The 112940-nt window shown below is 46.7% G+C and overlaps 2 protein-coding genes and 1 pseudogene across 3 annotated transcripts; 1 reads left to right on the forward strand and 2 right to left on the reverse strand.

The window, feature by feature from the left end:
• Nucleotides 1-33642: 33642 nt before the first annotated feature.
• Nucleotides 33643-65854, reverse strand: CDK5RAP1 (CDK5 regulatory subunit associated protein 1). Its single transcript, XM_053574603.1, is given in 14 exon segments — nucleotides 33643-33899; nucleotides 35767-35907; nucleotides 38359-38508; nucleotides 40735-40865; nucleotides 42798-42853; nucleotides 46764-46861; nucleotides 51987-52217; nucleotides 52631-52751; nucleotides 56311-56521; nucleotides 59363-59463; nucleotides 60872-60906; nucleotides 62185-62288; nucleotides 65544-65646; nucleotides 65649-65854. Coding segments are annotated over 14 exon segments (1620 nt in total). The 5' UTR covers nucleotides 65706-65854; the 3' UTR covers nucleotides 33643-33818.
• LOC128574011 (10 kDa heat shock protein, mitochondrial-like) lies at nucleotides 65234-65529 on the forward strand (annotated as a pseudogene).
• An 11043-nt stretch (nucleotides 65855-76897) lies between the features above and the next one.
• On the reverse strand, nucleotides 76898-106165 carry SNTA1 (syntrophin alpha 1). Of its 2 annotated transcripts, none has more exons than XM_053574602.1 (8): nucleotides 105630-106165; nucleotides 100086-100271; nucleotides 86021-86225; nucleotides 81178-81385; nucleotides 80901-81031; nucleotides 78482-78657; nucleotides 77635-77822; nucleotides 76898-77533 (listed from the first exon to the last, which is right to left on the reverse strand). In XM_053574602.1, exons 1-8 carry the CDS (start codon nucleotides 106096-106098, stop codon nucleotides 77441-77443), a joined length of 1656 nt encoding a protein of 551 aa, XP_053430577.1. In that variant the 5' UTR covers nucleotides 106099-106165; the 3' UTR covers nucleotides 76898-77440. The 2 variants fall into 2 exon arrangements, with proteins under 2 accessions (XP_053430577.1, XP_053430576.1); XM_053574601.1 differs by having other exon boundaries at nucleotides 78461-78657.
• Nucleotides 106166-112940: the final 6775 nt, after the last annotated feature.

The following is a 112940-nucleotide window of genomic DNA, read 5'->3' on the forward strand; positions in this document are numbered from 1 at the left end:
GCGGTGACTTGAAATATTCAAATGAAAGATTTTTCTCCCGGCTATTTCTTGTTTTCCACTGGCCCCTCAGAGAGGTATTCTGAATTCTGAACCTCAAGGAAGGAAGGAGCCTCAGAAAATGGAGAAAATGCTTTCAAGTTGCTAAGGTCCAGGCCCTGAGAGGATGGAGTAAAGAAAAGACCAAGCGGGAATCACACATGCAGGAAGCTTCGCTGGTTGAGAGGGAGGAAAGGGGGGAAACTTTAGGGTGTCTGAGAAAGGAGGAACTACAGGAACCAGAGATGCTTGGAGGCCCTGAGTGCAAAGGAAAAGGGCTGAGGAGGCAGCAGGACCCCCAGGCGGGGAGCTGAGTCCATGTGGGGGATCATGAAACATTGCCCCCCAGAGCTCCCGGGGCCCACCAGGTGTGGCAGTCCACAGAGTGATTCGTATATTCCTGAGAGCAGAGCCATCATACCTATGGGTCCGTCTCCAGCTTCCCTGCAGTGGAAAATGTGCCCAGCAGCTTGGCTGCCAGGGCAGAGAGATGGCAAAGCACAGAGGCCTTCTCCCACACCTAGGCACCTGTTGCGGCCCTCTGGGGTTCAGCCTGTCCCTGGGAAAAGCAGATGAAGGGAACTATGGACAGAGTGTAATAAAATCCCCACCACCCGCAGGATGGAGTCTTGTGACAGCCTCTGGGTTGAGAGCAATCAAGCGCTCAGCTCCCACAGTAACCCCAGCTGGCCTCTGAAAATTGGAGTTTCAGGGGAAGCCCTTGTCCACGGCTTTTCATGGTTCTGGTGCAGGGTTCCTATCCCACAGCAGTAGGTTGGGGCCCAGAGGAAACTAGGCTGTGGGTTCTTCCTGACTTCCCAAAAGTCCTCAATAGGCAGTCCCTGGAGAGGTCTCAGGCTAGAGGGTAGGACCACCCTGCACATGCCCTTGCAGTCTCCCAGGCCTTGGTGTGTACATGTGACACAGCTAAGGTAGGGTGGAGGCTAAGAGACACTTTCTCACAGGAAAGGTGAACCCATGAGTGAGCACAGTGCCCGGCACGTGGTAGATACTATGTATGAAATAGTTGGAGACTAACCCAGGATCCTGAAGAGCTGGGAAGCCTTGCCCTCCTCAGCATGGGAGGCCTCTCCCACCCACCATGGAAGCCCCTCATTCCCCTCCCGACTTCATCGGGTGCATCTCACTTTACAGTTTGCAGGCACTCACACCTGTCCTTCCATTAGATCTTCAGATAACACTGGGAAGGAAAAACTTTGAGTTTCTCATTGGGAAGAGCTTTAAAGCAATGCCACAGGGTGGGCAGACACAGATTCTTCATGCACAGAAACTCCTGTGAAAGAAATTCCTGGGCCGCCCAGGAGCGAGTGCCCTTGTAAGTCACCTCTAATAAACTCATCTAACCCGCCAAGCTGGACTTGTCTGAGTGGTTCTTTGGTCTCTCAACTCCCTCTCAGTTTGGGGTGGATTTTCTATACTGTCCTGAGATTTTCCCAAAACACACATGTGAGTAAGGACATGTGATGTTTGTCTTTCTGTGCCTGGTTCATTTCACTTAAAATAATGGCCCTCCAGTTCCATACATGTTGTTGCCAATGACAGGATTTCACACAATGGAGTGTTATTCAGCCATTAAAAAAAGAATGTACAGCCATTAAAATAATGCTTTTAAAGAGCATTTGCTGTCATAAAAACATACTCCCTAGAAGATCAGTATACAAACCTATTTAGATGATTCCAGATTTAAATATATATATATAAAATAAATAAACTCAAAACGTAGGCTGTGGTTGTCAGATGCCCTGAGTAGCAGGATTGCAGATGATTTTTATTTTCTTCTCAACATTTTTTCCAGGTGGGGCACAGTGGCTCCTGCCTGTAATTCTAGCTCTCTGGAAAGCCAAGGCATGTGGATTGCCTCAGCTCAGGCATTCAAGACCAGCCTGAGGGAGAACAAGACCTCGTCTCTACTAAAAATAGAAAAACTAGCCACGTGTAGTGGCAATGCCTGTAGTCCCAGCTACTCGGGAGGCTGAGGCAAGAGGATTGCTCAAGCCCAACAGTCTTAGGTTGCTGTGAGCTTTGAAGCCACATAGCACTCTACCCAGGGTGACAGAGTGAGACTCTGTCTCAAAAAAAAAAAAAAAAATTTTTTTTTCTAAAATGGATATGGCATAAAGCTCCTGATGTGGCATTCAAAATTAGGAATGCTATAATAAACTCAATGAAAACGCAATAAAATAAAATAAAAAATAAATAAAATGGATATGGCTCCAAGCCTTTTTTTCTATAATGTTTATGGTAAGCAGGCACGGTGCTGCACACCTGTGATCCTCACACTCTGGGAGGCCAAGGCGGGTGGATTGCTTGAGCTCCAGAGTTCAAGATCAGCCTGAGCAAGAGTGAGACCTCATCTCTAAAAATAGCCAGGCATTGTAGCGGATGCCTATAGACCCAGTTACTTGGGAGGCTAAGGCAAGAGGATGACTTGAGCCCAAGAGTTTGAGGTTGCTGTGAGCTAGGATGCTAGGGCACTCAACTGAGGGCAACAAAGTAAGATTCTGTCTCAAAAAAAAAAATAAAATAAAATGTTTATGGTGAAAATAATTGACTTTTATCAATGAGGTAAAAAATGTTCTCATTCAATAAATGTGCATCAAGCACCTACTCTGTGCCATGTGAGCAGAACACAGCAAGAATGGTTTCCATCCTCAGGAAGATTGTGAGGAAGGCACAAAGCAACAGCTCAGCCAATAAAAAGGCACAGGCCCACAGATTTCCATTAGGACCAAGAAGGAAATGTGCACGGTGCCAGGATGGGTAATAGTGTCAGGGCAGTCTAATCTAGACGAGCTGGCCAGGGAAGGCCTCTTGGAGGAGACATTAGAGCTGAAACCTGCAGGATGAGTGAGTCAGGCAAAACGTGGAGGAAAGGGTTTGAGGCAGTGGGAATAGAATGTGCAAATGTCCTGCGGTGGGAACCTCAGCAATATGTGAGAAGCTAACAGGGGCCTGTGGCTCAAAGGAGTAGGGCACCAGCCCCATATACTGGAGATAGTGGGTTCAAACCCAGCCCAGGCCAAAAACTGAAAAAAAAAAAAAAAGAGAGAGAGAGAGAGAGATAGCAAGAAGTAGTGGGGAATGAGGTTAGAGGCAGGCAGGGTCAGACCACACAGGGCCTTAGGGGCTGGGCCAAAAGTATGGGTGCTATTTAGTGTGCAATGGTGACCCATAGTTTTAAGAGGAAGAGTGATATGATCTGAATCAAGTCATACTTTTTTTTTTTTTTTGGTGAGACAGTCTCACTATGTTGCCCTTAGGTAGAGTGCTATGGCATCACAGTTCACAGCAACCTCAAACTCTTGGGCTTAAGCAATTCTCTTGCCTCAGCCTCCCAAGTAGCTGGGACTACAAGTGCCCACCATAACACCACGCTATTTTTTTGTTGTAGTTGTCGTTGTTTGGCAGGCCTGGGCTGGATTTGAACCTGCCAGCTCTGGTGTATGTGGCTGGTGGAGTTATGGGCACCAACCCTGTCGTACATTTTTTAAGAGAAAAGAGATTGAGCTGGAGCTACAAAGCTATAGACTCCCAGAGCTTTGGGGGGAGATCCAGTGTCTTTTGTTGTGAGGCCTCAGGAGATTCATTCCTGAGCTGTCCAAACCAGCCGGCAAGAGAAGCAGGCAGAGAGTTGTTCGCCTATTTGACAGAGAAAGAGAGGCTTAGAAAAGTTGGCCCGTGCATGCATCCAGAATTTACTGTGTACTGGGTGAGACAGGGATGTACGAGATGAGTGAGACAGGCCCCAGCCCCAAGCAGCTCACAAACTAGTGTGACAAGACAAGGTCCAGGCTTTGTTTCTAGGCACATCTGGGTTTGGGTCCTAGTACTGCCACTTTTGTAGAGGACTAACTTAGCTTCTCTGAGCTGCAGTTTCTTCATCTCTAAATGGTGATGATAGTGCTACTACTGCTTCCGATATGATCTGGGGTGGGGGGTGCTGTGAGGGTGCTCAGTAGTGAGGAGTGGTTGCGGCCACAGCCTTCTGACTCAAGTTTTAGTGTGACTTCCAAGACACTCCCCTTCACATCTCAGGCACTGTTCTCCCTTCTGTGAAACCCAAGATGGCCAAGTCCATAAGTAAACCCCACCAGAGAGACACTTACCAATGTATGGAGCCAATCTATTGTACTTCTAGAAAAGGATGCCCACTGGCAGAAATGTGCCCCCAGTGGGCAGAAAAGAGGCAGGAGATGCTCAGAGGGAGAGCAGCAAAAGCAAAGTGCCCATAAACCATTTGACCCCCTGGGCATAAAGGAAAAGCCCCTCTTGACACAGATACTCAACTCTGATGTACGAAGCAGAAAACACAGGCCTAACGCTGGGCATTGAAATCTGTGGATTGCTGGATGGAAAAGAAAAAGAGTCAAAACCCAAACATCTGCAAACATGGCTTAAAGTAAATATAGTACTTACCCTTCTGAAACCTCTTACGCATCTGTGACAAAGTTTATTCACATGTTTAGTTTGGTAGCGTGTGTCAATAAAACTTTATCCTCCCAACAAAAATGAAAACTTCAGAATAAGGTTATAAATGTCTCTCCATACCTGCCTTCATTCTGTGAACAGAAACTCTGCCTTTTCCTAAACCACTGATTCTCCACCTGTTATAAATCACAAGGTCCATCAAGATTCTCATAAAGATCTGTCTTTGAAAAGTGATCACTAACACCAGATTTTACGTGCAACTTCGGAGGGTTCAGGACTACAAAGGCCCTGTAGCAGGACCCTGTGAACCCAGGTCACTGGCAGAAAGTTAAGACAGATTACATCAGAGAAGGACTGAAGCAGGGTAAACAGGACGTGATCTCTGAATTCCAGGGGACTACGTAGACAGATAAGCATATAAAAAGATAAAAGTATAAACGTATACACAAGATGCACCTTTAGTTATGCCAAAGTGTGTGTGCGTAACTAAAGGCATATCTGTAAAAAGTCATAATCCTCAAGTCTCTGTCAATAGGAGCCCTCAGCTCAACCTGGCCCGCTGTGATTGTTTCACAGAGAGACCATTAGGAACTGAGACCGGTCATTATCAGTGCATATTGTGATCCCGGCCAGGCCTTGGCCAGCCTTGAAAGGGCCTTTCCTTCAAAGAGTCAGCAGGTCAAATCACTTAGAGCTTTGAAACAATCAGTCCCTTGTCCCCCAACTGATAAGCCATCCTGCCTGACACAGTGCAAGCAGATCATGGATTAGCTGAACTCAATGGCTGTCCCACCTCCTAAAGTTGAAGAGGTGACAGACAAAGAGCAAGGAGGATGCAAGTGCCATCAGAGGCTGCCTCCCGGATGTGCCCCTGCCCAACCCCTGCATTTGGGTTCATTGTTTGGGTCCAGAGAACGATGCGAGGCACCAAATCAAAGCCACACCTACCAAGGAGTGGCACAAATTTCACCCAAAAGATGATTCCATTTCTCTTGAATATCCAAGAAAAATAATACCCAAGACAGTTGGGTTTTGTCTCCTACTTGTTATCATGTATGAAATCCAGTTCTGCCCTCCAAGAAAAGGTCAACTGTCATTTGATGCAATGGTCTATGCATCTGACATTTCAGCGATGCCCCAAATGGGACCTTTGGCAAATGGAACTATAGCCAACAGTAGGAGAACTCCAGCGTGGCTAGAGAGGGCCCACAGCCTGGGGCCAGGCAGGAACCCAGACTACAGGTAGCTGAAGCATCTCCTCAGGCAAAATCAGCTCCCTCACAGCGCTCCTGCTTTGTAAGCGGTGATTATACCAAACAACATGACGGTACATGGATGATACAGAACAAAATCACAAATCTTCCAACATAGGAACCCAGATGATGGCCAGGCTTTCTCCTGGTATAGAGGGAGAGTAGGTTCTAGAACATGGGAGCCCTTTGGCGAGCTAACATTCATGAGAAGGAGCCTGGTCTACAGACTGGAATCAATTAAATACAAATGAGAACCTCAGTAGCCTACTGACAGCACACAAACTCATTCCAGAGGCAACTAGGGAAAGGAAGGGGGCTGAGGTCGTATGTAACTCCCAAGCTGAACACATTCCACCCTCTACTCACCCTGAAACAAAACCCAAACTGTGGCTCGGATCCTGTAGCCAAGTGGTTAGGATGCCGGCCACATACACCAGGGGTAGCAGGTTCAAACAAGGCCTGGGCCTGCTAAACGACAATGACAACTACAACCAAAAAATAGCCGGGCGCTGTGGTGGGCACCTGTAGTCCCAGCTACTTGGGAGACTGAGGCAAGAGAATCGCTTAAACCCAAGAGTTGGAGGTTGCTGTGAGCTGTGACGCTATGGCACTCTACTGAGGGTGACTTAATGAGACTCTGTGTCGAAAAAAAAAAAAAAAAAACTGTGCCACAGTCCCATCCCTCGGGGAGTAACTGGTCACAGGTAACAGAAAGCAAGTATTGACTATATCCCCCAATGTCTCCAGAGCATAGTAGCTCTGCGCTGGTACCATCTGGGGTCAACGTAGCCCTTCCCGCCTCTCTAAATCTCCCAGGGGAGTTTCCTCAACCATCAGCTGAGCTCCCTTATTGTTAGCATTGGAACTAGTCAAGCTTCTGCCCATGTCAGGTTCTTTGTAGTTTCCAATTGTCCTGAATCCGGTGCTCAGCCCCTAGGTCTTCACATGCCGTGTCTGGATCCTTCATGTCATCCACATCTGGGACAAAATTTGACTGAACACAGTCATGCCTAAACACCTGTCCAAAAGGACCCCATGTCCTCCCTCCATCATCTTCATTTCTCTTTCTTCACACATGTGTCAGTATCAGGAATTGTTCTATTATCAGAGTCCCCACTAAAGGGTCAACTCCGTGAGGGATGACATGGTCTGCCATGTCCGCTGCCTGGTCCCCATGGGTGCTCGCTGTAGGAATATGTATTGGCACCTGTTTCTAAACTTCTGACAACTTCCCACCTCATATGCAGAAGGAAAAGTTGATACAAGAAGATCATTTCATAACAAGGAGGAGGCCCAACAGAATCTGAACCCAGGATTTCCTAACACCTGTGTCCAAGGTCAGCCTGTCAAGGCTGAAGTAGGTGCTCACTCAGTGCCGGTGCCTTCTATCTCCAGAGCACTGCACAGGCACCTCCCAAGGTCAGTTCCTCCCAGCCTTGTATTCCCCTCTGCTCTGCCACTCACCAGCACCCCTCTGTCTCCAGACAAATGAAGGTTTGACAGAAGCAGGAACCGAAACCCGGGCTGCCTGACCCTTCCCAAGATGCTCCAAGCACCCTGAACACATTACAGGAAGATGCTGGCAAGTGTTCTAACAACGGGCAGGTGCTGATCTTGGAAAGCAGCCTGAGTCACGCCATCCTTATCAGCACACTTGGATCATGTTTCTTCGTGTCTGATGACTTTTCGGACGAACATTGGTCTATAAAATTGGGGTGCAGCCTTGTCCTCAACAGTTCAGAGACAAGAACAGAGGGAGAGGTAGTTTGTGAAAACTTTGACCCATCCACACCAGGCAAGGTAAGAATTTGCTACATCAAATGCAAAAAAGGTGGAACTCAGGTAGGAACATCAGCTCGTCCAAGGACAGATCACTGGGCTTGTGCTTTTCTAGTCGCTTTAGCAATGTCCTTCCTTGCTGAAATGCACAGCGCTCTGCCCAGAGCGGGGAAGGTGGTTGACATTGCTCATTAGGCAATTGCTTTTCAGGGAATGGGAAATTTATTACTGGGATTCTCAAAGGGTTCCATGCGATTCAAAGTCTGACAATATTGCCATCACTCAGGCGCAGGTAAAGAAATTTTTTTGATTCCGAAAAGCATGCCTACACGTTGTGTGAGATGCTAAGGTCAAATTTCCCACCGAGAAGAAAAACTGATGAAAATGTGTCAAGTTCTTCAGGAGACTTAATTTATTCAAGGTGAAAATTTGTCATTGCCTTCAGATTACGACCTCCCCTACATTCCTGTGATAGCCGCTCTTTTTAGGTGTCAGCAAATGACAGTGGGCTTGCTTTTGCGACCGCCTTTGCATGGCAAGAGCAAAGCGTCACAGCCTCATTTTGCCAAAATGGAATGGGTGAGCCAAATGCCAAGGAAATCCATATGGGATCTACTCGTGTCACCGAGGAAAAACGTCGGTGACACGAGTAGATGTCGGTGACATACGACCAGTAAGACATAAAGCTCCACTTTGCCCTAAATATTAGACAGAAACACAGGACTCACGGTAAGTGAGGAATGTGAGTGTGGGAGGTGGGTCTTGATCTCCAAACATCACCCAGCACAGCCTAAGCTCAAACGGGGGTCTCCTGAGTGTGTGTGGTCCCTGTTCTCTGTGCCTTCTCTGAGACTCAGAGCTCTCAGTGGCAAATGGCACTCAGATTTGCTGGGAGGGTTTTGTGAGGTGTCACAGAAGAGATCTTAGTGCACTGAGCAGTACACAGGTGAGGTTCCCTGGGCAGACATTTAGGGACACATCCCAGTGAAAAGAGATAGACCTGAAATTGTACAACTTAAAACTCTCCAGTTCCCCAGTTGGAGACTAAGATGGCTCCAAGGTCATAAGACTGAGGAAGATGGCATGAGAAGGCCTGACCCCTGAGGTCAAGCCCCTGAGCAATGTGTGGCCTATACTCAAATGATATGGCCAGCCTACAGGGCATGTTTAGATAAAGTTAAAAAGATGTAGAAAGAAGACCCTTCCTCAAGACACTGCCTGCATATACAGGAAAATCTCCCCATACGTACAATACACAGACAAGAATACCTATGTGGGATGGCACCCTCCTGTAAGAGTGGGGGCCCTCATATGTGTCCATCCTACACAAACCTGCCTGGCAGCCCTACAGCCCATCGGGGAAGAGGAATTTAAAGAACCCCTTCTTTTCAGGAATCAGCCACCAAGATGCTACCTCTCTGGGCGCTGGCTGTCATGTTAGCCGTCCAGGCAAGAGCACTAGACCTGCAGTCCCCATCTGCAATAGTGCAAGAGCTTCCTGTCCAACTACCTAGGCTTAGCTTCGGTACTCTCCAATCGGGTCTGCCATACAATCCAATCCCCAGAGTTCTGCCATCCTCAAAACCTTCTACACCCCGAAAAATTTCCCTGGGAACCAAAGGACGCAGGTGCTCACCCATGGCCAAGTACTTCATCTCTCCCAGCAAACTTGAAGACTGTAAGTAAGAACTCTTTTACCCACACTCCTTTGGTCCTTTCTCTTCCTCACATAGCTTCTTATTTCTAAACCCAGAGGGCTGGTTCTACCTTATAAATAGAGGCATCTTAAACACAAGGAGGCAGGAGTTTCTAAACAGAGCAAACCCCGGGGTCCACTCTCGCACCTCTACAGTGGGTCTGAGGGCTGGGTTTCCTCATCAGCACCAGAATGACACTGAGGCTGCTTCTTCTCAGTGCATACATAGGCAAGGACTGGTCCACACAACCTTAGAGAAGGGAATGCTTGGACCAGCAAGCCATCTGATGCTTGCCTTTCCAGGGTCCCTTCCCACCTGGAGGCTATGCTAAGACACTTCCCAGCGCCTCACTGCTGGGCTCTGAGGCTTGCCCAGATGCACACAGAAGCTTCAAACCCCACCTGCTTTATCAAGAGTCAAGAAATGGGAAATCTGGGTTCTACCACCAAACCCCTGGACCAGACTTGCTCTCTCCAAAATCCCATTTCGCCCTCTTCCAGAGGCCCTGAGGAATCTAACCTCCAAAAACCCTGCAGAGGTTGAGAGCAGAGCAGCTCAAGAATCTGAAGCATGGCAAAGGGAGAATTAGGAAAGAGGCAGGACCCACTGGCCAATGAAGGCCAGCTGGAAAGTCCTCAGGGCTCCCTTATCAGGCCTCTGCAGCCTCCAGGATAAGGGCACAGGGCCACGTGGGGAGACGCAGCACCTGCAGAGGGACCGTAGGCCCAGCCCCACAGCTGCCATGTAGACAGCTTTACCTCTGGAGGAGCATGTGCTCTGCACCTCCCAGCACTCCTCCTCATTATCAAATGCTTCAAATACATAGAAAAGTTCAGACTTGGTCAAAAGGGCAGCTGTGTACCTACCACACGGTGATTTGGTGGGGGTCCATTGTTAACTTTAATTTCAGATTTAAAAACATTAAAAGATAAATGTAGCAAATGCCTCTGTATGGTCTCCCTAGATCAAGGAATGAACCCAGGCAGAGGGCAGGAGGTCCCAGAGCCCCAGCCAGGCTCCATGTCCACCCACCCATCCAAATCAGGGGTTAGCCTGATTGTGGTTCCATGGCAACATCTTTGTATTTTATGATATGTAGATAATCCCTCTCAATCAAAAAGATGGCACTGTATGTTATAAAGTTTCCAGAATATGGGACCCAAAATGGGAAGATGAGGCCTGGGAAGAGACAGAAACTTGGACAGAATCACCAGGATGATGACACTCAGCTTAAAAACCACTTCTGCCTTACTTAGTGCATAGGTCTCATCCTCCTCCACCCACCCACACAGCAGGGCCTACCATTTGCCTTTCACAGGTGTAGACATTGGGGCCCAGAACACCAAAGACTTCTCCCAGGCCACTCAGCCTCCCAGAGATAGAACCCAGACTCTACCTTGAGATGCTGGGCTCAGAAACCAAACTAGAACTTCCACTCCATGACTCCCTGCCCAAACCCTTCAGAGGTAAAGTATTCTGGCCTCAGAGTAGCTGAATGAATGGCACCTCTTTACAAGGGGGAAGGTGTATTTTTGTGAGGCCAAGCTGCCCTTGGGGTGGACAGTGCCAGGGATTGATATACCTGGGAGGCACAGTATGCAGTTCTAATGGGGCCCCCAGTGCATAGGTGCTGCCTGTCCCTGCTGGGACAGCCCCCAGCAGGAATGTGTCTCTTGACTCTTTTCAGATTTGGATGCCACCCTTCCCCCACAGATTGAGAAGATGCTGAAGTGTGAGAAGGTTAACCTGGCCGGTTTGCTTGGGTCATTGATATCGACATTGAGTGACTCCAGTGGCCTCCTGTCTTTGTTAAACCTCACATCCTCCCTAGACTTATTAGGAAGTGCTGGCCTCAATGGCATCCTAGGTCAGGGAAGCAACAACAAGTCCCCGAAGGTTCCACTGCTCTCAGAAGCCACTGGTGCTGTCGGTAATCTGCTGCCCCTGGGCCAAGAGGGTCTGGGCAGCCTACTGCCCATCGGTGCAGACAAGAATCCTGTAAACGGGCTCCTCAAGGGCACTGGTCTCTCCAGCCTCCAGCAGCCCCTGAATGATGTGGTCAGCACAGCAGGCCAGCTCACAGATTCCACCCAGGATGTTCTCAGCAGCGTCATGCCCTCAGACATCAGTGAGACACTCACAGGCCTGCTAGGAAATATCAATATGGAAAAGCTCTTGCTGGGGTAGGTGCTTCCTTCATCCAAGGCTCCTGGCCCCAGATGCCCAATGATGTGGCATTCAAGCCCAGCCTCCACTACCGCAGCAGACCACCATGTTTTCACCAAGCAACATAGTCACTCTGAGTTTAAACTGTGCTTTCCAGGGGAAATATCAGCCAGATTTCTTGAGTGTACAGAAATGAGCTAGGGAGGGGGCCAAGGGGTCAAGGGAATTGAAGGTAGGTTGGTCAGTCAGTTATTAACTAGCTGCCTCAAAGGTGTTCTCCCACTGTCCAGACTGATTTCTTCAGCCAAGACTCACTCTAGATGCTGTCTCTTTGCAGATTAGAGATTCAAAAGGTGACTGTGGACAGCATGAAATCAACCATGGCAGACGACGGGATCCAAATGCACGTCACAACTACTGCTTTCATAGGTGGAAAAGGGTGAGCTTCTCCCCACAGCAGTCCGCTGGGTTACCCTGCCCGGAGGTGCAGGTGCCAGAGTCCAAGAGCAGGGTAGAGAGACAGCAAGTAAGGACAGCAGCAAAGGTGAGGAGGGGGAAAACTGGGCCCTGGACACAGCTGCCCTTCCCCCAGCCAAAGGGCAGGCAGGAGAACAGCCCCGGGAGCCCCGTCCTTTAGTAGTATAACAAAGATTTCCATGGACATCTGCACAAGTTCATGCCTGGGCAATGAAGAGACAAACCAAGGGAACACAACTCATGGGGATACCTTACACTGCCCCTAAACCAGTGTACTTCCCAAATAATGTTGACTATCAATAGAAAATTAGCCCACTTGGTACAAACACGGTCCTAGCCAGTTGTAGGAAACAGAGTTGATTGAAATGCCCTTGCAGAGCTACAATGTAAATGCCTACATGCACGCACCCACCTGACGTAGGCATAAGCAACACCACTCTGGGACCGAGGCTTGCTGGGCACAAAGATGAACTGTATTTCAGTCAGCATCACCCTGTGGGCATGGGGGACATGTTAACAGCATAGGCTCGGGGCACACAGGAAGACACCAGATGTACACAGTATCCCCACTGGGGAAAGGATGGCTTTGTGGACTAAGGCACACAGCATTGACACATCTCACTGTCCTAGCACTTATCAGACCCTCCTCAGAGCCTCTCTACAACCTTACCAGAAGAGCTGTCCTATTTCCAGAATGGAATACCAGTTTAGACTAGCAAAAGTGGTTGCAAAGCTTACTCAAAGTCACACAGCTAAAACATGGCACTGACAGGGTTTCAACTCAGGCTGTCTGCCTCCAGGGGCAGTGTCTATGATCACTACATTGAACAGGACCAACAAGAGTCATTCTTTTGGTCCAGAACACTTCATGCAGTGAGATCGGGTCTAGTCAGTGGTGGGTTTTTCTTATGCTGTTGTCTTCATAACAGGAGTCAGGGTTCTGGGCACAAAAGTGAACCCATAATGAACATCTCCCCTACAACCTGGCTTCAAGCCAACACCACCACAAGACCTCCTAAAGGCTGGGGAGGAGCATTATTTGTTAGGTTTTTGTTTGTTTTTTGAGACATGGTCTTGCTCTGCCTCCAGTGCTATGATGCAGTGGCATCATCATAACTCACAGCAACCTCAAACTTCCAAGCTCAAGCGATCCTCCTGCCTTAGCCTCCCAAGTGGCTGAGACTACAAGCACTCACCAACCCCATCCACCTAATTTTTTCTTTTTTATTTTTTAGTCAGGCTGGTCTCAAACTCCTGGATTCTAGCAACGCTCCTACCTCGGCCTCCCAAAGTGCTAGGATTGTAGACATGAGCCAGCCAATTTTGTCACACAGTTTCTGACTGCCAACCAAGATCCAGGCTCTATTCCCTGTGTGTAGGGTTCAGCCAGCCTTGGGGTACATTCGCTGGAAAGCATCAAATATTTCCTCTCCAGCATGAACCTTGACAAGTACCTGAGGCTGATTCCCAAACTGCACATTGATTGGCCTGAGTGACACGTTGCAGCCAGGCCTGGGCTCAACCACATCTTGCTCTCCACAGGGTAGCTGGACCTGTAGTCAACCTACTGGGATTTCAAGTTCACGGGCATATAGCTCTGAAAATTGGCATTTCCACAAACAACACCCACTGTGTCAAACTCCAGGTCCTGGAAAAATCCATCACAGCTGACAAAGTGACCCTTCAGTTACTGAAGAAGTATGTGAGACCATTTTTCTCATTTTTCTGTATCAGTGGCCTCAGAGCCAGCCTGTTCCCTCTGGTACTCCCTTAGGTGTGAGCTTCTCCAACGCTATGGTTTGAAGGATCAGTAAATGGAGGATCAGCGAGGGGTCCCTACTAAGGATGGACCCACTGTGTTTGACAACAACCTTTCAGCATAGTCCCTGCATACTGCCCACCAACTATACTTTTCTACTTTTTGCACAAGCGTTACACTCACCGGGATCAATATCCAAAAGGCACAAATGGAAAGATAGTGCAAAGTCTCTCTCCAACCCAGAAACACTAGCTGGCTAATTATCTTCCCTGGAAGCAACCAATGAATCCAGTCTCTTGTGTTTGCTTTAAGAGACACTATTTGCCCAGCAAAGTAAATCTGTGTGCATATATAAATACACAGAAAGGGCCAAATGTTACACATACCTTTCCAGACTTTAGGATTTCATATAAAAGACTGCTGGGAATCTGTATCATCTGGGTATAAAGAGCTTCTTCATTTTGCATGCCTCCCAGGTATTCCCTAATGAAGATACATGATATTTAACCACTGCCTTATCAAAGAATATCTTATTGTTTCCAATTATTAACCTTCAAACCAAATTGCAAAGATAAGGTCATAGAAAAATCTGTCCACCAATGGGCACAGGTATCTGAAGTTTGAAGTCCTCTAGGAGGAATCGCTGGGCCAAATGTCCTATGCTTTGGCCATTTGCCAGGTATCCTTGAGTCTTCCTTAATGAGCAAAACGGAAGGTGGGAGGGCTGGGACATGAGCACAGACTGAGCAGCAAGGCATCACTGCTGCTGTCTCACCAATAGATGGGCTTCTCCCCTCATCTGGGCAAATCCATAGACACAAGAATCACAAGGTCCTCCATGTGCTTCTTTCCCAGGGTCACGGAGATTTTGCCTGTGTCTCTCCCTATGCCCTTGGATGACATGGTTCCCAAACTGTTGACAATAAGTTTGAATGAGAATGTAAGTCTTGGGAAAGGGAAGGGAACCCTTCAGAGGGGAAGAAGGAGAGGAGCTCTCCCCCCAGATATGGTCTAGTGCTAGGACAGACTCCAGAACAGACCTCAGGGCCTCAGGAGGCTGAGACAAGGGACCAGTAGCCCCTCCAGCCCAAATGAGCTCACCAGCAGCATTGATGATGCCTCAGGCTGCAGAGAGGAAAAAATGACTTCTGTCAAAAAGGAGGCCAATAAAAGAGAGAAAGAGACAGGGAAAGTGGGGAAGGGGAAGGAGCACAGGGAGACAGAGAAAGGGAGATGCCCCCCAAGGACAGACTAACAGCCCATGCGTCACAATGCTAACTGGTGGTGCTTCCACAGACCGAAGAACCAAACTCCTGTGACATTGTTCTCAGTGATGGCAGTGACTGCAAGAACTGTGAGTACAAACACTTCCCCTCTGTGGCACTGCCTGAGCCAATGGGAGAGATGGCTGAGACTCTCCCAGGGATCCCACCAGGTGATGGACAGAGAGGATAGGGCTGTCAGACACACCTTTTCAGCAGAACATACCCCAGCTGACATTGATTTAGTCCCCTGGAGCTCCCCAGAACCAAATGCCAAGTGCACACATGAGGGAGTCTGAGCCTGCAGCAGCCCTAGGCCTCACCTTGGGAGGCTGAGAATCAGAAACCCCTCAATGTCCCCAGATACCTGCAGAGACACAGGATTATTAGATACAGTGGGCCAGCAGCCACCAAAGAAGTGACTGGAAAGCCAGGAAACTGGTGACAGTCAACCAGTTCAGAATAGATGATACACAAGGCCCATCAGCAAGCCTCTTCCTCCCCTGGAGACTCTGGCAAATCACAGAAGGTGCTGGATCCTCATATCGACTTCCTCTTCACAGTCTCCTTCCATAAGCGTGAGGAGGAGCCAGGGAGGACACCAGCTTTCTGCTTGGGACCGAGGCAACAGAAGGGGTCCACACACTAGTCTCCACAGGGAGGGCAGTGCCTGACACACAGCACAGCACGCGGCAACTGTCAGTGGTTTGCTGTGGTCTCTCCATCGTCTCTCTCTCCTCTCACCTGCAGCTACCGGCTTGTTCACATACACCCTTAAAAGTTCCAGGATGTCCACAGGTGGTCTTTCAACTGTCTACTGCGTAAGTGCTCTTTGTCCTTGCTACCGACGGCTTCTACACCAAGGCTAGAAAAAAAATCCAACTTCACAGTATACAAGGTGCCCATAAAGTTCATGTGCAATTTAAAATAGACAGTTATTTTAGATTGCACATGAACTTTATGGACACATTGTATGTCAAATGATATAACAAACCAGCCTTTATGGCTTCTCAGCTCCCAGACATTACTTGGGGCGAATCTCTCAAGCTGAGTGCCTTCTCCAGGGTCAGCTGTGTGTTCCCCCTCACTAAAATCCACTAATGGGGCGGCGCCTGTGGCTCAACGGGTAGGGCGCCGGTCCCATATGCCGGAGGTGGCGAGTTCAAGCCCAGCCCCGGCCAAAAATAAAAAAAAATAAATAAATAAAATCCACTAATGCCCTGAGGGGCATTTCAACAATGACAATTTTTGAGCCATTAGGATCAGCCCGGGACAGGTCTAGACACTCAAGGGACAACACATGAGGCAATAAAAACTGCCCATTATCCCCACCCACCCATGTAGAACATGGGGAAAGGCAAAAGTAGGTCACAAAAAGGGCTGAAGACAGACAAGGTTCAGACTCAGCTCCACTTCTGGGAATTCTTCCAAAACAAAGCACAGATATATTTAAGCACAAAGAAATATAAGTATTAATGATAGGACTAAAAAAAAAATGAGATGAACAAAAAGTATATAATTGAGCCAAGTATGAGATCATTAGAGATGCTAGCATTTATAATAGTATATGAAAATGCTAATGAAAATAGTGTTAATTTTTAAACATCGAAATTAAATGCAAATGAGTTATGCAAACAAAAGCAAAAATATCAAGTGCCGGGAGGCAAAATCTTTTTCTTCCACTACAAACTTCTCAAAACTTTCCAACACTTGCTATGTCAACTTTGCATTTCATAAGAGGAAAAATATATATGGAAGGAAAGAAATTAATTAATGGAAGCCAGAATACCTGTAAATGATTTCATGGACAAAATGGGCTTTGGAGTGTGGGAAAGAAGGCCTGAGGGCACTCCAGGCTAAAAGAACCTTACCTATAGGGAAAGGTAAGAAATGTGACTGTCGGGCAGCGCCTGTGGCTCAGTGGGTAGGGCACCAGCCCCATATACCAAGGGTGGCAGGTTCAAACCTGGCCCCAGCCAAACTGCAACAAAAAATAGCCAGGCATTGTGGTGGGCGCCTGTAGTCCCAGCTACTCAAGAGGCTGAGGCAAGAGAATCACTTAAGCCCAGGAGTTGGAGGTTGCTATGAAGCCACGGCACTCTATCGAGGGCGAGATAATGAGACTCTGTCTCAAAAAAGAAGAAAAAAAAAAAAAGAAAGAAAGAAAAAAAACGTGACTGTCATACAGAAGTGATACACACATACCTTACTGGAAGTAACACCTGAATAGGGGGATTTCGCTGGAGGCAATGGCCTGGGCACCCTGAGCTGCACTGCACAGAGGTAGCTCCTTAACTCCAGCTCTTACTCTCTAGGCACCACACTCCCCACTGTCCTCCACCACAGAGGCCAAGGGGGTCAACTGCCCTGTGTCCTCACGCGCCTCCCATGGCAACGCCCACTTGAGCCCCCTCTCCTTTACTTTCCTGGTCAGACTTCCAAAGGCATTGAAATTGGTGTTAGTCCCATGTTGATGACAGGGAGTTTTCTGTTTTCTCACTCCAGGCTGAAGCCCACTTTAACAAAAATAGAGTCCCTATGACTGGAAGGCCACTCTCTCCAGATATGAAAAATGCCAACGCTTCCCTAACTCTGTCCCACACAATCCTCAAGACAATTGTCACTCACGCTGCCAAGATGAGCTCCTTCCAGGTAAGCATCATCCACAGGGCCCCTGGCACTGCCCTGAGAACCCAAGAAAGCGGGTTCTCAGTGTCCTTCCAGAAGTAAACACGATCGTCACGGGGTCCACATTTTCGCTTGGTCACGTAAGCAGGGGGAAGGACAGGGAGGACACATGTGGGTGGAGTGCTATCTATGTGCCAGGGACAGAGCCAGGTGTCTCTACATAATTAAGGTCATTTTGTGTAAGTGTTTGTGTCCCCATTTCACAAATTACCATGGGGAGAGAATGAAGCTGCCAGCAGTCACAAAATGAACAAGGGCAGCGGGTTATCTATGTATGTGAGATATTTCTTTTGCTCCTAGTGGCCCTAAAAGTGGCAGAGGAAATAGCAGCAATAGTGTTCAATGGGGGCTCGGCGCCTATGGCTCAGGCGGCTAAGGCACTCGCCACATACACCTGAGCTGGCGGGTTTGAATCCAGCCTGGGCCAGCCAAACAACAATGGCTGCAACCAAAAAAATAGCTGGGCCTTGTGGCGGGCACCAGTAGTTCCAGCTACTTGGAAGGCAGAGCTAGGAGACTCGCTTAAGCTCAGGAATTTGCTGTGAGCTGTGAAGCCATAGCACTCTACCCAGGGCAACAGTTCGAGGCGCTGTCTCAAAAAAAAAAATAGTGTTCAATGGGACAGTTGCCGGGCATGCTGGCTCTCGCCTGTAAACCTAACACTCTGGGAGGCTGAGCCCGGTGGATTGCCTGAGCTCACAAGTTCAAGACCAGACTGAGCAAGAGTGCTAAAAATAGCTGGTTGTTGTGGCGGGCGCCTATAGTCCCAGTTACTTGGAAGGCTGAGGCAAGAGAATCTCTTGAGCCCAAGAGTTTGAGGTTGCTGTGAGCTATGACACCACAGCACTCTACTGAGGGCCAGAGTGAGACTCTGTCTCAAAAACAAAAAAGTAACCAGGACAGTAACAGACTGTTCTGCACATATCGGGCTCTGTTTGAAACAACCTACAGCATTTCCATGTGATGTGCCCCAACACGAACAAGTGCAGAGCCGCCTTGCCACAAGGGCATAGAGAAAAACAGGCTTCAACCAGATTAAGGCATAATAGAAATATAAAATATGATTCAAAAGGAAGCAGTTCATGTGAAAAAAAAAAGAAATGTAAAATTTTACATGTTATATGCCCCACTGTGCTTTCAATCAAGGTAATTTGGGGGAAATAGACTGTTGTCACACCAGTGGTGCCAGTATCCAGCTAGGTGACCAAGTCACACTAGAGGAGCAATAAAGATTTGAATGAAATAAGTGAACCACCCATGAGTTTCTCATATGGCATTATTCTGCAGTTCTTCTTCCTCTTTTCACCCCCTCCTTTTTTTTTTTTTTTAGTTTATGTATCTGTGGCTTGATTGATTGATTGATTTGGAGACAGTCTTCCTTTGTTGCTGAGGACAGTGGCATGATCATGCTCACTGCAACCACAAAGTCCTGGACCTAATCAATCCTTCTACCTTAGCCACCCAAATTGCTAGGTCTAGCATTACAGGCATGAGCCACCATGCCCAGACCCTCTCCTAACTCTAAATAACTTCTGGCTCAGCATCCACAGCTCAGTGGTTATAGTGCCGCCACATACACCAAGGCTGATGGGTTCAAGCCCAGCCTGGGCCTGCTAAACAATGACAACTTCAAAAAAAAAAATAGCTGGGCATTGTGGCGGGCACCCGTAGTCCCAGCTACTTGGGAGGCTGAGGCAAGAGAATCGCTTAAGCCCAAGAGTTTGAGGTTGCTGTGAGCTGTGAGGCCATGGCACTCTACCAAGGGCAACACAGTGAGTCTCTAAATAAATAAATAAATAGGGCGGGGCCTGTGGCTCAAAGGGGTAGGGCGCCGTTGCCATATGCCAGAGGTGGCGGGTTCAAAACCAGCCCTGGCCCAAAACTGCAAAAAAATAAAATAATAAAATAAATAAATAATAGGCTCAGCACCCATAGCTCAATGAGCAGGGCACCAGCCACATACACCAAGACTGGCGGGTTCAAACCCAGGCTCAGGTCAGCTAAATAACAAAGACAACTGCAACAAAAAATAGCCAGGCATTGTGGCGGGCATCTGTAGTCCCAGCAACTTGGGAGGCTGAGGCAAGAAAATCACTTAAGCCCAAGAGTTTAAGGTTGCTGTGAGCTGTAATGCCATGGCTCTCTACCGAGGGCAACATGGTGAGACTCTAGAGGTCTCAAAATAATAGTAATAATAACTTCTTTCAACAGAAAGGTAACATGGATGCCAGCATGACCAAAATCACCTACTCCCTCCAGCCAGGCAATAAAGTTCAAGCCACCTACTGGGTTAACATAAGAAAGGATGGTGAGAGCTTTGCCACTGGACAAACGGTGAGTGCAGAGAAATGCATCACTACTGAGTGGGGAGGAGGAATTGTAAGAGCAGCGTTCAGTGGGCGGAGCTCCTATCTAAACCCTGAGGTCCAGGGTGCCTGGGTGTCCCTAGTGTCAGGGACACCAGCCAGTCTGGTGGGCTCAGTCCCCAGGGAGAGAACGGAGTAAGTGGGTTGGCTTCAGTGGAGAAGGTTGGGCACGCTCCCCTCTGGTCCTGATATGGGTCCCTGTTGTTCATCTTGCCATGAGACAAGTTTGCTGACTAGCCAGGTCAAGTTTTATTTTTAACTCCTGCTTGTTTTGTATTAATTCAGAGCTTAATCATCTCGCATATGGGCAAGATTTTGAAAGACAGACTGATAGCAGACATCGAACTTGTGAGGTACTGTCTGTAACTACATAATCCTCTGCCAGTATAAGAGAAAACATCAAGCCCATTAAAAATCATACAAGCACAGCAATGCATATGGTTCCTGGGAATTGAAAGGTGTAAGTGGTGGCACCCAGAAACGAGGCCACAGCAGAGATGTTCAGGCCAGGTTTATTGAAAGGGGAGGATGACCCACATGGGCAGGGCAAAGGTGGTGGCATCCACTCCCAGGGGCAGTTAGACACCCCTTTTATATGGGGTCTAGGAAGTGGGCAAATTCCACAGCTTGTTTGGAAAGTTAGGGTCTTTTGGTGGGAACTTCTCAGGGGGGTGGGCTAGTCAGATTCTTTGTGTCTTTGTCTTAAGAGGAGGGAAAGAGTTTGTGCGTAGCTGCCTTAGGCCCTCCAACAGGAATTACCTGGACAATTACAGAGAAATCAGAATTGAATTTTAAACTCACATTATCTTATTCATCTTTCATTTTCTCTCTCAGTAGTTTCCAGTTTATAAAGGACTTTTTTACAAAGCAACTAACCTCATATTTAAACTCTACGCTTACAATGTGCTTCTTGTAAGAACCTAACATTTCTGTGTACTTTGTTTCTTGACAGCTCTGAACACAGCTCGACACCCCCTGAGGCTGTAAGTTGATTAGCTTTTCAATGTATTTACCTATGGTATGTGAGAAAAAATTGAATGCCAGACACTGAGTACTGTAGAGACTGTGGAAAGGAAAAGGTCAGGAAGACAAGTCCACAGACTGAGTAGGCCTGTGGGGCTCCAGACCTCGGCTGTCTCAGGGAGCTCTGCAAACGTGGTTGCCCAAGCCCACTGTGCAGTTCTACATTCAGCCATTGACCTGAGAAGGGCCTAGGATCCATGCCTTTGCAGTGTCCTGGCTGATCTGATAACCCACAAGCCTGGGGATCCACCGGAAGGATGATAATATAACCTAAGCTTTAATCTGACATGGCTCACAAGAGCATCTCAGGAACAAAGCCAGCTTCCCACGACCTCAGCCCTCCTATAGGTTTTCAACTCATGTTCTGTACACAGAGTATGTTCTATGGAGTGAGCACATGGATCACCCTAGAAGAGTCTGAGAGGAAGACGAGTGCAGAGGGCGAGGGGAGGGCCGGGGACCAGGATACAGCATCAGTGACAGAAACTGAGGAAAGGTTCACCACCCAGCTCCACGTTTAAGGCATTTGACCTTGAGCATGTTCACACCTTAAATCAACAAATGTTTGCTGAGCGCCTCCTACACGCCCAGCCCTGCAAATGCCACATGAAGTAGTAACGAGGTGTCTAACTCCAGAAACTGGTGTTCTGGCGTGCAGGCTGAATGGGGACACAGAAAAACATAAAAAATAGACAAAAATGATGAGTCTGGCGGCAACATGGTGGGTTGAAGCACACAATGGACACCCAAAGGGGAAAACATTACAACTTTACAAGTTAAGAGTTTGCAACTTGGGTCCCATATATCAGCTCTGAGAAAATGGGGGTGTGGCCTCGAGGCTGACTGCAGATCATCACAAGCCCAAGGTTCCCATCCTCTCAACTTTACGAGGCAGCTTCATGATATGCCAGGCTCTGTGTCCCGGGGAGGCAAGCTAGAAAGCATGATCTCTGACTTCATATAACTGCCCGCCTGACAGGGAGCAGAGACCTTTATGCAAATCGGTGTTAACTGCGCATGAAGAAGACAAACCAGAGAGAGTACCAAGTGGGAGGCAGACAGGGGGTATCCTGAAAACATGATGCCTGAACTCAGCCTTGAAAGCGGAGTAGGAATTTATGACACAAAACAAAGTGTATCCCGGAGAGAGGGAACCAGGTAGGCAGAGGGTAGGCAGCACGGCCAGGTGTGGTGGCTCACGCCTGTAATCCTAGCACTCTGGGAGGCCAAGGCAAGTGGTCTGCTTAAGATCAGGAGTTCCAGACCAACCTGAACAAGAGCAAGACCCCATATCTACTGAAAATAGAAAAACTAGCCAGGTGTTGTGGCAGGTGCCTGTAAGACTCAGGCAATAAGAGCTCTTGAGCCCAAGAGTTTGAGGTTGCTGTGAACTGTGATGTTACAGTACTCTACCCATAGTGACAGAGTGAGACTCTGTCTCAAAAAAAAAAGAACAATGAGGCTCACCACCCGTAGCTCAATGGTTACAGCATCGGCCACATACACCGGGGCTGACAGGTGCAAGCCTGGCCTGGGCCTGCTAAACAACAGTGACAACTACAACAACAACAACAACAAAAGTAGCCAGGCATGGTGGCAGGCACCTATGGTCCCAACTGCTCGGAAGGCTGAGACAGGAAAATCGCTTGGGCCTAGGAGTTTGAGGTTACTGTGAGCTGTGATGCCACAGTACTCTACTGAGGACAACATAGTAAGACTCTGTCTCAAAAAAAAAAAAAAAAAGGCTTGGTGCCCTTTGCTCAATGGTTAGGGCACCGGCCACATACAACAAGGCTGGTGAGGTCAAACAACAACAACAAAAAATAGCTGGGCGTTGTTGCTTGAGCCCAAGAGTTTGAGGTTGCTGTGAGCTGTGATACCACAGAACTCTACTGAGGGCAACATAGTGAGATTCTGTCTCAAAAAGAAAAAAAAAGAAAAAACACCAAAGAGGCTGGGAGCAGTGGCTCATGCCTATAATCCTAGCACTCTGGGAGGCTGAGGCAGGTGGATAGCTTGAGCTCATGAGTTTGAGAACAGCCTGAGCAAAAAAGCAAGACTCCGTCTCTACTAAAAATAGAAAAACTGAGGCAAGACGATTGCTTGAGCCCAAGATTTGGAGGTTGCTGTGAGCTATGACATCATGGCACTCTATCCAAGGTACAAAGGGGGGCGGCGCCTGTGGCTGTGGCTCAGTGAGTAGGACGCCGGCCCCATATTCCGAGGGTGGTGGGTTCAAACCCAGCCCAGCCAAACTGCAACAACAAAAAAATAGCCGGGGGTTGTGGTGGGCGCCTGTAGTCCCAGCTGCTCGGGAGGCTGAGGCAAGAGAATCACATAAGCCCAAGAGCTGGAGGTTGCTGTGAGCCGTGTGACGCCACGGCACTCTACCAAGGGCAGTAAAGTGAGACTCTGTCTCTACAAAAAAAACAAGAAAAAGAAAGAAAGGGTAGGCAGCCTGGACTCCTATGCCTGCTAAAGAGGGATATGCAGGTAGATGGGGGTAAAAAGACCACCAACAGGACAAGACCTGGGAAGGCAGAGGAGGCAGCAGCAACAGTAAACCATTCCTCCCAGCCCCAAATCACCATTTGTCCCGAGGGCACAGAGCTGTGCCACTGCACCTACAGCAAAGTGGGTACATGATAGGAGCCCAATCAAACTTTGTTCAAGGAATCTCTTGAGGTAGCAATTTTACAGACCTGAGAGATGGACTGAGGTCCACCTCCAAACCAGACAGTTTTTTTTTTTTTTTTGTAGACACAGAGTCTCACTTTGTCACCCTCGTAGAGTGTCCTGGCATCACACAGCTCACAGCAGCCACAATGCCTGGCTATTTTTTTGTTGCAGTTTGGCTAGGGCTAGTTTTGAACCCTCCACCCTCAGTATATGGGGCCGGCTCCCCACCCACTGAGCCACAGGCACTGCCCAAACCAGACGTTTTTACTGGAGAAAACACACACACACAGAAGCCCTAAGATTGCTTTCCCTGACTGTGACAACTAGCTTGTGGACTGCTAGATGACACTGATGAAAGCGCTCCTCCCATCTCTTGCAGATAGACGAGGTACAAGTGGTGATGGCTGACGTTCTGAAGAAGTTCTGGTCTAACCTCACTGGTAGGTGGAATTTAAAACCTGAACTCGTAGAAGAGCCAGTGTCTCAGGAAAGGCATCAGGGTGGGTGGGGGCCACACGGCAAAAGAGTACTGCGTCACCAGGCAAAGGTCAATCTATCAGCAGCTAGATCACAGAGCACTCTGTTTTGAAATGGGCTTTAGCATCTTGAGATGGCAAAAAAATGAAACCAAGGCAAAAGGCCCCCTTGACACTCCCAAAGGAATCTAGTGCGCAAAGTGTCTCTGGGATCGACATCATCATGATGCTTAGAGGAAACATGGACCTGGATCACCTGGGGTTCAAAACAGTGCAAATAACACCAAACGGCAGAGCCTAACGCTTAGCTTTATAAGGCAGCGAGGTCAGAAATGCCAGCATATCACTTGGATCAATATCTGGATACTTGTCAGGCCTCCACCGTGGCAATGGACACTCCCCAGATTTCATCTTAGTTCTAGAATCTTCGCTTCCTTGCTATCCTCCTCTCCCTCTCCCCCCAGCAGACTGGGAGAAACCACATAGGTCTTTACTCAGATCACTCCATTGAGTGGACAGAGAAGAGATTTCTCCAGAGATTTTTCCAGTGGACTGTGGCTAAAACAATCCAGCCCAGGGATTATTGTGTCAATTCATACCATAAGATGGTCGTTCCTTGTTGCAGAACTACTTCAACGATGGAATATACCACCAGGAGTAATCTCAAACCTTCTAGACAATACCAAGGTTGAAGTGCTTAAATCGGTAAGAGAGAGAAATACATATATTTTCCTTTTGTCCTAATGTCCATTCCATGCTTGGCTCTTCAGAGAAATGAATGAGGCCAGTGGGACTGGGCTTTACAGTGCATTCGTGACCGCCCCATCAGCTCCATCCACTCTCTTCTTGTCAGAATTGCTGCCCACTGTCCTGTCACTAAGTAAGAGTGACTCTTAGTCATTCTTGATCATATGTAATAAGATAATGTGGGCTCGGCACCTGTAGCTCAAGCAGCTAAGGTGCCAGCCACATACACCAGAGCTGGCGGGTTTGAAACCAGCCCGGGCCTGCCAAACAAGGACAACTACAGCCAAAGAACAGCCAGGTGTAGTGGTGGGTGCCTGTAGTCCCAGCTACTTGGGAGATTGAGGCAAGAAAATCATTGGAGACCAGGAATTGGAGGTTGCTGTGAGCTGAGGTGCCACGGCACTCTACCCAGGGCAACAGCTTGAGGCTCTGTCTCAAAAAAAAAGATAATCTACCCCATTTTCCCCAACAGGGCTCTCACACTTAACAACTCAATTATTTCTTCAGAAACTTCATCACTCCATATACCCACTCATCCTGTCACCTCCTCTGCCTCAGTGACTCTATTGTCCTTTTTCCCACTTATCTAACCCTGAATCCAGAGTCAATTGGAAGAATGAGTTTCGTGAAAAGCAGTTAAAACAATGGGATGTTTATTACACTCTGTCCCAAGAAGGTGGTTAAATAATGAGGATGAAACTAGGGAAGATAAACAAGAGATTAAAGAAGTTTAAAATCTCCTTAACCTTTAGGCCAGTCTTTTTCAACCTTTTTCATTTCACGGCACACTTGAACCTATAGTTAAACTTCTGCAGCACACTTAAATTATGTTGATCAAAAAAAAAAAAAAAAGAATATACTTACTATGCTTTGAACTTCTTTCAAAAATAATTTAATTAATGATCTTGAAAAATTTTCAAGACACACCTAAGATACTCTCACAACACACCAGGGTACAGCGCACACCAGTTGAAAATCACTGCCTTCGTCAAGTCCATTTTTGGTAAATCTGCTTAATGAGTATGAAACCTAACCAAGAAAACATCAACTTTCATTTTGGTTCAAACCTCAGTAGTTGTACATTCCTGTTTTTACTTAACCACCAAATTTCCTTGTACCTGTGACCAAACCAGTTAGTAGAGTGTAGAGCGTGGTAAACCAGCATCTGACTCAGTGTTAGCTTTCTGCCTCCAGCTCTTACACTCCATAACTAGAAGAGGCCTTGGAAATATTGCTTAACACCCCCACATCTACCTTGAGTTAAGAGGTTTGACCAGATGAATGCCAACTGTGGTGCAGTTGTAAGTGACAGAAAGCCCTACCAAAACTGGTTTAAGCAACAATAAAAATTTTAGGAAATGAACATTCAGGGGTGGTGTTAGCATCAATAATGGCTTCATCTAGGCTCTAAACAATGACACCAGAATCAAGCTGTGGGCTCTACTACTTCTGGATGGGCTGTTTTGCTTCTACATGGAACCTCTCTCATCCCCTGCAAAGAGCTTCACTCTCTACTTCCTTCCCAAACAATCACTACCCAGAATTAATCTCTGGGACTCCCATTGGCCTGACTTGTTCCATGTCCCCATCCCTGCAGCAAACGCTGTGATCAGAGGGATGGAGTGCATTGTTTGGCATAGACTGGACCTACCGCCAGCTGATATATTTAAGGACATAATCGGTTATCTTTCACTTCTCCACAGACGGATTTTCTGGCAGCAAAATAAACCCAGCATATCTGAAGCCAGGTGATATTCTACAATGAAAGCAAAAAAAAGAAAAGAATTTTCTTCAAATGTTATGCAAAGGATATCCTTATGATTATAAAGAACTAAGAAGAGTTAGCATTCTTGAAGTGTCAACTATCCTTTAGAATTTCAGCAAGTGCTTTGAATTACCAATGTAAGAAAGGCAAAAATTCAGGAATTTTTGATATCTCTTTAATAAACAACCTGTTTTCATGCAAAAAAATGACTCACTGGTCTTCAGTTCCTATAAATAAGGATTTCTGGTTCAGTACCCGTAGCACATTGGTTACAGCGCTAGCCATGTACACCAAGGATAACAGGTTCGAACCCAATCCAGGCCAGCTGAACAATGACAACTGCAACAAAAAAGTAGCTGGGCATTGTGGCAGGCACCTGTAGTCCCAGTTACTTGGGAGGCTGAGGCAAGAGAATCGCTTAAGCCCAAGAGTTAGAGGTTGCTGTGAGCTGTGACGCCATGGCACTCTACTAAGGGCCACATAGTGAGATTCTGTCTCAAAAAAAAAAAAAAAAAAAAAAATTTCTTATTTAGGACATAAAAATTAATAATGATGAAGCAACAAGACTATTAACTTACCTACTATGCTAGGGGACAAACACTTAAGACTTCTCTTCTCCTCTGCCTGCCATTCCCCTTCCCAACTCTGAATGCTTTCATTTGCATGTTGGCCCAATGTGAAAATCAACTTTTCCATGTTAAATAATACGTATAGATTTTATTAAGTACTTGAGGATATACCTAGGAGTAGAACTGCCGGGTCATCTGTTAATTCTGTGTTTAACGTTTTGAGAATAGCCAACCTGTTTCACACAGTAACTGAATAATTTTTACATTCCCACCAATATGACATAAGGGTTCTGATTTTTCCATATCCTCACCAATCATTGAAGGTTTTTAAGTAGGGAGGGTATGTTTTATAAAGAACACTCTGGCTGCCAGGTAGAAAACGGACCATAACTGACAAGAGCAAAAGCAGGGAGCCCGGTTGCCTGGTGATTGACAATGGGATGTGAACTAGGGTAGTGATGAAGAGAAACCCACAGATAACAGAGATCCTGAGGCAGAATCTACCAGACATGGTCTGTTGGTGACAGACAGGGCAGAATCCAGCAGGGTGGACAGTACTACTTACTGCAGTGTGACTGTGAAAGGTACTGGCCTCACTATTCACAGGTCACAGTGAATTGTCACAGGCACTGACTATTCACAATAGCCAAAAGGTATAAACAACTCAGTCCTTGGACTCATCCCACTTTTATGCATGTACTCAACAATACATGTGACTTCTATGGCTCCTGTGCATATCAGGGTATCCGGGGTTGAGTCTCTATGTTGTCACTATGTTTGGGCTGGTCACTTAGCATGTACCCTTAGCTTATCTGTGTCTGTCCTCAGAGGGTAGCTTTGTTTGTGGCCTTGAAAGTTGTTTCACTTTACCATCTGAAATAGAGTTGGACAGAATGGGTCCTGGTCACATATTTTAGGATTTGTTGTAGGGGAAGTGGCCCCTTAACCACTAGGCTTGTACCTCACAAGCCCCGTCGAGCCATCCTCCTTCTCCTGGATTCCTGATCCTGTTTCATGAGCATTGAGTCTTCCCACCTGCTCCTCTCCGCTGCTCTACTGACCCCTTAGGAGCCCAGGCTCACCCTCCTTGCTGCTGAAGGTACAGACTACTGGGTGTGAATGAGGACACTCTTGCCTGAATGGACAAACAAATGTAGTATTTATTAGTATATATGAAGAAATATTCAACATAGAATCATATGACATACTGATAAATGCTATAATGTGGATGAATCCTGAAAACATTATGCGAAATGAAAGAAGCCAAACACAAAACATCATATATTGTATGATTCAGTTCATATAAAAAATTCAGAGAAGGAAAATCCACAGAAACTGAATACAGAATGCTGGTCTCCTGGAGTATAGGGAGTGGTTACTGTGAGTTAACTGCTCCATGGATAACCACAGAGGCAGTGGTTATACAACACTGTGAAAGTACTAAATGCTAATGAATTGTTTCCTTTAGAACAATTAGGAAGATTACCTATTGTGGGTTAGAAGGTTTCTTGTTTTTTAAATACAGATAAAATTCATATAAATTAACTGATAATTTATTCATTAATTTTTTATTTAACCGTTAATTTTATATTAATTTTATCTGTATTTAAAAAACAAAAAAAATCTTCCAACCTACAGTAGCAACAAGTATGAAATGTACACAGATGTTGGTTTCTTTCTTTCTTTTTTTTTTGAGACAGTCTCACTATGTTGCCCTCAGTAGAGTGCTGTTGCATCACAGCTCACAGCAACCTCTAACTTTTGGGCTTAAGCAATTCTCTTGCCTCAGCCTCCTGAGTAGCTGGGACTACAGGCATCCACCACAACGCCTGGCTATTTTTCTTTTCGTTGCAGTTGTCATTATTGTTTAACTGGCCCAGGCTGGGTTCGAACCCAGCAGCCTAGGTGTATGTAGCTGGTGCCGTAACCACTGTGCCGAGACAGATGTTGGTTTCTAATACCATTCTTTTAAAACAGGCCGGGTACAGGCTGGTCCAAAGGTAGTGAGTTATCTCACTTGACTGTTCACAGTCAGTTACAGATTGAACTCCTTATTCTACTCCTTCCCCTCTTCTCACTGCACTTGACTGGTCTTTAAAAAAAAAAAATAGGCCAGTACAGTGGCTCGCACCTGTAATCTTAACACTCTGGGAGGTCGAGGCAGAAGGATTGCTTGAGCTCAGGAGTTCAAGACCAGCTTGAGCAAACGCGACACCCCATCTCTACTAAAAATAGGAAAATAAGCTGGGCATTGTGGAGGGCACATGTAGTCCCAGCCACTTGGGAGGCTTAGGCAGAAGGTTCACCTAAACCTGGGAGTTTGAGGTTACTGTGAGGTAGGTTGACACTATGGTACTCCAGCCTAGACAACAGAGACACTATTTCAAAAAAAAAAAAAAAAAAATTAGGCTTGGCGCCCATATCTCAATGGCTACAGCACTGGCCACATGGGACTGGCAGGTTCAAACCTGGCCTGGGCCTGCCAAACAACGACAACTGCAACAAAAAAATAGGCAGGCGTTATGGCAGGTGCCTGTAGTCCCAGCTACTTGGAAGACTGAGGCAAGAAAATCGCTTGAGCCCAAGAGTTTGAGGTTGAGGTCGCTGTGAGCTCTGATGTCACAGCACTCTACTGAGGGAGAACTAGTGAGTGTCTCAAAAAAAAAAGTTAATTTTAAAAATTAAGAAGACATGGTACTGGCACAAAAGCAGAGAAGTAGATGTCTGGAACAGAATAGAGAACCAAGAGATGGATCCAGCTACTTACCGTTATTTGATCTTTGACAAGCCAATTAAAAACATTCAGTGGGGAAAAGATTCCCTATTTAACAAATGGTGCTGGGTAAACTGGCTGGCAACCTGTAGAAGACTGAAACTGGACCCACACCTTTAACCATTAACTACGATAGACTCTCACTGGATTAAAGATTTAAACTTAAGACATGAAACTATAAAAATACTAGAAGAGAGTGCAGGGAAAACCCTTGAAGAAATCTGTCTGGGCGAGTATTTTATGAGGAGGACCCCCCTGGGCAATTGAAGCAGCTTCAAAAATACACTACTGGGACCTGATCAAACTAAAAAGCTTCTGCACAGCCAAGAACACAGTAAGTAAAGCAAGCAAACAGCCATCAGAATGGGAGAAGATATTTGCAGGTTATGCTTCCGACAAAGGTTTAATAACCAGAATTCACAGAGAACTCAAACATATAAGCAAGAAAAGAACCAGTGATCCCATGGCAGGCTGGGCAAGGGACTTGAAAAGAAACTTCTGTGAAGAAGACAGGCGCACGGCCTACAGACATATGAAAAAATACTCATCATCTTTAATCATCAGAGAAATGCAAATCAAAACTACTTTGAGATATCATCTAACTCCAGTAAGATTAGTCCATATCACAAAATCCCAAGACCAGAGATGTTGGCGTGGATGTGGAGAAAAGGGAACACTTCTACACTGCTGGTGGGAATGCAAATTAATACATTCCTTTTGGAAAGATGTTTGGAGAACACTTAGAGATCTAAAAATAGATCTGCCATTCCATCCTATAATTCCTCTACTAGGCATATACCCAGAAGACCAAAAATCACATCATAACAAAGATATTTGTACCAGAATGTTTATTGCAGCCCAATTCATAATTGCTAAGTCATGGAAAAAGCCCAAGTGCCCATCGATCCACGAATAGATTAATAAATTGTGGTATATGTACACCATGGAATATTATGCAGCCTTAAAGAAAGATGGAGACTTTACCTCTTTCATTTTTACATGAATGGAGCTGGAACATATTCTTCCTAGTAAAGTATCTCAAGAATGGAAGAAAAAGTATCCAATGTACTCAGCCCTACTATGAAACTAATTTATGGCTTTCACAGGAAAGCTATAATCCAGTTATAACCTAAGAATGGGGGGAAGGGGGAAAAGGAGGGGATGGAGGGGGGAAGGGGGAGGGGGGCAGAAGGAAGGTGATTGGTGGGATTACACCTGCGGTGCATCTTACAAGGGTATATGTGAAACTTAGTAAATGTAGAATGTAAATGTCTTAACACAATAACTAAGAAAATGCCAGGAAGGCTATGTTAACCAGTGTGATGAAAATGTGTCAAACGGTCTATAAAACCAGTGTATGTATAAATGGGCAAGAGACATGAATAGAACCTTCTCTAAAGAAGACAGACAAATGGCTAACAAACATATGAAAAAATGTTTATCATCCCTATATATTAGAGAAATGCAAATCAAAACAACCCTGAGATACCATCTAACCCCAATGAGAATGGCCCACATCACAAAATCTCAAAACTGCAGATGCTGGAGTGGATGTGAAGAGAAGGGAACACTTTTACCCTGCTGGTGGGACTGCAAACTAGTACAACCTTTCTGGAAGGAAGTATGGAGAAACCTCAAAGCACTCAAGCTAGACCTCCCATTTGATCCTGCAATCCCATTACTGGTCATCTACCCAGAAGGAAAAAAATCCTTTTATCATAAGGACACTTGTACTAGACTGTTTATTGCAGCTCAATTTACAATCGCCAAAATGTGGAAACAGCCTAAATGCCCACCAACCCAGGAATGGATTAACAAGCTGTGGTATATGTATACCATGGAATACTATTCAGCTATTTTAAAAAACGGAGACTTTACATCCTTCGTATTAACCTGGATGGAAGTGGAAGACTTAGTAAGCATTACAAGAATGGAGAAGCATGAATCCTATGTACTCAATTTTGATATGAGGACAATTAATGACAATTAAGGTAAGGGGGGGGCATGGAAAAGCAGAGAGAGGGAAGGAGGCGAGGCGGGGCCTTGGTGCATGCTACACCTTCTGGGGGCAAGACATGATTGCAAGAGGGACTTTACCTAACAAATACAATCAGTGTAACCTGGTTTATTGTACCCTCAATGAATCCCCAACAATAAAAAATAAATAAATAGGGCGGCGCCTGTGGCTCAGTCGCTAAGGCGCCGGCCCCATATACCGAGGGTGGCGGGTTCAAACCCAGCCCCGGCCAAACTGCAACCAAAAAATAGCCGGGCGTTGTGGCGGGCGCCTGTAGTCCCAGCTGCTCAGGAGGCTGAGGCAAGAGAATCGCTTAAGCCCAGGAGTTGGAGGTTGCTGTGAGCTGTGTGAGGCCACGGCGATCTACCGAGGGCCATAAAGTGAGACTCTGTCTCTACAAAAAAAAAAATTAAATAAATAAATAAATAAACACACACACACACACAAAAAAACAACCGGTGTATGGTGCCCCATGATCCCATTAATGTACACAGCTATGATTTAATTAAAAAATAAGAAGAAAAAAATAAGAAACAGGACGGGCATGGTGGCCAGTGTCTATAATCCCAGCACTTTAGGAAGCCAAAACAGGATGATGACTTGAGATCATGAGTTCAAGACCAGCCTAGGCATCAAAATGAGACTCTGTCTCTAGAATGAATAAAAATGAGCCAGGAGGGATGGAATATAGCTGTAGCACCTGTAGTTCTAACTAGGCAGGAGGCTAAGGAGAAAGGATCGGATAAGCCCAGGAGTTCCAGGTTACAGTGAGCTATGACTGGGCCACTGCACTCCAATCTGGGCAACAGGTTTTGTTTCCCTAGTCTCTATTTCATTTATTTCCACTCTAATTATTATTTCCCTCCATCTGCTTGTTTTGGGTTTAATTTGCCCTTTCTTTAATCCTTTAAGTAAGAGGCAGATTATTGATTTGAGGTCTCCCTTCTGTTTTTTCTCTATTTTAAGACAGTTTTGTAGGGCAAAGAATATAAAGGAAAGCAGAGTATTTTATCATGGTTTTTGCTTCACTGGCTTAGAATAAATTAAAAGTCAACTTGTGCCAGAAAAAAAAAAAAAAATTGGCCCACTGGAAATCCTCAGGTAAAATACACAGAATAAAGTGAGGCAATAGGCAGCTGAGTTAATGGCATCAAATGAAAATGTCAGAAAGATGGCTTGGCACCTGTAACTCAAGTGGCTAGAGGGCCAACCACATACACAGGAGCTGGCGGGTTCCAATCCAGCCCGGGCCTGCCAAACAACAATGACAACTACAACCAAAAAATAGCCAGGTATTGTGGCGGGCGCCTGTAGTCCCAGCTACTGGGAGGCTGAGGTAAGAGAATCACTTAAGCCCAAGAGTTTGAGGTTGCTGTGAGCTATGATGCCACAACACTCTACCCAAGGCCACGACACTCTACCCAAGGCAACTGCTTGAGACTGTCTCAAAAAAAAAAAAAAAAGTCAGAATTATATAGAGCAGTTTTCCCCCCAACAAATGGCTCTCCTTACTTTCCCCTCCTTAACTCCTAGGATCCAGGGGAGAAAAACAGTAGTAGTAGTATCCACAACAGGAACTGAGTGGGGAAACAGTTAACTCGAAGACCACAGAGAAAACCTCAGAAACACTAACCACGATAAAAACAAAAGAGACCAAGGGGCCACTTTAAGTAATTTTAATGATTATACACAGAAGCTGTTTATGTAGCAGCAAAGGGAGGCATCACCATTTGCAGCTTGCCTCCACAGCTTCATTACCTCTTTCATTAGTGACCAGTAATACCTCCTTTCAGGTAGGGAAGGAATGTTCAAGTCAACTCTGAGCCATCCACTCAGGTCAGCAATGTGCCGAGAAGTCCTTCAAAGTTGTCCTACAGACAGCATGTCCTTTGAGTGTCTGAGAGTTGGCAGAAGCGATCTGAAAGAAAACCAGTGAAAACAAGGCATATAACCAGGACTGTACCACAGGGACTTAATGTAGAGTGTCTAGAAAAGAAGCCACTCAAAGGAATCTAATGGAGGTGACGACCAGCACAGACTGCAGTTTCTATAGGTCCCCACCACAGAAGAAAGGGATGCCTGATGGAATGGCAATGCATATAATTTAAGAAGTCAAAAACAGACCAGGCACAGTGGCTCACACCTATAATCCTAGTCCTCTGGGAAGCCAAGGCGGGAAAATCACTTGAGCTCAGGAGTTCAAGTTCTTGCCTCATTAAGAGCGAGATCCTGTCTCTACTCAAAATAGAAAAACGGCCAGGCGTGGGGGTGCACACCTATAGTCCCAGCTACTTAGGAGGCTGAGAAAAGAAGAAAACAAGACAGGTCACAATAACAATAAAAACAAAAATAAGCAAATGGAGACGCCTATAAGGGATTATTTCCAGATCAATCACATTGCTAACTAGTAGGAATTACTCATCTTAGGCTATTCCTAGGTAATATGAAGCAAGAACAGAATGGAGTGGGATCACAAAGCCCTGAGCCAGAAAACTAGTTGTGTTGTTCTAAGTTTTTGTCAGATGGACAGAATATGGAAGGACAGTTCGCACAGGAACAGAAATGTTTTGAGTGAGGATAATATTTCCCGGCCAGTCCACACAAGTTACATGCCAGGTGAATGAGCTTCCCTCAGCTGCGAGCCATGAGACATACCTCTCGTGATGTAAGAGGGAGGTGACAAATAAGAACAAGGACAGAGAGCAGACTAGAGGTGAGGCACTCTGAAATGGGGAGAAGAACATTACACTGATGAAAGTCAGAAGGAAAAGAACCACACTCTCTGGGCCTCTTTTTCTACTTGCTTTGGCAATGGAGGCCCGTTCACTGTCTATGGCAAATGTATCTTGCTCTGTAAGCCTATATCTTGTCCTTAATCTGTAAACCTACCTTTCTCTTCCTCAATAAACTTTGTTCCATGCTTGCCTTAGGGGAAAATAAAAGAATCACACTCTTTGTCTCTCCCTTCTGTGAATGTTCCAGAGTCGGGTGCTAAAGGAGTTACCTTTGCTCCTCCCTACCTCATTAGGTAGTCCACATCCTACCTACTGCTGGTTCAGGGATAAAGTGGACAAGAGAACCACAAGAAAGGGAAAATGTCTGGAGCAAACCTGTGGCAATGTGAGAAGAGAAGGAAGAACAGGAAAAGAGAATAAAGGAGGAATATTTCCCATTAAAGGGGGAAAAGAAGCCACAGTCCTACAGCTAAATCTTCTAGTCCAGGGAAGAGAAAACGAGCACATGTAAGCCAGGGATGCCTAGGGCACCCAAGGTCACAAAGGGCATGTTCATCTCTGACAAAGAATGCTCTCAACTCACTCAAAATCACTTAGACACCTCCTGGCTTCATCCAGCAAGAAACTACATGCCACTGCACACTCCAACTGCACCAATTTCCAGAAGGAACCCTTTCAGCAGAAGAAAAAGGTAAGAAAAACAAGAAGGCATTAGTTGGGAGAAGTCTAAAATTCAATCCAAAGTGGCCTTCCATTGTAAGTTCAGAAGAGACTTTTTTTTTTTTTGTAGAGACAGAGTCTCACTTTATGGCCCTCGGTAGAGTGCCATGGCCTCACACAGCTCACAGCAACCTCCAACTCCTGAGCTTAAGCGATTCTCTTGCCTCAGCCTCCCGAGTAGCTGGGACTACAGGCGCCCGCCACAACGCCCGGCTAGAGAAGAGACTTTTATTTCACTAAAATATTTCTCTGGGAAAGAAATTTTTCCCAAATTATCCAAATCAATACTTATTTTGCAGTACAAGCCAAAAGCCCAAAAGGACACTTTACCTTTACAAGCACATAGTCCCCAGGCTGGGCTCTGATCCTGAGTCCAGGGTTAGTGACATCCTCCATCTCTGCATCAGGGAAGATCACCTTAAGATTTCCATCATTCCGGCCATATAGGTCATTGGCAGAGCGTTTACTGAGCTGCAGAAAGAAATGAGTTTATAAATTTGTCACAATCATAAATTCTTGGAGGGAAAATTGTGCCTTCTATATCTGTCTCAGACCCCCAGAACATTCCTTCATCAAGGAATCACTGAAGACTCAATATTTACTGCTGATTTGCCAACAAAGACAGTGTATAGCAACAATAGAAACTCTGTGAAGTTTTGCTCATTATATTTTAATCAATTAGTCTTTGTAGAATTGCCTTCTGTAGGAATGGATCCCCAACAGGGCTAAAGCCAAGGACTTATGGGTGATGCATTTGGCAAAATGACTTTCACTCAATCCACTCACCAGTCTACCAGTAATCACTCAAGACTGTTCTGAGGTTATTTAGCCCCATTACTTGCCCCTACTGAATAGAGAGACTTGAAGGTGGAGTCTCCATCATAACCTGTGGGAGACAGGGCCAGGAAGGAAATAAAACCATTTTTGCCTGTAATCCCAGCACTCTGGGAGGCCAAGGCAGGTTGATTGCCTCAGTTTAGGATTTTGAGACTAGCCTGAGCAAGAGCAAGACTAGCCTGAGCAAGAACAAGACTAGCCTGAGCAAGAGCAAGTCTCTAAAAATTAGCCAGGCACAGTTGTGGAGGGCACCTGTAGTCCCAACTACTTGGAAGGCTGAGGCAAGCTTGAGCCCAAGCGTTTGAGGTTGCTATGAGCTATGATGCCACAGCATTCCACCAAGTGCTGACTCTGTCTCAAAAAAAAAAAAAAAAAATTTTTGATAGGATTAACTTCTAGAATATACAGTTAGTTGTCTTTTTCTTCTAGCCATGATAAAATGACAAGAACCAAATTTACCCTCCAGCCTTAAACAACCAGGAAATTGGGCAAAATATATGAAACAACTATTTTTAGATATTAGACAAGAATTCACACAAGACTGTGACCTGTGAGGGAAGGCAAACAAATAAAGTGAGCCCTCCAGTCAGTCTGCTTCCTGCCAGAAGGCACATACCAGATCAGAGCATGTGAAGCAGGGAGACCTCAGGCAAAGCTTGAGGTCTAGAGATGAAGGAGCTAAACAGAAAAAGAACTCTAGGCCGGGCATGGTGGCTCACTCTGGAAGGCCAGGCGAGTGGATTGCTTGAGCTCACAGGTTCAAGACGAGCCTGAGGGCGGCGCCTGTGGCTCAGTCGGTAAGGCGCCGGCCCCATATACCGAGGGTGGCGGGTTCAAACCCGGCCCCGGCTGAACTGCAACCAAAAAATAGCCGGGTGTTGTGGCAGGCACCTGTAGTCCCAGCTACTCGGGAGGCTGAGGCAAGAGAATCGCTTAAGCCCAGGAGTTGGAGGTTGCTGTGAGCTATATGATGCCATGGCACTCTACTGAGGGCCATAAAGTGAAACTCTGTCTCTACCAAAAAAAAAAAAAAAGACCAGCCTGAACCAGAGCAAAACCCCATCTCGGAAAAATAGCCAGGCATTGTGGCGGGCGCCTGTAGTTCCAGCTACTTGGGAGGCTAAGGCAAGAGAATCACTTGAGCCCAAGAGTTTGAGGTTGCTGTGAGCTGTGATGCCACAGCACTCTACCCAGGGCAACATAGTGAGACTGTCTCCAAAAAAAAACCTCTAGAAATATGCACAGATCCCCTTTATTCTTTGCTAAATACTAAGACATGCATGAGTAGAGTAAAACTCCATGAAATCAGGCAAAGAAAGTAACCTAGGAACTGTCAGTCAACAGTTCCTGGAGTTCACATGGAGCTGAGAACCATCTAACCTACCATCAAATAGTCCTCTCACTGGTTTCTTGGGACATTCAGTAGCAATTTCTGAGGGAAGGCCATACCTTAGCAATGAGGCTAAACCATCTCTAAAATAAAAAAGCTTTTCTTAGGTCAGGTGCAATGGGTCATGCCTGTAATCCTAGCACTCTAGGAGATCAAGGCTGGATGATGCCTTGATCTCAGGAGTTTGAGATTGGCCTGAGCAAGAGTGAGACCCTCTCTTTACTAGAAATAGAAAAATCAGCCAGGTATTATGGCAGGTGCTTAATATTCCTCTGGGAAGAGTTTGAGGTTTCTTTTTTTTTTTTGTAGAGACAGAGTCTCACTATAATTATGGCCCTGGGTAGAGTGCCGTGGCATCACACAGCTCACAGCAACCTCCAACTCCTGGGCTTAAGTGATTCTCTTGCCTCAGTCTCCCGAGTAGCTGGGACTACAGGCGCCCGCCACAATGCCCGGCTATTTTTTGGTTGCAGTTTTGGCCGAGGCCCGGCCTGAACCCGCCACCCTCGGTATATGGGGCCGGCGCCTTACCGACTTAGCCACAGGCGCCTCCAGAGTTTGAGGTTTCTATGAGCTATTCTACCCAGTGTGACATAGTGAGACTCTGTCTCAAAAAAAAAAAAAAAAAGTATTAGAAAACAAAAAACAACTTGTATACATAGACAAACACACACCACACACACACAGGGCCTCACCCCCTCCACCAACACCAGCTGGGTACAACCCACAGAGGTCGTGTTGACTTTCGTTGCTTCTTCTCGGAATACTGTGATAAGTTCCTCCAAACGTCTTAATTTTACCTCTTTTGGGACATCATCCTTCAGCCTGTGATATGCTCGTGTTTTCTATTTAAAAAAGGAGATGGATATCAGTAAGGACGTGTAGAATCCATTCCTAAGGCACAGCGGGAAACCATGTTCATTCTACCTGCAAGTTACAGACACCTCTACAGAAACCTAAGCCAGAGCCAAGAGACTGCTCTAGCTCTAGGAGCATTCCAAGAGAAAAATACAATGGAGTCACATTTTTGCAAGGGTTAAATTCGAAATTTAGCACATGAAAATCATAGACTCAAAATTACTCTTGATAACCACCCTAAGGTTATGATACTCGCTTTGCCCAAGGGTACACATTATGCTAAACAACTCATACTAGGTTATTCAGCAGCAGTATTTGTAAGGACACAAAAGGCAAAGCATTAAATATTTATTAATAGGTAACTAGTAAAATAAATGACACTTTATCTACACAATGGACCATTATACAGCTGTTAAACAGAATGGTATCTACTGATAAGAATTATTCTCCAAAATATACTTCTGGCCAGGAACAATGGCTCACACCTGTAATCCTAGCACCCTGGGGGGCCGAGGCAGGTGGAATGCTTGAGCTTAGGAGTTAAAGACCAGCCTAAACAAGAGTAAGATCCCATCTCTACTAAAAATAGAAAAAAAAAAAAAAAATAACCAGGTATTGTGGCAGGCCTGTAGTTCCAGCTACTCTGGAGGCTGAGATAAAAGGATCACTTGAGCCCAGGAGTTTGAGGTTGCTGTGAGCTATGAGGCCACGGCACTCTACCTAGGGTACAGAGTAAACTCTGTCTCAAAAAAGAAGAAAAAAAGTTACAATGAGTATCGCCTAACTACAACAAGAATGGCTCATATTAAAAAGTCCCAAAACAACAGGTGCTGGCATATAGATGCAGACAGAAAGGAACTTTTATACACTATTGGTGGGAATGCAAACTAGAGCAACCTCTATGGAAAACTGTACAGAGATACCTCCAAGAACTGAAGGTAGACCTACCATCTGATCCAGCAATCCCACTGCGGGGTATATACTCAAAAGGAAAAAGGTCATTTTACAAAAAAGACACCTGTACTCGAATGTTTACAGCAGCACAATTCACAATCATAAATATGTGGAAACAGCCCGAGTGCCCACCAATATATGAATGGATTTTAAAAATGTGGTATATGCATACCATTTAAAAAATGGTGATCTGGGCGGCACCTGTGGCTCAGTGAGTAGGGCGCCAGCCCCATACACTGAGGGTGGTGGGCTCGAACTGGCCCCAGCCAAATTGCAACAAAAAAATAGCCGGGTATTGTGGCGGGCGCCTGTAGTCCCAACTACTCAGGAGGCTGAGGCAAGAGAATCACCTAAGCCCAAGAGCTGGAGGTTGCTATGAGCTGTGACGCCATGTACCTCGCCACCTACTGAGGGTGAGATACTAAGACTCTGTCTCAAAAAAAAAAAAAAAAAAAAATATGGTGATCTAGTATCTTTTTGGACAACCTGAAGGGAACTGGAAAACATTCTTTCAAGTGAAACCTCACAAGAATGGAGAAACTGGCTTGGCACCCATAGCTCAGTGGTTAGGGTGCCAGCCACATACAACAGGGCTGGTAGGTTCAAAACCAGCCTGGACCTGCTAAACAACAAAATAGTCGGATGTTGTGGCAGGTTCCTGTAGTCCCAGCTACTTGGGAAGCTAGTCAAGAGAATTGCTTAAGCCCAAGAGTTTGAGGTTGCTGTGAGCTGTGACGCTACAGCACTCTACTGAGGGTGACATAGTGAGACTCTGTCTCAAAAAATAAATAAAAAATAATAATAAAAATGAATGGAGAAACAAACGCATGTACTCAATACCAAGTTGGAACTAATCAACACTTAAGTGCACACGTGGAAATAAACCTTAATGAAAATCAATCTGGGGGGACAGGGAGGAGGTGATGAGTAAATGGGTACAGTGCACACTATCTGGGTGAAGGGCACGCTTACATGTATAACTTTGACTCAGTTTGTACAAAAACGAAGTATGTAAACATACATAACCCCTAATATTCTGAAATTTAAAAAAAGAAGTATTGACACAGTAATCTTTTTTCCTCAAATTGCTGAATTGAGTCAAATAGTTGAGTTGATTAGAAAAATGAAAAAAATAAGTGAATAGTAGGCATCTATGGTTTCTCCAGGACTCTACCCTGCTATCTTTTCTCCCCAATTGTCTCCCCTTAACCCCAAACTGGTCAAGAATTATGTCAGTCCTTCCCCACCCCAGGACTGACCTGTCTCATGCTGTAGGCAAAGAGGAAGCCAGTGTTGTACTGAACTTCCCGGAGCAAGGACACTGTCTGGAGGTGATCCTCCTCCGTCTCACCACAAAAGCCAGCAATGAAGTCGCTGCTGAGGCTCACACCTGCGACACCCAACAAAGGACAAATGACAACAGGTTACTGCTGCTTAGAGAAGCCTTTGGCATTTGTGGATTACAGAAAGAAGGATTACAATTATAAAGGCCTTCTCTAAGGGACTCAAGATCCACTGAGCCCAGGAGTGTGAAATTGCAGTGAGCTATGACAATACTACCACACTCTAGCTTGGGCAAAAGAGTGAGACCTGGTCTCAGAAAATAAAATGTCCCATAGGACTATTCACCCATCTACAAGGAAAATAAAACAGCCATTATAAAGGAAGAGAGATGGGCCTGCTCATCTATTATCTTGCACGCCAGAAGTTAGCTTCTCAGACTGCATTGCTCTCAGCACTAGAAAAGGTATTTTCCCTTCAAATGCTGGATTTAGGAACATAATAGGAGTCCACATTTTCAAATTGGTCCTGCTTTTACTAGTGAAAACTCTGCAGTACCTCACCCTGAATTTAGTTTGACACAATGGCCACTTAAGACAATAGTAGCAATAACTACCAGTTACTGAACACTTACTAAATACATTTTACTACCTAATTATCCCAACACTCCAATAAGGTGACTACTATTAGATCCATTTTATAGATAAGGAAACTGCAGCTCAAATAAATGAACATTCTTATCTGGTATCACACAACCCATGTAACAGTGGAGAGTGACCCAAAGCCAGTACCGCTAGCTTCCACATTACTGTGCCTCAGAATAGAAGTACCAGTGCATAATACAAGTTATAATTATCAGAAATTAGAAACATGAGAAAACAAAATAGACATTCTCGACCAAACGTAAATTAAAATACGACAGAGTAATTTTATTAGGAGGAAGAGGGGGGAGATGAGGGATAAGGGTTATGATAACAAAAAAGGAATTATCTCTAAAATTTAGAGATAGCACACTCTGCCTCTATAAAAAACAGAAACATTTGCTGGGCATGACAGTGCATACCAGTAGACCCAGTTACTCAGAGGCTGAGGCAAAACGATCCCTTGAGCCCAGGAGTGTGAGGTTGCAGGGAGCTATGATGACACTACCATACTCTAGCCTGGGCAAAAGAGACCTGGTCTCAAAAAATAAAATTAAATAAACAAAATTTAAAATAAAATAGGCTGGGTATAGTGGCTCACACCTTTAATCCTAGCACTCTGGAAGGCCAAGGCAGGTGGATCACCTGAGCTCAGGAGTTCTAGACCACCCTGAGCAAGAGTGAGATGTGGCCTCTACTAAAAATAGAAAAACTAGCTGGGGGCTCGGCGCCTGTAACTCAAGTGGCTAAGGTGCCAGCCACATATGCCAGAGCTGGTGGGTTTGAATCCAGCCCAGGGTTGCCAAACAACAATGACAACTACAACCAAAAAACAGCTAGGCGTTGTGGTGGGTGCCTATAGTCCCAGCTACTTGGAAGGCTGAGGCAAGAGAATCACTTAAGCCCAGGAGTTGGAGGTTGCCGTGAGCTGTGATGCCACCGCACTCTACCCAGGGTGATAGCTTGAGGATCTGTCTCAAAAAAAAAAAAAAAGAAAAAAGAAAGAAATATAAACTAGCTGGGCATCATGGACAGCACCTTTAGTCCCAGCTACTGGGGAGGCTCAGAAAGGAGGAATGCTTGAACCCAAAAGTTTAAGGTTGCTGTGAACTAGGCTGATGCCACAGCACTCTAATCAGGGTAATGGGGGAGGAGAAGAGAAGGGGAGGGGAGGGGAGGGGAAGGGAAATTGCAGTGAGCTATGATGACACCACTACACCCTACTAGCCTGATTGACAAAGTAAGACCCTGTCTCAAAAAAAAAAGTTTGGAATAGTGTCACAAGGAAATACCAAAGCTGTTAGTTTATTGGTAGTTTGCTGGCTGCCCATATCTAACCAAGGAGACCGTGGTCACTGGTAAAAATAACATGCTTAGCAAAATACATTCTTTAAACATACTGGGAATAGACTCTCTGATATGGTGAATTAACTCCACATAAGCTTCTCTTGAATATCTGTAATAAAGAACAAAAAGAAAAGGCCTACATGAACCAAACTTTTTTAAATAGATAACATCTTTTTTAAAAACATAACACGATGAGGCTGACCATAGTGGCTCACACCTGTAATCCTAGCACTCTGGGAGGCCAAGGCAGGTGGATTGTTTGAGCTCAGGACTTGAGTCTAGCCTAAGCAAGAGCAAGACCCCTTCTCTACTAAAAACAGAAAAATCAGGTGGGCATTGTGGCAGGTGCCTATAGTCCCAGCTATTCGGGAAGCTTAGGCAAGAGGATGGCTTGAGCCCAAAAGTTTGAGGTTGCTGTGAGATATGTTGCCAGGGTGACAAAGAGAGACTATCAAAAAAGAAAAAAAAAAAAAGGGCAGCGCCTATGGCTCAGTGAGTAGGGCGCCAGCCCCATATGCCAAGGGTGGTGGGTTCAAACCCAGCCCTGGCCAAAAGGCAACTAAAAAAAAAAATAGTGGGGCGTTATGGTGGGCACCTGTAGTCCCAGCTACTCGGCAGGCTAAGGCAAGATAATCACTTAAGCCCAGGAACTAGAGGTTGCTGTGAGCTGTGTGACACCCCAGCACTCTACCGAGGGCAACAACAACAACAAAAAAAATACTATGAATTCCCACACATAATCGCTCTCATCCACATGGCACAGCAAAAGTATAGGTTAAATTGGGTGCAGTGACTCAAGCCTGTAATCCCAGCACTTGGGAGGCCAAGGTGGGTAGACTGCCCAAGCTCACAGATTCGAGACCACCCTAAGCCAGATCGAGACCCCACCTCTAAAAAAAAATTAGCCAGGCGTTGTGGCAGTCATCTGTAGTCCTAGCTACTTGGGAGGCTGAGGCATGAGGATCACTTGAACCCAAGAGTTTGCAGTTGCTGTGAGCTAAAACCACACGGCACTCTACCGAGGGTGACAAAATGAGACTTTGTCTCAAAAAAAAAATAGACTAGGTGAAATTATCCAAAAGAGCCCTTTTGGCCAGGTGCGTTGGCTCATGCTTGTAATCCCAATACTTTGGGAGGCCAAGACAGGAAGATTCTTTGAGGCTAGGAGTTTGAAACCAACCTCAGCAACAAAGGGAGACTCCATCACTACAGAAATAAAAATGCAGTTGGGCGTGATGGTGTGCAACTGTAGTCCTGAGATAGGGAACCAGCAGGCACTACTCAATAAGGAATCACTGAGACCCAAGCCAACTTCTCTGATGAAACAGGAAGCAGTGAAGAAACAATCTAAAACCAGCTAGAACCAAGATGGTCAAAAAAAAATCACCTCAGGTTATCCTCAGTGCTCATTATACCCTGCTTATAACATATAAACAAACTAAAGGAAACTCCCACCAGCACCACAACAACTTATAAATGCCATGGTACCTTCAGGAAGTTACCCTATATAGTTTAAAAGGGGACGGGAACCTCTGTTCTGGGGGGAACTTCCCACCCCTGTCCCAAAAATCCTATGAATAATCCTCCTTCTGCTTTACATAAAATTAAACAGAAAGTACAAAATAAGACCCCAGAACCTCACTAAGTGCTATTCTCTTACTCTTGAGATAGAGAGCCACTGCTCTATCTATAGGGCAACCTCCCTTTTTCCCCTTTCTTACTTCAATAAATTTGCTTTTGCCTTACTTCATCAGCTCCTTTTTTTTTTTTTTTTGCAGTTTTTGGCCGGGGCTAGGTTTGAACCCGCCACCTCCAGTATATGGGGCCAGCACCCTACTCCTTGAGCCACAGGTGCCGCACAACGTCAGCTCATTCTTGAATTCTTTCCAGCGTGAAGCCAAGAACCTACTTCCCAGAGTGCTAGGATAGCAGCTGTGAGCCACGGCACCTGGCCGTAGAGCCTATGAATTTTTAGCTCTAGGAAAGAAACTACTTTTTTTTAAATTATTAAATCATAGTTGTGTACATTAATGCAATTGTGGGGTACAATGTGCTGGTTTTATATAGAATTTGAAATACTTTCATCAAACTGGTTAACATATAGCCTTCACGGCATTTTCTTAGTTACTATGTTAAGACATTTATATTCTGGGCGGCGCCTGTGGCTCAGTGAGTAGGGCGCTGGCCCCATATGCCAAGGGTGGCGGGTTCATACCCGGCCCCGGCCAAACTACAACCAAAAAATAGCCGGGCGTTGTGGCGGGCACCTGTAGTCCCAGCTACTCGGGAGGCTGAGGCAAGAGAATCGCGTAAGCCCAAGAGTTAGAGGTTGCTGTGAGCTGTGTGAGGCCACGGCACTCTACCCGAGGGTGGTATAGTGAGACTCTGTCTCTACAAAAAAGAAAAAAAAGACATTTATATTCTACATTTAGTAAATTTCACATGCACCCTTGTAAGATTCACCATAGGAAACTACTTTTTTTTTTTAACTTTCAATTGTTTTTATTTTTTCAGAGATAGAGTCTCACTGTCACCCAGGCTGGGGTACAGTGGTCCAAATGTAGCTCACTGTAAGTTCAAATTCCTGGGCTCAAGTGATGTTCTTGCCACAGCCTGTACTTGGCTCATTTGGGGGTGTTTTTTGTTGTTGTTGTTGTTGTTTTGTAATAAGGCCAGGCATGGTGGCTCACACCTGTAATCCTAGCATTCTGAGAGACTGAGGCAGGTAGATTGCCTGAGCTCACAGGTTCGAGACCAGCCTGAGCCAGAGCGAGACCTCATCTCTAAAAATAGCTGGGCACTGTGGTAGTCCCAGCTACTTGAGAGGCTGAAGCAAGAGAATCGCTTAAGCCCAAGAGTTGAGGTTGCTATGAACTATGATGCCACAGCACTCTACCAAGGGCAACAAAGTGAGACTTTGTCTCAAAAAAAAAAAAAATTTTTGTAGAGATGAGGTCTCACTTTGTTGCCCAGGCTGGTCTTGAATTCCTGATGTCAAGTGATCCTCCTGCTGACTTGGACTCCAAAAGTGCTGGGATTACAGGCAAAAGCCAATACAGCAGCATAAACTACCCTTTTTTTTTTTTTTAAATAGCCTTTTTTGTTTAACTCATAAATCAGGACAGATTAAACAGTGAAGGGATCTCTAAAATGCTTTGCCACTGTGGAAAACAAGGCAAAGTGCTAGCTCCATACAGCCTGCTTTGGGACACATTCTGCCTTCACTCTAACCTCTGCAATATTTATTTGGCAGGCCCGGGCTAGGTTTGAACCCACCAGCTCTGGTGTATGTGGCTGGTGCCCTAGATGCTGATCTATAGGTGCCGAGCCTTGGCAACATTTATTAATCCCAAAGAAAGTGAGATATAGAGATACATTTAAATTCTAAGACCTTTCTAAGCACTGAAATCAAGAAAAAAATAATAATAAATTCTAAGACCTAACAAAACTTTGTAATGTTAAAAGTTAAAAGAGTAACATCTCAAATAGAGTGCACCAAATAGGCTTAATAAAAAAACATGCTGGCTCGGCGTCTATGGCTCAAGTGGCTAAGGTGCCAGCCACATACACCTGAGCTGGCAGGTTCGAATACAGCCCGGGCCTGCCAAACAACAATGACGGCTGCAACCAAAAAATAGCCAGGCGTTGTGGCGGGCACCTGTAGTCCCAGCTACTTGGGAGGCAGAGGCAGGAGAATCATGTGAGCCCAGGAGTTGGAGGTTCCTGTGAGCTATGATGCCCCGGCACTCTACCCACGGCGACAGCTTGAGGATCTGTCTCAAAAAAAAAAAAAAAAAAATTGTTAAACAAGTGAAAATGAGAGACACGGTCCTTAATCTATGTTTATGGAGTAAGAAGAAGCGAATTCCAGTGTCCACAGGCTGACTCACACAGTAAACATTTACTAAGCAGCGACTATGTGCCATGCTCTATACTACGTTCTTAGCAACACAGATACTGTTTCATCATCAAGGAAACATGAAAAGGTGTGGGATATCCTTTTCCCAAGAATGTCTGACCCTCTCCGCATGGACTCCAAAACACGACTGCTTCCACTCTGAGCTGGCAGATGGATCTGTTTACAGATGTTGTCTCTCTCATGAATCAGCTGCAGAACCTGATCAAATAGAACAAATTATGGGTAATCAAACTCTCACCCAAGAATCTTGTAAAAAGGAATATCACTGCTTCTCCTCCAAGGTTAATTTTCAAGCATTTAAGAGGCTGATTAAATCAAATGTCAAGCCACCTTCTATCTGTCCCAGACATTTTACTTGCTGACACCTCCGCTTTTAAAGAGTGAAGGGAAGAAAGCAAGCAGAGATCAGATTCAAGCAATGAGGCTACACATAAGCAGTGCTGACAGAAGGGTCAACCGACAAAAAAGGAAAAAATGGCATTTCTATCATCTAGCTTACAAGCTAGTAACTTTAAAAGATACCACAAGGAATTGAAACTAGGAAAAAATATTTGAAAACATATTGACAAAAGATTTGAATCCAAAATACATAAAGAACTTTTACAACTCATAAGCAAATAATCCAAGGGGGAAAGGTAGGAATGGGGGCCAAAAGACAGACATTTTGCCAAAACAAAAAACCTTCAGAGGTCACGTACGGGGGTTACTCCGTGTGAGGCACCATGCTAAGTACCTTTGCCTGTTGCAGGCACACCTCCGAGATACTGTGGGTTTGGTTCCAGACCACCACAATAAAGGAAATATTGCAATAAAGCCAGTCACACAAAACGTTTGGTTTCCCAATGCAAATAAAAGTTATGTTCACATTATACTTTACTCTATTAAGTGTGCAACTGCATTATGTCTAAAAATAACCAGGTATACACCTTAATTTAAAAAGACTTTATTGTGGCTCAGCGCCTGTGGCTCAAGCGGCTAAGGCACCAGCCACATACACCTGAGCTGATGGGTTCGAATCCAGCTTGGGCCCGCCAAACAACAATGACAACTACAACCAAAAAATAGCCAGGCATTGCGGCGGGCGCCTGTAGTCCCAGCTACTTGGGAGGCAGAGGCAGGAGAATCGCTTGAGCCCAGGAGTTGGAGGTTACTGTGAGCTGTGATACCACAGAACTCTACCCAGGGTGACAGTTTGAGGCTCTGTCTCAAAAAAAAAAATAGTTTATTGCTAAAAAGTGCTAACAATCACCTGAGCCTTCATTAGTAAGTCATAATTATTTTGCTGGAGGAAGGTCTGGCCTTGATGTTGATGCTAATGATAGATCAAGGTGGTGGTTGCTAAAGATGGGGGTGGCTGTGACAATTTCTTAAAATCAGACAACTATAAAGTTTGCCACATCTACTGACTACTTTTTCACAAAAGATTTCACTATAGCATGCAATGTCATTTCACAGCATTTTACCCACAGTAGACCTTCTTTTAAAACTGAGTCAATCCATGGCTCGGTGCCCATAGCTCAGTGGTTAGGGCACCAGCCACATACACCAGAGCTGGCAGATTCGAACCCACCCTGGGTCTGCTAAACAACAATGACAACTACAGCACAAACAACAACAAAAATAGACAGGCATTGTGGCGGACGCCTGTAGTCCCAGCTACTTGGGAGGCTAAGGCAAGAGAATAGCTTAAGCCTAAGAGTTTAAGGTTGCTGTGAGCCGTGGTGCCATAACACTCTACTGAGGGCAACATAGTCTCCAAAAAAAAAAATTGGAGTCAATCCTTCCAAATTCTGCCACGCCATTATCAACTAAGTTTATGTAATATTCTAAATACCATGTTGGCATTTCAACAATATGCATAGACTCTTCACAAGGAATAGATTACATCTCCAGAAACTATTTTCCTTGATCATCCTCATCTGTTAAGCTTTATCATGAATTGCAGCAATTCAGTCACATCTTCAGACTCCATTTATTTTTTTTCTTTTTGTAGAGACAGAGTCTCACTTTATGGCCCTCGGTAGAGTGCCGTGGCATCACACAGCTCACAGCAACCTCCAACTCCTGGGCTTAAATGATCCTCTTGCCTCAGCCTCTGGAGTAGCTGGGACTACAGGTGCCCACAAGGCCCAGCTATTTTTTTTGTTGCAGTTCAGCCGGGGCCGGGTTTGAACCTGCCACCCTCGGTATATGGGGCCGGTACCTTACCAACTGAGCCACAGGCGCACCCCCCAGACTCCATTTTTAATTCTATGAATAGTCTGCTATTTCCACCACAGCTGCAGTGACTTCCTCCACTAAAGTCTTGAACCTCTCAAAGTCATCATGAGGGTTGGAATTAACTTCTTCTAAACTCCTTTTAATGTTGATATTTTGATCTCCCATGAATCACAAATTTTCTTTTTTTTTTAATATAGAAACAGAGTCTTACTTTATCGCCCTCAGTAGAGTGCCATGGTGTCACACAGCTCACAGCAACTTCCAACTCCTGGGCTTAGGCAATTCTCTTGCATTAGCCTCCCAAGTAGCTGGAACTACCGGCACCCGCCATTAACGCCCAGATATTTTTTTGGACAGGGCTGGGTTTGAACCCTCCACCCTTGCTATATGGGGCCAGCGCCCTACCCACTGAGCCACAGGCGCTGCCCATCACAAATGTACTTAATGGCATCTAGAATGGTGAATCCTTCCCAGAAGGTTTTCAATTGACCTTGCCCAGACCCATCAAAGGAATGACTAACAATAGCTACAGCCTTACAAAACGTATTTCTTTGTTTCAACAAAACGTATTTCTTTATTTTTTTTTTATTTTTGAGACAGAGCCTCAAGCTGTTGCCCTGGGTAGAGTGCTGTGGCATCACAGCTCACAGCAACCTCCAACTCCTGGGCTCAAGCGATTCTCCTTCCTCCACCTCCCAAGTACCTGGGACTACAAGCACCCACCACAATGCCCAGCTATTTTGGGGGGTACAGCCATCATTGTTGTTCAGCGGGCCTGGGCTGGTTCAAACCCACCAGCTCAGGTGTATGAGGCTGGTGCATTAGCCACTTGAGCCATGGGTGCCGAGCCTATAAAATATATTTCTTAAATAATAAGACTTAAAAGTCGAAATGATTCCTTGATCTATGGGCTGCAAAAAACGATGCTGTGTTAGCAGGCATAAAAAATAATGTTAATCTCCTTGTACATCTCCATCAGAACTCTTGAGGCCTCGGCACATTGTCGATGAGCAATATTTTGAAAAGAATTTTTTTTTCTGAGCAGTAGGTCTTGACTGTGGTTTTAAAACAATCAGTAAACTATGGGCGGCGCCTGTGGCTCAAAGGAGTAGGGCACCAACCCCATATGCCAGAGGTGGCAGGTTCAAACCCAACCCCAGTCAAAAACTGCAAAAATATATATATATCAGTAAACCATACTATAAATAGATGTGCTACCATCCAGGCTTTCTTGTGCCATTTATAGATCACAAGCAGAGTAGATGTAGCAGAATTCTTAAGGGTTCTCAATGGTAAATGAGCTTTGCCTTCAACTTAAAGTCACCAGCTACATTAGTTGGAGAGTCAGCCTGTCCTCCAAAGCTTTGAAACCAGGCATTGACTTCTCTCTAGCTATGAAAGTCTTACATGGCACCTTCTTCCAATATAAGGCTATTTCATCTGCATTGAAAATCTATTGTTTAGTGTAACCACCTTCATCAATTGTTTTAGCTAGATCTTCTGGATAACTTGATGCAGTTTCTGCATCAGCACTGGCTACTTCACCCTCATGTCAGTGAGATGGCTTATTTCCTTATATCTCACAAACCAAACAGTGCTAGTTTCAAACGTTTCTCCTATAGTTTCCTCACTGCTCTAAGCCTTCAACTGAACTGAAAACAGTTAAGGATTAGACCATGGCTTAAGGGAATATTGTGGCTGGTTTGAGCTTCTATCCATACCACTACAACTTTCTCCATATCAGCAATAAGACTCTTTCTTTTTTTCTTTTCTTTTTTTTTTTTTTTTTTGAGACAGAGCCTCAAGCTGTCACCCTGGGTAGAGTACCATGGCCTCAACCTCCAACTCCTAGGCTCAAGTGATTCTCCTGCCTCTGCCTCCCAAGTAGCTGGGACTACAGGCACCCACCACAACGCTCAGCTATTTTTTTGGTTGCAGCCGTTATTTGGCCGGCCCGGGCTGCATTCGAACCCGCCAGCTCAGGTGTATGTGGCTAGTGCCTTAGCTGCTTGAGCCACAGGTGCCAAGCCAAGACTCACTTTCTTATCATTTGTTTGTTCGCTGGAGTGCACTTTTAATTTCCTCTGGGAACTTTTCTTTGGTATTCACAATTTGGCCGTTTGGCACAAGGAGCCTAACTTTGGCCTATCTCACATTTTGACTTGCCTTCACTAAGCTTCATCATTTCTACCTTTTAATTTCAAGTAAGAGATATACAACTCTTCCTTTCACTTGAACACTTAGAGAGTTTTATAGGGTCATTCATTGGCTTAATGTCAATATTGTTGTGTTGCGGGAAATAGGGAGGCCTGAGGAGAAGGACAGATGGAGAAACAGCTGGTTGATTAAGGTCACCATCTTAAATAAGGATGGCCAATGGTGCCCCAAGACAATTACATTAGTAACTAATCACAGATCACAGACCATCATAACAGATATAATAATAATAAAACTTAGAAATTTGATGAGGATTACCAAAATGTGAAACAAAGACATGAAGCAAACACATGCTATTGGAAAAAAAGGTGCCATGTGGAAAAAAATGGTGCTGACAGACTTGCTCAACACAGGGTTGCCACAAACCTTCAATTTGTAAAAACCACAATATCTGTAAAATACAATAAAGCAAAGCACAATAAGACATGGTATGTCTGTATGTCAAATTTATAACAACCCAAAACAGGAGGTAAATAACCCCATTTTACAGACGAAGATGAAAAGTTGAAAAGACAGCACACCAGCTGGTAAAGCAGTGGAAGAGTTGGGATTTGAACCCAGGTCTGTATGAGGATAAAGTCTTGACTATTTCCCACCACACCACACTGCCTTCCTTCCTGTCCTCCCCAGATCACCATTACCACCACCACCATTACCACAACAATGCAGCTGTCCACCTTGTAATAAAACCTCTCTCTGTACAGCCCTCTTAGTCCCACAGGTAGTCTTGACCTCCCATTCAACACATATCAGTCCTACCTCCATCCCTACCTCTTTATGGGCCAACAGGTCCAGAGAGTAACCCAGCAATACACCATAGGATCCCCCAGCAGAACTCAAGGTCTGATACCATTTTATCACAGCTAACTTAGCTGCTGACACCTACCTCATCAGGAAAATCCTTGGGGTGGGGAGAAGTGAAACGAATCCTCATTTCAGGATCTACTCTGGAGACTTGATCCAGAAGGTGAGCAAAACGAAGCCCCCCTTGTTTAGTTTTATAGTTAGTGGTAAAGCCACGGCTGAGGTTGGTAGACACTGCATTGTTGAATTGGACCTCTGAATTGTCTCGAAAACTATTAACATTTTGACCAAGAAGTGTCACTTCTTTCAGCCCCTAAAAAAGAGAAATATATTGAAAGAGACTAGCTGGGTGTAGTGGCTCACACCTATAATACTAGCACTCTGGGAGGCCAAGGAACGTGGACTGCTAGAGCTCAGGAGTTCAAGACCAGCCTGAGCAAGAATGAAACCCCCATCTCTACTAAAAATAGAAAAACTAGTCAGGTGTGGTGGCAGGTACATATAGACCCAGCTACTTGGGAGGCTGAGGCAAGAAGAATGCTTAAGCCTAAGAGTTTAAGGTTGCTGTGAGTGAAACTATGTCTCAAAAGAAACAAACATTATGGGCAGCAAACCAAAGGTACATCCAAGTATTTCTCTCTTGCCAGGCATAGTCCTAAACTTTTACAACTTAGAAAAAGCACAAGATGCAAAATTAGAAATGTTATTCTCATCTAAACTTTTTACCTGCTCAGAAAGCTTCCTCACTTCCTCTAGAATGGAGGTAACAGTCCGACTCCTCTCCCGGCCACGTGTGAAAGGAACAATACAGTAGCTACACATGTTGTCACAGCCTCGCATGATTGACCTGGGGAAGAAAGTACCAGAACTTAGTAACAGTAGCCAGGTATCCTGAATGCAACCCAAGGAGCAGGTCACAGCTCCCATGGCATTCATTACTCTTTGGTTCTAAATTCTCTTGTCACTACAATCACATTAGACCAATTTGAGATCTCAGAAGCACCTAAAGCAAAGATTTCCTATCTTTAAAAAGTGGTATCTAATCACAGAATATAAACCCGACCGTAACTGGCAGATACAGCAGTTAGCCTGAAGAAGGAACAGAGTCCAGACTTACCACACCTGGACTTTCTACTGCTTTTGTTTTTTTTGTTTTTGTTTTTTTTTTTTTGAGACAGAGTCTCATTGTGTCGCCCTCGGTAGAGTGCAGTGGCCTCACAACTCACAGCCTCAAACTCTTGGGCTTAAGCTATTCTCTTGCCTTAGCCTCCCAAGTAGCTGGGACTACAGGCATCCGCCACAACGCCTTGGTTGCAGTTATCATTGTTGTTTAGCATGCCCGGGCCGGGTTCGAACCCACCAACCTGGGTGTATGTGGCTGGCGCCATAACCACTGAACTATGGGTGCCAAGCCAAGAGCCAGTTTTTAGAAATAAACACACATTATCACAAAGGAAAAGGTATAAAAATGATATACATCAACATACTAGTGCTTATCATTAAGTAGTGGAAGTACTATATAGGTAATTGTTACTTTTCTTTTTTAGTTTCTTCCTTATGGTTTTCTATCTATTCTGCATATTTTTCAATAAATATGAATGATTGCATAACCAATTTTTTACTTTTTCTTTTTTTTTTTAAAGATCCAGAGAAAAAATGTTTAAATCAGAAAAGTTCATGGCGGCACCCATAGCTCAGTTGGTAGGGCGCCAGCCACATACACTGAGGGTGGCAGGTTCGAACCTGGCCCAGGCCAGCTAAAACAATAATGACAACTGCAACCAAAAAATAGCTGGGCATTGTGGCAGGCACTTGTACTCCCAGCTACTTGGGAGGCTCAGACAAGAGAATCGCTTAAGCCCAAGAATTTGAGGTTGCTATGAACTGTAATGCCACGGCATTCTACCCAGGGCAACAGCTTGAGACTCTATCTCAAAAAAACCAAAAATAGAAAAGTCCAAGACATTTTTAAAACAAAAAAGTAAGAGTATACAATAGTTTACTGTATTGTGGCAGGGGGCTATAGTCCCAGCTACTTGGGAGGCAGAGGCAAGAGAATCGCTTAAGACCAAGAGTTGGAGGTTGCTGGGAGCTGTACTGCCACGGCACTCTACCCAGGGCAGCAGCTTGAGACTCCGTTTAAAAAGAAAAAAAGAAGGGCTGTGCCTGTGGCTCAGTCAGTGGGGCGCTGGCCCCATGTACGGAGGGTGGCGGGTTCAAACCCGGCCCCGGCGAACTGCGGCCAGAAAATGGCCGGGCGATCTGGCGGGCGCCTGTGGTTCCGGCTGCTCGGGAGGCTGAGGCAGGGGAATCGCTTGAGTCCAGGAGTTGGAGGTTGCTGTGAGCTGTGTGAGGCCACGGCACTCTACCGAGGGCCATGAAGTCAGACTGTCTCTACCAAAAAAAAAAAAAAAAAAAAAGAATAGTTTACTATAAACTGAGTAAAAAAGAGAGAGAGAGAGGGGACAGGCACAGTGGCTCACACCTGTAATCCTAGCATTCTGTGAGGCAGAAGCAGGTGGATTGCTTGAGTTCAGAGCTTGAGACCAGCCTGAGCAAAAGCGAGACCCCCATCTCTACTAAAAACAGAAAAACTGAGGCAAGAGGATTACTTGAGCCCAAGTTGGAGGTCACTGTGAGCTATGACGTCATAGCACTCTACACAGGGCAACAGCTTTAGACTTTGTCTCAAAAAAAAAAAAAAAAAGGGCGGCGCCTGTGGCTCAGCGGGTAGGGCGCCGGTCCCATATGCGGGAGGTGGCGGGTTCAAACCCAGCCCCGGCCAAAAAAAAAAAAAAAAAAGAGAGGATAGGAAAGACTCTATATAGGTATTACAAATGAATGTGGGATGAATATTTATGAAAGGATTATATAAGAAACTGTAAGTCAAGTGAGGTGGCTCACACCTGTAATCACAGCACTCTAAAGAAGCCAAGGCAGATGACTCACCTGAGCTTAGGAGCTCAAGGAGCAGGGCCCCGGTCCCATATGCCGGAGGTGGCAGGTTCAAACCCAGCCCCGGCCAAAAAAAAAAAAAAATATATGGCTCGGGCGCGCCTGTGGCTCAGTCGGTAAGGCGCCGGCCCCATATACCGAGGGTGGTGGGTTCAAACCCGGCCTCGGCTGAACTGCAACCAAAAAATAGCCGAGCATTGTGGCGGGCGCCTGTAGTCCCAGCTACTCGGGAGGCTGAGGCAAGAGAATCGCTTAAGCCCAGGAGTTGGAGGTTGCTATGAGCTGTGTGATGCCATAGCACTCTACCGAGGGCCATAAAGTGAGACTCTGTCTCTACAAAAAAAAAAAAATATATGGCTCATGCCTATAGTCCCAGCACTGTGGGAGGCCAAGGCGGGTGGATTGCCTGAGCTCAGAGGTTCGAGACCAGTATGAACAGCAGTGAGCCAGAGTAAGACCCCATCTCTACTAACATCAAAAACATCACCAGAGGAAGACAAAAAAGAGTACTTCAAACGAAGAAGAATGAACAAGGAAGTTGAAATTAAAAATTAAAAATAAAAAAAAATAAAAATAAATTAGCCAAGCAGGTGCCTGTCGTCCAGTTAATCAGAAGGCTGAGAGAGGAGGATTGCTTGGGCTCAAGAGTTTGAGGTTGCTGTGAGCTATGGTGACTCCACAACATTTTTTCAGTGATTCTATCTCAATTAAAAAAAAAAAAAAGGCTTGGCGCCTGTGGCTCAAGTGGCTAAAGGGCCAGCCACATACACCTCAGCTGGCGGGTTCGAATCCCAACAACAATGACGGCTGCAACCAAAAAATAGCTGGGTGTTATGGCGGGCACCTGTAGTCCCAGCTACTGGGGAGGCAGAGGCAAGAGAATCACTTGAGCCCAGGAGTTGGAGATTGCTGTGAGTTGTGATACCACAGCACTCCACCCAGGGCAACAGTTTGAGGCTCTGTCTCAAAAAAACAAAAACAAACAAACAAAAAAAAAAACTATAAACATAGCTGCTTTTGAGAAGTGGCTTAAGAGAGGGGATAATGAATGTGAGAGTCTCAACATATCATTTTTTGTCTTTTGTATTTTATACCATGTGCATGTATTACTTGGGTAGAGTGCCATGGCATCACAGCTCACAACAATCTCCAACTCCTGGGCTTAAGCGATTCTCTTGCCTCAGCCTCTCTCTTGCCTCAGCCTCCCAAGTAGTTGGGACTACAGGCAACCGCCACAATGCCAGGCTATTTTTTGGTTGTAGTTGTCATTGTTCTTTGGCAGGCCCGGGCTGGATTTGAACCCGCCAGCTCAGGTGTATGTGGCTGGCACCTTAGTCACTTGAGTTCCAGGGGCTGAGTCTACTTTTTAATGTAATAAAATTAACACGCTATTTCTCTAAGTGAGAAAGAAAGGAAGAGGCTCTCTACCCATCTCTTGCATAGTGACTCACACGAAAGCAGAAGTGGCACTGGGGCTTGTCTGAACTGGCATAACATCGGCATAGGTCTCATCCAGAGAGAGCAGCACATTGGCAGCTTGCTGGCCTGACTCAGCAACAGCCAGCAGCCGAGGAAGGTCCCGATAGGCATCTGGACCAGCCAAAAGATCCACCATTTTCTCCCTGTTGAGGATCTCCTCCTTCAACCTCTCAGCCATGCAGCCTGCAGGGGTTAAGAAACAAGTTCCCAAATTCATCTGGTTTCACACCTTCTTCTCATTACAAATTATCTCTGGCTTGAATGAGAAACCAGGGCACAGAAAACTTCTTTCAGAGTTTAGTATCATCCTTCAAATTTGACCAAAACACTCACAGCACTGGATGTGGCATCTTTCTATATAAGAAAACCACAGGGGCTCGGCATCTGTGGCTCAAGTGGCTAAAGCACCAGCCACATACACCTGGCTGGTGGGTTCAAATCCAACCCAAGCCCACCAAACAACAATGACGGCTGCAACCAAAAAATAGCCAGGTGTTGGGTGGCACCTGTGGCTCAGTCGGTAAGGCGCCGGCCCCATATACCGAGGGTGGCGGGTTCAAACCCGGCCCCGGCCAAACTGCAACCAAAAATAGCCGGGCATTGTGGCGGGCGCCTGTAGTCCCAGCTGCTTGGGAGGCTGAGGCAAGAGAATCGCTTGAGCCCAGGAGTTGAAGGTTGCTGTGAGCTGTGTGAGGCCACAGCACTCTACCAAGGGCCATAAAGTGAGACCCTGTCTCTACAAAAAAAAAAAAAAATAGCCAGGTGTTGTGGCGGGCGCCTGTAGTCCCAGCTACTTGGGAGGCGGAAGCAGGAGAATCACTTAAGCCCAGGAGTTGGAGGTTGCTGTGAGCTGTGATGCCCCGGCACTCTACCCAGGGCAACAGCTTAAGGCTCAGTCTCAAAAAAAATAAAAATAAAAATGAGCTAAAAGGACCAAACATGGTGGCTAATGCCTATGATCATACACTTGGGGAAGACTAGGTGGAAGGATCGCTTGAAGCCAGGAATTAGAGATCAGCCTCTGCAAAAGCGAGACCCCAGTCTCTACAAAAAATAGAAAAAATTAACCTGGCATGATGGTGCACACCTCTACTCCAAGACTCAAGAGGGTAAGGCAAAATTGCTTAAGAGAGGGAATTTGAGGTGGCAGTGAGCTATGAAAATGCCACGGTATACAAGCCTGAGTTAATGACTTATGTTGGTACCGTCGATATCCAAAAACAACATCAAAAAAAAAAAAAACACCAAAACAGTGTATTATTAAGGCCATAAATATTTTCTATTATAAATTCTATTTTTTTATTTTTTTAATTAAATCATAACTATGTACATTAATGCATTTATGGAGTACAATGTGCTAATTTTATATACAATTTGGAATGCTTACATTAAACTGGTTAACATAGCCTTCACCTCACTTACTTAATTGTTGTTAAGACATTTATACTCTACTCTTAATAGATTTGATATGTACCCTTGCAATATGCACCATAGGTAAGGTCCCATCAACTACCCTCCCTCCACCCAGCCTCCCCCCCAATTTTTTTTTTTTTTTTTGGTAGAGACAAAGTCTCACTTTATCACCCTCAGTAAAGTGCCATGGCGTCACACAGCTCACAGCAACCTCCAACTCCTGGGCTTAGGAGATTCTCTTGCCTCAGCCTCCCAAATACCTACAGGCAGGACTATAGGCGGCAGCTACAATGCCTGGCTATTTTTTTGTTGCAGTTCAGCTGGTTTAAACCCACCACCCCAGGTTTAAACCCACCACCCTCGGGATATGGGGCTGGCGCCCTACCCACTGAACCACAGGTGCCACCCCAACCTATTTGTATTTATTTATTTATTTTTATTTATTTTTTTTTTTTTTGAGAAAGAATCTCACTCGGTTGCAGAGATTAGAGTGGCATGGCATCATCATACCTCACAGTAACCTCAAACTCTCCCGGGCTCATGCAATCCTCCTGCTCCAGCCTCCCTAGGAGCTGGGACTATAGGTTCACGCCATGACGCCCAGATAATTTTTCTATTTTTAGTAGAGACAGTGTCTTACTTGTACTAAGGAGTCAAGACCAGCCTAAGCAAGAACAAGACCCCATTCTCTACTAAAAATAAAAAAATTAGCTGGGCATAGTAGCGAGACTCTTGTCTTAAAAAGACAAAACTATTGGGCGGCACCTGTGGCTCAGTCAGTAAGGCGCCGGCCCCATATACTGAGGGTGGCGGGTTCAAACCCGGCCCCAACCAAACTGCAATCAAAAAATAGCCGGGCATGGGCGGCGCCTGTGGCTCAAGGGGTAGGGCGCCGGTCCCATATGCTGGAGGTGGCGGGTTCAAACCCAGCCCCGGCCAATAACCAAAAAAAAAAATAGCCGGGCGTTATGGCAGGCGCCTGTAGTCCCAGCTACTTGGGAAGCTAAGGCAGGAAAATCGCTTAAGCCCAGGAGTTGGAGGTTGCTGTGAGCTGTGTGAGGCCACAGCACTCTACCGAGGGCCATAAAGTGAGACTCTGTCTCTACAAAAAAAAAAAAAAAAAAAGACAAAACTATTTTAAAAAGTAAGTGTGTGTGGTGGCACATACCAGTAATACCAGCTACTTGAGAGGTGAAGCAGGAAGATCCTTTGCGCCCCAGGAGTTCTAGGCTTTAGTGAACTATGATGGTACCAATGTACTCCAGCCTAGGTGACCCTGTCTCAAAAAAAACAAACAAAAAAAAGACATATGGAGTCCAAGTCTCAAAATTTAAGAAAACTGCCGGGCGCAGTGGCTAAAACTTGTAATCCTAGCACTCTGGGAGGCTGAGGCGGGTAGATTGCTTGAATTCAGGAGTTCGAGACCAGCCTGAGCAAAAGCAAGACTCCATCTCTACTAAAAATAGAAAAACTGAGGCAAGAGGATCACTTGAACCCAAGAGTTGGAGGTTGCTGTGAACTATGATGCCATGGCACTCTACCCAGGGCAACAGCTTAAGACTGTCAAAACAAAAAAAGAAAAACTTAACAAAACCCCCAACTACCAGATACCTAGAATCCCAATCCTCAGAGGCACCCGAGAGCGCAGCCGCCTTGTCTTCAAGGCTTTAAGCTGAAGTAAACGGTTCCAGATGGTCTGCTCAGCCTTCTCCCTACACAGATCAAAACAGGCAAAATTGAACCAAAAATAAACTGCAGAGCAATCTAAGAGAGTAGGAGAATGACAAGAAAATGAACCACCTTCAACCCTTTAAATGAACATCTACCTTGCAGGCTTATGGATGGTAGGTGGAAGGCCCACGAAAGCACCACCTCTTTCTATAATATAATTCAGCTTTCCTAGAATGACACCCTTCCCGCACATCTCCCAACCTTGACAAGCCTTTAAGCCAAACTCAGAAACAACCTACTTCACAAAGTCTCCCCACAAACTTCTGTTTGCAAGTCTGTCCTCCCTTTAACCGTTCTCCCACTTTAACTATACTTAGCAATTTCTCCTTTTTTATTGCTTGATTTTTTTTACTAGCATTTTTTTTTTTTGAGACAGAGCCTCAAGCTGTCACCCTGGGTAGAGTGCCATGGCATTACAGCTCACAGCAATCTCCAGCACCTGGGCTTAAGCGATTCTCTTGCCTCAGCCTCCCAAGTAGCTGGGACTATAGGTGCCCACCACAACACCCAGCTATTTTTTGGTTGTAGCTGTCATTGTTGTTTGGCAGGTCCGGGCTGGATTCGAACCCGACAGCTCTGGTGTTTGTGGCTGGCGCCTTAGCTGCTTGAGCTACAGCCACCGAGCCTTTACTAGCATTTTCTGTCAGATGTTAGAGCTAACTGTATAACTATCTTAGTTCCCATATCAAAATAAGCTCCTTGGAGCCAGGCTCTGTGGAAGAAGGGTTCATTTCTGAATCCCTCAAAGTATCTAGTTCAGTATCATACAGCAAAGGTTCTCAGAACGAAAATATCAAATTAATTAATTGATGAAATAGCCAAGAGAGACTAATTTAACTATTTCACAATGGAGACAGTCTGTTTTACATAAAGTTAAATATATTAACTAAATTTTGATACAGAGTATGTGCAGAATATTTACTTTGAATAAACATTCGTGGAACCATTAATGCTAGCATACCTTGTACACAGAAACAATGTAAGAAAGGGGGTATTTTCACTCATCTTTGCTTAGAAGAACTCTCTCCCCCAGCCACTGACACACCCTAGCCAAGCGGCTGCATCATAAACATGCACCATTAGCCAAAACAAAGACCTCAGAAAAAGTTAGGTGGCTCAGCACACCGTTTCCTCAGCACCAACATCACAGGGTAGTTCTGAGAATTAAATTTGTTGACACATGTACAATGCTGACACAGAACATGACACACAGTATATGCTCAGCAGATTCAGCCAACTGTAGTAAGACCATCTTCACTGTAGGAAAACTGCAAGTCCTACTGACGGGGACCATGGGGCCATCTCCACAGGTAGGCCAACCAGGCTCTGTTAGCTCCAGCATTATTACATAAGATGATATTCATTCCCAGGGAAAGAACAAATTCGCACCTGATAGAACATGTGACAAGGAGGATCACATCAGCCTGGATGAAGAGAAAGGAAAAAGAAAAATCACGATCTTTGAAATTAGCCTTGCAAAATCATAGCCCTGCAACCTTTTATTTCTTATTTGTATAATTATGGTAAAATATATATATAACATAAAATTTATCTCTTTTTTGAGACAGAGTCTTACTCTGTGGCCCAAGCTAAAATCCCAGGGTGTCAGCCTAACTCATAGCAACCTCCAACTCCTGGGTTTAAGCAATCCTCTGCCTTAGCCTCCTGAGTAGCTGGGAGTACAGGTTCATACCACCATGCCCACCTAATTCTTCTATTTTTAGCAGAGTTAGGGGTCTCACTCTTGCTCAGGCTGGTCTCAAACTCCTAAGTTTAAGGAATTGTCCTCCCTTGACCTCCCAGAGTGCTAGGATTACAGGTGTGAGCCACTGCATCTGGCATAAAATTTATCGTTTTAACCATTTTTTTTCTTTGAGACAGAGTCTCACTCTGTTATCCTTGGTAGAGTGCCGTGGCATCACAGCTCACAGCAACCTCAAACTCTTGGGCTTAAGTGATTCTCTTGCCTCAGTCTACAGGCGCCCACCACAACGCCTGGCTATTTTTTGTTGCAGTTGTCATTGTTGGTTAGCTGGCCCAGGCCGGGTTCCTACCCGCCAACTTACGTGTATGTGGCTGGTGCCATAACCACTGTGCTATGGGTGCTGAGCCCGCTCAGCCCATTTGAAGCATTTTTAAGTATACAGTTCTGTGGCATTAAGAACATTTGCACTGGGCAGTGCCTGTGGCTCAGCGGGTAGGGCGCTGGTCCCATATGCCGGAGGTGGCGGGTTCAAACCCAGCCCCGGCCAAATTAAAAAAAAAAAAAAAGAACATTTGCACTGTCATGCAACCATCACTAACATCTACCTCCATAACTACTTCAATTTTTCCAACTAAATGTCTATACCCATCTCTGCTCTCCATAGTTAATTTTTTTTTTTTTTTTTTTGGTTGTTGGCCGGGGCTAGGTTTGAAGCTGCCACCTCCAGCATATGGGACTGGCGCCCTACTCCTTGAGCCACAAGCGCCACCCTCCATAGTTAATTTTTAACTTAGCTCCTTACCTGAAGGTGCATGTCACTTTAAGTTTCAAAAATAGCCGGAACAAAAGTACACTCAGTCTCATGGTAAACATTTTACCCAAGGGAACTGTCACATACGCAGGCGGTACCTGGTTCCTGAAATTGTACCTAAGAACTGGCACAAATGCAGATTCTCACCCAGGCCCAGGAAACAAGGAAAACAGGAAATGCATGCACCTCTTGCAGGTTACTGGTCCGCAGGTAGCCATTCTTCTGAAGGATAGACCAGGCTATCTCTGTGTCATTCACATTCATCTGGCAACCATAGGTCTCGAAGTAGACTGCAATGAGAGAGGGATTCCACAGTAGGGAGATGACAAGGTCCACATGTCTCAAAATGTCTCCTTCCCAGATACTCCAGAAATATCTGAGGCAGCTGGTTATTTACCAAATCCTGTTGCCTCAATCCTAACATTAATCACATGTATACCAAAATTAATGAGAGCCCTTCAGAACAAAAGAAATACTACCTTATAAACACATACCAATGATAAGCCATGTCATCTAAAATACGTGGAAAACATATACTTGAGAGTCAAGGAAATATGGTTCTAAGATCAATTAGAAAAGGAAGAACTGGGGCGGCGCCTGTGGCTCAGTCGGTGGGGCGCTGGCCCCATATACCAAGGGTGGCGGGTTCAAACCCGGCCCCCGCTGAAGTGTAACCAAAAAAAAAAAGAAAAGGAAGAACTGGCTTGGCGCCTGTGGCTCAAGCGGCTAAGGTGCCAGCCACATACACCTGAGCTGGTAGGTTCAAATCCAGCCCGGGCCTGCCAAACAACATTGGCTGCAACCAAAAAATAGCCAGGCGTTGTTGTGGGTGCCTGTAGTCCCAGCTACTTGGGAGGCGGAGGCAGGAGAATCACTTGAACCCAGAGTTGGAGGTTGCTGTGAGCTGTGAAGCTACAACACTCCACCCAGGATGACAGCTTGAGGCTCTGTCTCATAAAAAAAAAAAGAAAGGAAAGAAAAAAACTAGCTGATAGTGTTTATTGGCCTGAGGGGAAAATAAATTTAAATCCACAGTTGGCCAGGCGTGGTGGCTCACGCCTATAATCCCAGCACTCTGGGAGGCCTGAGGTGGGTGGATTGCCTGAGCTCAAAGGCTCAAGACCAGCCTGAGCAAGAGCAAGACCTCATCTCTAAGAATAGCCAAGCACTGTGGCAGGCGCCTATAATCCCAGCTACTCGGGAGGCTGAGACATGAGAATCATTTGAGCCCAAGAGTTTGAGGTTGCCATTAGTTATAATGTCAAGGGACTCTACCAAGGGCAACAAAGTGAGACTCTGTCTCAAAAAAAAAAAAAAAAATCCACATGTTACACTCCTTTGTCACAAGATGCAAAGATTCTCCAGCCACTGGAAGTAGCAGAAATGGCCAGAAGGTACATAAAGCCAAAAATAAAAATGAAACAACTTTTCACAGTAACTTCAAACTTTTTTTTTTTTTTTTTTTGAGACAGAGCCTCAAGCTGCGGCCTGGGTAGAGTGCTGTAGCATCACAGCTCACAGCAAACTCCAACTCCTGGGCTTAATTGATTCCCTTGCCTCAGCCTCCCAAGTAGCTGGGACCACAAGTGCCTGCCACAGCACCTGGCTATTTTTTTGGTTGCAGCCGTCATTGTTTGGCAGGCCTGGGCTGGATTTGAACCCGCCAGCTCAGGTGTATGTGGCTGGTGCCTTAGCCGCTCGAGTCACAGGCACTGAGCCAACTTCAAACATCTTAAATATGAAATAAAATTAAAACTCTGCACACAGTTGTAAAAACATGAATTTCACACTCTAGCAGCCTCCCAATCTATAGTCCTACATCAATCCCTGCCCCACCAGCAGGCTTTAATCCCAACTCAAATAAATTCCAAATGGAGTTAAAACTTGAATGACAATCATACAAAAACCAAGAGGAAACAGCAGTTATTTTAAAAGAAAGAAAAAGAGAAAATCAAACTTTTTTAAAACCTTCCTTGACTCATTTTCTTTGCCTAAAAAATGAAAACACCCGGGGGAACATAATGTATAAAGGACAGCAACAAAGCAGGAGTCACAAAATATACATACTATTCGATTTACTAATTTACTAATACAAGGATTGATTCTGGAAAAATAAGTTAACAGAAGCAATATAGATACATGAAAACATTAATTATAGTTTTATTTGGGGGGCTGGGGGGGGTCGGGGATTTTTTTGAGACAGAGTCTCACTTTATTGCCCTGGGTAGAGTGTAGTGGCATCATCCTAGCTCACTGCAACCTCTATCTCCTAGGTTCAAGTGATCCTCCAGCCTCAGCCTCCCAAACAGCCAGGACCACAGGCAGGCTCCTGCCATAATGCCTGGCTAATGTTTCTATTTTTAGTACAGGGAGGGTTTCATTCTTGTTCAGGCTGTCTTGAACTCCTGAGCTCAAACAATCCTCCCACCTTAGCCTGCCAGAGTACCAGGATTACAGGCATGAGCCACTGCACCCCTCCCTGTAGTATTACTTAGAAATTCTTTTCTAACGGCTCAGCGCCTGTGGCTCAAGCGGCTAAGGCGCCAGCCACATACAACTGAGCTAGCGGGTTCAAATCCAGCCCGGGCCCCAAACAACAATGATGGCTGCAACCAAAAAATAGCTGGGCATGGTGGCGGGTGCCTATAGTCCCACCTGCTTGGGAGGCGGAGGCAGAAGACTCACTTGAGCCCAAGAGTTGGAGCTTGCTGTGAGCTGTGATACCACTTCACTCTACCCAGGGTGACAGCTTTAGGTTCTGTCTCAGAAAAAAAAAAAAGAAATTATTTTCTAACAATCTAAACATCTAACCACAGGAGAATAGCAAAAAAAAAAAAAAAAATCATGATAGATCACAATGAGACAGCCTATACCAATTTTTTTTTTTTTTTTGAGAGTGAATCTCACTCTGTCATCCTGGGTAGAGGACAGTAGTGTCACTGTAGCTCACTGCAACCTTCAACTCCTAGTTCCAGTGATTCTCCCACCTCAGCCTTCCAAGTAACTGGGAATACAGGAACGAACCATGACACCTAGCTAATTTTTTTTTAATTTATTGTAGAGACAGGGTCTTGCTATGCTGCCCAGGCTGGTCTTATACTCCTGGCCTCAAGCAAGCCCCCTGCCTTGGCCTCCCAAAGTGCTGAAATTACACGGTTGAGCCACCACATCCGACCCAAATTATTTTCCTTGCAGTGCAGGCACGAGTACAACACAAGGTGTGGCAGCGGGAGTCATGGCAGGACAAGCATTGAGAACGTTTCTTCCACTCTTTGACCAAGTATTGGCTGAAAGGTATGCAGCCAAAAGGAGGCTATGCTTCCAGAAAAATCTCAAGGAAAAGTACTGCCAGTGACAGTAGTGACTGTTGGATCAGCCCATAAAAGAAAAGGTGAAGAGATTTAATCAGTTAGTGTAAAAGCTGGAGATAAAATTCTTCTCCCAGAATATGGAGGCACCAAAGTAGTACTAGATGACAAGGATTATTTCTTACTTAGAGATGGTGACATTTTTGGAAAGTATGTAGACTAAAATAAATCACTAACCTTTTCTCTGCCTTCCTAGAAGTTCATCTACTGTGAGATAGGGGGGTGGATCTTCCACTTCTGGAGAAGACAGTTTCTCTTGAGGAGCTGAGGCACTTCTTAAAAAATGTTGAAAAGTTGGTCCAGTGGCCAGCCTGGAGCTGAAATCCTTCTGAACTCCATCCTCCTGCCTCTCTGGACTAGGACTTGTGGTGCTTGGAAGACTGCTGTGTGCCCTGCAGGTCCTGAGCAAGAGCCAGGAGACAGAGGCCAACGGTCCCCATCTCAGAGACTTCTGTACTTGGAGGACACATTGTAAAGGATGCATGGCACTAAACTACTGCCGAAGCTCTGCAGAAAGAACACAGATATCACCAGCATTTATTAAACACTATGTACAGGGTAATGGTCTGAGCACTTTGAATATGTTCATTCATTTATTCCTCACAAAAGCCCATATAAAAGTCACTTTTTTTTTTTGGCAACAATCTCTCTCAGTTGCCCTGGATAGAGTGCCATTGTGTCATCAGAGCTCACAGCAACCTCAAACTGTTGGCCTCAAGCAATCCTCTTTGCCCCAGCCTCCCCAGTAGCTGGGACTACAGGCGCCACCATGACACCCAGCTAGTTTTTCTGTTTTTAATAGGGATGGGGTCTCAATCTTGCTCAAGCTGGTCTCAAACTCCTGAGCTCAAGCAATCCACTCACCTTGGCCTCCCAGAGTGCTAGGATTACAAGTGTGAACCACTATGCCTAGCCAAGGAGGCACTCTTAATATTATTATTTCTAGGGCGGTGCCTGTGGCTCAGTCGGTAAGGCGCCGGCCCCATATACCGAGGGTGGCGGATTCAAACCCGGCCCCGGCCAAACTGCAACCAAAAAATAGCCGGGCGTTGTGGCAGGCGCCTGTGGTCCCAGCTACTAGGGAGGCTGAGGCAAGAGAATCACTTAAGCCCAGGAGTTGGAGGTTGCTGTGAGCTGTGTGAGGCCACGGCACTCTACCGAGGGCCATAAAGTGAGACTCTGTCTCTACAAAAAAAATAAATAAATAAAAATTATTATTTCTATTTTATAGGTGGAAAAAAGTGAAGCAACTTACCCAAGACCACACTTAAGAGTGCCAGAGATGAGATGCAAATTTAGGCAGTCTGTTTTCTTTTTTTTTTTTTTTTTGGTAGAGACAGAGTCTCACTTTATGGCCCTCGGTGAGTGCCATGGCATCACACAGCTCACCAACCTCCAACTCCTGGGCTTAAGTGATTCTCTTGACTCAGCCTCCAGAGTAGCTGGGACTACAGGCGCCCGCCACAACGCCCAGCTATTTTTTTTGGTTGCAGTTCAGCCGGGGTCGGGTTTGAACCCGTCACCCTCGGTATATGGGGCCGGGGCCTTACCGACTGAGCCACAGGCGCCGCCCAGGCAGTCTGTTTTCAAAGCAAAGGAATGTCAAAGTTGAGATGGAAAGCACTGACAAAATAAGAAAATAGCACCTTGGGCCAGGAACAGTTAGTTCCCAAGGCTTTAAGTGTATTAATTCATTAAATCTTCACAGTAATCCTAGGCAACAGACACCATTAGTATTTCTATTCTTCTTCTTTTTTTTTTTTTTGAGACAGAGTCTTACTTTGTCGCTGTTGGTAGGGTGCCATGGCATCACAGCTCACAGCAACCTCAAACTCTTGGGCCCAAGCTATTCTCTTGCCTCAGCCTCCCAAGTAGCTGGAACTATAGGCGCCTGCCACAACACCTGGCTATTTTTAGATGGAGTCTCTCTCTGGCTCAGGCTGGTCTCCAACTCGTGAGCTCAGGCATTCCGCCCATCTCAGCCTCCCAGGATCACAACGCTAGGATCACAGACATGAGCCACCACGCCTGGCCTACTATTTCTATTCTGAGATGAGGAAATAGACACACAGTGGCTGAGGAACTTACCTAAACTCTTACAGCCAGTAAGCACTTACAGCCAGTAAGCAGTCCAGCCAGGACTCAAAGTTCTGTACATATATGATGGCAAAGCATGTGCCCATAGTCACCTAATACTGTGAAAACCACTCATGCAGGCGGCGCTTGTGGCTCAGTAGGTAGGGTGCCAGCCCCATATACTGAGGGTGGCGGGTTCAAACCCGACCAGGTCAAACTGCAACAAAAAAGTAGCCGGGTGCTGTGGTGGGCGCCTGTAGCCACAGCTACTCAGGAGGCTGAGGCAAGAGAATCGCCTAAGCCCAGGAGTTGGAGGTTGCTGTGAGCTGTGTGATGCCACAGCACTCTACTGAGGGCGATAAAGTGAGATTCTGTCTCTACAAAAAAAAAAAATAGAAAGAAAAAAAAAACACTCATTGTCTGAGGGTATCTTGCTTCGAGTTCCTTCAAACAGAAAGCATCTCGGGCAGCGCCTGCAGCTCAGTAGGGTAGGGCGCCGGCCCCAGATACCGAGGGTAGCAGGTTCAAACCCAGCCCCAGCCAAACTGCAACAAAAAAAAAAAATAGCCAGGCGTTGTGGTGGACGCCTGTAGTCCCAGCTACTTGGGAGGCTGAGGCAAGAGAATCGCCTAAGCCCAAGAGCTGGAGGTTGCTGTGAGCTGTGACGTCACGGCACTCTACCAAGGGTGATAAATTGAGACTCTGTCTCTATCAAAAAAAAAAAAAAGAGAGAGAGAGAGAAAGAAAGAAAGCATCTAACATGGGGCACTGTATGCCTGATCAGTGACTTCCTCTTCAAAGGTCTCAAACTACTGCCTTGAATCTTCCCACCCAGACCCTCTCACACTTGGTTGTGGAAAACAGCACAACCTTTATAGATGACAATTTGCCATTTTCCATCAAAATTATAAACACACAAACCCTTTGACTGAATATTTTCATTCCTAGGCATTTATCCTACAGACACACACGTGCAAAATGACCTATGTACATATGTATCAGTACTGCATAGTTTCTAACAGCAAATGAATGGGAGAGATCTAAATGTCATTAAAAGGATACTAATTAAGTAAGTTCTGGGACATCCATGCAATGGAGTAAGATACAACTCTTGGAAAATGAGGCTGACAAAAGCAAGAAAGCAAGCAGGCAAGCAGGCAAGCAGGCAAGCAGTTCTTGAAGCTGTGGGGAAAGAGGGCAGGAATATTGAAGTACATATTTGTAAGTACCATATCTTGAGTACAATATCTCTAGAATGCATAAGAAATAATAGTTGCCTCCCAGGAAGAGACATGAATGACAAAAATATAGGAGATGAAGCCACACTTTTTTTGTTAACTATTTTCATTTATTTTTATTATTTATTATTTCACTAAGAAGTTTTTTTTCCTCACTAAAGTAGGTAGTCCCTTTTGTAGTTGTGTCCAACACCCAAGAAGTGTGCCATATACCCTTACATTGTGCCCATTAAGACACACCCATCCCAGGGCAGCACCTGTGCCTCAAAGTAGGGCACTGGCCCCATATGCCAGAGGTGGCGGGTTCAAACACAGCCCCGGCCAAAAAAAACAGCAAAAAAAAAAAAAGACACAGCCATGCCCCAACCCCTTCACTCCTCTCCCTGTTCCCTCATTTCCCCCTCCCCCCAACTTGACTTGAGTTTTTCTTATGTGGATGTGTAATACATCACCTACTGGCTTCATACGTATTAGCATATTTGCTTTTCTATTTGAGTACACTGAATATTTGGTTTTCTTTTTTTTTTTTTTTTTTTTTTTGTAGAGACAGAGTCTCACTGTACCGCCCTCGGGTAGAGTGCCGTGGCGTCACACGGCTCACAGCAACCTCCAACTCTTGGGCTTACGCGATTCTCTTGCCTCAGCCTCCCAAGCAGCTGGGACTACAGGCGCCCGCCACAACGCCCGGCTATTTTTTTGTTGCAGTTTGGCCGGGGCTGGGTTTGAACCCACCACCCTCGGCATATGGGGCCGGCGCCCTACTCACTGAGCCACAGGCGCCGCCCAAATATTTGGTTTTCTATTCTTGTGATACTTTACTAAGACAAATGTGTTTCAACTCCATTCAGGTTAATACAAAACAGGGGCGGCGCCTGTGGCTCAAGGAGTAGGGCACCGGTCCCATATGCCAGAGGTGGCGGGTTCAAACCCAGCCCTGGCCAAAAAAAAAAAAAAAAAGCAGGTTAATACAAAACATGTAAAGTCACCATCTTTTCTTTTCTTTTTTTTTTTTTTTTTTGAGACAGAGTCTCATTATGTCACCCTCAGTAAAATGCTGTGGCATCACAACTCACAGCAACCTCAAACTCTTGGGCTTAAGGGATTCTCTTGACTACAGGCTCCCACCACAACGCTTGGCTACTTTTTGTTGCAGGTGTCATTGTTGTTTTAGTTAGCCCGGGATGGGTTCAAACCCGCCAACTTCGGTGTATGTGGCTGGCACAGTAACTACTGTGCTACGGGCGCTGAGCCACAGTCACTATCTTTTTTTATTGAAGCCACACTTTATTTTTTTTGAGAAGGAGTCTCACTATGTCACCCTCAGTAGAGTGCCATGGCATCAGAGCTCACAGCAACCTCAAACTCCTGGGCTTAAGCGATTCTCTTGCTAAGTAGCAGGGACAACAGGTGCCGGCCACAACACCTGGCTATTTTTTGGTTGCAGTTGTCATTGTTGTTTAGCTGTTCCGGGCCAGATTCGAACCCACCAGCCTTGGTGTATAATGAAGCCACACTTTTTATCATTATTATTTTTTTTTTTTTTTTTGTGATTTTTGGCCGGGGCTGGGTTTGAACCCGCCACCTCCGGCATATGGGACCGGCGCCCTACTCCTTGAGCCACAGGCGCCGCCCTTTTTATCATATTTTTAATGGACCCCATGTCTATGGCCTGACTGCCTCCAGCCATGCCAGACAGGTTTGTGTCACTCTTCACTATCTTTTAGGCTTTTATACATCCTGTTCTCTCTGGCTGGTGCAACATCCCTCTAGTAGTTCTTTTTTTTTTTTTTGTAGAGACAGAGTCTCACTTTACCGCCTTGGTAGAGTGCCATGACGTCACAGGACTCACAGCAACCTCCAGCTCTTGGGCTTTCGCGATTCTCCTGCCTCAGCCTCCGGAGCAGCTGGGACTACAGGCGCCCGCCACAACGCCCGGCTATTTTTTGGTTGCAGTTCAGCCGGGGCTGGGTTTGAACCCGCTACCCTTGGTATATGGGGCCAGAACCCTACTCACTGAGCCACAGGCGCCACCCGTGTGTACAATTTCTATACTATTTTCAGCTCTCTGCTTCTTCCAGGAAGCCTGCCCTGGCCACCACATCCAAAGTCTAGATTGGAGTCCTCTTCTGGATTCTCAAAGCTGTCTTCTAGTCTCTGTGACTGAAGCACAGTGGTTACGGCACCGGCCACATACACCAAGGGTGACAGGTTTGAACCTGGCCGGGGCCAGCTAAACAACAATGACAAATACAACCAAAAAAATAGCTGAGCCAGGTGTTGTAGTAGGCACCTGTAGCCCTAGCTACTTGGGAGACTGAGGAAAGAGAATCGCTTAAGCCCAAGAGTTTCAGGATGCTGTGAGCTGTGACGCCACAGCACTCTACTAAGGGCAATATAATGAGACTGTCTCAAAAAAAAAAAAGCTCTTCTAACTCTTCATCACAAGACTCCATCACACTTTGCTGTTAAATACCACTTACACTTCTGCCATCCCTCGTAAGCTGGGAGGTTCCTGAAAGCCTTTTTACAGCTGAAGCATCTCCCATTCATAGCAGATGCTATACATGTTGAAGGAGCACATGTGCCCTATTACCTTTCCAACCTGATCACCTACTGTATCTGCTACCAGCTATCAGCACTTAGGTGAGAGCAACACTAACCTACTTTCAAGTGTCAGAGAACAATAGAATTTTAAAGGCTTGGCGCCTGTGGCTCAAGTGGCTAAGGTGTCAGCCACATACACCTGAGCTGGCGGGTTCAAATCCAGCCCTGGGCCCGCCAAACAACAATGATGGCTGCAACCCTGCAACCAAAAAATAGCCAGGCATTGTGGTAGGTGCCTGTAATCCCAGCTACTTGGGAGGCGGAGGCAGAAGAATCGCTTGAACCCAGGAGTTGGAGCTTCATGTAAGCTGTGATGACACGGCACTCTACCCAGGGCGACAGCTTGAGGGTCTATCTCAAAAAAAAAAAAAAAAAAAAACAGAATTTTAGAGAGACCTTTAAAACCACTTATTTCTATCTCTTAATTGCTGTGTGATGTTTAGCAAGACAAACTCCTGTCCCTGAGACATCAATTCCACATCTGTAAAATAAAAATAAAAGCAGAGCCTGCTCAGCGCCTGTAGCTCAGTGGCTAGGATGCCAGCCACATACACTGGAGCTGGCGGGTTCAAATCCAGTCCGGGCCTGCCAAACAATGACAATTATAACCAAAAAAAAATAGCTGGGCATTGTGGCGGGCGCCTGTAGTCCCAGCTACTTGGGAGGCTGAGGCAAGAGAATCGCTTAAGCCTAAGAGTTTAAGGTTGCTGTGACGCCATGGCACTCTACCGAGGGTGACATAATAAGACTGTCTCAAAAAAAAAAAAAAAATTAGGTCCCTTTAGACAGCGCCTGTGGCTCAGTGAGTAGGGCGCCGGCCCCATATACCGAGGGTGGTGGGTTCAAACCCGGCCCCGGCCAAACTGCAACCAAAAAATAGCCAGGCGTTGTGGGAGGCACTTGTAGTCCCAGCTACTCGGGAAGCTGAGGCAAGAGAATTGCCTAAGCCCAAGAGCTGGAGGTTGCTGTGAGCTGTGACGCCACAGCACTCTACCGCGGGTGACAAAGTGAGACTGTCTCTACAAAAAAAAAAAAAAAAAGCAGAGCCTAGCCCCCCAGAGATATTATAGGAATTAAGTAAGTTATTAAAAACCCAACTTGGGATACAGTAAGCCTTCAGTAACCATACATCACAGTCCACACCCCCTTTAATGGGGAGTATTAAAGAATCCTGGTTAAGGGCTATGGACCCTAGAGTCAGAATCTAACTTCACTGCTGCCTAGCCAGGTACACCTTGGGTGCCTGTCTTAAACTCTGGAGTTTCCATATCTTCATGTGTAAAATGGGGATAATAGCATCTATCTCCCTGAGTCTCCTGTGAGATCAACTGCCGTAGGACAAGTAAAATGCTTTGCACAGCACAGTGGAGGAGCTCTGTGCAGGCTCGAAATTTACACTGAGAGTCGGTATTGATGGAACAGCCCACGACATCCCAAACACTGTATGGTTACAAAGCGTTAAGCAAGGTGCAAAGCGCTCCCCACGGATTACTGCATTTAATTCTCACAGTAACTGTGTGAGTCTGTTTCACAAGAGATGAAGTCAAGGCTCCAAAGAAGGGGAGTGATTTGCCCAAGGTCACACTACATTAGGGAGCCGGGCGAGGCTATAAACCCAGATCCGAGGCCCCGCGCCTTAACCACGAACACCGCGCATTTCTAGGGCTCCGCGGCCCCTCCTGCCCCAGGCGTCGCCCCAGCCCTGTGGGCGCCCAGCCGGGCCACGCGCGCGGCTCACCTCCTGCAGCCACGGAGCGCGGCGTCCCGCAGCAGACGCTCTCCCGGCAGCTCTCGATCCCCTCAGCGGTCCGGAGCGTATAGGCGCGACTTCCGTTCCCCCGCGCCTTCAGTCCACACCCACTAACGGAAGTGCGTGCTCTTTACAGTCCGGGTGGACCCAGACTCCCGGCTTTAGAGAAACCTCTGTGGCTCCGCTAAACCACGTGATAGCCAAGAGCCGCTAGCGTTGGTGCAATTGAGCGCTTCCAAAGTGGCAAGTACAAATTAAATGTACTCTAAATGTAAAATACACTGGAGGCGGTGGCTCACGCCTCTAGTCCCGTACTTTGGGAGGCCGCGGCGGGAGGATTGCTTGAGTTCCGGGTGACAGTGAGCTATGGTCGCGCCACCGCACTCCAGCCTGGGCGCCAGAGTGAGACTCAAATTTTTATTTATTTATTTATTTATTTTATTTTTGGAGACAGAGTCTCACTATGTCGCCCTCGGGAGAGTGCTGTGGCGTCACAGCTCACAGCAACCTCAAACTCCAGTAACAGGGACTACAGGCGCCCGCCACAACGCCCGGCTATATATTTACCATTCTTTTAAAAGTAATCAATCACAGGCTGGTCGTGGAAGCTCAATCTTATAATCCTAGCACTCTGGAAGGCTGAGGCAGAAGGATTGCTTGAGTTCAGGAGTTTGAGACCAGCCTGAGCAAGAGTGAAACCCCAACTCTACGAAAAAGAAAAATTAACCAAGTGCCATGGCACTCACCCATGCTCCTAGCTACTTGGGAGGCTGAGGCAAGAGGATTTCTTGAACCCAGGAGTTTGAAACTACTGTGAGCTGAGCTGAGGCCATGGCACTCTAGCCTGAGCAACAGAATGAGACCCTGTCTCAAACAAAAGAAAACTTAATTTTATTTAATTTCAGTTAATTTAAATTTGAAATCTAATATACAATTCAGATATTGAAAAACTTTAGAACATTCAGAACAATATGGGTATGTGAATCTACTTTTTTCCACTGTAAATGTTAAACGAGCATTCCCAATGAAAATTTGGGATCTGAATAGACATGTGCTATAGGCATAAAGTAACACTGGACTTCAAAGACTAGTACCAAAAAAGGAATGTGAAACATTTCGTTAATAAATGTTCATGAGTTGAAGTGATAATATTTTTTTTTGTTGTTTGTTTTGTGAGACAGGGTCTCATTTTTTCACCCTGGGTAGAGTGCCCTGGCATCATACCTCACAGCAACCTCAAACTACAGGACTCAAGTAAACCTTTTGCCTCAGCCTCCTGAGTAGCTGGGACTACAGGCACCCACCATAACACCCAGCTATTTTTATTTTTTCTTTTTCTTTTTCTTTTTTTTTTTGGAGACAGAATCTCACATTGTCACCCTTTGTAGAGTGCCGTGATGTCATAGTTTACACCAACCTCAAACTGTTGGGCTCCAGCAATCCTCTTGCCTCAGTTTTTCATGTTTAGTAGAGTCTCATTCTCGCACAGGCTGGTCTCAAACTCATGAGCTCAAGCAATCTACTCGCCTCCGCCTCCCAGAGTGCTAAGATTACAGGCATGAACCACCGCACATCAGGCCAAGTGATAATATTTTGGATATATTGGGTTAAATAAAATATGTTATTAAAATTATTTCCACCTATCTTCTTATAACATGGCTATTTAAATTACATAAGTGGCTTGTATTATATTTCTATTCGATGGTGCAGGGCCGGGCCAGCAAGTCTCTAGGGTGAACAAGGGCTTTAAAGACAAATAGACCTTATTTGAAATCCCAGTTCAAACCTTTCATAGCTATGTAACTCTGGGTAACTTACTCTCCTGAGCCTCAGTTTCCCTTTTTTTTTTTTGAGACAGAGTCTCTCTTTGTCACCCTCAGTACAGTGCCGTGGCATCACAGCTCACAGCAACCTCAAACTCTTGGGCTCAAGCGATTCTCTTGCCTCAGCCTTCCAACTAGCTGGGACTACAGACGCCCGCCACAACACCTGGCTAGTTTTTTTTTTTTTTTTGGATAGAACCTCAAGCTGTTGCCCTGGATAGAGTACTGTGTTATCACAGCTCACAGCAACCTCATACTCTTGGGCTTAAGTGATTTCTCTTGCCTCAGCCTCCTGAGCAGCTGGGACTACAGGTGCCCACCACAACACCTGGCTATTTGTTGCAGTTTGCCTGGGTTTGAACCCGCCACCCTCAGCATATTGGGCCGGTGCCCTACTCACTGAGCCACAGGCACCGCCACCTGGCTAGTTTTTATATTTTTAGTAGAGGTGGGGGTTTCTCTATCACTCAGGCTGGTCTTGATCTCCTGAGCTCAAGTGATCCCTCAGCCTCAGCCTCCTAGAGTGCTAGGATTACAGGTGTGAGCCACTGGTCTCACCCCAAGCCCCAGTTTCCTTAACTGTTAAATGGAGATAAATGTGCCCATCATAAAGGCACAGGATGAGGATCCAATGAGATAATGTATGCATAGTATCTAGCACAGTGCTTGGAAGATTACAACTACTCTGGAAATGTTAGCCCTCACTGTAATTTTCTGAACAATGCAAGCAAGCAGGAAGTTAATTACATAAGCACCACTCACTCACATCCAGCCAGCATATTACAGCTTCTAAAGCATATTCCACCTGACCTTCCTTCTGCAAGAAAGTGGCCTGAAGTTCTCTCTGATTATTTTAAAATAGATCCACAGGCTGCGCACCTGTAGCTCAGCGGCTAGGGTGCCAGCCACATACACTGGAGCTGGTGGGTTCAAATCCAGCCTGGGCCAACTACAACCAAAAAATAGCCAGGCGTTGTGGCTTGTGGCAGACACCTGTAGTCCCAGCTACTTGGGAGGCTGAGGCAAGAGAATTGCTTAAGCCCAAGAGTTTGAGGTTGCTGTGAGCCATGATGCCACAGCACTCTACCAAGGGCAACATAGTGAGACTCTGTCTCAAAAAAAAAAAAAAAAAAAAATAGGGCAGCACCTCTGGCTCAGTGAGTAGGGTGTCGGCCTCATATACCAAGGGTGGCGGGTTCCAACCCTGCCCCAGCCAAAATGCAACAAAAAAATAGCCAGGTTTTGTGGCGGGTGCCTGTAGTCCCAGCTACTTGGGAGGCTGAGGCAAGAGACTCACCTAAGCCCAAGAGCTGGAGATTGCTGTGAGCTGTGATGCCACAGCACTGTGCCAAGAGGGACAAAGTGAGACTCTGTCTCTTAAAAATTAAAAATAAAATAGGTCCACAAATTCCTTTGACATTCCATTCTTCAAGAGGTGGAAGAATGTGGGCTGAACTTAATGATTCACTTCTAGTGAATAGAATGAAGCAAAATGACAGGATATTAGTATCTGAGACTGGGTCACAAGAGGCACTATGGCTTCTTCCTCCTTGCTCTCTGCATCTCCTTGCATCTCACTGTGGGGAAAGCCAACTGCCATGTCATGAGAAGACTCAAGCAGTTCTATGGGTTAGGCCTACATGGTGAGGAACTGCAACCTCCTACCCACAGCCACATGAGTGAGTTATACTGGAAATGGATCCTCAGCCCCAGCCAAGCCTTCAGATGACTGCAGCCTCAGCTGACATCTTAATTGCAACTTCGTGAGAAACCCTGAGAGAAAAAATGACTGGGTTGAGCTCAAATAGCTCAAATTTAACTCAGATTCCTCACCCACAGACCCTGAGAGATAATAAATGGTTCTCACTTTAAGCTGCTAAATGTTGGGTAATTTGTCACACAATAATAGATAATCAATAACTTTCCTTTTGCCCCTGCTCTTCTCCAGGGAAAGGGGCCCCAACCCTAGTCTGGGACTTCAGAGGCTACCACTTTGGGACTTAAGGGCCCAAAGGCCAAGGCACAAACCACAGACACTAGGCCAGGCCACCTATGTGCTCACAGGCTGTTTATTTATCCAAGAATAAAGAAGAGAGAGGACAAAGAGAAAAACTAGATGCCCCAAGGTAGTGAGGCCGAGGGAAAAATTAACAGAAAGACTCTTCTTTCTTCTCTTGCCACTGACCCCAGGGGACTCCAGCTTCAGATGGGACCTCAGGGGGTGACTTAGGGACCTCTAGGAGGCCTGGCAGCTCTGCTGTTGGCTGGAGTCAGGATCCCCACAGGGGCAGGTCCCAGGCTCGGAATGGCTTCTGTGTACACAAAATATCTCTCTGCAAAAGGCACTGGTGGAGGTGGGCAGCAGACAGGCTACCCTTCACAGGCAGGATCCATTGTGTCCTGGGTCTGGGGGCTGGTCCCCAAGGCCAAGGCAGCCTTCCTCAGGAGCTGGGTCTCTGAGGTGTGTGTTCCTTCCTCTCCTCTCCCTTCTCTCAGCCCAGCGGTAAGCAGGCAGTCGGCACAGGCCCAGGTCAGGCCATGTGGTGGACACCTTCTCTTCAGGGCTAGCGCACCAGGTGACTTCTAGGCCAAGAGCCCCAGGCGGGTGACTTTGGCCGAGAGGAAGGAGTGGATGATGAAGACCATGGTTTTGGGACACGAGTGCAGGTCCAGCTGCTGCAGGGTGGATGGAGAGAAGGGTCAGGGGCCTCTCTGGCCCGGCCTCTGGCAGAGCACGCCCCCTCCTCCCCAGGGTGGAGAGGCAGCCCTTCACTCACGATCTCGCCTTCAGCACCCCCAAAGTCCAGGAAAAGAAGACTGGCACCATCATCTGAGGACATCTGCAGCTTCTCAAAGGGCTGTCGGAGTAGCACAGCTCGAGCAGCACCTGGCTCAGCAGCCCATAGTGTGAAGCCTTTGTCAATGTGCACAGAGAGGCTGCAGGGACGGCCGTTCCATGTGCAGGCTGTGGGGAGGGCACGTGGGCACAGGCACAACCAGGAGCTCAGAGACCACACCCATGACCTCCAACCCCCCACTGCAGCTCCACAACATAAGGCTTGAATACCTCCAGGGATGGGAAGCTCACCGTGTGTTAGGATACAATACCCTAAAATACTGAACCACCTCCAGCCTCAGAGAACCTACGACTACTAGCAGCACCATAAATGGAAAGAGGGGGCTTAAAAATGGACAAGAGATTCACTCCCTATAAGTCCACATCAACAGACTTACTAAGCATGGTCCTTAGAGACCTGTAAAACTGCCCAGTTAAATTTAAATTTTAGATAAACCATGAATAATTTGAACATACTTATTTATCTGAAATTTGAATTTAACTAGGTGTCCTATATTTTGTCTGGCAACCCTACAAGTGTCATCTTTTACATCCTCACCAACAGAATCACAAAGCCAGAGCAAGAAAAACCCCTTAAAGAGTCTCTCTGCCTACTGGGGCACCTGCATGTCCAAACAGAAGGCTCTTAGAGAGCACAAACCCCACTTCCCATCCCCCTCCTGAAGCACCCTAAAGAAGGAAGCAAGAATGCCTCTGGGGATAAGAGGCTTATTGCCAGAAAGGCACCCCAGATCCACCCAGCGCACCTGTAGACACCTCCTGCACACCTTCAGCAGCCCGGTGACATCCATCCACTAGCTGGCGGGTCCAGGCAGCCAACTCTTGTGGTGACTCCACACTGAAGAGATGAGTGTCCACACCATGGCGTGTACCCGTGCGCAGGGCAAAGGAGAGCTCTGTGTCGTAGGGTACTGAGCCTTTGGAGGGGCCTGAGTGCACCAATCTAGGGGTAGAGAGCACAGGGCTAAGGATGAGACTCTGGGCAGGGACAAATAGTTCTGAGCGGGGGGGAGGGGGGGGTGACCTGGGAAAGAACTCTGTGAGTCCTTTACTACCTAATGGGGAATAGGAATTGTCATTGGGCACTGATTGACTCAGCAGGAGCTACCTCCTGCCACCTTGCCCCCTACTTGCTGTGGTGTCCTCACACACAGCAAGCACACAGCTGCCTCACACCTGTGCCTGAGATGTTCCTTCTGCCTAGACACACTGCCCCTAATTATTTGCATTGTTCGTCCCTCACTGCTTCAGATCTTTGCTTAAATGTCACCTCCTCTGAGAAGCCTTCCTGACCCACCCCTGTCTAAAGTGACACCCTTGTCATGAACTAGCCTTATTTTCTCATCATAATACCAGAAACTGTACTTTTTATTTATTTGTTTCAGTTGGGCTTTGACTATCTTCTTCACTAGCACATCAACCAGGGTGGAAATGTTTGTCTTTTGTTCACTGCTGTATGCCCAGTAACTAAAATCATGCCTAACACATAGTAGGTGCTCGATAAACATTTGTCACTTCATTAGGTAGGCAATCTATAACTTAATTATCCCTAGTAGCCACCAGAACGGGCAGCACCTGTGGCTCAAGGAGTAGGGTATCAGCCCCATGTACCGGAGGTGGCGGGTTCAAACCCGGCCCCGGCCAAAAACTGCAAAAAAATAAACAACAACAACAAAAAAAATACAGTTTCCTGCTGTATTAAATAGCCTTCTCTGCAGCATCAGCCAACATCAATCCCTAGTAGCCACCACCAGGCTCCCAACACAGAGGCCAGAACCCAGCCTGGGGTAAAGAGACATGGGTGACAAGGGACTTAGAAGCTACAGCTTGACTTGCACTTACTGTGTGGCCTGGGGATGCTCACTCCCAACTCTGGGGAGCAGATCTCTGGCCCATGTCCCTCTTTGCTCTTTTTTCCACCCACTCTCCCTCCTGTAGCTCACACCCCTTTGGAACTGCAGCTGATACCCAGTCTTCCATGTTTGCTGGGCACAGTGGCTCATGCCTGTAATCCTAGCACTCTGGGAGGCTAAGGCAGGTGGATTGCTTGAACTCAGGAGTTTGAGACCAGCCTGAGTAAGAACGAGATCCCATCTCTACTAAAAATGGAAAAACTTCAGGTGCCTGTAGTCCCAGCTACTTGGGAGACTAAGACAAGAGGATCACCTGAGTCCAGGAGTTTGAGGTTGCTGTGAGCTATGACTCCACAGCACTCTACTCAAGAGTGATTGAGGGAGACTGTCTCAAAAAGAAAAAAAAAAGTCCCCAGGCTTCCAATCCAAGTTCCTATCCATCCCACACACACTTTGGACTCAACACCTCTCCCCAGCCTCCTCCTTTTGCACCCCCACTCGCAGTCCCACGCTTACCCAGACACAGACTCCAAACCTCCATTCATTCTGGACACCTTCTTCGCCCTCCCCATCTGGCAAGCACTAAGCCCTGTTAATTTTACCACCCCTGTGGTTTCCAATGCAAATGTTGCCTTTCTTCACCATCTGCTGCCTCTACCCACCTCCACCTCCCCCAGCACGACTGCAGCAGCTTCCCAGCCTCCGCCCTGCACTAGCTGGTGCATCTTCCACATGGCAGCCACAGGGATTCTTTTAAAACACAACCAGAGTCACCTTGCTCCCTAGTTTAAACCCTTCAACACTACCCCAATTCTAAAGATAAGGCTAACGGGCGATAGAGGCTCTGTAAGACTGCCCTGCCAAATCCCTGTCATTTCCTGCTTGAAGTCCACATTCCAGTGGCACCTCCATGAGCTTGCTATAAGCCCTCCTTGCCTCTGTGCCTTTGACCATGATATTCTCCCTGCATGAGATGCTCTTCCACTCCTTCTTAAACAGCAATCTTATCTGTCAAACCTCAAACATCACCTCCTCCCTGAAGCCTTTCCAGACCAGGCCAGATAGTTAAGTGGCTCCTACAAACTCTACATTACAAGAGGGTTGTTGGGGAGGAGCTGTTGGGGTCAATTCTGTGTCCCCCAAACTACGCAGCACAAAGTGGAGATGTCAATGAATGAGTGGCTATTGAAAGCTCTGATTTCACAGATGAGGCCTCAGACAGGGCAGACACTTGCTTCAGGTCACCTGCGAAATAACTCAGGAAAGAACAACCCTGGAGTTCCTAGCTCCTGGGGCCCTTCGGAGCATCTCCCCCTGCACCAGCTCTGGGTACCTGGTGGCAATGAGCGGGGCAGTACGGGCTGGCCGGCTCAGGGCTTCACGGGTCTGGGGGAGACAACTGTAGAGGAGCAGCTCCTTTTCAGTCAGCAGGGCCAGGGTGGGGGCCGTGCCCCCACTGGGCAGCTGCAGAGGACAAAGCAGCAGTAAGAAGGGGTGGAGAGGGGAGAAGTTAGAGCTCCAGGGTGGGAGGAAATGATGAGAAACACGGAGCACAGGGCCAGCTCCAAGGGAGAACAGAGGGAGGGACAGGTCCCGCGCCCAGCAGGCACCTGCTCAGTCAGCCAGCCGATCTGTTTGATATCCTGGCTCCCAGCAGTGCTGTTAGCTGCCAGTAGTGCCTGCAGCTCATCCTTGACCCAGGGCACCAGCGTGTTGACCTGGGCTTGGATAGCACCTGCCCATGACCTTGCACTTGCTTCATCCTTAGCCCTCAGGAAGAGAGTGTCTTGGCCATCTGCCGAACAGATCTCCAGATACCTGCAGGCACAAATGGGGTAGAGGGTGGGGCCTGACTACTAGGTGCAGCTGCCCAACCCTAAAATCTGGCCCAAGAAACCCCACCCACCACCAAACTAGGAGAAACCACAGGGGGCGTCAGGGAGAGAATCAGAAGGGATGCTCACTGCTAGGCCACCAGCCACAGTTGTTGGGGCTTGAAGGGGTCTAGGGACAAGAGACTATGACACACACACACACATATGCACAGACGCACAAAATGCACACACACTGAATCATGTGATGGGGACAAAATTATTACTTGTGACAATACATAATCTTGCCCTTTTCTCCTGTTTCTAAGGAAGATTCTTTCACAGGGCCAGCTCACAGGTTCTCCTTGTTGCACAGAACCAAGTCATTCACTAATAGGGACAAAAACAAAACTAAACTAAAGGAAAGAAGCTTGAGAGACCAACTTGATTGATCTACATAATAAAGAGCTCGGGAAATGGTGAGGGCAAAGGGAGGAGAAAAACTACTGCCAAGTAGGCAAGTGCGGAGGCCAATTTCAGGGAAGTTCCAGCAGGAATAGCGACAGAGAGAGGATTTTCAAACTGTCTCTGAGGCATTAAAGATTCACTCCCCTTTGGCTTTTTGGTACTAGATGGATAGAATAAGGCAGAAACTGGAGGACAGCTCTCAGACAACACCCATTCCACCCTTCCACCTCTGCCTTCCTCTACTGCAGAACTAGAAACCAAAATACTTGAATTCCAGGCTTCCCTGCAACTAGGGCCAACCATGCAACCTAATTCTAACCAATAAGATATATATAGAAGTCTCTAGAAAGGGTGTACCTTCCTGAATGAAAGGTAAATCCTTCTTAGGTATGGTGGTTAGTCTCCAAAGATGGCCTCCACCAAATCCATCCCTCCCTGTACACACAGTCCATTTCTCCCAGCAAGAAGTAAAGTTCATTTCTCCTCCCCTTGATCTTATGATTTGGTTTTGACAAATAAAATTCAGCATTTCTGGCATTTCCAAGCAACCATATAAAAAGTCCAGGCCGGGCGGCGCCTGTGGCTCAGTGAGTAGGGTGCCAGCCCCATATGCCGAGGGTGGTGGGTTCAAACCCAGCCCCGGCCAAAAACTGCAACAACAACAACAACAAAAAAAAGTCCAGGCCATTAGCCAGGCATTGTGGTGGGCACCTGTAGTCCCAGCTACTTGGGAGGCTGAGGCAAGAGAATAGCTTAAGCCCAAGAGTTTTGAGTGCTGTGATACCACAGCACTCTACTAAGGGCAACATAGTGAGACTCTGTCACAAAAAAAAAATGTCCAGACCAGGTATGGTGGGCCTATGCCTATAATCCCAGTGAGAGAGGATACCCGGGAAGGGTGAGGTCTAGGAGAACAGAGGTCTTCTCAAGAAGACCACAGGATACACCTGCAGGGTCCTCTCTATGGTGACTCAGCTCTCAGGAATTTATAGACTTAACTTCCTGGGACCTGAAAATTTCCACTTCAGTGAAAACCTGTAGTTCTTTGGGGGCTGGAATAACTTTTCCAGCTTGATTCAAACTGACCAATGAGAAAGGTACCGTGGGTTGGAACTTTTTGACTAGAGATAAAAAGGGAAAGACCAAGCCAGTCGGAGAGTGCGGCCATTTCAAATTTTATTCTGTTTGTTTGACCAGCTAAAATAAAGCCCTTCCTCTTATGAACATGGTGTTTGGGTGCTTTTTCTCTCCATTGGGCCTCATCTTCCTGCAACACCAGCATTTTGGGAGACTAAGGCAAGAGGATCTCTTAAGTCCAGAATTTTAAGGATCACACCACTGCACTCCACCCTGAGTGACAGAGTGAAACCCTATCTTTAAAAAGAACATTAATTAGGGGCAGCGCCTGTGGCTCAGTGAGTAGGGCGCCGGCCCCATATGCCGAGGGTGGCGGGTTCAAACCCAGCCCCGGCCGAACTGCAACAAAAAAATAGCCGGGCGTTGTGGCGGGTGCCTGTAGTCCCAGCAGCTCGGGAGGCTGAGGCAGGAGAATCGCATAAGCCCAAGAGTTAGAGGATGCTGTGAGCCGTGTGACGCCACAGCACTCTACCCAAGGGCGGTACAGTGACACTCTGTCTCTACAAAAACAAACAAAAAAAAAAGAACATTAATTAGGGTGGCACCTATGGCTCAAGGAGTAGGGCGCTGGTCCCATATGCCGGAGATGGAGGGTTCAAACCCAGCCCTGGCCAAAAACCACAAAAAAAAAAAGAAAAAGAACATTAATTAAGGAAAGAAAATAATTGGATTGGTGCCCGTAGCACAGTGGTTAGAGTGCCAGCCACATCCCCCAGGGCTCGTGGGTTCAAACCCAGCCAGAGCTTGCTAAACAACAATGACAACAACAAAAACAAAATAGCTGGGCATCTTGGCAGGCGCCTGTAGTCCCAGCCACTTAGGAGGCTGAGGCAAGAGAATCACTTGAGCCCAAGAGTTTGAGGTTACTGTGAGCTGTGACACCACAGCACTCTACCAAAGACGACAAAATGAGACTCTGTCCTCCCCACCCCAACAACAACAAAAAAAATAAAGCAGGGGAAGAAGCTAGAAGCCTGGTGCCTTGATGGAACACCTATAGCAGCCTGAAAAGCTCACCCCTGAACTCCCCTTTTTTTTCCTTTTTTCTTCTTTTTTTTGCAGGGGTAAGATAGAGGGACAGGATCTCTCTATATCACCCAGGCAGGTCACAAACTTCAGGCCTCAAGTGATCCTCCCAGCTCAGCCTCCCAGGTAGCATGTGCCACTATGATCAGCTAATTAAAAAAAATTTTTTTTTTTAATTTTTTTAAAGACAAGGTCTCCCTATGCTGCCCAGGCTGGATTTAAACTTCTGCCTCAAGTGATCCTCCCACCTAAGTCTCCTGCCAAGTAGCTGGGATTATAGATGTGAGCCATCACACCCAAAAGGACTTATTTTTAAACATGTGGGAAAATAAACCCCTCATTTATTTATTTATTTTTAGAGACAGAGTATCACTTAGTCACCCTCGGTAGAGTGCTGTGGCGTCACAGCTCACAGCAACCTCCAGCTCTTGGGCTTAGGCGATTCTCTTGCCTCGGCCTCCCAAGTAGCTGGGACTACAGGCACCTGCCACAAGGCCCGGTTATCTTTTGTTGCAGATTGGCCAGGGCCAGGTTTGAACCTGCCACCCTCGGTATAAGGGGCCAGCGCCCTACTTACTGAGCCACAGGCACCGCCCAAACCCCTCATTTATTTAAGCCATTGCTTGTTAGGGTTTCTATACTTGCATCCCTAGGTAACACTATATCCCTATGCAACCCTACCACTGAATAAAATTTTTAAATAGTTTCCGTTACACTTTGGTGGTCAGTCTGTGTTCCTCTGACTGGGATATTACGATGACAGTAGGCCATATGGAACCTCAGTTATATTCAGGTTATAAAAGTAGTTACATGTGCATGCACATGTTTAAGCACACATACATATATGTACACACATGCAGATATAAACACATATGCTTAGAATGTAAGTGTAGACCATGCAAATGCTCGTGTATGTACATACAAACACTTGCATTCACATAATATTCACATGTACACACACATTAGAAACAGTATATGAACATGCTTCAGGTAATTTCTGGGATCAGTCTAAGAACCCACAGTTCTGTGAATCTCAGGAAGAACTAATACCACCTCATCTTCACCCAACACAAAAGGCCCCTTCAGTAGAACACCTCTAAGAATCACTAGTTCTTGTCACATGGGGGCAGGTACAGAGTTGGCATCAAGTGGGACCAAGCGATTTCGATGCTGAACATTAACCAGCCCTCTTAGCCAATGCTGGGCATTCATCTAGCATTGAACCTAGGCTGTAACAAGGTTTTGTGCATACACGTATGTCACTTACATACCACCCCAACATGGCACACCCCACCTGACTGTCTTACACTCTATTCAACCACCACCATCACTCAGGTACCTGCAGCTTCTAAAGCAGAAAGGGTGACCTGGAATGAGCCAAGTGCTACCCTTTCTGGCTGTGTGGTCTCAGGCAGGTTACTTGCCCTTTCTGTTCTCTCTCTGTCCTCAACTATAAAATGGGAAGGAAATAATAGGACCTTGCTCATGGGGCCACTGTGAGAGTTAAATGATATTGCATATGGAAAGTACAGCGCTGGATACACAGTAAGCACTCAGTAAATGTCATCAATTTTATTATCAATGATGAACTGTTAAAGGATGCTCAGATGTGACCAGGCCTCATGCAAATGTTACCAGACATCTCAAAACTATAGCAGAGTTGGCAGAGACTTGAGGGGATGCCTGAGTCCAAAAATCTTATTTCACAGTAGAGAATATAAAGATCAGTGAGGAAGAAGGGCTAGTCCAAAGAGAACCAGGACTGGAACTGGGCTCTCCCCAGATCAAATTCTTCTTCAGATGTGAACTTCCCATGGGAAGAAGTGAGAAGCAAAGCACACCATCATCTCCACAGCTTCACTAGTGCGTCCATTCAAACTACTTCCTAAGCACCTACTGTCTTCTAACATTATTCTTGTGACTTGTACAACACAAAGGTATCTTTCCTTTGGCCCCACCTCCTAATACCAAGGCATCTGTCTGTTGGAGCTGCCCCCCACCCCAGTCTTACCTGGGCTCCGGGTCAGTGGGGGTGCACCTCCTTGAGATATATGCCATCTTCAAGGACACGTGTTTGACCTCACCAAGGCTCTGGGGTAGAGGGCCAGGAGAGGAAGGCTGTCGCTGAAGGGGTGAGGCAGGAGGCGAGTCCCAGCCAACCGAGGTCCCGCCAGCAGAGTTCTTGAAATACGGTGAGACTTCCTTCACGTACTTGACTGGTCAAGAGAGAGGTCAGCAGTTGTCCCAGTGACATGGACCCGCATGCAGCTCACATCACAACTGTTACTAATCCATTGAGAGTTTAATTTATGTCCACTATCACTAAAGCCCTTTACAGGGCAGTGGAAGAAAGGCAAATTTTCCAGCCTCCTTTTCTCTTTCTTTCTTTCTTTCTTTCTTTCTTCCTTTCTTTCCTTTCTTTCCTTTCTTTCCTTCCTTTCCTTCCTTTCCTTCCTTTCCTTCCTTTCCTTCCTTTCCTTCCTTCCTTCCTTTCCTTCCTTCCTTCCTTTCCTTCCTTCCTTCCTTCCTTCCTTCCTTTCTTTTTTTTTTTGAGATAGAATCTCACTTTGTCACCCTCGGTAGAGTGCCATGCCATCACAGCTCACAGCAACTTCAAACTCTTGGTCTCAAGTGGTTCTCTTCCCTGAGCCTCCCAAATAGATGTGACTACATGCGCCTGCCACAACACCTGGCTATTTTTAAAGACCAGGTCTCACTCTTGCTCAGGTTGGTCTAGAACCCATGAACTTGGGCAATGAACTAACCACGGCCTTCCAGAGTGCTGGGATTACAGGTGTGAGCCACCATGCCTAGCTGGACAAGTCAGTTTTCTTTTCTTTTCTTTCTTTCTTTTTTTTTTTTTTCTTTTTGAGACATAGTCTCACTATGTCACCCTCAGTAGAGTGCTATGGTGTCACAGCTCACAGTAACCTCAAACTCTTGGGCTTAAGCGAGTATCTTGCCTCAGCCTCCCAAGTAGCTGGGACTACAGGCGCCAGCCACAACACCAGCTATTTTTTTGTTGTAGTTGTCATTGTTGTTTCACAAGCCCAGGCAGGGTTTGAACCTGGCAGCCTAAGTGTATGTGGCTGGCACCCTAACCACTAAGCTACAGGTGCCAAGCCCAATCAGTTTTCTTAACTACCATATGCCAGGTACCACATGCCAGGGATTAGAGTGGCCCTAGGACTGGAATAGTAAACACAGGAAACTTGTCCACCATTTCTCTATCCCTTGCTCATGGAAAATATCACTAATCAGTCTACAGAAGCCATTGCCAATCAATTAAATCTGGTTGGTAATGAAACATCTTGGTCATTCTTGCCATATCAATTAAATGAGTTTAGCTGTGAATAAAAATGTACAATATTGCCTTAAATAATAATATGTATAATTTCACTTACCAAGAAGTCTGGAGAAAAGTAATTCAGGGTTGGGTCAGCGGCTCAATGACAATGGATTCACTGGAGGCCTCTCTGCCTCTCTCTCTCAGCTTTCCCCTCATAACCACAATAACTGCCACAGCACAAGCCAACCATTCCTTACGTGACAAAACCCAAAGCAGGAAAAGAGGAAACGAACAGAGAAAGGGCTGTCTCCTCACACTTGCCTCTAATCAGGAAGGTGGGTATCTCCTGAAGCCCCTAGTACAGTGGTTCTCAACCTTCCTAATGCCACGGCCCTTTAATACAGTTCCTGTGGGTCGTAACTGCTGCCTTAGTAGATGTCTCCTCATACCTCACTGGCCAAAACTGAGCTGTGTGCCCACTTCTCACCCAATCATTAGTAAGAGGGCATGGTCATGACCTTAACCAATCACAGTTCAGCCTCTGAAGCTGAACATATTTTACCTGTTAGCAAGGAAGAAGGGGAAATGATTGGAGGGGAAACAACCAGGAGTATCTGCCACTCTTGCCCTGACATCTGGGGCTGCTTCATTTCTGATGAGCAGCAGTCTCCCCCTTTCTAAAATGAGTGACTAAGATGAGAGCTCATACATCAAAGCAGTTATGATGCACTGGTCTCTCTTCCCAAAGCCAGGCTGTACCCTCCTGCTTTACTGAGGGTAGCAGGGTAGCCTGCTAGTCCTGGAGGGTAGCTCGCCCTTCCCCTCCTCTCCCACACCTGCTCCCATAGCCATCTGGCTTCCTAGCTATCTGACATTTGCAGTCAAGGCCCAGCCAGCCTGCCCTGCCCACAAATGGACAGTCCAGGAAGGGGTTAGGAAACAGTTCTTGGCCCAGCTCCCTGGAAGAACCAGACAAGAAGCTATTTCTGTCGCAAGAGATGCCCCTGATTCATGGAAAACAGGGGTAAAAGAGAGGGGGTATTACAAATCCTACTGGGATTGGGAGAGAATTTACATTGAAAGCAGCAGTAAGTTTTCTGAAAGAATTCAGCCTGGGTCCAATATCCTGGGACTAGCATAAAAATGACTTTCACTGTGGCAATGACTTACTGCAGGACTGATTATTGGATTATGTCTCAAACGGCAGTGGAGACGGGACAGACATTACCACAGCCTACTTAACAACCACAAACCAGCTTCTCCTTGCTAACAGAACCCCAAGCCCTGGAGGCTCAGCTTCTCCCCAATGTAGGAGGAGAATCTTGATTGGTCCAAGCTGATCATGATCACCTTATCCCCCTTGCCAGTGACTGGTTTAGAAAAGGGTAGATGATACGGTTTTGGCCAACGAGATATGAGGGAAAGCGCATCTCCTTCCTCTTCCTCTCCTCTAGTCCTTTGAAGTTGCTGGGTTCAAGACCAACCTGAGCAAGAGTGAGACTTTGTCTCTAAAAATAGCCAGGCATTGTGGCAGGTGCCTGTAGTCCCAGCTACTTAGGAGGCTGAGGCAAGAGAATCTCTGAAGCCCAAGAGTTTGAGGTTGCTGTGAGCTGAGATGCCACAGCACTCTACCAAGGATGACATAGTGAGAATCTGTCTCAAAAAAAAAAAAAAAAAGCATCCTAATACAGACCCCAGTGGTGCAACTGCTACATTCCCTTGCTATAAGTGACCACATCCCTGCTCAAAGCTCTGCTCTAGCTTCCCTTGTACCTTATGCCTAACTTCAAGGCCCTCTAAGATCCGGGCCCTGCCCACCTCTCTGGCTTTACCTCCTTCCATATGCCTAATCTCACCCTCTAATGCCAGGGGTGTCCAACCTGCAGCCTGCAGGCCACAGGCTGAATCTGTGAGGACTTTTTTTGCTTATCTGTGGTGTCAGAATCAGATAGCATGAAAAATATGCACGGACTTTTTTTTTTTTTTTTGCTAATCAGTTTTCATTAAGAGTTGTGTATTTACTGTGTGCCTAAGACAACTTATTCTTCCAATGTGCTGCAGAATAGAAAAGGTTGGACACCTCTATGTCTAGGCAATTCATACTGACAACTCACAGCTCTCAGAAGTTGGAGGAGTTTCCAAACTTCCACACCTCTGAAAATGCAGAAATGAAGTTCTCTCTGCATAAAATCCCCTTAATACCTCGAGTGGAGTTAGGTGCTTTTGGATTTGAATTCCAGCTCCAGCAATACCTAGCTGTGTAACCATGATCAAGGTAATTGACCCCTCTGGCCTCAATGTGCTAGTCAATAAATAAGGTGATCTAACACCTGTAGTGCATAGTAGGGACTCAAGAAATAGGTGTTTCTTACCTATCAGCCTCCCTTGCTCACACATCCTAGAATCCTATTATGATTTTGTGTGTTGGGACTATCTCCCCTACCAAACCAGGAACTCCTTAAGGACAGAAACCAGGCTTCCTCTTCAAATTCAGAGTTGGTGTTCTGTGGGTAGAAAATGAATGCAAGCACAGGACAGGCCTATTTAGCAGGTGCCACAGCCCCGGAGGTCAAGGCCCAGCTCAGACATCACCCCTTCTAGGAAGCTTTTCCAGATGCCAAGTCTGGATCCACTACACCTATCACCTCTGCAGTCTCTGGACCCTATACCCCTGTGATTATCTGTGTGGTGTCTGTGTCCCCGACCAGGCAAGGACAAGGACCTCATCTGACTCATTTACATGTCCCCAGAATCTACAGGGATCTCATATGCTACATGCTCAGCAAATGAGCATCTGTCAACTTTGAAGCCAGCCCCTGCTCTCTCAATCATCCCAGAACTGGGTCCTCCTCCTTTCCCACAAGAACACGCTATAAATGGACAGCACACCAGCTGGTGCCAGAAACTGAGCTTGGATTTCACAAACCAAGTGGCCTGTCCCAGAGTGGGGGTAGAGTCCTGGGGGACCCAGAGTGTGGCCATATATAGCCCAGCTCCGAGGCCTCCTCTGTGCTATGGTTTCTGCCTGAGTCACCGGGCCAGACAGGGTGGGGCTCTCCAAAGCCTGTGGCCTAGAGAGCTGAGGGCAGCATTCTTGCTACTCCAAGAAAGGCCTAGCCATGCCCACACCCTTCCCACCCAAATCTAGGAGTTTGGTAAAGCAGTGATCAGGGGCCCGTCCTCCTTGGGGAAACTGAGGCAGACACAGAGGCCTCAATTTGTAAGGACCTCCAGTTTTGCCAAGGTGGAAAACAAAGACCTGGACCCAGCCCCAAGGAGCCAGGACAGATCCCACTGGAAACACTAACAACCAAGACAGAGCAGGAGCATTCACCCAGCCCAGTATAACTGGGGAAACTAGGAGCCATGAGTGTTGCTGAGAGAAGGGGACATATCTGTTTGGGCAACACAGTAAGCACAGATGATGAAAGTCCTAGCTTTTAGTCCTGGCTAAAGGGAAGTCTACCCTCCCAGCTCAAGCTTCTCCTTGTCTGTTCAGTAGTAACCACTTACTTACCCCTGCTGGAAATTACATGATCAATACATTTGTTTACTAGTCTATGGCCCTTCTCCTCTAACTAAAATGTCAAGTTCCATTAGAGCAGGGACTGCCCTGTTTTCTTATTTGCCAGAGTATCTTCAGCATACAGAATAGTACCTAACATATACCAGGTAACAAGTAAATAAGAAATTTATTAAAGGCTGAGGCAAGAGGACCACTGGAGCCCAGGAGTTGGTAGTTGCTGTGAGCTATGATGCCACAATACTCTTGTACCAAAGGTGACAAAGTGAGGCTCCATCTCAAAAAAAAAAAAAGAAAGAAATTTATTAAATTAATGAGTATTGAAAGGCCTAGAGCTGGGCGGCACCTCTGGCTCAGTGAGTAGGGCACCAGCCCCATATACTGAGGGGGTGGCGGGTTCAAACCTGGTCCCGGCCAAACCGCAACAAAAAATAGCCAGGCATGTGGCGGGCGCCTATGGTTCCAGCTACTTGGGAGGCTGAGGCAAGAGAATCGCCTAAGCCCAAGAGCTGGAGGTTGCTGTGATCTGTGATGCCATGGCACTCTACCAAGGGCAACAAAGTGAAACTGTCTCTAAAAAAAAAAAAGAAAGAAAGAAAGGCCTAGAGCTTCTCAACCTGGAGCAAGAATTCTTTTTTTTAAGTCTCTTGCCTAAGCCTCCCAAGTAGCTGGGACTATAGGTGCCCACCACAATGTTCTGCTATTTTTAGAGATGGGAGTCTCGTTCTTGGTCAGGCTGGTCTCAAACTCCTGAGCTCAGGCGATCCACCTGCCTCGACCTCCCAGAGTGCTAGGATTACAGGTGTGAGCCACCACACCCAGCTTCAGAGCTGTGGAGCGGTATGGGTTTTTTGTTTTTATTTTTGTTTTTTTTTTAGTTATTGGCCAGGCCAGGTTTGAACCCACTACCTCCGCCATAAGAGGCCAGCGCCCTACTCCTTGAGCCACAGGCACTGCCCACAGGCTTTGTTTAATGTCCTTGTTCTGTGACCTTGGACAAGTGATTTGACCTCCATGAGCCTCTCTATTCCCTCATTTTTTAAATGGAAGTAAAATATATCAGATTCAATACCTATAAAGCACTTCTCCTGCTTGGCATAGTACAGGTCTTCAGGCCGGGCACGGTGGCTTACACCTGTAATCCTAGCACTCTGGGAGGCCGAGGTGAGTGGATTGTCTAAGCTCAGGATTTCCAGACCAGCCTGAGCCAGAGTGAGACCTCGCCTCTTAATAAAAAAAAAAAAAGTGGGCGGCGCCTGTGGCTCAGTGAGTAGGGTGCCAGCCCCATGTGCCAAGGGTGGCAGGTTCAAACCCAGCCCCCGCCAAACTGCAATAAAAAAAATAGCCAGGCGTTGTGGTGGGCGCCTGTAGTCCCAGCTGCTTGGGAGGCTGAGGCAAGAGAATCACATAAGCCCAAGAGTTAAGAGTTAGAGGTTGCTGTGAGCCGTGTGACATCATGGCACTCTACCAGAGGGAGGTACAATGAGACTCTGTCTCTACCAAAAAAAAAAAAAAAAAAAAAAGCCGGGCAGCGCCTGTGGTTCAAGGAGTAGGGCACTAGTCCCATATGCTGGAGGTGGCGGGTTCAAACCCAGCCCCGGCCAAAAACCACACACACACAAAAAAAAAGCCTGCTCGGCGCCTGTGGCTCAAGCAGCTAAGGCACCAGCCACATACACCTGAGCTGGCAGGTTCGAATCCAGCCCAGACCTGCCAAACAACAATGACGGCTGCAACCAAAAAATAGCCAGGCATTATGGCAGGCGCCTGTAGTCCCAGCTACTTGGGAGGCGGAGGAGGAGAATCGCTTGAGCCCAGGAGTTTGAGGTTGCTGTGAGCTGTGACACCACGTACTCTACCCAGGACTCTGTCTAAAAAAAAAAAAAAGAACAGGTCTTCAGTAGATAGTTGTATGATAGTTATATTTCTGCCGCTGGCCTTATCATGGTAGTATGAGGGGATGGGCTAGTATGTGGTGACAGACAGATAAGGATTTGAATCCAAGTCCTTCTCTGTCACTTGCTATCTGGCCTTGGCCAAGTCCCAAGATTTCTCTAAGCCTCAGTTTCTTTATATATAATGGGTGTGGAGATGCTGGCTCTTAGAGGAGGGCACTGTGAGAATACAAATTCAAGGCTCAGCACCTGTGGCTCAAGCAGCTAAGGCACCAGCCACATACACCTGAGCTGGCGGGTTCGAATCCAGCCCAAGCCCACCAAACAACAATGATGGCTGCAACCAATAAATAGCTGGGCACTGGTCCCAGCTACTTGGGAGGCTGAGGCAAGAGAATCGCTTGAAACCAGGAGTTGGAGGTTGCTGTGAGTTATGATGCCATGACAGCTTGAGGCTCTGTCTCCAAAAAAAAAAAAAGAGAATACAAATTCAAGCTACCCACCCACCGCCCCCACCCACTGGACAATGGTGTGGAGAGGACTTGAGATTCCAACATGCTATGGAAGGGATGGCCTTGCTGGTCTGGCAAGGCTAAATTATAAATAGTTCCTGGACTCTGGCAGGTCCCATAGCAGGGCTGACCAGTAGAGCACAGTTCCCACTTGTAGGGAGATAAAATCTCAATTCACCACGTCCTTGAGTAGTACCACTTATTAAGATTCCAAAGGTGCCAGGCACAGTGGCTAATGAACTATAATCCTAACACTCCAGGGAGACCAACACAAAAGAAAAAGGAATCAAAAATAGTTGTATGGGGCGGCGCCTGTGGCTCAAGGAGTAGGGCGCCGGTCCCATATGCCGGAGGTGGTGGGTTCAAACCCAGCCCTGGCCAAAAACCACAAAAAAAAAGAAAAAAAAAAAAATAGTTGTATGGGGTGGCGCCTGTGGCTCAGTGAGTAGGGCGCCAGCCCCGTATACTGAGGGTGGTAGGTTCGAACCCAGCCCCTGCAAACTGCAATAAAAAAATAGCTGGGTGGGCGGCGCCTGTGGCTGAAGGAGTAGAGTGCCGGTCCCATATGCCGGAGGTGGTGGGTTCAAACCCAGCCCCGGCCAAAAAAAAAAAAAAAAAATCACAAAAAAAAAAAAAAAAAATAGCTGGGTGTTGTGGCAGGCGCCTGTAGTCCCAGCTACTTGGGAGGCTGAGGCAAGAGAATCGCCTAAGCCCAAGAGCTGGAGGTTGCTGTGAGCTGTGACGCCACGGCACTCTACCGAGGGGCACAAAGTAAAAATCTTGTCTCTAAAAAAAAAAGTTGTATAACGTCAACTTATTAAACAATAAAAATAAATACGGACAGTTTCTTTTTTTTTTTTTTTGCAGTTTGGCCGGGACTGGGTTTGAACCTGCCACCCTCGGCATATGGGGCCGGCGCCCTACTCACTGAGCCACAGGTACCACTCAAATACGGACAGTTTCTAGAAGGAAATGTGCAAAAATATCAACAGTGGTTATTTCTATAAGATCATGATCAGTTTACACAATCCTGTTGTTGGTATTTTTTGGATAAGTATATGTTTAAATCTAGTTAATTTTTGAAAAGTATACTGCCACATTCTAGACTATGCAAGCCAAGATTCAGAGATAAGGTCCTTATCAACTCAGGAAGCCTAGATTCAGTGTCCTAGAATTTTTTTTTTTTTTTTAGACAGAGTCTCACTTTGTGGCCCTGGGTAGAGCACGGTGGCATCACAGCTCACAACAATCTCAAACTGTAGGGGTCCAGCAATCCTCCTGCCCAGCCCCCCGAGCTGGGACTACAGGCACGTACCGCCACACCCAGCTAGTTTTTCTGTTTTTAGTAGAAACGGGTCTCACTCTTGCTCAGACTGGTCTCCAACTCCTGAGCTCAGGCAATCTTCCAGCCTTGGCCTCCAGAATGCTAAGATTACAGGTGTGAACCACTGTTCCCAGCCAGGGTACTAAATCTTAATGATGAAATGAAGAAACACTTATTGACTCCTTTATTTGCACCAAAAAAAAAAATAGAAACACTTACTGAGTGCCTACTCTGGATCAACTCCCTTAAATACACCTAATTTCACCATGCAAAAAGGTAAATTAATATCTTTGTTTAATGGATGAATAAATTAAATCTCTGAGGGATGACTTGACTTGCAGTGCAGTATAAATATTTCAGAATGGGCCAGGCGCAGTGCCTCACACCTGTAATCCTAGCACTTTGGGAGGCCGAGGCAGGTGGATAGCTTGAGCTCACGAGTTCGAGACCAGCCTGAGCAAAAGTGAGAACCCATCTCTACTAAGATAGAAAAACTGAGGCAAGAGGATAACTTGAGCCCAAGAGTTGGAGGTTGCTGTGAGCTATAACACCACGGCACTCTACCCCAGGGCAACAGCTTAAGACTCTGACTCAAAAAGAAAAGTTTTAAAAAAAAAAAAAAGAAAAGTTTTTTTCAGAACATAGCTTTTCCCTTCTAACAGATCTCAGACCACGTTCCAGCTCTGCATAGCATGATGTTGGGCAAGTAACTCACTTCTCTGAGTTCCAGTGTTCTCTAGACAATGGGATGAATAACGTACCTAATTCATTGGTGTGGCATTGAGGATTCAATGAAATAACATATGTAAGGGCGGCGCCTGTGGCTCAGCGGGTAGGGCACCGGCCCCACATGCCGAGGGTAGTGGGTTCAAACCCGGCCCCGGCTGAACTGCAACAAAAAAATAGCCAGGCGTTGTGGCGGGCGCCTGTAATCCCAGCTACTTGGGAGGCTGAGGCAAGAGAATCGCCTAAGCCCAGGAGTTGGAGGTTGCTGTGAGCTGTGTGACGCCACGGCACTCTACCAAGGGCGAAAAAGTGAGACTCTGTCTCTACAAAAAAAAAAAAATAACGCATGTAAGCCACTTAGCACAGTGCCTCGCACATTATAGGTATCAATAAGCAACAGATAGTACCATAGCAATTATTATTAATGTCATTATTGTTTCCTCTACCACCAGCAGAACTCAGGGTCACACAGCTAATCAGGGCCAGAACCTGCCTCCAGAGGCCCACAGGCATTTTAATCAAGGTCTGGGGAACAGGCCAGGATGGATTAAGCCAAGTTTTGTCTGCAGGGAGTCACATGGTCCAAAGCTATGTGTGTGTGCAGCCAAATAAATGATTCCTTGAGAACAATGGTTAGAAGAACAGGTCTTTGCAGCCATGGGAGAACTAGCCAGGAGCCCCATTCATGCCACTGTTCCTGGGACAAGAGTCGCTCAGGCACCTCTGGGGCACTGCTTCACTCAGCTAAATTGAACAGGGTAGCCCCAAATTAGCTACATCCGTTGGTGACATCTTGCTTTTGATGATGGTGATGCATTGAGCCAAATCGCAGGCAGGACACCTGGCAGTGTCCATCTCCCAGGGGAGGAGCTGGCAGGGAGCTGGCCTCAGAGTTCTGCGGACTCATAACAGAAAAGCTCAGGAGTGAGTCCAGCCCATCATGAGCCTCAGCCCCATCTTAAACATTTAGGAAAACAACCGCAATTGAAAAGGTTAAAAGTTTGTGGCGGGCGCCTTTAGTCCCAGCTACTCGGGAGGCTGAGGCAAGAGAATCGCTTAAGCCTAGGAGTTGGAGGTTGCTGTGAGCTGTGTGAGGCCACGGCACTCTACCGAGGGCCATAAAGTGAGACCCTGTCTCTACCAAAAAAAAAAAAGAAAAGAAAAGGTTAAAAGTAAAGTACAAAGGGTCAGAAACATACCCTACTGATGATTCCCCAAACATTCACCAGGATCTAATGTGCGCTGAGCTTGGTGCCAGGCCTGGGGGCTCAGATGCAAACTACACATGGTTCCTGTGCTCAAAGAGCTTCTAGTTTACTAGAGAAAATGATGAGATCATGACCACAGTGATGATGATGATGATGATGGTGATGGTGATGGTGATGATGTGATGGTGATGAAGGATGACGTTTATTGAATGTTTACCAGGAGGAAGCCACTGTACTATGCACTTCAAATATATTGTCTCACCCTTACAAATAGCAAATAAGATAAATAATCAAGTGCCTACTGTTTGCACTGGCCCTAGCACTTTATATACATTAATCTTGAAAACAACCATGCAAGACAGGTATCCAAAGCTGAGGAAATATTGGCCTCTGCATCCGGACAGACTTTGGTTCTAATTCAGAATCTGCCAATTTATTAGTTGTATGACTTAAAGCAAGTTACTTGTTTTCAACAAATCTTGATAATCTTATCTGTAAAATGGGGATAATAGCAAGTCCTACTACTCTATGGTACCTCTTATCATGCACATTTATATACCTGCTACTCTGTGCCTATGTCTCTTTAACCTTTTGACTGTGAACAACATCTACAGGCTTTCAAACAAGATGTTTGGTTTGGTGCCCATGACACCTTTCGGCGTTCAATATAAGATGTTCATTTGGTGTAAAGAATGTCTGTAGGCACATTTCAGGTTTGAGCACTACCCAGTCAAAGGGTTAAAGCCTGATCTTACTATAAGATGTACCTTCCTAACCTGTACTTAACACTAAAATTCACTTTATTCATTTTTACTATCTTTTAGTATTATTTTTAATGCATAAAGGGCTCACTATTGTCACTGTCTTGCTAGCCACAGTGGAGGTGGGAGGCGGGAAGGGCATTTTTCTTGTGGTTCTCCCTCCCTCTTCCTCTAGGCCTGGTCTCCAAGGGCCTAGGCTGGCCCTGGCTTGAGGTCTGCAAACACAATGGGCCTCTCTAAGCAGCAGACAGAGGCATGTTGGCTGCCAGCTTCGGCCCAGACTCTGGTCACAAACACAGCCCTGTGGCTGAGGACAGGCTCAGGACATTGGTACAAACCCCTGACCTAGCAGAGGGAAAGTTCCAGGATACAAACTGGGACTGCAGGGGCCCAGACAAACCCCCAACTTAGGCCAAGGAAGTAAGACTCTGGATGACACATGGAGTTTACTGGTAACACCTGTTCTTCCCTGACATTCTCAGGGGATCCTGTACCCACCAAGCTCCAGGACCCAGAAAAGATGCCCAGTTGCCTTGCCTGGTTCATATTCAAAGCACAGGCCATCCTTTGATGGCCCCTTAGACGTGATCTCAGGAGCAGGATGGGAATAGTGAAATGCTGAACAATGTGGCCAGTGATTAGGCTCCCAAGGGAACCTAAAACCAGAGAGGCTCCCAAGAACCCTGGCTCCACACTGGGGCAACTGCCAATCCCTGACCTTCTCTATAAAGTCCCCAAAGTCACAAGGACCAGCCACAACCCAGCATCCTCCCGTTCCCCAGACTTGTCAGATCACTTATGTAATGTAGAGATTCTGCACTCCAGTGCCTCACCACCACCTCCCTCCCCCTCTGTGCTGCCCTCTATGGAAGTACCTCTACCCATAAGGCTGTTGTGCCCAGAGAGCAGGTCAAAAGAGACTTCAACTAAGAAAAAACTGAGAAAAAAACAAGGCTACAACTTCCTTTCTCCTATCCAGGTTAAGGAATAATCTTGCCTTATGAAAAGTCTCAGATTACGTAAGAACAGAAGACCCTCAGTCTTGAGATGCCATAACATGTTACTTGTCTCCTCTACTGCATCTATGGGAGACATTGCTAATCAATTCCAGCTCCTTTCTGCTGAGCCCAGACAAGGCCTCCCAATTCTTCTAAAGACAGAGCTCCCAGCAGTTACTAGTGGAACTGACACTCTAAATGAAAGCTATGGGTTATCTCTGATCTAGTCTAACCCCCAAAAATAGGGAAACTGAGACTACAAGAAGGCACAGGTCTTACACAAGGCCAAAGATTCACTGTAGAACAGACAAGATTTTAGGAACTGGGCTCAGCGCCTATAACTCAGTGGCTAGGGTATCAGCCACATACACCAGAGCTGGTGGGTTCCAATCCAACCCAGGCCTGCCAAACAACCATAACAACTACAACCAAAATATAGGCTTAGTGAAGAAGGAATGGAGTGAATGAGTTAGAGGCAAGAGATAGGTGTCAGCTCCTTAAGTCAGAAGATGCTTTAAGCATTCAACATTTAGAGATACTACCTTCTCAGAATGACATATATACTGCGAACCCACATAGACACATTATCAACCTAAAGAATTAGAAATATGTCAAAAGCAGAAATTTTACCATCAATACACTAAACTTTCAGACAACAGAAACCAAAAGAGCTTTCAAATCAAAGAAAATATGACATTTTGATGACTGTCAATGACTTTTCAAATCATATTGCCTGGTATAAATATCAAAGCAATGGGGTATCTGTGGGGAAAAGTCTCTTATATTCATAGTACTTATGTGTAATCCCATTTAATTAACTTTGACATTAAAATACTATGTATGATTGATGTACTTTAGGGACTACCACTCTACAGTCAGTCTTTTTGAATATTAAAAAAAATGCCAAAGATCACCTAGGGACTCAGAGCCTGTATGCTTCTGTGGCCTTTTAGAGACCCCTTTGGGGAAACCAAAGCAACCTACCAGAATTTGAGCCTGAGACTCAACTCAGCAGCTTCTCTAGCCATGGTATTCTCCATCAGCCCCCGCCACCTCCCTGTGCCTATTCTGGGCTGTGAGCCAAAGATACATTCCTCAGGCCCCCACAGGGTTCCAGAGCTGACAGAATAGAGTTTGAGAAAAAGGCTGAGAAAAGCAGAAACCTTGTGGGAGGGAACAAGAGAAAGATTTGTGACAACCACAGCAGGAGGCCTATAACAACCATTGGGGAAACTGAGGCCCAGAGAAGGCAAGGGTCTCACCCAAGACCATACAGTGAGGGAATAATGGGGAAAACCATCCAACTCATCTCTGATCCTCTCTGGAAGGATTTGATGGCCTGCTATATAAAGACCAAATCCTCTACCAAAGAAGGATAGGTCTCAGGGTTTTAGGGTCACTGGATGCCAGAAGAAACTGGAGTTGAGAGCTCCCCAGGTAACCTCAGGAAAGAATCTGAGCTTCCCTTTCCCCAATCCCTACTCTTCTCTTTCCCTGAGCCACTCACTGGTGGCACATACTCACACCCTGAAAGGCAAAAGCTACATCCCCCATTTTCCAGATGAAGAAACTAAGGCTTAAGGAAATGAAGTGACTTATTGAGGCCTTACAGCTAGTGATTAGAAGAAAGAAATGCAAACTAGGGCGGTTTGGCTCTGTGTCTGCTCTCGCCTCATCACCCCACACTGTCTCTAGGCAGATCCCAAGTTCTGTTTCTGTTTTAACCCTGCCTACTTCCCAACCCTAGTGCTGGGATGTGGCTACTTGAGGCTTAGAAAAGGTAGGGGAGAAGTTAAACACCTCCTCCCAACCCTCTGGGCTCTGGGCCCCCAGAACTCACCTTCCAACACCACCTCCTTGCCTGTCTTCTTAAGAGCCTGCACTGCCTCATCATGGGTGGCAGAGGACAAGTCTTCCCCATTTACGGACAGGATAGCATCGCCCACGAAAAGGGCCTCTGTCTGGTCAGCTGCCAATCCCTTGAAGATCTTAGAAATGAGAATAGGCATCTTGTTCTCCCGGCCACCTGCGCAGGCATAGAACGAAGAAGAAACTGAGGCAGACACTCCAATACTTGGGAGCCAAGTCAAGGCAAAATTATTATATTTCTGTTGTTTTGGTTTTTGTTTTTTTTTCTTTTGCAGTTTTGGCCGGGGCTGGGTTTGAACCTGCACCCTCCAGAATATGGGGCTAGCACCCTACTCCTTTGAGCCACAGGTGCCGCCCAAAATTATTATATTTCTAAGGGCCTCCCTCAGTGCCCAACCTAGTATAGGTAAAGGGGGGGAAAGGACAATAAAGAGAATCTCAGAAGACTTAGAAGTCTAGGACACTCATAATACTAAATCCATTTCAAAATTCATAATGCTATAGCTTTGTGCCTGGATCACAGCTTTGTGCACTTTTTGTTAAGTGCTTTATGTGTTCACCAGTGTTCTATTAGCTTAAAGTACTTCAATAGCTTTTTCGTAAATATTTAGAACTTTAAGCAATTTTCACACCTCCAACCCCCCAAAATCTGGAATTGAGATAGAAGTCAGCTATTCCTGGGCGGCGCCTGTGGCTCAGTGAGTAGGGCGCCAGCCCCATAAGCTGAGGTGGCGGGTTCAAACCCAGCCCCGGCCAAACTGCAACAAAAAAATAGCCGGGCGTTGTGGCGGGCGCCTGTAGTCCCAGCTGCTCGGGAAGCTGAGGCAAGAGAATCGCGTAAGCCCAAGAGTTAGAGGTTGCTGTGAGCCGTGTGACGCCACGGCACTCTACCTGAGGGTGGTACAGGGAGACTCTGTCTCTACCAAAAAAAAAAAAAAAGTCAGCTATTCCTATGGTCCCAAGAAACTTCTTTTTTTTTTTTGAGATAGTCTTTTTTTTTTTTTTTTGTAGAGACAGAGTCTCACTTTATGGTCCTCGGTAGAGTGCCATAGCCTCACCCAGCTCACAGCAACCTCCAACTCCTGGGCCCAAGCGATTCTCTTGCCTCAGCCTCCCGAGTAGCTGGGACTACAGGTGCCCGCCACAACGCCCGGCTATTTTTTGGTTGCAGTTTTGGCCGGGGCCGGGTTTGAACCCGCCACCCTCAGTATATGGGGCGGGCGCCTTACCTACTGAGCCACAGGTGCTGCCCTTTTGAGATAGTCTTACTTTGTCTTTTTTTTTTTTTTTTTTTGTAGAGACAGTCTCACTTTTTATGGCCCTCGGTAGAGTGCCGTGGCCTCACACAGCTCACAGCAACCTCCAACTCCTGGGCTTAAGCAATTCTCTTGCCTCAGCCTCCCGAGTAGCTGGGACTATAGGCGCCCGCCTCAACGCCTGGCTATTTTTTTTTTTTTTTTTTTTGGTTGCAGTTTGGCCGGGGCCGGGTTTGAACTCGCCACTCTTGGTATATGGGGCCGGCGCCTTACCGACTGAGCCACAGGTGCCGCCCGAGATAGTCTTACTTTGTCACCCTCAGTAGAGTGCTGTGACATCATAGCTCACAGCAACCTCTAACTCTTGGGTTTAAGCGATTCTCTTGCCACCACCTCCCAAGTATCTGTGACTACAGGCGCCTGCCACAGCACCCAGCTATTTTTTAGAGACAGGGTCTCGAACTTGCTCAGGCTGGTCTCAAATCTGTGAGCTCAGGAAATCCACCTGCCTTGGCCTCCCAGAGTGCTAGGATTATAGGTGTGAGCCACTGAGCCCAGCCCCCAAAGAAACCTTTTTAACCATGATATAAAGTCTTATAATTGAGGGGTCAGGCTGGAAACCAAAGCCTTAAAGTCTAGAGATTTCAAAAGCTTATCTCAATTGCTTCTCCAATGCTAAATAAGCAAACACATTTTATTGAATTGCTTTCTTGATCCAACTTTTTTTTTTTTTTTTTGTAGAGACAGGGTCTCACTTTATGGCCCTCGGTAGAGTACCGTGGCATCACAGCTCACAGCAACCTCCAACTCTTGGGCTTAAGTGATTCCCTTGCCTCAGCCTCCCGAGTAGCTGGGACTACAGGCGCCTGCCACAATGCCCAGCTATTTTTTTTTGGTTGCAGTTCAGCCAGGGCCGGGTTTGAACCCGCCACCCTCGGTATATGGGGCAGGCGCCTAACCGACTGAGCCACAGGCGCCGCCCCTTAAATGCCCTTTTAAAATAAGAAATAGTAATAACAGTTCCCATTAGTTCCCAATCAAGTGCCCAGCACTGTGCTAAATGCTTTCAATGTTGTCTCGTTGTATCTTCACAACACCCCATCACATAAATAAGTTCAGTTTCCTACTGGGGAAAAGGAAGTGTGGAGAGAAGCCCCTTGTCCAAGGTCATTCAGCTAATAAACAGCAAAGTAAGTATTTGAATCTAGGCCTCTGGGCTTCAGAACGAACACTTTTTTTGTTTGTTTGTTTTGAGACAGACTCTTAGAGTCTCACTATGTCGCCCTCAGTAGAGTGCTCTAGCATCATAGCTCACAGCAACCTCAAACTCTTAGGCTTAAGCGATTCTCTTGCCTCAGCCTCCCAAGTAGCTGGGACTACAGGCGCATGCCACAATGCCCAGCTATTTTTTGGTTGTAGTTGTCATTGTTGTTTGGCAGGCCCAGACTGGATTGGAACCCGCCAGCTCCAGTGTATGTGACTGGTGCCTTAGCTGCTGAGCTACATGCACCGAGCAGAAGAACCAATACTCTTCACCCTGTGGTAGACTGCAAGTCAGGTCCTGGGATATCACACTTCGGGTCTATCTCCAGAATACTGAAGATAAGAAACTAGTAGCCTAGGGCTTGGCACCCATCACTCAGTGGTTAAGGTGCCAGCCACATACACTGAGCTGGGGGGTTCAAACCTGGCCCAAGGCTGATAAACAACAATGACAACTACAACAACAAAATATATATATATATATAGTCAGGCGTTGTGGTGGGTGCCTATAGTCCCAGGCAACAATGACAACTACAACAACAATGACAACTACAACAAAATATATATATATATAGTCAGGCGTTGTGGTGGGTGCCTGTAGTCCCAGCTACTTGGGAGGTTGAGGCAAGAGAATCACTTAAGCCCAAGAGTTTAAAGTTGCTGTGAGCTGTGACACCATGGCACTCTACCATGGGCAACATAGTGAGACTCTGTCTCAAAAAAAAAAAAGAAACTAGTAGGGCGGCGCCTGTGGCTCAGTCGGTAGGGCGCCGGCCCCATATACCGAGGGTGGCGGGTTCAAACCCGGCCCCGGCCAAACTGCAAAACAAAAAAAAAAATAGCTGGGCGTTGTGGCAGGCGCCTGTAGTCCCAGCTACTTGGGAGGCTGAGGCAAGAGAATCGCTTAAGCCCAAGAGTTGGAGGTTGCTGTGAGCTGTGTGAGGCCACGGCACTCTACCAAGGGCCATAAAGTGAGACTCTGTCTCTACAAAAAAAAAAAAAAAGAAACTAGTAGCCTAAAGTGGGAAGTCACTGTTCCAAGGTCACACAACAAGTTAGTGGCAGAGCTGCTGGGACTAGAATGCCTCTCCTGACACCTACACAGGCCCAACAATTTGTGATCTGCATAGAGCTTGAGATCTAGGAGAAGTGGTTTCTATTTATATCTGCCCTCTCTCACCTGAAGGTAGGGGCTTCAGTTCAGTTTGAAGCCATGATCACTCATGGCTGCCTCAGACTAAGCTAGACTCTATAAGAGGAGTTACCATGGCAACAGGAGCCCAGTCTCCATCCACAGGAATTGGATGGTCCCGGCACTTTCCCTGAAATCTCCCAAAAGTACCCTCACCCCCACCAGGAAGTATGGAGCTGAGGAGTAACATTGTAGACTCAGGAAAGTCCTTGCTCCTCTCTTGAGTCTCAGTTTGTCCACGTGCAAAATGGAATTCTGTGTAAACTCTAAATTCCTTCCTGCTCTAACTAAGGGTATAATTTTTTAATTGGTCTATCCCATGCTGGAGTTTAGGAGAAAGACTTGTACCCACATCCTGGTTTCCTCATTTCCCCCTCTGAGGCCCGCTTGGTTGGCTGCCTGAGGATCTGCCCTTCCACAAGAAAGAACCAACTCCCCTGGGCACTTTCTAGGGGGACAGTGGCCTGATAATTAAGGTTCAAATCTCAGCTCTTCCACTCACTGCGTGATCCTAGGAAAACCATTTTACCTTTCTGAGTCTCAGTTTCTTCATCTGCAAAATGGGCATTATATTCCCCACTTTTTACCACTTGTTGCCAATATAACGTGGATCATGAGACTAGTGTATGGGCGCAGCACCTGGCACCCAGTGGTGGCATCACCATTCCCACTCCCCACAGTGAAAAGAACCAGTACCACGGAGACACAGATAGGGGATAATGCACATTCAAGGTGATACAAGGGCTGACATCCTTTCCCAAACCACTCTGATGGGGGAATTGGACCCTGAGAAACTGATGGCAGGAATGGTGAACCCAGCAGCTGGGAGCATAAAGGATTTTAAGCACTATGTTCAGTTGCTTTAGGAGTCTCTCCTGGTCTCCACTTTTCCTCTCACCTAAAAGCAGTAGTTAACCAGCCACCTACTGTATAGAAACACAACTCAATCATCATCCTCTTATACAATTAAGGTAACTGAAATTCAGAGATCAGAAGTCCACACAGCTGGTCTTGGACTCAAACAGTCTCACTGCACCATAAATGGGACACACTGGCTATCAATGGGGGCTGAGAGCTCTCAGAGAGGAGTGGCAGCTCCAAGTTCACCCCCTCCATCCTGTGCAAGGTGAAGATGATCAGATCAGAGATTCAAACCCAGTTGTCAGGTGGCACCTATGGCTCAAAGGAGTAGGGTACCAGCCCCGTATGCCAGAGGTGGCGGGTTCAAACCCAGCCCGGCCAAAAACAGCAAAAAAAAAAAAAAACACTTGTCAGGGTTCCCCTATCCAGGTACATAGTCTTCCAATTTCTAAGTCCTTGCTGGTCTTCTGTCTGTGATCCCAGCCTGTGCCTCCAACCACATCTCCTATCCACCCCAGTGCTTCCAAATACCAAGCCTCATCCCCACCCCTTGGTTGTTTCTCAGGGACTTTCCCTCTCTGCCCTAGTGGTGTCTCAGGCCTCAACCTCTTCTCCCCACCCTCTGCCTTCCTGGGGTCCCTCTTGTCCTTGATGCTCATGCTAGTTGCTCCTAGACCTTTATGCTCCACACAGAACTCACCACCCACGTGTCCTTGTTGTGCCCACAACGCTCTCCAAACCTATGCCTCTGTGCCCCCGCAGACCCTCAATAACCAGAACACCCTCCGACCTTGGGCCCGCAGTGCCGTCGTTTACCTCTATTTCTTCAGATCCCCTCACCTCCAATTCCATGTCCTCTGGGCTCTGCCAGCCCCCACGATCCCCGCGCCCTCGGCAGCCCCACAGACACCACGACCCCGTACCCTCAGTGTCCCGCGCCCACCTTTGATGCTGATACCCAGCCCACCAGCGTCGGCCTTGCGCACTGTCACGCGGCGCCTCTGGAGCAGCAGCGCTTCGGGAAGCTGGGGGTTCGCGGTGCCCGGCTCGGCGGCGCCGTTGAGCTGCGCGGGCTCTGGCTCCCGCGGGGCGCCGGGCTCCGCGCCGGGCTCGCCGTCGGCGGGGCTCACGGTCAGCACGTCCTCTGCCAGACTGAGCAGAATCCGCTGCCACCGCTCGCCGCCGGCCCCCGAGCCCGCCCCGGCACGCAGTTCCAGCAGCCCGGTGCGCGGAGCGCGCCTGCCTGACGCCATTTTCGCCTCCGAGCCCCCGGGCCGCCGCGCTCGCCCTGTCCTGCCTGCCCAGCCCGCTAGGACTAAGCGCCCAGGGCAGAGGGCAGCGGGGCCCGGCTGGGCCAGCCGCCACCCTAGCCCAGCCACTGGGGGTGGAGCTTCGAGGGGCGGGGCTATCATGGGGTGTGGCTAATGGTTGGAGGCGGGACAGCAGGCAGAAGAGGGAGGCTGCGGGGGGCCCAGGAGCTCAAGGATGTAGTGAGTGACTCGGAGGGTGTGTCAGAAGGGTGCGACGGGGCGGGGCCACGAAGTTCTGGGTTCCGGGCGGGGCCGCATAGAGGGCTGCCAGCGGGACTGCTAGTCGCTGAGGTCGGGAAAGAGCTAGTTACCCATTCAGGCCCGTCTTGGTGTGGGGCGTGGTGTCTACAGGTGACAGACCCCGCCTACTGGGAGGGGAGCGTTGCCTATTCGGCTCAAGGCTTGGGGAGTAGGGTGGACAGGTCCCTACCACAAAACTAGAGGGAAATTTAAGAGAGTAAACCTTTGTTTTGTTGGCTCGGCGCCCGTAGCACAGTGGTTATGGCGCCAGCCACATACACCGAAGTTGGTGGATTCCAACCCGGCCTGGGCCAGCTAAACAACCATGACAACTGCAACAAAAAATAGCTGAGCATTGTGGCGGGCGCCTATTGTCCCAGCTACTTGGGAGGCTGAGGCAAAAGAATCTCTTGAGCCCAAGAGCTTGGGGTTGCTGTGTGCTGTGACGCTCCGGCACTCTACCGAGAGTGATGAAACTCTGTCTCAAAAAAAAAAAAAAAAACTTTGCTTTTTTAACAGGCAAGTATAGAAAAGACTGAAATCCCACACTTTGAGACTTACCAGAAGCCCTAACATCTAGTTCGGGAAGAGGGCAGAGAAGTGGCGCCCTGAGACTTGGTTTCTGATCCCTGCCCTCTCTGTTAGCTCCAAGTTGACCTGGTCCCGTCCCTTCTCTAGGCCTCAATTTCCTCATCTGTGAAATGAGGATCATAACAATTCCTACTTAACAGGGCTCATGTAAGAATTAATGTGAAAATGCATTATAAAGTGTGAATCTCTATGCTATGGAAATAATCACTTTAGCCTCCTGGAGTAGCTACTGTTAAAGAAGGGAAATTTTGGATATAGGTCTAATTGGCCTGGGTCACAAATTTATGAGTGGGGCAGACCTGGGACTCAAACCCAGGCCTGTTTGTCACCAGTGCCTGAACATTCTGTTACCTGACAAATACAAAGGAAAGATATGATTGTTATCAGAAAAATCCCAAGGCTGAAAGACATGGTGGCTCACACCTCTAATCCTAAGCACTCTGAGAGGCGGAGGCAGGAGGATTGCTTGAATCTGGGAGTTCAAGATCAGCCTGAGCAAGAGTGAGACCCTTGTCTCAATTAAAAATAGAAAAATTAGCTGGGCATGGTAGCACATACCTGTAGTCCCACCTACTCTAGATCCTGGGCAGGAGGATCATTTGAACCCAGGAGTTTGAGGTTGCTCTGAGCTAGTCTGAGGCCTGGGCATTCTAGCCCAGTGACAGCGCAAGAGCAACACTGTCTCTGGGTGGCACCTGTGGCTCAGTGAGTAGGGCGCCAGCCCCATATACCGAGGGTGGCGGGTTCAAACCCAGCCCCGGCTGAACTGCAACCAAAAAATAGCCAGGCGTTGTAGCGGGCGCCTGTAGTCCCAGCTGCTGGGGAGGCTGAGGCAGGAGAATCGCTGAAGCCCAAAAGCTAGAGGTTGCTGTGAGTCCTGTGACATCATGGCACTCTGCTGAAGGCAGTAAAGTGAGACTCTGTCTCTACAAAAAAAAAAAAAAAGACTGTCTCAAAAGGAAAAAGAAAAGAAAAGAAAAATCAGGGCGGCGCCTGTGGCTCAGTCGGTAAGGCGCCAGCCCCATATACTGAGGGTGGCAGGTTCAAACCCGGCCCCAGCCAAACTGCAACCAAAAAATAGCCGGGCGTTGTGGCGGGCGCCTGTGGTCCCAGCTACTCGGGAGGCTGAGGCAAGAGAATCGCTTAAGCCCAGGAATTGGAGGTTGCTGTGAGCTGTGTGAGGCCACGGCACTCTACCGAGGGCCATAAAGTGAGACTCTGTCTCTAAAAAAAAAAAAAAAGAAAAAGAAAAATCCCACCACATGGCACACCTTAAGCAGCCCTCATACCTGCCTCTTGTATCCACCCTCTATTCCTCTCTGGGATATATTGGGTAATAAATAGGTAGGGCCATACCAGTGTAGACTTCCTATACTTTCAGGTAAAACCCTCCACAAGAAAGAAAGGGAAGGCCATGTGTGGTGGCTCACACCTATAATCCTAGCACTTCAGGAGACCAAGGCAGGTGGATTGCCTGAGCCCACAGGTTCAAGACCAGCCTAAGCCAGAGTGAGACCTCGTCTCTAAAAATAGCTGGGCATTGGGCGGGGCCTGTGGCTCAGTGAGTAGGGCGCTGGCCCCATATACTGAGTGTGGCAGGTTAGAATCCAGCCCCAGCCAAACTACAACAAAAAAATAGCCAGGCGTTGTGGTGGGCACCTGTAGTCCCACCTACTCGGGAGGCTGAGGCAAGAGAATCACCTAAGCCCAAGAGCTGGAGGTTGCTGTGAGCTATGATGCCATGACACTCTACCAAGGGCAACAAAGTGAGACTCTGTCTCTAAAATAAAAGATAGGGCAGCACCTGTGGCTCAGTCAGTGAGGCGCCGGCCCCATATACCGAGGGTGGTGGGTTCAAGACCGGCCCCGGCCAAACTGCAACAAAAAAATAGCTGGGCATTGTGGCGGGCGCCTGTAGTCCCAGCTGCTTGGGAGTCTGAGGCAAGAGAATCGCTTAAGCCCAGGAGGTGGAGGTTGCTGTGAGCTGTGTGATGCCACGGCACTCTACCCAGGGTCATAAAGTGAAACTCTGTCTCTACAAAAAAAAAATAATAATAATAAAAAAAATAAAATAAAAGCTAGTTGGGCATTGTGGTGGTAGCCTGTAGTCCCAACTACTCTGGAGGCTGAGGCAGGAGAATTGCTTGAGCCCAAGAGATTGAGGTTGCTGTGAGCTATGACAACAGTGCACTCTACCGAGGGTAACAAAATAAGACTCTGTCTCAAAAAAATAAAAAACTCAGAAAAAAAGATATATATGTAGTATACAAGTTTTCCACAGCAAACTCATGTTCACAAATAACCAGAGACAAACCCAAGTGTTCAACCATAGGGGAATGAGGCTGGGCGAGGTGGCTCACACCTGTAATCCCAGCACTCTGGGAGTCCAAGGTGGGTGGATTGCTTAAACTCACAGGTTTGAGACCAGCCTGAGCAAGAGCAAGACTTCATCTGTTAAAACAGCTGGGTGGGGTGGCGCCTGTGGCTCAGGGAGTAGGGTGCTGGTCCCATATACTGAGGGTGGAGGGTTCAAACCCGACCCTGGTCAAAACTGCAAAATAAATTAATTAATTAAAAAAAAAGAGAGAGATGCTTGTTTAAAAAAAAATAAAAAACAGCTGGGTGTTGTGGCGGGCACCTATAGTCCCAGCTACTTGGGAGGCTGAGACAAGAGAATTGCTGCAGCCCAAGAGTTTGAGGTTGCTGTAAGCTATGATGCCATGGCACTCTACCAAGGGTGACAAAGTGAGACTCTGTCTCAAAACAAAAAACAGGGTGACACCTGAGTCTCAGTGAGTATGGCGCTGGCCCCATATACCGAGGGTGACGGTTTGAACCCAGCGCCGGTCAAACTGCAACAAAATAAAAAATAACCAGGCATTGTGGCAGGCGCCTGTGGTCCCAACTACTTGGGAGGCTGAGGCAAGAGAATCAAATCGCCTAAGCCCAAGAACTGGAGGTTGCTGTGATCTGTGACACCACGGCATTCTACTGAGGGTGACAAAACGAGACTCTGTCTCTAAAAAAAAAAAAAAAACAATAGGGGAATGACTCTATAGCACTGAGACCACATACATATTATATGTAATACATACACGCATGTGTACATATAGCCCACCGCTGTGATTTATTCAGTTTTGGGTATGTGTTGGAAGATGACCTGAGTGATTTATATACATCGTCAATTAAATCTCCCATAAATCCTGCACAGCCTGTATATTATCTGCCTTTTATAAGCGAAGAAATTGAGGCATACCTCTAGTAAGAACACATCTGGGTCTGTCCAGCTTCCAAGTTCACATCTCTCCCCCTCATTTCTGCAGCACACATAGCAGCAGGGGATGACTGTACAATTCATTCATTCAACAAATATTTATTAAAAATCAACTATATTCCAGGCGGCGCCTATGGCTCAGTGAGTAGGGCGCCAGCCCCATATACCGAGGGTGGCGAGTTCAAACCAGGCCCCAGCCAAACTGCAACAACAACAACTACAACCAAAAAAATAACTGGGCGTTGTGGCGGGCGCCTGTAGTCCCAGCTACTTGGCAGGCTGAGGCAAGAGAATCACTTAAGCCCAGGAATTGGAGTTTGCTGTGAGCTGTGATGCCAAGGCACTCTACCCAGGGTGACAGCTTGAGGCTCTATCTCAAAAAAAAAAATATGGGTTTTGGGCCAGGCACTGTGGCTCACGCCTGTAATCCCAGCACTTGGAAGGCCAAGGTGGGTCGATCGCCTTGAGTTCACAGGTTCCAGACCTGCCTGAGCCAGGACATTTCCACATGTCCAAAATAATAATAAATTGCTGGCAAACTGCCTATTTTTTTTGAGACAGAGTCTCACTCAGTCCCTCTGGGTGTCATAGCTCACGGGAACCTCAAACTCCTGAACTCAAGAGATCCTCTTTCCTCAGCCTCCTGAGTAGATGGGACTACAGGCTCCCTCAATGCCTGGCTAGTTTTTCTATTTTTTTTTTCTGTAGAAAAACTAGCTGGGTTGGGGCGGCACCTGTGGCTCAAAGGGGTAGGGTGCCAGCCCCATATGCCAGAGGTGGTGGGTTCAAACCCAGCCCTGGCCAAAACTGCAAAACAGAAAAAGAAAAACTAGCTGGGTGTTGAGGCAGGTGTCTATAGTCCCAGCTACTTGGGAAACTGAGGCAAGAGGATCTCTTTTTTTTTTTTTTTTTTTTTTTGTAGAGACAGAGTCTCACTGTACCGCCCTCGGGTAGAGTGCCGTGGCGTCACACGGCTCACAGCAACCTCTAACTCCTGGGCTTCCGCGATTCTCTTGCCTCAGCCTCCCTAGTAGCTGGGACTACAGGCGCCCGCCACAACGCCCGGCTATTTTTTTTTTTTTTTTTTTTTGTTGTTGCAGTTTGACCGGGGCTGGGTTTGAACCCGCCACCCTCGGCATGTGGGGCCGGCGCCCTACTCGCTGAGCCACAGGCGCCGCCCAAGAGGATCTCTTGAACCCAAGAGTTTGAAGTTCCTGTGAGCTATGATGCCATGGCACTCTAGCCTGGGCAAAAGAGGTAGACTCTGTCTTAAAAAAAATAAAGAAAACTGTGCTTAAATGTTGTAGGACAGCCTGAGAAATTTGGGATAAGCACTTTTTTTTTAAGAGACAGAGTCTCACTTTGTCACCCTTGGTACAGTGCCATGGCATCACAGCTCTTGGGCTTACATGATTCTCTTGCCTCAGCCTCCCAAGTAGCTGAGACTACAGGCAACCATCACAATGCCCAGCTATTTTTTTGTTGTAGTTTAGCCGGGCCTAGTTCGAACCTGCCACCCTCGGTATGTGGGGCCGGCGCCCTACTCACTGAGCCACAGGAACCGCCCTGGGATAAGCACTTTTTTTTTTTTTTCGTAGAGACAGAGTGTCACTGTACCACCCTCGGATAGAGTGCCGTGGCGTCACACGGCTCACAGCAACATCTACTCTTGGGCTTACGCAATTCTCTTGCCTCAGCCTCCCGAGCAGCTGGGACTACAGGCACCCGCCACAACGCCCGGCTATATTCTTTTTTGTTGCAGTTTGGCTGGGGCTGGGTTTGAACCCTCCACCCTCGGCATATGGGGCCGGCGCCCTACTCACTGAGCCACAGGCGCCGCCCGGGATAAGCACTTTTGATAGATGATTACTACATCCTGCTTAGCTTTGGGAAGCTTAAGTGAAGGTGGTGAAGGGAGGGAAGGAGAGATCAAGCAGGAAAGTGAGGCTTACTTCCCTGGGCTCACTTCCCTCACCAGTCTCACAAGAGACCAGGGGGGAAGTGAGGCTTCTTTCCTAAAACAAAAGCCTGAAACCAGATCCTTAAAAGTCCCCCCACGTACTGCCCTGTTTAAAAAAGACTTAATGAGGCCCAGACAAACTTGCTGAGAAAGAGCCCTGATAGAGTCCCTGAGGGACTGTTTTCTGTGGATATAATAGGAGAGAAAGAGGGGAAGAGTGATGTGTGCAAAGAGGCTAGCAGAGAAAGAAGAAAGCTATAGAGCCAGTGGAAACAGTAAGGTACCTGTGCATATGTGTATGTATGTGAGGGTGTATATGTGTGTTGTGTGTATGAATGTGTGTGTGTGTCCATGATCACACAGTATGGGCAGTGTGACATCACTGTGTGAATCACCTGTAGCTATCCCCAAACCCCTACAGCTGGAGGAATTCTCTGCCTCTCCACTATGGTCAGCTGATGCCTCTCTGCTGTGGCTCAGAAATTGGCCTGTCAGACACACACACACACACATAGGCCTGGCTCCCCATCAAAACCTAGGCAGAGCTTCCAAAGGAAACCAGTTCCCTCCCAAGGGATAAGAGAGGGGAAAGGGAAAAAGCAGGAAAGAGGGGAACTTTCCAGTCCACTGAAGGTCCTATAAGCTCAAGACTTGGACCAAGGGACTGTAGTCCCAGTCGGACAGGGAGGCCCCTCTGCATGGGTTCCAGGGCAGTGATCAAGGATTCCTATCCTCCTGGCTTCCTAGAACCAGTAATGTCAGAGTTAAGGCTCGGCACCCGTAGCACAGTGGTTACGGCACCAGCCACATACACCAAAGCTGGTGGGTTTGATCCCAGCTGGGGCCAACTGCAACAAAAAAAATAGCTGAGCGGTGTGG

Source organism: Nycticebus coucang, chromosome 21 (genome assembly GCF_027406575.1).
Source record: "Nycticebus coucang isolate mNycCou1 chromosome 21, mNycCou1.pri, whole genome shotgun sequence".
Lineage (NCBI taxonomy): Eukaryota > Metazoa > Chordata > Mammalia > Primates > Lorisidae > Nycticebus > Nycticebus coucang.

Excerpts from the sequence above, each read along its gene's own strand:
- SNTA1 (XM_053574601.1), bottom strand. The coding sequence starts at position 106,098 with ATGATAGCCCCGCCCCTCGAAGCTCCACCCCCAGTGGCTGGGCTAGGG. Across the intron at positions 81,386-86,020 it reads CCCACTGACCCGGAGCCCAG|GTATCTGGAGATCTGTTCGG; the intron begins GTAAGACTGGGG and ends TTGTGCCTGCAG. Across the intron at positions 78,658-80,900 it reads GCCCCGCTCATTGCCACCAG|ATTGGTGCACTCAGGCCCCT; the intron begins GTACCCAGAGCT and ends CTCTACCCCTAG.